This window comes from Vicugna pacos, chromosome 34 (assembly GCF_048564905.1).
Source record: "Vicugna pacos chromosome 34, VicPac4, whole genome shotgun sequence".
Lineage (NCBI taxonomy): Eukaryota > Metazoa > Chordata > Mammalia > Artiodactyla > Camelidae > Vicugna > Vicugna pacos.
The window spans coordinates 17,947,526-18,063,389 of NC_133020.1; the positions used below are offsets into that span (position 1 = coordinate 17,947,526).

The 115,864-nt window shown below is 52.3% G+C and overlaps 4 protein-coding genes and 2 long non-coding RNA genes across 19 annotated transcripts; 3 read left to right on the forward strand and 3 right to left on the reverse strand.

Moving 5' to 3' along the window:
* Positions 1-4,322: 4,322 nt before the first annotated feature.
* On the reverse strand, positions 4,323-10,548 carry LTBR (lymphotoxin beta receptor). Of its 4 annotated transcripts, none has more exons than XM_031670751.2 (10): positions 10,208-10,548; positions 9,973-10,069; positions 9,612-9,737; positions 9,381-9,533; positions 8,917-9,013; positions 8,690-8,781; positions 6,660-6,767; positions 6,364-6,389; positions 5,570-5,819; positions 4,323-5,215 (listed from the first exon to the last, which is right to left on the reverse strand). In XM_031670751.2, exons 1-10 carry the CDS (start codon positions 10,301-10,303, stop codon positions 4,974-4,976), a joined length of 1,287 nt encoding a protein of 428 aa, XP_031526611.1. In that variant the 5' UTR covers positions 10,304-10,548; the 3' UTR covers positions 4,323-4,973. The 4 variants fall into 4 exon arrangements, with proteins under 4 accessions (XP_031526611.1, XP_031526610.1, XP_006210907.1 ...); XM_031670750.2 differs by having other exon boundaries at positions 10,187-10,548; XM_006210845.4 differs by having other exon boundaries at positions 5,570-5,798; positions 10,187-10,547.
* A 7,291-nt stretch (positions 10,549-17,839) lies between these two features.
* On the forward strand, positions 17,840-41,376 carry SCNN1A (sodium channel epithelial 1 subunit alpha). 3 transcript variants are annotated; one of them, XM_072954853.1, is made up of 13 exons: positions 17,840-18,579; positions 19,261-19,630; positions 28,302-28,569; positions 29,445-29,635; positions 33,627-33,730; positions 34,113-34,276; positions 34,698-34,796; positions 35,012-35,129; positions 37,595-37,673; positions 37,799-37,856; positions 37,998-38,053; positions 38,216-38,291; positions 41,091-41,376. In XM_072954853.1, the coding sequence occupies exons 2-13, from the start codon at positions 19,275-19,277 to the stop codon at positions 41,361-41,363; spliced, it is 1,842 nt and encodes a 613-aa protein (XP_072810954.1). In that variant the 5' UTR covers positions 17,840-18,579; positions 19,261-19,274; the 3' UTR covers positions 41,364-41,376. The 3 variants fall into 3 exon arrangements, with proteins under 3 accessions (XP_072810954.1, XP_072810952.1, XP_072810953.1); XM_072954851.1 differs by lacking the exon at positions 41,091-41,376 and adding an exon at positions 38,730-39,972 and having other exon boundaries at positions 17,847-18,579; XM_072954852.1 differs by lacking the exons at positions 17,840-18,579; positions 41,091-41,376 and adding exons at positions 18,620-19,075; positions 38,730-39,972.
* LOC140691363 (uncharacterized) lies at positions 35,645-36,793 on the reverse strand. Its single transcript, XR_012067000.1, has 2 exons — positions 36,517-36,793; positions 35,645-36,249 (listed from the first exon to the last, which is right to left on the reverse strand). It is a non-coding gene; the product is annotated as an uncharacterized lncRNA (long non-coding RNA).
* A 3,437-nt stretch (positions 41,377-44,813) lies between the features above and the next one.
* Positions 44,814-56,867, forward strand: TNFRSF1A (TNF receptor superfamily member 1A). 2 transcript variants are annotated; one of them, XR_012066999.1, is made up of 11 exons: positions 44,814-45,157; positions 51,858-52,011; positions 52,235-52,363; positions 52,590-52,739; positions 52,895-52,973; positions 54,514-54,581; positions 54,707-54,820; positions 55,120-55,148; positions 55,356-55,638; positions 55,767-56,299; positions 56,357-56,867. XR_012066999.1 is itself a non-coding variant. In XM_072954845.1 (10 exons), exons 1-10 carry the CDS (start codon positions 45,119-45,121, stop codon positions 56,057-56,059), a joined length of 1,338 nt encoding a protein of 445 aa, XP_072810946.1. In that variant the 5' UTR covers positions 44,814-45,118; the 3' UTR covers positions 56,060-56,867. The 2 variants fall into 2 exon arrangements, 1 of the variants encoding a protein (XP_072810946.1); XM_072954845.1 differs by having other exon boundaries at positions 55,767-56,867.
* On the reverse strand, positions 56,169-72,699 carry PLEKHG6 (pleckstrin homology and RhoGEF domain containing G6). Of its 8 annotated transcripts, none has more exons than XM_072954838.1 (17): positions 72,553-72,691; positions 72,088-72,269; positions 71,185-71,390; positions 69,796-69,951; positions 69,067-69,231; positions 68,648-68,743; positions 68,325-68,375; positions 67,951-68,100; positions 67,054-67,164; positions 66,760-66,909; positions 66,460-66,597; positions 66,111-66,230; positions 65,613-65,745; positions 65,381-65,496; positions 58,833-58,996; positions 57,458-58,156; positions 56,169-57,274 (listed from the first exon to the last, which is right to left on the reverse strand). In XM_072954838.1, exons 3-17 carry the CDS (start codon positions 71,320-71,322, stop codon positions 57,265-57,267), a joined length of 2,397 nt encoding a protein of 798 aa, XP_072810939.1. In that variant the 5' UTR covers positions 71,323-71,390; positions 72,088-72,269; positions 72,553-72,691; the 3' UTR covers positions 56,169-57,264. The 8 variants fall into 8 exon arrangements, with proteins under 8 accessions (XP_072810939.1, XP_072810937.1, XP_072810942.1 ...); XM_072954836.1 differs by having other exon boundaries at positions 72,088-72,234; positions 72,553-72,690; XM_072954841.1 differs by lacking the exon at positions 71,185-71,390 and having other exon boundaries at positions 72,088-72,234; positions 72,553-72,690.
* Positions 72,700-80,156: 7,457 nt separating this feature from the next.
* On the forward strand, positions 80,157-83,482 carry LOC116276972 (uncharacterized). Its single transcript, XR_004186475.2, has 2 exons — positions 80,157-80,699; positions 83,239-83,482. It is a non-coding gene; the product is annotated as an uncharacterized lncRNA (long non-coding RNA).
* The last annotated feature ends 32,382 nt before the right edge of the window (positions 83,483-115,864 follow it).

Sequence of the window (115,864 nt, forward strand, 5' to 3'; positions counted from 1 at the left end):
CAGTAGGTGAATGGGTTAAAAAAAAAAAAAGAAAAATCCCATTCGTAAAGATAAAACACCTAGAAATGAACTTAACAAGAAATACTCAAGGTCTATATTTAAAAAAAAAAAAAGCATTAAACATTAAAATACTACTGAGGGACACAGAGGGAACCAACAAATAGAAAGGTACACCATGTTCTTGAAAGAAGGACTAATACCAGGAAGGTGTTAATTCTTCCAAACTGATCTATAAATTTGATACAATCTCAAAACATATACAATAGGAGGTTTTGGTTTTGGTTTTGGTTTGGAATACTAGACAAACTGATCTGCAAGTTTATGTGGAAAAAGAAATAAGAAAATATGGTTAGGAAAATGTTTGAAAAAGGAAGGTTAAAAGGAGCCCTAGTAGAGATTAACATATAAAGCTAAAATAATTGAAAGACAGTGGTATTAGCAAATTAAAAAGACAAATCAAAGAAAGAGAATTGGAAATCCAGAAGTAAATTCAAATTCGTACACAAATTCAGTTTATGATAATGGTAGTGTTTCAAATTAGTGAAGAAAAAAAAATCATTGTTCAATAGATGATTTCTGGAATAACAAGATAACATTTGATAATTGTCCAATAGAAAAATTGTAAAAGAGATGAACAGTTAGTGGAAAGCAAATTACAAATGATTCTTTAACATATGAAAATGTTCAGTCACAATGAAATGAAAAACTTCAATAAAAAATGCAAATAAAAATTACACTGAGATACCACTTTTTGCCTTTCAAATTGGCAAAGATTAAAATGTTTGTTAGCAGACCAAGGTTGGTGTTTGTATATGAGAAGGGACACTTAAAAAGTGCTGATTTTCATCTCTATCAAGGGCAATTTGGTAATATTTATCAAAATAAAATATATGTACCTTTTGACCTCCAATTTTATTTCTAGCAAATTGATGACAGCAATACTCCCACATGTACAAAACAACATAGGTTATTGTTGTAGAATTGTTTTTAATAGTAAAGGCCAGTAATTAATTAAAAATCCTCAAAGGGATCTAGCTAAATGATGCAGCCATACAATGGGCTACTTCTTACAGATATAAAAATTAACGAGGACGTTTTGACAACAATATGACATTATGGCCAAGCCATTTAGATAAATGATGAAGGCAAGGAGGAAATATACAAAGAATATGCTACCACTTGCAGAAAAAAGGAGGAAAGGAATATATGTATATATATTTGCTTGAATGTGCGTAAATCACCTCTGGAAAAGGGTCAGAAACAATAACATTGGTTGCTTCCAGGGAAGGGACCTTGATGGTTGATGGATCAGAGTGAAAGAGACATTTCACCATTTACTCTCAGATACTTTTAGAATTTTGAGCTATGTGAATAAATTACCTACCCCAAAAGAGGAAATAAATAAAGTTAAAACTTAAAAAAAAAAAAAAAGGAAAACCTGACTTACTGTGATTGACACAAATGGTGGCTTGTTTTTTCTCTCACAAAAAGAAGCCCAGAAGTAGGTGCTCACTGACTGTTGGTTCAGCTGCTCAATGATGTCTCACAAACTAGGTTTTTACTTTTCTTCTAGGACTTCCATCTCAGAGAACTAGCTTTTTAGCTCCATGTCTTTTCCTCATGATAGCAAGATGGCTGCCAGAGCTCAGGAATCGTGTCCTCTCAAACATCCCCTACTCAAGAAAAAAGGGACAAGGAAAGCCAAAAACTTTCTCCTAATGATGCTTTTTGTCCTGGAAAGGAAGACTTCCCTGCACATGTCGTTGGCCAGAATGGATCCCATGCTTATCCTGAACCAATTCCTAGCAGAGGGAAATGGGTTTACTGGCCCCTGGAATTGGGAGAAAGGCCCCTCTCTCCTGGTATCATGGAATCTCTGCCCTAGTACAGAAATAGGAGTCTGTTCCTAGGAAAGTTGCAGAAGTCTGTTGGGTAGGTAGCAGAAAGAGTCCACTCAGCTGTCCATGTGAATAGCTCCATCTTCTGAAAAGAGAAATTGTTAATTACTTAGAACTGCATACCCACACCTCCCACTGCTACACTCTACACTCAGCTACATCCGTCTGTCTCTGCCTTAGCCTCCCCCTGGCCTCCCTGCCCATGTTGACGTGGGCTGGATTCAGGATTGGCTTTCTCCTCCATGTGGTATAGGAGTGGAGTTCTCAAAAATAATACGGGACTAGCTGGATTCACTAGTACCTACCACTGTATCCAGTTCTAACTTTTGAAGATAACAATCAGGAGGCTGTCTTCATTGGTTTTCTACCCACTTTCATTGTAGACAGGAGCTCCTCTCTGTATGAAGTGTGTTCTGTTCGTGTGTGTTGGAGCCTGTATTAACTCAGCACTGGTGATGTGAGGAAGACGGGCAATGTTATGGACTGAACGTGAACTCATTTGTCGAAGTCACAACCCTCAGTACCTCAGACCACGGCTATATTTGGAGATGTGGTCTTCAAAGAGATAACTAAAGTGAGGTCCTTAGAGTTGGCCCTAATCCAGTATGACTGGTGTCCTTGTAAAAAGAGATGAGGACACAGACACACACAGAGGAAAGACTACATGAGGACACAGGGAGAAGACAGCCACTGGCAGGTCAAGGAGAGAGGCCTCAGAAGAAACCAACCCTGCCGACACCTCGATCTCAGACTTTGAGCCTCCAGAACTGTGAGAAAATAATTACCTGTTGTTTACACCACCCTGCCTGCAGTCCTGGGTCATGGCCACCCTAGCAAATTAATACAGGGATGTAGATTTCTAAATTTGAATGATGTCACATGGGGCTGTGCCTTAGCACCGTTTCTTCAAAAATTATTTCCTCCCTTAATTTTGTTGGGAAAAAATTTTTATAAAATTGGGTTGGGTTTTTTTTTTTTATCAAAACACATTGGTGCAGTGAATAAGGAATCCCGTTGTCTGGTTCTAGCAGACAGCAAGAGCAGGAGGATTTAACTCTGCATCTAAAGATACAGCTCATATTATTTACTTCTCAAAAAAGGAAGTGGGATTCGAATACTTTCAAGGTCGACCTTAAATAACCCAGCCACTCAGCTGGATCAGACGACTCCTGGAGTGTGTGCTGTGTAGCCTCTGCACCTTGAGAAGCCCCAGCAACAGAATCGGAATCATAACACTAGACCCAGACGGTGGCCTTTTATGGAAGGAGCGGTCGGCCGGCGGCAGCTCCCCTCCCAATCCTTCAAGCTAGGATCGTCTCTACTGGACAGAATGGTAGATAAATCCTGGCGGCCCAAACATTCCCAAACAATAAGAGAGCTGAGAAGATTTAAAGTTCTTTTCGGGAAAAAAGAAAATAGAGGCATACTCGGAGATATTGCAGGTTTAGTCCCTGACCACTGCGATAAAGCCAGTCATATGAATCTTTTGGTTTCCCGGGGCATATAAGAGTTATGTGTACACTAGACTGTAATCTGTTAAGTGTGCAGTAGCATTATGTCTAAAAACTAATGCACATGACTTAATTTAAAACTACTTTATTGCTAAAAAATGCTAACCATTGTGGGGAGGGTATAGCTCAGTGGTACAGCATATGCCTAGCATGCATGAGGTCATGGGTTCAATCCCCAGTACCTCCATTAAAAAAAATAATAATACAATAAAATTTAAATTAAAAAAAATTCAGTGTACTTGCTTTAAAAAAAATGCTAACCATCATCAATAATGCAGGGTTGCTTCAATTTGTAAAAAAATGCAATAAAGTGAGACACAATAAAGCAAGATATGCCTGCAAGACAAGAAGAAATAAAGTAAAAGTCACGTCGGCCACGATTTCTTCACCGGCAGAATGTGAACCTCGCCTCTCACTTTGTGTCTAAAGCATATACCTTTCCCTTCATCCAGCTTTTGCCAAACACTTTTGCACTTAGCCTTGAGTCTGGGGGTTTGAGAATTGGCTGAGACTTAATGCCTACAGGATTTGCAGAAAAGTCTGATTATTTGAGGAAAACAGCCCATTTTACCTGTTCCAAGAAGTTCTGTAAGGGTGCGGTTGCGAAGTTTTTACCCAAGAGAGCCTCATGGGTGCACGTCCCCACTGTGCCATTTGCAGTTGAACTGGGCAGGTGACTCCCTCCCTGGGCCTGTCTCCCCACTTGTTAGATGGGAATCATCATTGTAGCTGCCTCCTCGGGGTCTTGTGAGGGTTGCATAGGATGAGCTTGTACAGCATTGAGAGCTCTGCCTGCCACACTGTATGCGATCACTGGCCAAACTGTCATCACACGAATTCCATGTACCAGCCCCTCATAGAAATGCCTCGTGGAATTAGGGAACAGCCTTTCTCTATAAATCCCAAGGAGATAAATGATCAATCTCTTCTTTATTTGCATGTGGTTACAATTTATAAATACACTCGCCACGTCCCTCCTCCTCCAAAACTTTCCCCTATACCTAGAACCCCACCCCAACCCCCGGTTATAGGGAGGTCACAGCCTCTCTCCTGTCTAGGAAGGGAGGGGAGTGTGGTCCTCTGAGTCACTCCAGCCTCATGTAGGGTCCACTTTGGTCCGTGCGAAGTGTGGGCCCACGAAGGGCCTCTGAAGCTTGGGCATGAGCACCATGAATCTGCCAGCGGTCCCGGTGATGTCCTTGCAGTGACCACGTGGCTGGCTCCCTTCCGTGCCATGCTCGGGGTGTGGATGCCAGTGGGGCAGCTGTTAGCGTCGCGTGCCCTGGCCGGGCCTGAAGCCGAGCTGGTACTGCCCCAGGGGGCAGGGTTCTGCTGCGGAGTCTCAGGCCTGCTCAGGCGGAGGTGAGTCCTGCGACGGGCACGGTACCCAGCCAGTGCCAGCCCTGCTCTCAGGGACATGTCTGAGGCCCAGCCCCTCAGGGTCCACCTCTCGGGGCCCCTACCCAGGCCCTCTGTCAGTCCTGTGTGGGTAGGGCAGCCTCCCTTCTCCTGGCTTCTCCCAGACTCCGTCAGGCGCGGGTGACAAATTGGGTCCTTGGCGCTGTCAGAAGGCGTGGCAGCCCCGTGTCTCCGTCTCGGCCAGGTGCCATGCTTTGCCATCCTCCTGGTAGGGCGTCGAGAGCCCAGGGGGGCCAGGGGCACCCTCTTCAGGGATGGGGTAGGGAGGCTCCGGGGGAGCTGGGGGGTCTCCGGGGCCCCGTGCTCCCCCCAGGACCGGCCCGTTATAGATGTAGATGTTGCCGGTGACCGTCACAGACCCGCCAGTGACGTGAATGCCATTGGTACCTGTGGGAAGGGAGGCAGAGTGAGGGGGCGAGGGGGCACTGCTGAGGAAGGAAGGCCTGTGTGCTCCCAGCACCGGACCCCGCTTCTCCAGTGCCCTCGGCTATCTCCCCTTTCCGCTGTCCCCCTCCGTCTGCTGTGGTTGCTTGATCTCTGCACTCCTTCCTCTGCTTCTGGGTTTTCCGTCTCTTCCCCACTTCTCTCTAGTCAGGACACTCTGGCTAGATGTCTAAGTCTCCCCTTGACCCCGTTTTAGTCTCCTCATCTCCGTCTGGCTCACACACTCTCTCTGCCCACCTTCCCTCCCACCCTGGCCCTGCCCACCCCCTCTTGTCCCTGTGCCGGCCTCAAGCTCACCGTGGGCCACCTGGCCTTGCTCTGGGATCTCAGCCTCCAGCTCCCTGGCCTGGCTCAGAGGACTCTGCTGTTGTAGCACTTCTTCCTCCAAACCTGGGTTCGGTGGGAGCCCAGCTGAGGCCGGGGTCAGTTCTCCAGAGGTGGACAGAAGTGGCTCTACCAGGTCAGGGACATATGGGTTGACCCTCGGGGGCTCCCAGCTTCCACCGGCAGTATTTGATTCCTCTCCCTGCAGGACAGAGGCCGAGAACTAACCAATGACATGGGCCTCAGACCTCATCTTTTTTTAATTCCCACACCCCACCCCATGCTTAGGCCACTCAGCCCCCTACTCTGCTCCTCATCGCACTCCCTGCCTCAGGGCCTTTGCATGTGTTTCCTCTTCCTGGAGCACTTTCTCCTAGGTATCCCGAAGGCTGGCTCCCTCTTTTTTTTTTCTTTCAATTTTTCTGCTCAAATATCTGCTGATCAGAGAGACCCTCTCTGTTCACTCTAAGATTATATACCCCCATGCTCTGCCAGTGTCACTCACTCTCCCACTATCATGCTTTGTTTAGCAATTATCATCTCCTAATACGTGGTTGTTTAACTGTTTTTGCTCCACTGGTAGGTATTTTGTTTCGCTTACTGCTATTTCCACAGTGCCTCGAACAGGGCCAGGTACATGGTATGCTTGATAAATTCTTAATTGAATGAATGGCTGGACACTGATGCTGCACCCTTATTCTGCCTGCCCCCACCTTGTTCACCATCCCCCTGTCCCCACTTGCTGCCCCCGCAGCCTTCCCCATTACCTCGGGGTGTCTCTTGAGCAGGGATCCTGCAACAGAAAATGAAATGGCAGGCCTCAGACCCCCAGGCTCTCCTCCTCCACACCCCCCACCATGTGCTGCTGCCCTCCCTGGGCTCCCAGAAGAAACAGGCTATCATGACCCTTCTGTGCAGCCTCAGAAGAGGGGCTGAGGGAGGTGATGTCTAGTGGGGAGCAGGCGTTGGGCATCTTACGGGTAGGGGGGTGCTGGATACTCCCTCCGGCCCCCCTCTGCCATCCAGGTGGACAGAGATGCCAGGTCTGCATCTGGCTCCTTACCCAGCTTTCTGCAGAGGGAGGGGTGGCTCTTCCAGGTGCAGGCCAGCACGGTGATGAGGAGCAGCAAGGAGATGAGGGGCAGCAGGATGGTCAGCACCAGCATGGCTCCTGCCAGGACAGCAGAGTGAGGCATGACGACCCCAGGAGGGCACAGGGCAAGGGAGTTAAGGAGCAGCTCTCCATTTCCCAGGCCACCCAGAGAAAAGGGGGACCAGCTTTCCCCTCCCAGCCCCACTGCAGTTCCTAAAGGTAGAATTGGAGAAACTTCCCTTGGGTTTCAGAGAAGGGGGAGGAACTCCTGACAGCCAGGAGAAACTCCGCCAGATGGAGATGTTTGGGGCTGGTGCAGGTGGCCACCTGCCTGGGGACCAGCATGGGGGCAGTCTTGCAGGTGAGGACAGGCGCTTGGACAGTTGGAATTGGGGGTGGGAGGCAGTCAGGGAGGGTGGGGCTTGAGGTTGCAAGCAGTCTCAGGCCACAGGGTAGATCCACATTTCTGTGGATGTGACCATCCTATATAAAGACTCGTGGCTGTGGGAGCTGGGGTTGCCCCTCTGTAGTTGTGGAGTGTTTATAGAGGTGAGGGAGCTGGAGTTCTGGCTTCTGGACTCTGCCTGTGGCTGCCTGGAAGGAGAGCAGGGCTGCAAGGTCTCCACCTGCTGGCCCTCCTGGCCGGCGCCGGGAGGTGCGGGAGCAGGAGGCTAGGTGTTGGACCATGCAGCAGTGGGTAACTGCCAACGTCCTACGGGCCTCGGCGAGGCCACGGACACCACGGAGACTGCCATGCCTGTCACCTGTGTCCTCTATGCCTGAGGACGGTCAGGAGGACTTGGACACTTACATACCAGGAGTTTGCTCCTTCTGGTCCACTCAATTCTGCAGCCTAACGGAATGCAGAAGGGGTGACACGGGGAAAAACTACACCTAGAGTCTTGGATACCTGGGTTCCTACCCAGTTATGTGAATTTTTAAGTCATTTCACCCCTTTGATCACCAGAATTTTCATAGATAAAAAGAGGAGATCAGCTTACATACTCTAAAATTCCAGCTCTAAGCTGCCCATCGTCTTTGATACACAGTTAAAAATTACTAAGAGGATGTGGAAAATCTATGATAGAGTTGGATGAAAAATTAAGTTACAAACATTCAAACGACTCTACTTTTAAAAAAATATATATTTTTTTCCAGTGCATAGAAAAATGTCTGGGAGGATATATTCAAAAATGTTGAGCGGCTTTGCTTGCTAGGTGCCGGTTCTGTGGTGATGTTTAGCTTTGTTTATTGGCATTTTCTAATTTTCTGCAGTGTGCATGTATTACGGCACGTGCTTGGGAGGAAGAAAGACCTAGAACAGGTCTTCATAATACCAATTACCACGTGGGTGATCTTGGGCAAGACACTTAACCAACCCCTCTGGGCCTCAGTTTCCTCATCCAGTCAGGATAATAATATGACTATTTCATAGGATCATTAAGAGGGTTAAATGAGTTAGTGAAAATCAAGTGTTCACAGAGGGCCTGACACACTAGCTCTCAATAAATGGAAGCTATGATTATAAATATATGGTCATTTTAGTAAAGTCAATGAAATAAACTCCCCCTTGATTAATAACAACTATGGTCATTAGAAACATCTTGTGATCCTCTATGAGGCGAGGAAACCAGTAGTTCCACAGGAAAGATCAAGGAAGAGTCAAACGTGGAATTCTCTCTCCAATGATGAAAGTATGTGATCTAATGCAGAGGAATCAGGCCAGTAAACGGATTGTGCAGCAGGTGGAGTGTCCAACACCACTACAGTGACAGCAGTTACAATTATATCTCAGCGTGGCCACGATACTATTTATAACTTACAAGTTTTATATATAATATGTAACTTCAAAAATGTGTGTAAGTAGAAATACTCCAATTTCTCTTTGAGGAACTTTTCTTCTCGCCTCAATTCTGACAGGAAAGGACTTTCTTTTCCCCATCTGTTTAGATGGTTGGAATTAGGGCATCTTCCCCGTCCCCGCGTCCCTGGCCCCTCACCTGGCATCTCGGGGGTCTCTGATGGATTTCTGCAGCTGGTGTCAGACTGGGCAGTGCCTGGCGCTGCCTCCACCAGGCCCTGGTCCTCACACCTGTGAAGGAAAGCACCCAGCTCAAGTGGGCTCCGGGCTGGAAGTGGGAGGCGGTCCCGTGGAGTTGAGTGTGGGGCAGGATTGTCAGCAGCTGGGGCTGGGAGGGTGGGAGGCATATGGATGGGGCACACTCACCTGGTGTGGGGCTGGCAGCGGGCGCTGGGGGAGGAGGTGTTCTGGAAGTGCCCTGCCTTACAGGGAACACAGTTGCTGTTAGCCTCCCAGGCTTCGTCTGGCAAGAGAAAGGCATGGCCAGCCAGGGTGAGCAGGCAAAGGGAGCCCAGCTGTGAGCTTCCTTTATGCCCACTGGGTGGCCCCCTCCCCACCCACCCACCCCACTCTGTAGCTTACACTGTTCCTGATCTGTACTTTGTCCTGGCTTTCCCAGGGCTGGAAGGACCCCTGAGCCCTGCACCACCCCAGTTCCAGGTCCCTGCAGGTCCCTTCTGTGGGCCTTTCCCAGAGAGGGAGAAGAGGCGTTTTATACCACAGAGAACTAACTGCCTGGGGGCTCCCCGTGGACCCAGCACTATGCCTGCCCGCTGTTCAAGATCACCCACCCATCCTCCTCCTCGCCCTCTGCCCCGGTGACCTCTGACCTCTGAGCTCAGCTTCGGTGCCAGGTGGGCAGTCAGAGAGTGGCTCGCAGTGTACACACTCAGAGTCCCAAAAGACGCAGAACATTCCTGGCCGGCAGCGGCAGCGGGTTTTGTCTTTGCTAGTGCAAGGCGTGATCTCCACGAAGCCCAGCACTGGCGGGGAGATGGAGGGCTCAGCGGAGGGGTGCGCTCCAGGAGATCCCAGCCCCAACCCCGGCACACCCCACTCACTCTGGTCACAGGGGCGGCACAGCTGGCAGAAGGAGAGATGGTTCCAGTGCTCGTTGTAGGAGTTTTCGGGGCACGTGGCACAAACCGTGTCCTGGCCGTGGCTACATTCAGCTGAGACGTGCGTGCCTAGGATGTGAGCGGGGCAGCAGGAGTGTCGGGGGCCTGGGGTTCCGCCGGCACCTCTGCCGCTTGCTGTGTGACCCTGGGCCTGTTCCTCCGGACTACATAGGAGGGACGGCCAGAGTTGCTCGCTCTAAGTCCGCCAGCTGTCTCTCCTGGGAGCCGGTGTCTGCCTCCATTCTGAGGCAGTGAGATGGGCTGGAGCCCCCTGTAACCCACCTCTCTGTCCCCGGCCTCTCACCTGGGGGGCAGCGGGAGCAGCAGACCTGATGCTTGGACTCGTAGTACTGCTTTTCCTGGTCCTGGCAGGTCTTGTTCTCCGTGCGGTATGGGGGCACCTTAAAGGGGAGACGGAGTGGGGGTAGAATTAGTCAGGGGTCAGCTGAGAAGGGCAGAGGGACGACAGAGAGGGCTGCCCAGACCCCTCTCCCCTAGCCAAGCCCGCCTCCACCCACCTGCACAGGCCCCTCCCTCACCAGCGGGGGCTGGGATACTGCCAGGAGACCGCCGAGGCCCAGGATGAGTGGCCCCCAGGCCAGGCCGCAGTGGGAGGTGGCCCAGGGCAGGCGCATGGCGGCCAGTTGGCCAGCCGATCAGATGGGTGGAGGCCTGGGAGGAGGGTGGAAGGCCTGGATGTCCCGGGCAGTGGTGGCAGCAGTTTCCTGAGCCCAGGGGCCAGGACAGGACTGGGGCTGACGTGCCCCCCGGGGCCGGAGCGGCCGGGCCTGGCCTGGCCTCCAGGGCTCCAGCGCCGGGCTCAGGAAGTGGGAGTGGAGCGGCGGCCGCGGGGCGGGGACAGGGAGCGCTGGGAGCTGAGGCGGCTGTCGCAATAGCAATCGGGAAGAGGAACAGGCTTGGCTGCCCCGACGCAGGGCGGGAGGGGACGGCCGGGAAAGCACGTGAGGGCAGCAGGGCCGGAACCGGGCCTCCTCCCTTCTTCGGAAGCCTGACTGGAGAGGAGGACGCAGGCACAGACCAGGCTCAGCTGGTGGGAAAGGGCAGCAGAGCCAGTGGACGATCCTCGGATGGGCCCTGGAGAGCCCAGCTGGGGCGGAGCTGACCCGGGAACAGATGGCGTTCCAGACAGGCACCAGATCCAAAAAAATGGAGGGGCCTGGGACAGTCAAACTTGGAGGTCTCTCGAGAGACCCTCGGAGAGCCTGGGACAGCCAGCCAGGCCAGCATCTGGGAAGCAGCAGTCCAAGTTGGCAGGCTGTCTAGGCTCCCGGGTTCCCACCCTGTTGTGTGACTTTTTAAGACAAACTATAAAAGAGTCACAAGCCAGCCAGCCCTCCCATCCCTGACCCAACCCAGCCCGCACATTATGGTACCCAGGTCACCTATGAGTCCCTCCAGAGGGTGCAGAGGCCCCTGCTCCCCATCCTCAGAGAATGTGGAGCACGTGTACGCCGTGTTCCCAGGAGCAAGGCAGCTGGGCTGGGGCTGGGCAGCCACTGCCCTCAGTCCCGGCCTCTCACCCAGAAGCCTTTGAACCCCTTTGAACTGGAGGGAACTGGCAGCCCACCAGTCCAGCCCCCTCGCCTTAAGAATGAGGAGACAAACCAGGTTGCCAGGTAGACAAGACTAGGATCCTAGGAGGGCTTGGTCTCGTCCCTGCCGTCTTGCTTCCCCCCATTTCCCTGCAAGCTATTAACAGCACCCCATTGTGCCCTATGCCAGTCTCTCTGGTCGCCAAGTTTCTGTGCTCCTGGCTAACTACTAACTGTCCTTGAGGGTCACTAGGGCTCTGGAAAGCACCCCACCCCAGGCTGCACAGCCCCCACGCAGGCTGCTCCCCATGACCCCAGCTCGCCATCTGCTGCAACGGCCTGCCCTGAATCTGTAAGTCTGGCTCCAGGAGCTTCATACAGAGTCCAGCACAGACTGCATGTCCAGCACATATTTCTGGACTATACGGATTTATGGCTCCTCCATGTCTCATAGCCAGTCCATGGCAGAGACAGCCTAGAGTCCAGGGGTCCTGAGTCTGGGTCCCAGCTCATTCCAGCAACCACACTGCCTCCTTGTGACTCAGGAATGCCTCTCTAGGCATGAGGGGCTGACTTGCTGTCTTGAGGGAGGTCACCTGGGCACCATGCACACCTCCGCCCTGGAGCGCCCTGTTCAGCATACATCCTTAATCTGTTTGCTCTGACTGGCTGGACTGGCTCCTAGTGGAGGAGCTGGGGTCCTGGTCAGGAGTGTGCCCAGGAGTGGGGCTCACAAAAGGGTGAAGGGGCTTGTCTGAGCTTTAGATACACCTCTCTCCTCTCCTGCTGCAGGCCTAGGACAGGCACTCTGTTGGCCAATGTCCAGGGCTGCCCAGGAAAAGAAGAAATGTCAGAACATCATACACTGCTCAGGTCAAGGGAGTGGAGGGTTGGGACTGGATGCAGCACTGAGCTCTTAAATGCAGAAAGGTCTGTGTGCGTGGTAGCCTTAGGTCCCTTATTCTTTTCCTAAAATTAAAAAAAAAAAATTTTAATTGAAATTTATTTGATTTACAATATTGTATTAGTTTCCGGTGTATGGCAAAGTTATCCAGTTGTATATATATTTTTTCAGGTTATTTTCAATTATAGGTTATTATAAGATATTAAATATCATTCCCAGTCCTATACAGTAAATCCTTGTTGCTTATCTATTTTATGTATTATTTTTTAGATTCCACTTATATTATTTGTCTTTCTCTGTCTGACTTACTTCACTTAGTATGATACTCTCTATGCCCACCCATGTTGCTGCAAATGGCAATGTTTCATTCTTTTTATGGCTAAGTAATATTCATGTATATATATAAATATACATACACCACGTCTTCTTAAACCAGTCATCTGTTGATGGGCACTTGGGCTGTTTCCATGTCTTGGATATTGTAAATAGTGCTGCTATGAACATTGGGGTGCATGTATGTTTTTGTGTTTTCTGGTCATATAGCCAGGAGTGGGATTCTGGATCATATGGTAGCTCTATTTTTAGTTTTTTAAGGAATCTCCATAACTTTTTCTATAATGGCTGCACCAAACTACATTCCCACCAACAGTGTATTATTATTTGTAGACTTTTTGATAATGGCATCCTGACAGGTGTGAGGTGACACCTCACTGTGGTTTTGATTTGCATTTCTCTGATAATTAGCGATGTGGAACATCTTTTCATGTGCCTGTTGACCACCTGTATGTCTTCTTTGGAAAAATGTCTATTTAGGTCTCTTTTTTTCTTTTTATTATGGAAATTCACATATAATACATACACAGAAGAGGAGAAAACAGTACTGTGAACTCCCAGCTTCAACTCAGGTGGGTCTTACTTCTTCCATAAAACCCTCCACCTCTCTTCTAACCTCCTCTCAATTATTTTGAAGGAAATTCCGAACATACGTCATTTTACCAGAGAATATTTCAAGATTTTACTCAAAGACAGGGAAGAAGGGATCTTCTTCTTTTAATTGATGTATAACATATAAACAGTGAACTGTTTAAAGCACATTAATCTTATGTATACAGGTCAATGAACTTTCGCTTTTGTATATTCCAGTGTATCTCTCCAGAACACTTCCTGCACCCCAGAATGTTCCTGCACGCCCTTTCCAGGCAAAGCTCCCTGCTTCACAGGTGGGCACCATTTCGATCCTTTTCAATTCCTAGCTGGCTGAACCACAGCCTTTTTTCTGCTGCCAACGTCATGCTGTCCCTTCAGCCTTCAAGGACTCTCTGGGTCCTACAGAAAGAGCCCTAAGATCTGGACTTTAATCCTGACCCCATCACTTCACCTCTCTGGGCCTCTTTTTTTGTGCCAAATCAACTGCTGGTTTGCTTGCTGATCTGATCTGTTTTCCACCTTTCCCCGGCTCTGTTCTGCATCGCTACTGGGAACTACATTTCCCAGAGCCCTTTTCCCTCTGGCTTTCCCACAGTTTCAGCCAATAGGAAGACAGGTGGGTAGAGGACAGGTAGGTGGGAAGAGGGAAGAAGCCAGGCTTTTTCTCCGCCTCTCTTTGCTCTCAGACCTTGCCTGCAGTTGGCTGTGTCAGCTGTGCTTCCTCCTTTTCTCCTTCCACAGTCCCATCTCCTACCAGGCAGCCCTTACTATTTCGTTCCGGTCAAATAGCTCTGGAGGTTTCTGAGTCTGTGATGATGCATTTGTAAGGTGCTCCTTCCAGCCTGGATTTGTAGCTGCTTCCTGCTGTGCTCTTTTCGGGGCTGCCTTGCTTTCCCCTGTTGGCTTCTCAGCTCTTCCATCAACCATGTACTGATTTCTTGTGTTAAATTTCCTCCACTTGAAAGACTTAAGACTGTTTCTTGTTTCTGGACCATGACAGACAAATCTTATTAATAAATGGTTATTATGTCTGCCCAACGTTCTCCAGGAGGATGAGGAGGTGAGGGGTCTGTGAACCCTTCACGGGCAGGCATTGTCTCCGATTCTTCCCTCTGTGTTCGTTACCAGCTCCTTGAGGATTTGCTGATTTCCACCGGGCAACACCAGACGGGGACAGAGTGCCGCGGAGACGCCCAGCGTGTGTGGGAGGGAGGCCCTTCTCCGGGCCCCTCCAGAGGCGGTTGCTGCGAGGTGCTTCCTCCCGGAGGCCCACGGGGAATCCAAAAAGGGGTTGGTGGGAGCGGGTTCTTCTAACTACTGTTCTTTCTCCCCTCTTCCCCACAGGGCTCTTAGCCAACTGCTGCACTTGGAGCGGGTCTGGCAAATGCTGAGAAATGTATAATTGATGAGGTCATCTTTCTCCAGAGCATTTGCACTGGGGACACTCCCTTAGCCCAGTGGTTCTCATCAGGGGTGACTTTGTCCCTCAAAAGACATTTGGCAATATTTGGAGGAATGTTTTTTTTGGCCAGGGAGGCAGGTAATTAGGCTTATTTATTTAAATAAGAGGAGATATTGGGGATTGAACACAGGACCTCCTGCATGCTGAGCATGTGTTCTACCACTGAGCTGTACCCTCCCCCGGAGGAAGTTTTGAGTGTCACAATTCAGGGGGTGCTATTGGCATCTAGTAGGTCGAGGCCAGAGATGCTGTTAAACATCCTACAACACACAGGATAACCCTTACAATGAAGAATTATCCAAATGTCAATAGTGCCAAGGTTGAGAAATCTGGACTCAACCCAAAGGAATAAACTTCTAATGGTGAATGTCTAGGCACCCTGCCAGGTGACTGGACTAAGAGTGACAGGGAAGGGTTTTCTGGAGCATCATGTTAGATTAAAGAGAAATTCATACCATATAAATGCAGGTAAAAGGATCACTGTTTTCCACAGTGGGGAGCCCAGTGTGGAGAGGCTAATTAGCTCTAAGCAGCAAGAATACAGAGTTACATTTAATTGAGTGACTCAGTTTTACCCTAGAAAGTCTTGAAACTGAAATGAAAAAAGTGAAGGAAATTTAGATAAATTAATAAACCACAAATTAATAGGTTATCAGAGGACATTAGGATGTTGGATGTTTTGAGGATAGCACATCACTCTCCATCAAAGAACACCTTGGGTCTTACTCAAGATGCTAATTCTGTTGTCTTCTGCAAAGGGGAGTCAACAAATAGTGGCCACTAGACACTGGGGCCACCTGGCAAGTAAGCCTAGTGCCTGTCCTCATAATATGAACCGTGTGTGCGGAAACACACACATACACATGTGCACACACTGGGGTATGAACATCCGGCAGTGAGTGCCGTGGTGAGTTCTAAACAAGGCTCTCTCCTGGAGCTGGGGTGGGGGGAGGGGGGAGTGACCATTTCCATCCTCTCCTGTCCCCAGGGGAGGAAAGGACAGGAAGCCCCTCCTCCCGCAGCAGACCCTCCAATCTCACCTCTCTCCCTGTAGCTTTTGCACATTTTAGGGCCAAACCACAGGGTGAGGGGTTGGCTGGCACTGGGAGGGGACGGAAGGACTGGGGCTCTGCGAGAGGCCAGGGGAGCTTCCAAGACAAAGTCTACAAGGCCCGGGTTCCCTACAGAACAGGACTCTACTCTGGAAGTCAGGGGAGCCGCACTGAGCTTGGAAAGGGGAGGCTCAGCTCTCAGTCTGACCCTCCCCACCTAACTCCTGGGTGATGTGGGCAAGTCAATTTCCTTCTTGGAGCCTCAGTTTCTTCATGTGTTAAGCAAGGGGCTAGAGGCAGAGCTAGTTGGAAAGGGCCTTTGTGGCCAACTGGGCTGCCTGACATCCCCCACCCCCGGGACCCAGAGAGGTAAAGTGTCCTTTACAAAATCACATAGTTTAAAGGCCAAAATGGAAGTCACAGAATAATGCCTATAACATGGTCCCATTTATTTAAAAAAAAAAACCTATATATTTTGTTTTAAAAAAAATACACGTGGGTCTATAAAGCACACACAAAAAAGACACAGGCGGACACAAATGACCCCTAGGCCGAGGGGTGGGAAAGGATAGGGACCAAAGGAGGCTTTTATTGTTCTGTAAACTGCTGCGGTGTTGGAAAATTGTGTTGGGACACAAATGTGTGCAGGTATTTATTTTTTCTGCACCTTAAAGGTAATATTTCTAATGGCGCTATGACACAAGTGCAGGGCTCAGATTTCTATTTTTCTCACAACAACAAGCTTGCTCTGGCCCGTTCCAGATCTGGAATGCTGCTGTCTCTAAGCTGCCGCACCCTGGCAGGTGCTCTGGGGACACGGCTCTCTGGGCTCAGCCCAGCCCAGGCCTCGCCACCCTGCTCACACAGCCTTTGAGAGGAAAACTGCCTGCTGTGCAGCCTTGAGCCAGTGGTTGGATTTCAGGCACCAGCCAGAAAATAGAAAAGGCAGGGAGGTTCCTCTCTGGTCCTCTAAGATGGGACAGGCAGTACCCCATCTATAGATAGGATGTCCCTTGGGAAGGTGGAGACCGTGGAGAGGATTTCTCACAGAGCATGAGAGATAATCCAGGACCCAGATGGCTGGTGAACCTGTGGACTTTGTGTAAACCGCCCTGGCTTTCAAAACCAGGTGCAGGGGAGCCCCAGGTCCCTGTGAGTCTGGGGCTGGCCTGTCTCAGGAGGTACGAGGAAAGCCCTAAGCCGACAAAGCCCCCCTCCCCCGCCCCCAGGAAGATTTCTGCTTCTGTTCTTCACTCTGCTGCTGCTTGGCTTTGCGTCCACAGAAAACTGGCTTATCTTTGCAGAGGGCAGTTTCTTTATATGGAAAATGAAGAAAAAGTCAGCCTTCCCCTTCTGAGGGGAGATGTCCCCAGCACATGGCAGGGAGGCAACGGGACAGGTTTGGAATCCTGGGAGACAGCAGCTCTCCCTTTAAGAGGCCACAGGGGACGGCCTGCCCAGAGAGGAAGCCACAGATGGGGCTGTACCCTAAGCTTATGCTGTTTCTCAAGACCCCGCTGAGATGCTGCCTTCTCTGGGAAGTCTTCCAGAGTCTCCTGGGGTGAGTACCTCTCCCTGCTTCCCTCTCCCCAGGCTCCCTGAGCACCTGGTTCCCTCTGTCACTAAGATCCTCGTCTTATGACATCATGATATCGCAGGCATGTCCTCTCCCATCTGGCTACATCGGTGCTCAGGCTGGGCCCGAGTTCGCACATCCCAGGCCTGTTCCTCCAGGAGGTGAGAGAAGCCAGGGAACTTGCGAGGCCACAGTGGCAGACCTTTTGCCTGAGCTGTGTGCTTGGGTCTCTGTGCCTCGTGGACCCTCTTTGGGGGCCTGAATTTCTGACCCTTCCCCCTTCACTGCCTGCTACTTCACCCTTTATTATTTTGCTGGATTGTTTGGGGCAGAGATTTTGGAGGAGAAACACTTTTCCTTCCTCTCAGGGCTGATATAGACTTGGGCCGGGCCAGCCTCTTCCTCCTAATCCCCCAGCGCGGCCCACATCCCTCCCTGCCTCCTCAGTGCCCGCTGTCCCTGATCCTCCCTGGGCTCCGGGGCTCTGCCCAAGAGCCCTGCCTGGCCCCTGCGCTGCCTCCCTCAGCGCACACATTCCTGCAACCCCGTGACCACAACAGGGGACATTACACATTCCTGGCCTGGCAGCCAGTGGTGTGAAAAAGAACACAATGTCCTAGGGCCCCGCCCAGCTCCCAGCTCCACCTGGGCCCCTCCCTGGCTCCCTGGGCTGGCCAAGGTAGAGGTGGTGGTGAGGAGTCATGAGGGAAGAGGATGGACCAGCTAGGAGAGGTGGAGGGGGCTCTGGGACAGGGAGGTGCTCCCACTTCAGCGAGTGGGGAGGAAACTTGCAGATACCGCTTCTCCTTCCTCTCCAAGACCTGGGGACAAGGCTGACCTGGGCGCTCCCACAGAGGGGTTCCCCAGGGAGGAACCTGACTCCTGGAAGCCCGCTTAGGGAGTCCCTGCTCTTCTGCCTGGAAGAGGGGACTCCCTTTTGGGCTGGCTCTCTCCTCCTCATCCTCCTCTCTCTGCCCCTCCTCCATCCTTCCCTCCTGGTCCTTCACCCTGTCCTCCTCTATCCATCTCCCTTTTCCTGTCTCCCCTGTTCTTCTGGTCCCCCCGCCTTAGTCTTATGCATCCTGCTTGTCCTTTTCCCTAGCTTTGCCCTCCTGGCTCTGTCTTTAGGACCCTTCTCCTGGTCCAAGACCTCTGGCCCTCGCCTGCCATTCCATCTCCTGGTCTCCGGGCCTGCCAGGTCCCCATCACTGCCCAGGCCCTGACTCTTCTTCTGCCCCCTCTCTCCTTCCCCAGTGCTCGTGCTCCCGGTCACCTGCCCTCAGGAGCCCTCCTCCCTCTGGTGAGCTCTCAGCTCTGACTCCGCCTCTGCCCCTCCCCCTGCCTGCCCCGCTCACCTTTAATTGAGATGCTAATGAGACTTCTGTCACTTCCATCCCCGGCCGGCCGGCGGGCGGGCTCCGCCACTGCACCTGTCAGGTGAGGGGGAGGAGAGGCTGGGCTGCCAGATTCAACTGGAAAGGAACCAGTCTCAGTCCAGCCACAACCTGAGAGCGGGTAGCAGGAGGCAGCTCAGACCTCTCCGAGCTCGGCAGTCCCTGGGACAGAGAGGGAGTCAGGACACAGCCCTGGGTCAGGGCTAGAGACTGGAGGAGAGAGGGGGCAAGGTGGGGAGGCAGATGAAGAGAGGCAGGACCAGAGAGCCTGGCACACGGAGAGGAGACAGGCAAGGAGGAAGACAGCTGAGAGAGACCCACAGAGAAGGAGAAGTCAGACAGAGACGGAGAGAGAGGAACTAAGACACAGAGATCCCTGAGGAAGAAGAGGGAAGAAAGACTGACTAAGCCGGCTGACTGACTGCCGTGGGGTCAGGGAGGTTCTAGGACACAACCCAAAAGGTGGCCTTATCAGGGAAGCAGGGAAGAGGCCACTCCAGGGAAGCCCGGCTCCAGCTCTTCTGCCGGGACTCCAGCAGGTCAGCGGGCTCCTGGGCAGGGAGGAGAGTTGCAGAGAGCGGTGGGAGAAGGTGGGCTCAGGGTGGGATGCGGGCGGGTTGAGGGCCGGGCCGGGGGCAGCCTCGTGCTGGGCTCGCGATGATGGAGGCGGAGGGCACCCAGAGCCCAGAGAGCAAGCCTGACTCTCCCCCTCCTCCTCCCCAAGCAACCCAAGGCCTCATGAAGGGGGACAAGCGTGAGGAGCCGGGGCCAGACCCCGAGCCCGCGGCCCCCCAGCAGCCCACGGAGGAGGAGGAGGCCCTGATCGAGTTCCACCGCTCCTACCGAGAGCTCTTCGAGTTCTTCTGCAACAACACCACCATCCACGGCGCCATCCGCCTGGTGTGCTCCCAGCACAATCGCATGAAGACGGCCTTCTGGGCCGTGCTCTGGCTCTGCACCTTCGGCATGATGTACTGGCAGTTCGGCCTGCTGTTCCAAGAGTACTTCAGTTACCCCGTCAGCCTCAACATCAACCTCAACTCCGACAAGCTCGTCTTCCCCGCCGTCTCCATCTGCACCCTCAACCCCTACAGGTCAGTCTCCTTCCGCCGCTCCCCCGGCGCCGCGGCCGGGGCCTCACAGGGGACGGGGTGCCCACCGGGCGGGCAGATGCTCAGAGCCAGGGGTAGGCGGCGGCACTCCTGTCCGGACCAGACCTTCCTTTGGGCGGGATAGGAAGCCTGGACCTGCTGGACCCTCCCCAGTGCCTGAGGCTTCCCCAGAGCGTGTTTGTTGGACCGACAGTCTCCTCTTCCATCCGTTCCCCTGCAAGTGGGAGGGAGCGCTGATGAGGTCAAGATGCTGATAACTCCAGAAGGGCAGGTAGCGATCACCCTCTCCTCCCGGCCAGGAGATGAATCTGATGGAGATTCTGCAATGAGGCCATGGCAGCGGCTGTGGGGGTCGGTGGCAGGGGCTGGCGAGGGCTTGGCCCTGGTATGTTGGTCTTGGTTTAGACGGGCAGTTCGTTTCCGGGGGGAAAGCAGTGGGAGGTGGTGGCAGAGCAGTACAGGAGCCTGGAGGCTGGGGGTGGAGAGTCACAGAGCCAGGAGAACAGGACAGAATAAAAGCAGCCCTGGGCAGACTGTTCCCCCAGAGGCCCCAGGTGACCCTGCTGGGCTGCACAGTTCACCTGCCCAGGTGCCTGACTTATGTGCTTGGGTGTGTCCAGAAGTTTTGGGTTTCATCACTGTTCTCTGCCAATTTTTGCTCATGGAGCCCAGGGTTGGGGAGGGGTAATTTGGAGCTAGGTGTTTACACTCACGTTTTCTGTGCATTCACGCCGGCATTCCGCGCCTTGAGATCACCCGCTGCAGGCCAGACTCGGTGTTAGGTACCTGGCAAATGGGTTTATCAATAATTCCTACAACTGTCATTGAAGGCCAGGTACTTGGCTAGGTGTTGGCGGATAAAATAAGATGGAAGAGATAGGCATATAAACAATTTACGCACACCGTGATAAGTATAAAAAAAATTGTGAGTTATAGGTTTCTGCCTTCAAGGAGTGTAAGATTTATGAGCGTGTGTGTGTGTGTGTGTGTATAAGAGAGAGAGCAATGGCATGAGTGTGTGGATGAGCAAACAGATAGGGTATGCGGGCCGTTGTGGTGCTTGGAATTGGTCACATCTAGGGGGTGGAGGCCCCCCCATGCATACTGTCCAAAGATGTGTTGTGAACTAGTGAGGGCTGGGACGCCCTGTCCTGCAGAGAAAAGATTGCTGGGCCATTTCACTGATTGCTGGGCCATTTCACTGGTGGTGAAACTGGAATTCAAAAATCACGCCTGTCACCTAGGAGCTAGTGCATCCCAGGGCAGGCAAGCAGGCAAGCAAGCAAGCGTGTTTGATTCCCTGGCAAGGTCCCGGGTACGGGGCCAGTTACTGAAAAGCTGCCTCAGGCACCAGATGCTGTTAAGTACCTCACAGGCATTTCCTCTCATTCTCCCAACAATTCAGGCATTTCCTTAAATTCTCAAGGCAAGTATTATTATTATTCCTACTTTACACTTGAGGAAACTGAGGCAGAGAGAGATTAAGGCACAAGGTCATAGAGGTAGTGACAGCGGTGACTCACCCTCTGCCTGACCACAAACCTTTGCCTCTTTTTTTTTTTTTTGAGGGGAGGGGATTAGGTTTATTTATTTAATTACTTTTAAAATGGTGGTACTGGGGATTGAACCCAGGGCCCCGTGCATGCTAGGTCCGCGCTCTCCCCTCCCCCTCCCCTGCCTCTTCTTAACACCCAAGATGTGGACGGGGAATAAGTGGAGTTTCCACCCAGATGCTTACATCTCATTCATTCCTGGGCTTGCTTTTATTCCCCCTTGCAGTCTTCTTTCTCTCCCCCTGGTGCCCATGGCTTTGCTTCCCTTCTTCCCAACCTCCGGCGCTCCTCAGCCCTAATCTTTCCCCCCTTCCCGCATCCCTCCTCCCCTGGGGCCGTGGTGTAGGGGAGGGGCGGGGGCAGCCCTGAGCCTGCAGAGAGGGGCGGGACGGGTAGTAGGCTCTCAATAAATATTTGTGGTTGAAAGATGTGGGTGAAAGATGGAGGGCAGGGGTGAATCTGCCAAGGTCTGCAGGGTTTCCAAGGTTCTGCTTGGGGCAGGGCCCTGGATAGTGGTGGAAAAAGCTCCAGGGAATGAAAACCAGAGCCCTGACCTCTGGGGCCAGCAGGCTGGGAGGCAGCTGTCCACACAGCAAAAATCCCTCCTGCACAGGGGCTGCTGCAGGACTTAGTGGGGAGAGAACACAGCAACCTGGAAGGGAAGGGAGTCCGGGAGGGCTCCTCAGCGCTGCAGAGAGGTGCCAAACACCTACTGCGTGTTCCGCCCGGCGCTGGGTGCACAAGGAGCACTATCTCATTTAATCCTCTCAAGTCCATTCAGGTAGGCATGATTATTCTTTCCATTTAGCAGATAAAAAAATGGAGGCGGAGTAATTGAGCAGGGTCAGCAAATAATAAAAAGACAAAAACAATGATAATGGCTAACACTTGTATAGTATTTAATATGTGTCAAACATAAATGAAAGTTGTATATTAAAATTATTTAATCTTCACAACAGACCTCTAATGTCAATACCAGTATTACCCCCATTTTCTAGACGAGGAAACTGAGGCCCAGAGAAGTTAAGTAACTTGCCCAAGTTCACACACGTAGCTGGTGGTGAAACTGGGATCCAAAAATCACCCCCCTCACCTAGGAGCTAGTGCATCCCAGGGGGAGCAGCTGGGTTAGCAGCAACCAAGTGAGTTTGATTCCCAAGCTCTTTCTCCCACTGCACTTTAAGGAGGGGCCCTGCAAAGGTGTCCAGGGTTGGCGGGCTGGTGGGAGTCCATGGGGAAGAGCAGCTGGAGTCAGGGAGGAGGGAGGGGGAAGGTGTCCAGGCTGTGGGTTCCTGTTCCAGGAGAGAGGCGGCAGCGGTATGCAGACAGGTAATGTAGCGCGGTGGGTGGTGACCTGAGCGTGAATCACGCTGCTGGCTGGCCAGGGTGCTGGGGGCAGAGGCGAGGTGAGCTGAGTGACTCATTGGGGCAGCAGGGAGTAGGTGGAAATCAGTGGATGAAAGAGGAGCTGGCGAGATAACTGGAGTGGGGCCAAGTCAGACCGGAAGCCCACCTGCTGGCAGCTGGGCAGGCGCGATGGTGGGTAGAAAGAGGGGGTTCTGGCTTTCTCTGTAACTGACTGGAAAGAAAACAAAGCTGAAGACCTTCATACTAAGCAAGGAGGTGCTAAGAGTCCAACGTGAAGGGTCAGCCACAGCAGTCCCTTTCTTTCTGATTAACGAAAAGCTTTCTCACCAAAGGGAGAGGTCCAGCCTTATCCACATCCACGGAAAACAGAGCCCAAGAATGTCGTTTTCGTCCAGTCCTGGAGGGATTTAGGCTGGTCCTAAGGAAGAGCTTGGCATTCTATTTTGGTTTGGGGGGAGGTCTTTAGCATTGTATAACAGCTTATTTGATAATTGCCTTGTCCCTCCCAGAAGGGTTAGCATTCTTTAACAGCAAAGAAGGTCATGGAATCTTCTTTCCAGACATGGCAGAGCAGGGGACATGGCAGCAAGGAGAGGGGCAGTTCCCCAAAGGGAGAAGTTGCCTTGAGGGAGGGGAAGGCTCTGAGCCAGGCCATTCATCCCTGACCCTGCTGGGGAGACCCTGCAGAGCGGGCTCTGTGTTGGCAGTCCTGGCAGGGACAGAAAGCCCGGACTCAGAGCTTGCAACCCCCGCCCACCCAGTGATGACCTCCTCAGGCCAGGAACCTCACTACCTCTGGAGCAGCTATTGCTGGAAAGTTCTTCCTCAAAAAAGCTGCACCTTATCTTGTGGTAACTTCTACCCTCGGGTTGTGGTTCTGTGTCTTTGAAGCAACTCTAAAGATACCTCCTTCTTTGCCCGATGGCTGTCAGCTCAGGTGCACCCAGGACAGCAGTAACCATGCCGCGGATTGCAGAGTCCACTATCGCAATCTGATCTTCACAGCCAGCTTGCTGGTGTAGGAGGGAACTATTGCCCCAGAGTCAGATGGGAAGACTGGGGCTCTGAGAACCTGAAGGCTTTGCAAAGGTCACCCAGTTGTTAGGCAGAGAAGTCAGAACTGGAATCTGGTCTTAGGCTCCACTTTTGCTGACCACAAAGTCGCAGGGTAGATGGGTGGCAGGCAGGGCTCCTGTGTCTCCTTAGCTTTCTCTTCTCCAACAATCGGTTACTACTATTGTTCTCATTAAATAACAGCAATGCCAATAAAAACAACAGTAGCAGTTACACAGTATCTACTCTGCCAGATCTTTTCCTTAGTACTTTTCGTGTATTAATTCTCTTACTCTTATTACCAGGCTGTGTAGCTGGTACTAATAACACTGCCATTTTACAGATGATGAAACAGAGGCACAGAGAGGGTAAGGAACTTGTCCAAGGGTAACCATCTAAAAAGGAGTGAGGTTAGGAAATGAGCACAGAAAACTGATTAGAACTTAGTTCCTATGACTTTTCCTTGGGTAAAATGGGTTAGAGCTCTCAGCACCCTGGTTGCCCACCCTCTGAACAATCATTGGTTGGTGAATATCTATTGATCTCAAAATGTCCCAGCCAGGAATGAATCCACATGTGATCTGAGAGTTCAGAACCGACTCAGGAAGGGTGGACTCTGTCCTAAGGGGGTTACAGGGAGGTGCTGCTTGCAAAGCACCTGCCTTGAACACACTGGTTACAGGCTGAGCTCAGAGCAGCCATGAGGGGAAGTACTCCACTGGGTTGGTGTGTGCACAGCCCCCGGGGGACAGGAGGCACTGAGATGTAGAGGAGAATGGGGCTGGGGGAGGGGCAGAGCAAGGGAAGTCCAGGCTTCTAGATGGTCCCTGGAGGAAGGAAGGAGCCGGCCGGGTCCCCAGATGCACACTGGAAGGGAAGGAAGCTGATGAGTTTCTGGTGCCCATTCTGCCTTGTACTTCCAGGATGCTCTACTGGGGTCCCTGGGTGGGTGGGATGGGGACCTGGGATGCATGGGCTCTTCTGTGAGAGGCAGCCTCTCTGGGGACAGAGGGAGGATGTGGAAGAGAGTAGGGGTATCAGCGTCCATATCTCCCAGCGTCCCTGCCCCTGCCAGTCTGTCCCCAACAGAGAAGAAGGGCTGGAGGGGAGACAGCCAGGGGAGATGGGAGAGGAGATTTTTGCTGACCGATCTCAAGTGCTTCCGAGCCTGGAGAGGGAAGAAGTGGAGAAGCAGGGGCCATGAAATCGGACAGGCTTGGGTTCAAATGTTGACTCCAGGACTTCCTGGCTGAGTGGCCTTGGGGCAAGTTGCTGGTTGGTGGGCCTCAGTTTCCTCAACTGTCAAATGGAGACAGTAATGCCTGCCTGATTAAACTGTGCAATGGTTCACCCACCCTCAAATGTAGGGATGTCTGCCAGAGTGCATGGGAGTGAGTGTCGTGATTGTGACCGGGGTAGGGGGTCAAGGTTAGCAGGGCTGGACTGTCTGGCAGCATTCTTCATCCCTCTCCAGCCCTGGTCTTCTCTTGCCAGACCCCCCCTGCTTGCAGGGCAAGATCTGAGCCATCGGCAGGTCTTCCGCAGTGGTCAGGTCTCTTAGATGTAGGTGTCGACTGCAAGGGAGGGAGAGATTTCTTTACTGAAGGGGTGATGTGGGACTACTTCTTCCCGCCCTAAGCCAAAAAAGAGGAGAGAGGTCGACTGAGGGAGTGAGGGTGCTCTATATGGAGCCTGGCTTCTTCTGGAGGACTTGTCACAGGGTGGAGGATGGGGGGCTCATCAGAGGAAATAACTTCAGCCAAGTTGGGGGACCTGGATTCTTCCTACATGACATGAGAAAGACAGTTCTGTTTCCTGGGTTTCAGGCTCCTTTCTGTGTCTTCCTGATATTCAGTGACATCTTTGTGTCTCTGAATTAATTTATGTCGTTTAATCTTCTGAGAGCTTCATGAGGTAGGCAGATCTAGAGCTATGCCCATTTTACAGATGAGTAAACTAAGGCTTATATTCAGAAAGGCTGGATTACTTACCGACATTACACAGCTGGAAAGTGTGCGGCTGGAGCACCAGGACACACATCTAGGTGCCTCTGGCTCAGTTCTCTTTCTGGGGTACTACATTGGCCACCTAGAATAGCCAGAGGGAGCAGGGACAGAATGGGGGGCAGTGTGATGGCCAGAGTATTTCCTGACCCATTTGCTGGCCAGGTGACCCTTGAACAAATGCTTCAGATTTTTCGCCTGTAAAAGGGAATGACCACAGTATTGACTACCAGTGGCTAGTAGTATGTGGAGTTACACTGGAGATTAAATTAAATAACAGACATTCTGATACCACAGTGCCTGGCTATAGTAAGTGCTCAAGAAATACTAGTTATTACTGCCATTCTTTTAATGACCAATAACAAACGAATCTTTCAGAATTTCAAACACACACCTTCGACCTGAGCTACATTTTCTCCTGTAGCGAGAGGATGCGGGGCAGCTGGCTAGCCTTTTATGAGAGAGAGAACGGAGGAGGACGGTGAGGATGTGGACTAAGCAGTGGTTAATGCAGCAGCACGTTAGGACCCCCTGGGGCTCTTGTGAAAATAGCTTTGTTTGGGCCCCACTCAGTCCTCTCAAACCGGACTCTCTGGTGAGTGAAGCTCTGCACTGAAATTCAACTTATTATTTAGTTGAGGCAAATTTATGTACAGTAAAATGCACAAATCTTAGGTGCTCCTTGAGCTGGGCAATCAAGGTATTGAACATTCCCAGTAGCAGGTGTCCCTTTGTAGTCAGTTCCTCTCCCTCTCCCGTTACCCTTTTCTGACTTCTGTCACCATCAATTAGTGCTTTTCCTGTTCTTAGACTTCATATAAATGGAATCATACAACATGAGTTTTCTTGTATGTGTGTCTGGCTTACTGTGCTTAACTTAATGTTTCTGAAATTCTTTTTCTTTTTTGTCTGTATGAGCCCCTTTTGATCGCTGAGCAGTATTGATAGACATTTGGGTTGTTTCAAGCTTTTTTGACAAATATGAATAGGCTGCTATGAATATTCTTGTACAAGTGTTTATGTTTCCATGGCTCCTGGGTAAACAGGTAGGAGTGGAATTGCGTCAAATATCCAGAAGGGTCTTAAAGTAGATGTATATTTAACTTTGTAAGAAACCGCCAGTGGTCCTCCAAATCAGTTGTTTCATTCTAGACTCCCATCAGCAGCAATTCTAGTTGCTCCACACGCTTATCAGTATTTGATGTTGTCAGTCTCTTGGTTTTAGCCTAATAGATGTTTAATGGTACGTCATTATGTTTTTAATTTGCATTTATCTGAGGACTAATTATGTTGAGTAACTTTTTATGTGTTTAATGACCATTTGTATAGTTTTTGGGCTCATTTTAAAAACAATTTGTCTTTTTCTTGTTGACTTGTAAGAAGTTTTTATATTTCAGGATTTCTTCCTTATTTTTTATTCCAAAAGATTTTGCCTAGCCCAAGATCTTGAAGGTATCTTCTATGTTTGCTTCTATAGTCTTTATGTTGTGAGTTTTTGTGTATGGACTAAGGTAGTGGTTGCTGTTCTGTTTTGTTTTGTTTTTCATACAGTATCCAGTTGTTCCAAAACCATCTGTTTTTAAAAAATTATTTGCCCCATTGAATTGAATTGCTTTGGTCAAAAATCAGTTGATCATATATGTGCAAGTTTATTTCTGGACTCTGTTCTGTTGCTCTGCTGTCTGTCCTTACATAAGTACTACACCGTTTTGATTACTGTGGCTTTCTGGTCTTAATGTCAGGTAGAGTCAGCCCTCCAACTTTGCTCCTCATTTCCAAAATTGATTTGTTTTAGCGTGATTTTCATTGTACAGGTCTTGAACATCTTTCATTAGATTTATCCCCAGGATTTGATATTGTTTATGCTATTTAATATGTTGTTTTTGTGATTTCATTTTCTAATTTTTGTTGCTAGCATGTAGAAATACAATTAATTTTTGTATATTGGTTTTGTGTCCTACAATCCTGTTTATTAGTTCTGGGTGTTTGTTTTGTTTGGGTAGATTCTATCCCTAAGGCCCTGCTACTCCGGACTTTCAGGATGGTAATAGGCCCTGTGTTGAGAAGAAGGAATTGAACGATTTTTACTGGACAGTGTTGAACTTGTGGTGCTTGGGCCCCCACCTGAAACTCATTAAAACTGAGTCTTCGGTGTATGTGTGTGTAGGGGTGGGTGGGAGGTGTGGCATCGGCATTTTTAAAGTTCCTTGGAAGATTTTAGAAGTGCAGATCTAGAAAGCGTCAGATGGCAAGCGGGCCCAAAGGCCACCCTCGCCTGAGGGGATGGGGCGGGATGGCCGGCACGCCGCGGGCCCGTGGGAGTGTCTGGGCGGGTGGGAACGAGCGGACAAGTTCCGGGTTCCCCTCCAGGGCCGGGCGACTGGGAGGAGCGCGCCTCACACACAGGCGCCTCCGCCTCTCCCTTATGATAAAGACAGTAATAAATGCGGTCACCGCCGGAGCTCACTGTCGCCTGCAATTACCTGGCGGACACACCTGTCTACACTCCCGCTCTCCCCCCAACATAGCCCGAGAGACCCCAGAGCTATTCCCCGCAGGTTTCTCCGGGATGCACCGACCTCACTGGTTACAGACGAGGAGACTGAGGCCCAGAGGGGGCCAGGGACCTGCGTGAGGCCGCCCCCTAATCTGACCCTTTGCCATCGGCCCTCCCAGGTACACGGAGATTAAAGAGGAACTGGAGGAGCTGGACCGCATCACAGAGCAGACGCTCTTCGACCTGTACAAGTACAACTCCTCCAACACCCTCGTGGCCCGCGCCCGCGGCCGCCGCGACCTGCGCGAGGCCCTGCCGCACCCACTGCAGCGCCTGCCGGTTCCGGCTCCGCCCCATGCGGCCCGCAGCGCCCGCAGCGCCACCTCCAGTGTGCGGGACAACAACCCCAAGGTGAACAGGAAGGACTGGAAGATCGGCTTCCAGCTGGTAAGGCCCCGCCCCGGCCCCGCCCACCACCTGGAAGCCGCGCCCACTCGCCCCGCCCCGCGGGTTCCGCCCGCGCTCGGACTCCGCTCCCTTTCCGCACCCCGCCTCCGCTGCCAGGGATACGAGGCTGGACCCCAGCCACTTGCTGGCAAAATAAATAAGTTAAACACATATATCAGGTTTGAAAAATAAAATTAAATAACATCTCTGTGGGAGCCAGCTGGTAGAGACTCCTCCTGTGGGAGCGTTTCCGGGGGCGGGAAGTCAGATCTGTTGTGGGAAATGCATCTTTCTGGAGTCCATCCCTCTGGTGGGACTCAGTTGAGACCCTCCAATGTGATGGGGCACAGGGGCTCTACCAGCCTATGACAGGGAATAGGAAGACAGTAACAAGGAAATTTAATTTTAAAATAAAAAATGAAAAATAAAAGGAAGAGTAAAAGAAAATGGGAGAGAAGTAGAGGGAGGAAGAAAGACAAACCCCTTTAGTGAGAGCGGACCACGCTTCCCGGAGCCCTGGGTTCCAGTACCTGCTCTGCTGCTGGGATGAATCGCTTGGTTCCTCAGTCTTCCCATCAGTGAAATAGGGAGAAGAATCCTTGCTCCACCCTCCTCGGAGGCTGCATTAATGACCCCTAGGTGTGTGCAGCGCCCGGTCTCCACCTTGGCCTACCTGCTGCTCCCTTAACCCGGTGCTCTCCGGGGTCCGCTCTCCTCGGGGCTTCTTCATCTCTCTGCCTTCTGTTCCTCCCAGCTCCTGGCTCCCACCCCCTCCTCATCGGTCCTGAGGACCCCAGATCACTCATTCCTTGATCTTGGCCCAGCCCTGCTTACACTCGCTGCTGGCCCTCTGACAGTCTGGTCTCTGTGTCCAGTGCAACCGGAACAAATCGGACTGCTTCTACCAGACGTACTCGTCAGGGGTGGATGCAGTGAGGGAGTGGTATCGCTTCCACTACATCAACATTCTGGCCAGAAGGCAGGACACCTCTCCCTCGCTGGAGGAGGACGCGCTGGGCAAATTCATCTTCGCCTGCCGCTTCAACCAGGTCTCCTGCAACGAGGCGTGAGTCCATCCTTCCCTCCGCCTGGCTTTGTGCTACCGGCCCCCCACCCCCCCACCCCGGGCTCCTTCTCCAGCCCAGCATGGGCGCCTCCCCGAAATGCTTGTTGACTAAATAAATGCGGGTGGGGAGGAGGGGGAAGCAGGTGACTCCAGGTCCAAATCTCTACCCCAGGAAGCATCGTGCAGGACTTCTGCTCTCTGCAGGGCTGCATCTGAGTGAGGCAGCCTCTTACAGATTCCCTGGAATGGCTGGGGTTGAGATCTGGTTTTGAGAACCAAGGGCTGGAAGTATGGTTCTCCTTTTTCCTAAGACCTCTTTCTTACTAGCATCAAACTCAGGAGTGCCTAGCAGGTCATCGAGTCCTGTACTCCACTTTCTCAGATGAGGCTAGCGGTGGTGGTGTAGTGGACACTGCGGGGATTGAACGGGGGCCTAGCCCTGAGTTCCTGCTCTGGTTCTGTTATTTCTGGGGCCAGGTGACCCTGGGCATTTCACATCACCCTTCAGAGCCTATGTCTTTTCTTTTGGTGGGGGAGTGTAATTAAGTTAATTAATTAATTAATGGAAGTACTGAGTACTAAACCCAGAACCTGGTGTATGCTAAGCATGTGCTCTACCACTGAGCTATACCCTCCCCCCACCCCCAGAGCATATTTCTTTGTGTGTAAGGGGAGAAATGAGACCCATTCAGTGTTCACTGATCAAATATTTTTGACTGTCTGGGCTATTGCCATTCACTATTTGGGCATTTGGGGTACATCAAAGAAGAAAAATCCTTGCCCTTTGGCACTTTTACTTAGGCGATGAAGATGATCTCGAAGTGTGAGGACACTTTGTAAACTGCGGTGAATGTTGGGTCTCCTTACTCACGTAATGAGAGGCTGTGAGTAAGGAGGGACCCCTTCTGTAGCCTCTGGCCCTTCCTACCCCTGCCCTCCCCGCCCTACTTCTGCTCCCCGATGTTCCGGCACCATCTCCCTGCCTCCGCCTGGCCAAGGAAGGGTGTCCAGGCAGCACCTCCACTCTACAGGGAACCCGTCTCTTCCATGTTACCGAAGAACATCAGCGGGGCCAGGTGTCACCTGCTTCTGTCACCTGAAGCACACACTCTGCCCAGCGCACAGTGTTTTGTTCCTGAGTCTAGCTTTTGTGTCTGAGGATAGAAGCTGCCACTTGGGAAGTGAGGCAACAGCAGCACCTGAGCCTGGGTCAACCCGCCCCTGCCACCAAGTCACTCTATCACCCTCTCGCTTTGCCTGCCCCAGGCTTCTACCTCCCCATCAATGGAAAGTCCATGGTTCATCTCAGTCTTGACGCTTAGGTCACTTCCTGAGTTGAGAGCCTCATTATTTCTCACTGGGGTTATTGTAACCCCTGCCCCAGTTCATCTCTCTGGTGCTCAGACCTCCCTTTATTCTGCAACCACAGGAGGGTTTATATGGCAGTATTTTGACTCCACCTAACTATTCCAGTTAGTCCTGTTTAAAGTCCTCCAATGTCTCTCATGGCCTTTGGGATCAAGTTGAAGCTCTTTATCCTAGCTTTCTCAGCCCCTCTTCCCACATAGCCAACACCCTTTGCCCTCTCTCTGTGAGCTTTTCTTTAATAGCAGCATTCATCCTTTTAGTGTATACAATTCAGTGGTTTTTAATGTATTCACAGAATTGTGCAACTATTACCACTGTCTAATTTTAACATATCTTCCTCACTCCAAAAAGAACCCCTCTATATCCATTAGCAGTCACTCCCTATTCCCTCTCCTCCTCCAAGCCTTGGAAACCACCACTTTCTGTCTCTGTGGATTGCCAATTGGGGACATTTCCTATAAATGTAATCACACACTATGCAGTCTTTAATGACTGGCTTCTTTCACTTAGCATCGTGTTTTCAAAGTTCATCCACGTTGCTGCGTGTATCTGTAATTGTTGCCTTTTTATGACTGAATCGTATCCCATTGGAATGGATAAACAACATTTTCTTTATCTGTACTTCAGTTGATGGACATTTGGGTTACTTTCACTTTCTGGTTATTATGAATAATGCTGCCATGAGCATTCCTGTACACAGTTTTGTATGGGTGTACGTTTTCAACTCTTTTGGATAGACACTAGGAGCGGACTTGCCGGATCACACAGTGAGTCTGTATTTAACATTTTGAGGAGCCACCAGTCTATTTTCCGAGTGGCTGCACCATTTCACATTCACACCAGAGTATTTGAGGGCTGCAAATTCTCCACATCCTCCCTTGTTATTATCTGTCTTTTTCACTTTAACCATCTTACTGAATCCTTATACTTTTAATAGCAAATTTATATAGCTCTTACTAGGTGCTAAGCACTGTTCTAAGTGGAGTTTAATCCTCACAGCATCCCTGTGAGTTAAGTACTATTAGCCCCATTTTACAGGTGAGGAAACTGCACCACCAAGAGATCAAGTACCTGGGTTGGCCCCCCCGCTAATACTTGTTAGAATCAGGATTCAAGTACAAGTAGTTTTGTTCTGGAGTCTGTGCTCTTCGCCATCAGGTTCTACTGCTTCTCGTGTGTTCTCAAAATGTGCTTAATGTGTGTCTTTTCATATGTGACAAAATGTGCATGTGACGTTTACAGAAATGGTGTCAGGTTATATATCTCATGCGGCCTTTTATTTCCTTAACTAAGCTCTGTGGTTTTAAGATTCATCCGTGTTGCTTCATCCACTCTGTTGATTCCACCTGCTGCATACAGCTGTCACGCTGTCCCTGTCCCCTCTCCCTCTGAGCAGGGCTCACGGGCTCACAGGCCTTGCAGGACTGGCCTCTGTGCACTTCCGTGGCCGCTTCTTCCGTCCCTCCCTGAATGCAGCCTGTGCTTTGGAACTGCTGACCTCCCAGCACTTCCCAGACAGTGCAGCCGGATTTCACACCTCCGTGCCTTTGTTCTTCACGGCCAATGGAATATTCCAGATCATATCACTTGTTCCCATCTCCCTGATTTACAGATGAGGGGCGTAAGCATGAAAAAACTGGCTTGCTCCAGGCCGTGCAGCCAGTACCCCCACCCTGGCCCTCACCCTGGCCCCCACCCCCCTATCTCAGTCCAGCTTTCTTCCCTTTCCTGCTTCGCTTCCTTCCTCCTCAGCCTCTCGCAGACCAAAGCCCTGTCTCCCTCTTCTCCCTGCTCCCCTCACCAGCTCCAAGATGCCAGGCTAGTTAGAACACAGACCCTTCTGTTCCCATGTGGGCCTGGCTACAGCCCCACACAGCCCCTGTCGGGGGCCCTGGGACTTGCTGTCAAGTCGTGTTCCTATTGCAGCAACGCTGCTCTGATTCCTTCCTCTCTGTTCCCAAACCTATCCCAGCACAGCTGTGGACCTACCAGTGGGAGGCATGCAAGAAGCCCTGTCCTGCCCTTGGATCTGAGTCTGACCTTCCTCCTGCTGCTCCATGCTCGTTGGCCTCTCTCCCTCCTTTCACCCCACTCCCTTCCATTCTCTACTTCATTCATTTATTTCACAGCTCTGTTAACTGTCTCCTGTATCTCTTGTGTGCCGAGAACCATGCCATTAACCCAGAGACGATTTAGAGATGAGTGAGATGAGTCTCCTGTCCTCAAGGAGATTATGCTACAAATGGGGAAATAAGATTTAGACACATGAGACGCTAAGGACGCCGCACGAGTTTGTAATGCAACACAGCGACGGACTGGGGAGGTCACAAGGCCAGTGAGGTCAGGTGGCTGTGGGGAGGAGCCTGGCCTTGAAGGCAGCTGACCTGAGTTCAAGTCCTAGCTCATCCTCACCACTTGTGTGACTTTGGGCAACTACTTGATCTCTCTGAGCTCATGCAAAGTGGAGGTGATGCCCAGCAGAGTGGCTGACGGGGCCTGAGCAAGGCTCTCAGCATGGCGTCGGCACATAGTAGATGATCAGGAAACCAAGGGCTCTGAAAGTCTTGCTCTCGCCGAGCCCCTGCCCTTTCCTCTCTGATCCTACTCTCTTATTCCTGAATAGGAATTACTCTCACTTCCACCACCCGATATATGGAAACTGCTACACTTTCAATGACAAAAACAGCTCCAACCTCTGGATGTCCTCCATGCCTGGGGTCAACCATGGTGAGCCGTCCCCAACCTCTGCCCCACCCCTCCCTTGCCCTGCACACCCACATTTTCCCACCTTGAGCTCGTGTCCTAGAGATGCTCTGGCACCTCCGGGTCTCAGCCCAGCATGCCCACTTCTATCCTGGAAAAATCGTCTCTGTCATTTCTCCCCCATCGGCACCACGTGGTCCATTCTAGACGTGATAGAAATCCTGTCCCCATCCTTCCTGCCTCGCCCCAACCCCAGTCCAGCTCAGGGGTAGCCAAATCTGTTTGCAGGTCTCCCAGAACTTGCTCCTCTTGGGGCCTTAGAGACTCGGCAGGTGGGAGGGTGGGTTTCCACCCCTCTGATGCTTCTTCCAAACCGCCCCCACTCGGTGCCCTCTCCATCTCCCAGGTCTGTCCCTGACGCTGCGCACAGAGCAGAATGACTTCATCCCGCTGGTGTCCACAGTGACTGGGGCCAGGGTGATGGTGCACGGGCAGAACGAGCCTGCCTTCATGGATGATGGCGGCTTCAACCTGCGGCCCGGGGTGGAGACCTCCATCAGCATGAGTAAGGCAAGGAAGCTGGCTGGGAGGCCTGGGACGAGAGCCCCAGATGGAGAGGGGCCAGCAGAGGGCATGGAGTGACAGCCAGAGGCCTGGAGAAGGTGTGCAGGGCCATGCCCGGTGGGCCTCAGGAGCATGTGGAGCATGGGGTGGGCTTCAGGAGCAGAAGTCAGGAGTGAGGGGCCTGGCTGAGTGGGCGTTAGGAAGTCAGATTCTGAGGAATGGACCTGCTTAGGGCTCATGGGATGTTCTGGGCCCGGTGTCCTTGGACGTAGCCCTGGAGGCATGTTTTGAGATGATTAGGCAGAGAGGAGAGGTGGCAGGGAAGGACATACAGCCCGGGACTGAGGGAAGATGGAGGTCAAGAAGAGGCCTGGACCACCTGCTCTGACCTCTGACCTCTGACTTCTGTGTGTCTCTACGTTCACAGGAAGCTGTGGACAGACTTGGGGACAACTATGGCGACTGTACCGAGAATGGCAGTGAGATCCCCGTGGAGAACCTTTACCTCACCAAGTACACGCAGCAGGTGCGGCCCGGCCTGTTCCATGGCAGCCATCTCCCATGGGGCAGTGTAGGTCAGCCACAGAGGGTGTGCCTGACAGGGACTGATGGGAAGAGGGATGAAGATGTCCTGCAAGGACTGGTGTGTCCTCCCCTCCCCTGCCATTGGAGGCCGTGTGTGGGAGGGCAGGCCTGACCCCTCCCCCTTCTCTCTCCCCCTTCCTCCATGCCCTCCTCCAGGTGTGCATCCATTCCTGCTTCCAGGAGAGCATGGTCAGGGAGTGTGGCTGTGCCTACATCTTCTACCCGCGGCCCCATAATGTGGATTTCTGTGACTACCGGAAACATGATTCCTGGGGTGAGACTGGGAGGCCTGGGCCCTCCCCATCTGAGCCCGGGGCTTCCTCACGAGCCCTGCACCCTCACTGACCCATCATTGGGGATGGCTTCTGGCTCCCACGTCCCCTGACTGGTTCTCCTGCTGCCTCTTGCTTTCCTCTCATCTCTACCTCTCTCCTCTATCTCTGCTCCTCCTTCACAGTTTCTCTCTCTCTGTTTTGGTTTCTGTGTGTTTAGAATGGGATGGCCACATTTAAAAATAACTCTCAGCAAGAGGAAGGAAGAGCACGTGAGGGAAATCTCCCTGGGTTCTGCACGCAGTGCTCTCTGCCTGTAGCTTCCCGGCTCTCCCCCCAGGGAACCAGCAGGGCTGGTGCTGCGCGCTGGTGAGGCAGCCCGAAGTGCAGGAAGGAAATCCTAGAAGTTATGTGCACCTGCCTCATTCCCTCACACCTTCTGTTTCATGTGTGTTTTATAATGTACGTAATGTATCAGCTCAATAGGAGCAGGTGTGTCATTTACAAACCAAATACATAGATTGGAATTGCTTATTGAGGATTTTTCACCTCCAGGAGGGCAGAATCAAGAGAATCTGGAGGTCACTGGACTCTCCCCCTTCCGTGGTCTGGGAGCAGATCAGTCCCTTTTCCTTCTCTCTACAGATGAGTTATTCAGCCAGAAGGCTGTGTGCCAGGAGGCTGAGACAGAAAGAAAATTCCAAGCGGGAGGCTGGAAAATTGAGGGCGGGCATCCTCAGTGCGCATGCCTTTACCTGGCGCAGCTGGCCTCTCCCCGGGGACGTGGCCAGGGCCCAGCAGACCCCGGCGTTGAGCGCTGCCTCTGCCTTGGCTCTGCTGTGTTCATCCTCTGCCTGCTTTCTTCCCTGGTTCTCAGCTCCGCTCCTGTGCTTTGCAGTCTGGCCTCCGGTTCCTGTCTCTCTGGCCTTAAGAGAATCACAGTGCATCAGAGCTGGAGGGGCGCTCAGAGGTCATCCGGCCTGACCGTCTCCTTTCTCAGAAGAGCAGGCTGAGGCCCAGAGGGAAGATGTGATGTCCCAGGACACTCTGAGCAGGGACTCTGCCCACTGCTCCTCTGGCCTCCAGACAGTGATTGCTCAGTGGTTGTGAGTTTGAAAAGATCTGTGAGAGAGAAAAACAGCAATGCTGTTTGCTGAGGAGCTGTGAGGATGAGGGAGAGGAAAGCCACTGAAAATTCAGTCTGTTGAGTTTTCTAAGGAGAGTCTTCTCCTCAGGGAAAAGGGCCTAGCTGCCTTTCATTCCCCCTAATTAAAGATTAATTATGTAATTAATTATATAAGCCCTGGTAGACAGAGAGATTTGGGTCAGAAATGAAAAAGACTCCAGACCAGGTGACTAAAAGTAGCAAGAATGGCAAAATAACCTTACTTAGAATTTGGGAAATGGAGAAGAGGGAATCCATGGTCCCATTACTCTTTTTTTCTTTTTTGGGTAATGGCTTTACTGAGATAATTCATTTCATGTATAACTTATCCTTAGAAGTGTACAATGCAATTTTAGTATGATTTTAGTTTTGAGCACAGTCATAATGCAATAATCATCACAGTCGATTTAGAACCTTCTCACCATTCCAGAAAGAAACTTAGTGCCCGTTAGCGCTCTCCAAGAGCCCCCAGCATGCCTCCCTCTGCCCATAACCACTCATCTACCTGCTATAGGTTTGTCTAACTTGGGCATTTCCTATAAACAGAATCACAGTATGTGATCTTTTGTGATTGACTTCTTTTATGTAGTATAATATGTTCAAGGTTCATCCACTTTGTAGCATGTCAGTACTTCATTCCTTTTTATGGCTGAAGAATATCCATTGTATGGCTAGACCACATTTTGCTTGTCCAGCCATCAAGTCATGGTCATTTGGGTTGTTTTCTGCTTTTTGGCTATTGTGAATAGTGCTGCTGTGTACATGTGTGTACCAGTTTTGATGTGGACGTGTTTTCAGTTCTCTTGGGCACACACCTAGGAGTGGAACGGCTGGGTCATGTTGTAATTCTATGTTTAACCCTCTGAGGAACCGCCAGACTCTTTTCCACAGTGGCTGCTCCGTTTTACATTCCTGGGCATCGATGGGTTCCACCTTCACATCCTCACCAGCACTTGTGATGGTCTTTTTTCACGACAGCCATCGTCCTGGGTGTGAAGGGGTATCTCACTGTAGTTTAATCTCATTTTTCTTATGCAAGAATTGTTCCCATTTTTCTTTTTGACTTTTAAATGTTTCTCCATTTCCTACACATCTGTACAGAGGTGTATCCTGGTTGTTTTTATTTTTTATTGGATTTAGCTTAATTTCTTAAGCATTTTCTGGCGCTGCCACTCAGGAGGCACCAATGTAATGCCACATAATACTCTTGCGAAATGAGTGCCCAGGGATCTTGGGAGACCTCTTGGGCGTGGGGTGAAGGTTGAAGCATCCTAGGAAGATGGGCACCTCTCTGCTCCACAGGCTACTGCTACTATAAGCTCCAGGATGCCTTCTCCTCAGACCGCCTAGGATGTTTCACCAAGTGCCGGAAGCCATGCAGGTGAGTGTCCCCTCCCCGGAGCGCAGGTTGGGCCGCTGGCTGCTTGGCTGAGTGGACTACAGGGTCCTCAGCTAAGCCTCTGAGTGAGCCCACGCCCATCACTGAGCGCCCTTCTCCATCCCCAGCGTGACCATGTACAAGCTCTCTGCCGGTTACTCACGATGGCCCTCAGTGACATCCCAGGTAAGGGGTGGTAGGGGTACGCTCGCAGGCATGGGCACATGTATGTATAACACTGAGCTCTTCTCTACGCATATGGGTAATACCCAGTTAAGCCTGAAGAGCATGGGGGGCGGCCCCACCGACACTCTCATCCTTTCCCAGGACTGGGTCTTCGAGATGCTATCCCGACAGAACAATTACACCATCAAGGACAAAAGGTCAGTCCTACCCTGGTCCCAGCCCCGGGAAAGGAGGAGCCTTTGGGAGGGAAGACAGATCTGGGAAGAGGAACTGATACACTTGCTTGGAGGAGGGTATTTTCGAGCGGCAGAGAGGTTGACCCCCTGCCGTTTCTTCCCGCCTTCTCCCCAACTCCAAAGAAATGGGGTTGCCAAACTCAACATCTTCTTCAAGGAGCTGAACTACAAAACCAACTCAGAGTCTCCGTCTGTCACGGTGCGTTCTGCCTCACTGAGTCTGGGATTCTCTCGGGGGGTCTTAACGGGTGGCTGTCCACAGAGACAAGGGATTGCCTCCGTGGGGCCAGGGAGTTTGGGCCTCGAAAGCTGAGGACCAAGGAAAGGGGAGAGGGAGAGGCTGAGAGGGTGGGAGGAAGGGTGCGCTGGGGGTGAAGTCTGGGCCTAGTAGGAAGGAGGGGTGCCGGATGCTGGGGAGAAGACCCCTGACAGAGGCCTGGGTTTCAGCCGTCCCTCCTGTGGCCTGGTTCTCAGTTTTCCCTGGAAGACACCAGTCATCAGCCATGTGCTCCTGGGGGAGAGGAGCAGAGAGAAGGGGCCCAGGGACTGTGAGAGGCTGGGTGGGGTGGCCGAGGGCCTTGGGGAAGGCGGGTGAGGCTGCTCTGCCGCGTGGTCAGCGAGCCTCTCTGCCTCACAGATGGTCACCCTCCTGTCCAACCTGGGCGGCCAGTGGAGCCTGTGGTTTGGCTCCTCCGTGCTGTCTGTGGTGGAGATGGCCGAGCTCGTCTTCGACCTTCTGGCCATCACCTTCCTCATGCTGATCCGGAGGGTCCGCAGTCGATACTGGTCCCCAGGCCGAGGGGCCAGGGCTGGCCAGGAGGTGGCCTCCGCGTCAGCCCCACCTCTCCCCTCCCATTTCTGCCCCCACCCCACATCCCCCTCCTCGTCCCTGCCAGGCCCTGCCCCTGCCCCAGCCTTGGCAGCCCCTCCACCTGCCTATGCCACCTTGGGCCCCCCTTCATCCCTGTCAGGCTCGGCAGCAGCCAGCAACCCCGCCTACACTCCAGAGGAGGTCTGAGAGGAAGGGGCAGTGTCTGCCCCTCAGGGCAGGCACTTCCCTCGGCAGGACTGAAGAATGTCTGGGGCTTCCTCTCAGAGCTGCCCAGCGCCTTCTGGGAGGCGTGTTGTTGGGGGAGGGGGCAGGATGGAGAAGGAACTCTGGAAAGGTCCAGAGAGCAGGGGCTGAGGAAGCTGCCCAGTAGCGCTCTGGCTCCTGCCGTGTATGCCCAGCCATGCCTCGAGAAACTCTGGTGTGCCCACCAGGCACAGACGAGGCTTCTTTTCCCTTGAATCAGCCAAGCCGAGCTTGGAGCTTTTACAAAGAACTTTCCTAGGAAACAAATGACCACAAAACACAAACAAGGGCACACAGAGGCAGGTTTGGTTTCCTCCCCAAAGATAGCTGGATTCAGCCCCAGAGTGGCCCTCCATGCTGCTTTCCAGTGACAAAGACATTTGCTCCTCTTTTTGAACTTGGGTGGGAAGCCCCACCAAAAGCTCCCTTGGTTAGTTCTTAGACAATTCCCCTTCCCTGACTCCCCAGGGTGGAGTCTGGAGCAGCCCTGTGTAGTAAAGACTTGACCACTCCCAGTCGGCTTCAGGATTCTTCCAGCCTCATCTACCGGGTGCCCCCATGGAGCCACACCCCAGCATCTCTGCCCTGCATCCTGTCCTTTGTAACTCTGCTTATTTGCTCAAGCTATTTCCTTAGCCTGGAAGCTTCCCCCACCATCTACTGGAGAACTCTGTATCCCTTAGAACCCTGCTCAGACATCAAGACTTCTGTCAAGGCTTCTGCCCCATCTTGTCTTCCCCAGGATTGATCACCCCCCTCTCCCCTGGACTCCCGTGGCACACCATAACATCTTTGGAAATGCTGATGTCACGTTTTACTTTCTTGTTCCTTTATGTCTTCCTCCTCAGCTAGACTGTGAGCTTGTTGTGGTCAGAAATGGACCTTTGGTCATCTGTGTATCCTCAGGGCCTAGTCCAGTGTTCCATTTAGAGCAAGTAGGCAGGTACTTAATAAATGCTGTTGCATAAAGAATGTCTGAGGGGAGGGTATAGCTCAAGTGGTAGAGTGCGTGCTTAGCATGCACGAGGTCCTGGGGTCAGTTCCCAGTACCTCCTCTAAAAATAAACCTAATTACCTTCCCTGCTACCAAAATAAAATAAATACAACAATAAATAAATTATTTTAAAAATACTAAAAAAAAAAAGAATGTCTGGAGAGCTGGATGGGGGTACCATACAGGGGGCAGTGAATGGATGCAAGTCCTGGGTCATGGCCCAAGTGCCTGGGAGATCCTGGGTGGGGGAGGGGACAGTCGGTGTTGCTGAGCATGCACTAAGGGCCCAGCACCATGTCCAGCGGGCAAATGAAGACATGGTGCCCTCCACTCAGGAGACCTGCTGTGCCCCCGTCCACTGCCTGAGCCACCTTTCCTTCCCAGCTCTTCTCTCACCACCATCTGTGACCCTTCTCTCTGTTTGCCGAGTACCACCCACCACCCAGCTGCAGCGGAATGTCCTCCACTGCCCGGTAGTGGTGGAGGAGGGGAGACTCAGGCCGGCTCCTCCAGGAAACTCAAAGCTCATTCTGGCATCATCACAGAGCAGCGTCAGGAATCCTCTAGCTTTTACCAAAGGAGAAATTGGGGGATGCCCGAGTGGCACCCTGGCTTCCAAACGCCTGGTTCTTTTCCTGATTCCAGCATCTGACCTGGAATCCAGAATTTACCTTTCCTCGTCCTCTTTGGGGCCTTTCCCCTGCTGCCTTGTCTTACTCAATTATAATTATATGTATTGATGTAATTGTATATGAAATAACTGATATAGATATAATTATATTTATTGATATTATATACTTAATATAATCTCCCTGTCCTGAGGAGCCAACTGAATTTTGAGACAGAGCGGGAGATGATGGCAGGAGCGGGAAGGTAGAAAAGGTTGTGATGAGGAACTGACGTGATGATGCCTGACTTCCCTTTCCCAGACTCAAGCTGATGCGGGGAAAACGGTGGTGTCACAAGAGTTCCCTCCGTCAGAGCCCTCAGGTTCAGCCTGTCCTGGTGGCTCTTTGCCACAGCGTAGCCTCCACCCTGCTCTGCCCCGCCCCAACTCCCTCTGCCCTGGCTGGGTGGGCAGGACCTGCTGGACAAAACAGAAGCCACTGAGGATGACAGCAATCCTTCCTGCCGCCCTTCCTTGCCCCGCCTCCCCCAGCCCAAATTGGAGTATCTCCTGGCCTGAAGTATTTCCACCCTGAGATGTTTCCTTCTCTCCTCCATCCCTCATCGACATGTTAAAAATAGTTTATTTCCTCCATCAACACACAAACACACAAGCCTTCTGATCGTTATGCAAGGCACCACAAGTTAAATTAAAACTTATTTATTCTATTATTCATTTTTATATTAATACATTACATGATTCAAGATAAAGTGAATTTTAAAAGCAAACGAGTGCCAATTCGGGGGAGGAGGGAGTAGATGAGGGCAGGTGCTAGCGTTAGGGGGCAGGCATTTTTCTAGAGTGTTTGTTGAAAGCGGCAGGCGTCAGCACAGGCGCATCACGCAGGCAGTTACCCACAGGGGGCACACCCAGGAGCGGTGCTGCTGAGAGCCCCTAGTCTCTCTGTCGCAGGCTAATCAGAGTTAGAGGAGAGAGGTCATGGTGTCTCATTTTCCTTATCGGGCTTATACGGCCAAGTGCCTTGCACAAGTTCACGACTCCTCCAGGACCAGCCAGGAAGCCAGGTTTCCAGGGACCCAGCCTGTCTCCCTGTGACACATGGAGTTGGAATGGCAGGGCTGGGGCTAGAACCCACGTCACCCCGACTGAGAGTCCAGTGCCCTTTCGATGACTCTGTGCTGCTGTGGGGGGTGTGTGAGAGAGACACGTGATGGAGGGTGCCCTCTGCCATCTGAAGCTCTTTTCTCTGGAGCATCCTTTTCTCCACAAGCCCTAATGGCCAATTCTGTCATCCTCTAGTTTGCCCCACTCCTATTCCGGTGTCTCTCTGTGTCTCCATCACCATCATTTCTTCTTCCCCTGGAGGGATTACGGTCATACTCTCATATCCTCCGAGAAACTGGTTAGCTGTCCATATAACTGGATCCACCCACCTCTCACTATCTTCTTTTAAACAGAATTTTATTCAACAGCCTAATACCACATTTCTGAAGACTTTAAACTTGCTGAATAAGTAGGCATTTATCCTAAACACTGAAAGCAATTCTTTTGTGCTGAGCTATGTGTGTCATGGCCTTGGCTGTTGGTGCAGACTGTTAAAAATTCCTTGTAACCTTAAAAGTAGGACACTGAAGTTGTTATTGTTTTTTTTAAAAAAACCTTTATTGTGGTATGATTCCTGTACAGTAAAGTACACATATTTCAAATGTACAATTTGATGAATTTTGATAGATGTCTACACCCATGAAACCACCATCACAATCAAGATAGGTAACATTTCCTTCACTCCCCAAGAGGTGCAATTTCCGAATTCCCAATTTATCCTTTCCTACCGCTTTTAATCCCTGGTAACCATAAGTTTGTTCTCTACACCTGTGAGTCTTTTTCTGTTTTGTAGGTAAGTTCATTTGTGTCCTTTTTTTTAAGATTCCACATTTAATCGATACCATAAGGCATTTTTCTTTCTCTTTCTGGCTTATTTCACTTAGAATGACAATCTCCAGGTCCATCCATGTTGCTGCAAATGGTGTTGTTTTATTCTTTTTTATGGCTAAGTAGTATTCATACACACACACACACACACACACACACACATATTCATATATATATATACACTCACATATATATATTCATATATATATATATATATATATATATATATATATATACATATCTCACATCTTTTTATCCAGTCATCCGTCGATGGACATTTGGGTTGTTTCCATGTCTTGACTACTGTAAATAGTGCTGCTGTGAACATTGCGGGTGCATGTGTCTTTCAGAATTATATTTTTCTCTGGATATACGCCCAGGAGTGGGATTGCTGGATAATATGGTAACATTATTCATTGTTAATACAAACTATTAACATTGCTACCACTTATGGAGAATGAATTTAGTATGAGGCAAACACTTGCTAAACACTTTATGTGCAAGTATTCATCAATGCATGTGCTGTGAGGGGTGCCGGCCTGTTTCCCAGTTTTAGGTGAGGCTGCAGCTCTCCTCTTCACACTGGAAACTGGGCCATCTGACTCCTGCACTTGACTTCAATGACCCTGCTTCTTTAAGAGCTTTGCTTTGGGCCCACTCTTACTGTACTTGGAGCCTACCTGGGTGTTGGTGAAGGTGACCTCCTTCCTCTATGAGTTCAGCTTTAACCATCTTGTTCCTCAGAAGCTAGAGGATGGGCTGGAGTGAAGTCAGCCAGAGGTGGGGGTATCCAAGCTCCACTTACATCTATAGACGCTCTGCCCCTGGGATCACAGAAGGGAGACCAGGGAGGACCAGGTAGGGTGGATCCCAGGGTGAGGATTCAGCTGATAGATCAGGAGGAAAAGGGGCCAGGAGCTCTGATGCACAGTCACAAAGCCCTGGCACCTCCTGTCTGGTCCCCTGCATTTCTAGCGGACCTCAACGGTTGGAGGACCCCAGGTCTGGATTGGCTATAGCGTAGGTCATTGTGTCCAGAAAATGTTCTGGTGAATGTTGTACCCTTGTGGGGTTCATTTGGGAAGTGTCCTGCTAGGATGGGAGTGGCATAAAATACTCAAAGAGTCAAGGTGTGGGGCCTGACTGAAAAGGACGAATGGAAAAGAGGCAAACGTCTGTTGTACCAAAATGGGACTGAAGCCAGGAATCTAGGGCCTCAGCTGGCTGTGCAGGGAACATGACTTGCCTGACCCTCAGCCTCAGTTTTCTCATCTGTGAACGCAGGGGTGGGGGACTGGCTGCAGGAAACTGCCCCCGAGGCCAGCTAGGATTGATGTATCCAAATACTTGGGAAAAGGGCACGGGGAATGGACTGGCCGTACCTGCCGGAGAGATGGGTAACTCCACAGCGTCCTCACCGCTGTGATCTCACTAATCCTCGTGGTACCACCTTCCCCACCAAGGTAGGCCATCACCTTCACTCTCATTGAATAACCAAGGTCTGTCTTGTGGGAGGTCCTGCGTTGTTTGGAGGCAGAGCCAGGATCAGCAGGTGGGGGCCCAGCAGGGCAGAGACTGGATGGGCTATAGCCCCATTCAGGTTTAGGACTGACTCTGAAGTTTGGGTTGGAGGGGTCAGTTCCCAAGAAAGTGGGAGCTTGGGGCGTCAGTGGAGAACTCTGGGGAAAAGAGAAGAGGTCCTAAGGAAGACTGAGGCATCAGATTCTTGTCCATCTGTCCGGGCTCAAAAAATCCCTACAGCAACCGCATGAGATAGGGTCTCTCTGTTTTGCAAACTGGAACCCAGGCTCCGAGAGTCTGTCCCAGACCACCCAGCTAAAAAGTAGAGAATTCTGATCTGGAACCCAGGGAGTCGGATTCCAAAGCCCTGAGTCTTTTACTGCCATTCATTTGGGAAAGGCCGGGTGGTGGGGGGCAGTCGGGCGCCCCTAGGTGTTTGGCGGGGAATGATCGGACTGGCTGCTGGACCCGGGCCGCTGGTGCCTCGGACTGGCTGCGAAGGGTTAAGGAACGTTGGCCCCCTCCTCCTGCCTCCGCCCGCCTCCTCCGGCCTCCACCCCCGGCTCTTCCTGTCCCGAGGTTGCAACACCCCATTTGCCTTCCCCTCCCACCTCCTCCTCCTCTCTGCTTTAATTTTCTCCGAGTTCTCCGAACTCAGGCTTCAGTCCTGGCCTTCCGGGTTTGAGGGCCCTGGGACCGGGCTGTGATCCCCGCCCCAGTCTCAACCCTCAACTCCCCTACCCAACGCCCGGGATCCACTTGGGACCTCGGGTCCGATAGGTCCCGGCTCATCCTGGGACTGTGTCACTGCCACAGTCGTCTAGCCGCCCAGGCCTGAGCCCTGATGGGGGAGTGAGAGGCCCCAGCTGGCCGGACATGGGCCTCCCCACCGTGCCTGGCCTGCTGCTGCCCCTGGTGAGTCCGGGGACCAAGGGCTGGAGTGGGCAGGTGGGCGAGGGGCGCCTGGGGCAGAGAGGGCTGAGGGCCGAGGGCCAAGGGCCGAGGGCCTGTGTGGCCCGACCTCAAACATGGCCCATTCATCCGCTGCCCTGAGTCCGGGGCACGGGAGTCTGGAAGGCCAAGAAGGGAAGGGAGCTGGGCCTCGACAGCAGAAAAAGTTATTTGGGGCTGGGGCTGCCCAGAAATGTGGGGGCAGGTGACCCATTGGGGAAAGGAAAGGAGTGGAAGAAGAAAGGTTGGTCCTCTCTGGGTCCTGATGGTTCAGAATTCTGTCTGGCGGGTCCCCTGGCTGCCTGGGAGCGTGTTGGGCTGTGGAGAGGTGAGGCTGCCGTGGGCCTGGCCGAGCAGACCCTGCTGGAGGCCAGGAGCTGGATACTGGGGAAGTGGGGAAACTGAGTCTGGAAGAGGCAATGGGCTGGGGAGAGCGCGGTCGGGATGCTGTGTGTTGGGGGCATTCGGGAGGGGAGTGGGAAACTGGTTGGGGTCAGGCAACTCCAAGGCCTCCCCAGGCCCAGGCCTCCCACCTGGGGGGCATTCTTCCCCCTTGGTCTGTGGCCCCTGTCTGTTAGACTAACCCCCCTCCGCGGTCTCAGAACCCCTGTGCCTGCCCCCCAACACCCTCCCACAGATCCAAACAACAGATTGCTTCTTTCTTTCTCCTACAGCTCAGTTTGGGGAAGTTGGTAGACAGTTGTTTTCGTCACTGAAAAATGTCCCTTTCTCTTGCCTCAGCCTTGTTTCAGTGTATCCCTGATTCCTCCGTGTCCTGGAGTCTTCCTGGGCAGAGACCCCCGGCCCCCTCCCCCACCTAGTCAGGGTAGGGGGGACTGCGCTGGCCACTTTCTTCAGGGGTCTGGCCCTTCCCAGGCCCAAACACCCCCCCACTTGCCTCCCCCCACCTCCTCTCCCCAGGGTCTTCTACCATCTCCCCTAATCACTCCTTCCTTTTCTGCCAAGTCTCCCAGAAGCCTCCTTCAACTTCTCAGAATCTCCTTTGTGAACCTTTTCTCTCCAGTTCCTCGCTCTCCCTCTTTGCCCGGGTCCACATTTCTCGACCCTGACTGCCCATGCAGCAGCTCTCTTCCTCAAGGCCCCTCTTCTGCTCTCCCTTGGCCCATCCTTCCCTTGTCTCTAGGCTGCCCTCTGCCAGTCCCCCGCCCCGCTCCAGGTGCCCTGCCTTCCTACCTCTCTTTCCTCCGGGGAGTAGTTCGCCTGCCGGATTCCTGGCTCCCTCAGGTACCAGCTGCCTAGACTTCAGCAGCTTATGTAACCCCTCCACGCCTTGTTTCTTTATCTTTAAGATGGACACAATATCACGACCCCATAATGTAGTTCTGGAGATGAAATAGATTGATACATATTAAGTACTCAGCTTCTGTGTGCCTGCTCTGTGCTAGACACTCTTTCAGGTGCTGGGATTATAGCAGTGAACAAAATCTCTGCCTTCATGGAATCTACATTCTAGAAGAGGAACAGGGTATATAGCAAACAGAAAGCACTCAAAAAACGTCAGTTTTTATACTGTTAGTAATAGTGGTGGTGGTGGTGGTGATTATTCAGTGGCTACTGTGTTTGGAAAACAGAGGGAACAGGGAGCCTGAAGAGAGAAAGGAATAAGCCTGGGGCTGCGGACTGGTGTGATGCTAAGGGACCAAGATCAGCCCGGAGCTGGAGGGGAAACAGGAGGTCTGAAGTGCTGGGTAAGGCTGTCTGTGAGATCTCCAGCTGCCCGCCACTCAACAGGCAATGCAGGGGACGCTGTGTGTGTGTGTGTGTGCACACACTTGTGTCAGTGTGTGGGGTGGAGGTGTGGGGAGAGGGGAGAATACAGGAGAGACTAGGACAGGGCACACAAGATCTTGCTGCTCTCAAAGAGCTTCTTGGAGCCTAGACAGCTTACAGCAAAAAATGATTTTCAAGTATCTGGGGGGAAATGTCCACAAAAGCGTTGTGGGGTGATGCCTGGAACACTGATGGGAGGCAGGACCAAGAGGGGCGTGAGCGCCGTCCTGTTGCCATTTCTGCTTGGCAGATCTCAACCCCAGTGCTCGGCTCTTGGAGCTCTCCTTACAGAGATGCAGAGCCCACAGTCGCCTGCCTCTGACTCAACCAAGAGCACAAGCAAAGCACAAGCCAAGCACAAGCAGTGTGTTCATTTTGTGCATTTATCTCAGCATCCCTGGCAGCCCTATGGGACCTGTGCCTTGCTGGTGCTCCTTAACTGTTTGTTGATTGAATAAAGGATGGAATGAGGGAGGGAACACCTTCAGAGAGAAGCGGTTTTGGAGCCGAGATTAGAAGTCCTGGACTAGCAGGAAACTAGAGAGAAGGGGAACTGGTTTAAGGGAGAGCAGAGGACTGGAGAGATGGGATTTTGTGTTGGGAGCTGGTGGTGGCAGGAAGCTGAGCACCTTGGCTGGAGGGGAAGGACCCTGCTGAGGAACAAGAGAAATGAGAAGGAGAAAATTGGAGGAAGTGGGGGGATGGGAGGAGAGAAGCTTCTTTACTGTGGTCCCCGGTAGAGGAATCCATTCATTCATTCATTCATTCATAAACGGTTCTCTCAGGGCAGCTGCAGCTGGGAATGTGTTCAGAACAGCAGTGAGGTAGTTCTGCAAGTCCTCATTCAGGGAAGGAGGGACCCACAGAAATGATGTTTGAGGAAAACTCCCACAACTGTGGTTGCAAGTTGAAGCCTGCATGCAGATAAGAAACTGTGTGGGATGGACTGGGGCTGGAAAGAGGCTGGAAGACAGTTGCAGTGATCTGGGCTGAGGCAACCCACGGGCTTGGAGAGCCCTGAGAGATGGCCGCAGAAGGCCTGGGAAGATGAACCACAGACCCGGCTGCAGCAGGGGAGGGATGGGGCCTTGAGGAGAGAAGGGTGGCAAAGGTCTCCGCATTGATGCTGTGAAGTAGGTGGTGTGAGATTTGTCCAGGCCAGGAGGTTGATGGATTTCGTTTGGAGTGTGTTAAGGGTCCAGGGACTAGCCAAGTAAAGAGCGTATCTAACAGGCTAGAGCGAGGTTCTCAGACTCTTATCCACCTCTGTGTCCTCTGTACGTGCTGCCTTCACTCAGCCGGCATTCTCAGGAGAGGAGTCTCGTCAGCATCTCCAGTGAGGGTGTGTGCATGCATGCCTGTGTGTGGGAAGGAGAGCGATGCGGCTCTCTCCTGGAGATAAACATATGCCTACGGAGCAGGGGAGCACTGACTCCCCTCTTCCCACTTTGATCGTCACTGGCTTTAACTGGAGTGGAAGACAGAGAGTCATGAAATCAACCAGCCAATCAATCCATGTTTATTTTGCTCCCCGAGCTCTGGGTGCCAAGCATGAGATTATCTCTGACCAACACACTCTTTCTGATCTCTTGTAACATGGTTTATGGTCTGTCTGGGAACATCATACCTACTTACCCAAGGTAGTTATATCATGGTGAAAGCCCAAAATAGATACGGTTAATTCATGTTTTTAAAGTTCACGGGGTGGGGTGGGGTGGGGTGGGGTGAGCCTCAATGGAAGGCTGCAGGGGAGGGAGATGCGTCTCAGCTGGGCCTTGGAGAAATGCAGGTCATGAGCTCCTCAAAGCTTTTGACCACACGCGTTTTAACATAATGAACAAATTAATGTGGGATGGGACAGTGAAGCGGTCCCCAGGCAGCTGGTTCGGAGTCAGACCACAGGGTCGCTTGCTCAGCTCCCCCGCCCCCACTCTGCAGCCCCAGCACCGGAAGTCACACTTAAAAGCCTCCCAGGCGGAAGTTGTGGGGGAGTTGGAGGGGCGCTGGGCCACCCCCTCAACTGTCTCTCCACAGGTACCTCCAGCTTCCTGCCCTTCCCCAGCTCCAGGCGATGGCACTCAGGCTGGCTGGGGGCTGGGGGCTGGGGTCTGGGCCCTCAGAACTCACCTCCTACTTATGCTGTTTTGCTGCAACACGTAGCTGCTAAGCATATGCTCCCTGGAGCCAGCTGGCACTGAGGAAGTGTGCCCACTGGGGGGGTCTGGCTCTTGGGATCAGAATGGGCCGGCTAGGGCACTGCTGGGGGCTGAGAGAGACCCGGGAAATAGGGCTGGTTATCTTCCGACCCTTCTTGCTTACGCCCTCCCTCCTAGAACTGGGTGTTCAGGACTCTAGAGTTTTTCCTGTGCTGCCAGTGGGCTTGTGGGAAGGGCTGTGGAGAGTCAGAACTGGCCTTATTTCCTAGGGATTGTCTGGGGACCCCAAGACGGCCCCCCAAGTCCAACCTAACTGGCCAGAACCAGCCAGGCTATGGGAAGGCAGTGAACCCTGGCGGGAGGGCAGCCTTGGTCTGCTCCTTGCTGGAACTGGGGAGTGTCAGGGGGCTCACAGGGAACCCAGGGAAAGGGTTTATCTGTAGGGGGACTGGTTGAGCCAGGAGGAGGAGCCCAGAGGGGTCGAGTCTAAAGGAAGCATACTGAGGTGGGAAGGAGCTGAGTGGCCCTCAGGGAGGGGTGAGGAGTGGCCTGATGGGAGGAAGCCAGGGGTCGACAGAGACTTCCTTTTGAGATGGGATGGGATAGGGAGCCATTTCCCGAAAAAGTGGGCCAAGAGGGACTGAGGTCCCTCCCTGACTCTTTGGAGGAGGAGGCGGGGAGGAAAGGGGGCGCTGCGTGGGGACTGGAGGGAGAGGCTTGCCCCCAGGAGGAAAGGATTAGACGGGATCCCGCTGCGGGCTGGTCCCTTCAGGCTTTCTGCTGACTCATGACCCTTGAGGAGCTGGGGAAGCTGCTGGTTCCCTCTCCCTCCCTAGGTCTCCTCCCGCCCTCTGGCCTGAGTCACTGGGCGGAGCTTCTGGGAAAAGATTTCCCTTTCCCGGATCTGACTTAACCCCCCAAGTGCTGGAGAGTGGTGGTGGGGGGCATGTGGCCTGAGAAAGCCCCCCTCCCTTCCTCCTGGGAAACTTTTTCTTTACAGGCCAGTCGTCCCTGGAAGTCTTCCCGCAGGCTGTCCCGGAACCAGAGCCCCCCAGTTCTTTTTCCTGACTCTGTCTCTGCCCCTTGGCTTTGCTCCCAGGCGCCTGGATGGAATTCCAAGTGCCAGTGACCTTAGGTGCTGCGAGCTCTCTTCTTCGGGGAAAGGAACCACACTTTCAAGATTGGGAAGTTCTTCCCATAAACACCCCAAGCTCTTCCTGTTGCCCTGGAAGGGGAGCTGGCACAGTGCTGGAGTGGCCAACCCTGCAGGAGGGTTTCTGGGCCTTGTGGCTGAGGCTGGGGCTTCTGGGCAGCTGCAGCGACACTCAGCGGGTAACTAGGGTGGGACCTGCCTACCAGCCTACCTGCTTCAGGCTGCCAAGCCCTCCGATCCTTGTCCCTGTCCCTGTCCCAGTCCTGATCCCGGTCCTGGTCCTGGTCCCGGTCCTGGGCTGGGGAGTCTGTAATCTGATTAGTCTGTTGTTCCTAAGGTTTAACATCCTTGGAGGACATCCTCTTATGGTTAGGTAAAGCGAATTTTACAGCAGAGAAAAAAAAGTCAAGGTCAGGGAAAACCAGGGAAAGGTGGTAGGAGATGAAAAAGCAAAGTCTAGGTTGGAGTGCAGCCCTGCCTCCTGGCTGTGCGGTCCCAGCTCTGAAGCCAGGGCTGGGACAGTGATTCTGAGGCCGGCTGTGGGCTTGGTCTGAAGCTGGAAAACTGGCCTCCCAGGATGCCCCTGTGTGCAGAGGGACTCCCTGGCACACCCTCAGCTCCCAGCTTGATGGTTGTTTGAGCCGATCCCTATCTGGCCAGCATTAGTTGCGTATAACCTACATGCCTTTGCCCACTCTTCATCACCTGCCTACCTCATCCCTGACCCTGAACCTTTTTTTCCACTCCCCTCCCAATCTGGGGTACTTGTACAGATTTAGTGGTGGGAGGAGATGCAGCAAGGAGTCTGAGGGCAGGATTCTGTGTGAGGTTTTGGTACAAATTTATGAAGAAACTCTTGTTGGGGGTCGATATAGCTCAGTGGTAGAGCACATGTTTAACATAAATGAGGTCCTGGGTTCAATCCCCAGTCCTTCCATTAAAAAAAAATTTAAAAACAAACAAACAAACAAAACTCTTCCTCTTGCCTCTGCCCACTGCCCAGGAATGGTGTCCACAGGAACATCACTCACCTCCACTCCAATCTGAGTTTACAAACATGCTTTTCCCAGCATAACATAATACAGGCAAGTGCCCGGATCCTAACTGTTCACCTTGGTGAACGTTCAGAGTGAACACGCTGTGAATGCGGCGCCTAGATGGAGAAACACCACCCCAATCTGTTGGAAGGGTGGTGTTTGGAAGGGAGCTTGTTGGAAGGAAGGGCCAGAGGTAACTGAAGTAACCCGCCTGTTCCCAGCCCAAAGAAGTGCTTGAACATCTTAAGGATAATATACAGCCCGGCCTGGGTTCTACCAGCCTTGAGCTGGAGGGACAAAAATGAACACACAGGACAAGTAGAGAACTATTAAGATGGCATGGCGCCAACAGCTAAGCTTGGAGGAAAACGTGGAGTGTGAGCGGGAGTGGCCTAGGGAGAATGTTCCACTGGGAAAGGGCTTGAGCTGGAAGGGTCTTAGACTTGCTACCTCGAAGCCCCCCACCCCTGATGGGGCCTCCTCCATCCGACTCCTGATGGGGCCTCCTCCATCCGACTCTTCCCCAGGTGCTCTGGGCTCTGCTGGTGGATGTGTACCCCGCAGGGGTTCATGGACTGGTCCCTCACCCCACGGACCGGGAGAAGAGAGAGAGTTTGTGTCCCCAGGGAAAATACAGCCACCCTCAAAATAGTTCCATTTGCTGCACAAAGTGCCACAAAGGTAGGAGGGAGGGGTAACCCTGGGACTCTTGCGTTACAGGGCCTTGCTGCTTCTAGGTGTTCTGGAACCTGGGGTCCCTGACTTTGCTCCCTCTCCTGGGCTGGGAGTTTCTCCCTCCTTTCCTCCCCTAGAGACTTCAAGAAGTGCCCTGGCGGTCCTCCCTGGCCTGGGGCCCTTTCCCCGAGCTCTTGGCTGCAGCCTGACCCTGACACCCCAATCACAGGCACCTACCTGTACAACGACTGTCCGGACGTGGGGCGGGACACGGACTGCAGGGAGTGTCCCAACGGCACCTACACTGCTTTAGAGAACCATCTCAGACAATGTCTGAGCTGCTCCAAGTGCCGGAAGGGTGAGTCCCGGGAGGGGGCAGCGCTCTAAACAGACCATGTCAGGTGGGTGTTCAGAGGGGTGTGCACGTCTGTCTCTGGCGAGGGTGTATGAATCTGTGCGCTGGGGGTGGGCAAGGACGTGTGTGCACCTGTGAGTGAGTGCACGGGTGTGTGAGCATGTGTTACACAGAGAGACATATACCCGGTGGATGGTGAGGACTCATAGCCCTCTCCTCCCCTCACCAGAGATGGCCCAGGTGGAGATTATTCCTTGTGCAGTGGACCGGGACACTGTGTGCGGCTGCAGGAAGAACCAGTACCGGCAATATTGGAGTGAGACGCATTTCCGGTGCCTGGACTGCAGCCACTGCCCCAACGGCACGGTGCATCTCTTCTGTGAGTATGGCTCTCCCAACCCCTCTCCTCGCCCCGTCTCTGGAGGAAGGTCTCCTCTTGCTTTACCCCTGCCCCTCTGAGAGCTGTCCCTCCAGTCCTCAGGGCGTGGAGAGGGTAGGCACCCTCTTTCAGTCCTGCTGCATCTCTCCCCACAGGCCAGGAGAGACAGGACACTGTCTGCAACTGCCACTTGGGGTTCTTTCTAAGAGATAACAAGTGTGTCTCCTGTGCTAAGTGAGTACTTCTGGGGCACTGGATCGGGAGTGCAAGGTGTGGGATGGGGAGGCTGTGGGAGGACCCACCAGCCAGACAGGAGCCCAGGGTGTTCTGGCTCCTACTGGCTGTTTGGGTGGGAGACATTTCATGTCAAGATAACCAGACAGTCCTCCCTGCTGCCAACTTATTCCAAAAATCTTAAGAAGTCTTTGTGGATAGAGGCTCATACCCACCAGGGACTCACAGTTCTTTTTAGACATTCAGGTTGTTTTCCGAAGACATTCAGATTCTTGGGTGACGGGCTCTAATGTTGATTCTAGGAACATATTTTTACATCACTGAAATCAGCCTGCATCTTACAACAATTGATGGTGTATCATGGCTTAATTGACAGCTCTCTCTGTGTAGGATGTAAATAATGGTGCCCCTAATTGATGGCATCTTGGGTTTGATGCAGTATGGTCTTTTATCCCCAACTCCTTTGACCAGGCCTCCTCACTCCTGACTCCTTCTGGACAGCAAGAGGCTGTTCTTGCACACTCGCTTGCAAAGAGGAAACTGAGGGCTCTAACATTGAACTGCCTTTGGTTTAAATATCAGCCTAGCCGCTTACTGGCTGTGCCACCTTGGGCAAGTGACTTAACATCTCTGAACCTTTAAAGTAAGGATAATGACAGCTGGTTGGCAAAGTTGTAAGAACCACAAAAAATATAGCTAGAGAGTGTCTGACAAGAAACTATTTTCTTGTTTCCATCAAGTTTCCTCTCTTCTCCTTGAAAGAGCTTTACATCCATTCCCTGTGGTTCCCGCCATGCACTTGTTATGTGGGTAAGATGACCTCTCCCTGCTTTCAGATTCCTGCTGAGAACCCACCTTCTCAAGTTCCTTCTTGGACCTCTGATGTAGTTCTCATCAGTCCATGCTGCCCAGTGCCAGCTCCCAACACGGGAAAATGTACTCATTCTAGAGTGTTCTCTGGCCACCCCCAGCAATATATATTTTTAAATTGTTCACCTGTGTGCTAAACCCCTCTCTCAAAGTGAAGTGTTGTCACTAGCAGTGTCGTCTAGAGAAAAAGCTCTTTGAACTCTCTTGGCCACAGATTCTCACCAGGAAAACAGTGATGAAATAACGATTCAATGACAGTCTCGATTTATCAAGTGCTTACTATATGTCACGCGTAATTTCTCACTTTCTCCTCAACCTGACAGGGGGTAGGGTGCCTAGTTTCCTGATGAGGAAACTGAGGCTTACAGGTGAAGTGACTTGTCTGGAGTCACACTGCTAGCCAATGAATGGGCTGGAATTTATACCTGACTCTGACTGCTTTGAACTTTTTCTACACAGTCTCTTCAAGATCAACTCCAGCTCTAAAATTAAGTGATTCTGGGATTAAGTAATGTTTCTTTCCTCTGCGTCAATTGCCAAGATGGGTGTAATTTCCAAGATATCAAGAGATAGCTAAAATATCTGTAAAGCGAAGAATTTCCAACTATCTACGCGTTTTTTTCTTTTTTCCCCTGAATTCCTCCTACGGTGGGCCCCTACTCTCTTTTAGGTGTAAGAGCCTAGAGTGTGAGAAGTTATGTCCAATCGTATCTGAAACTCGGAAATCTCAGGACCCAGGTGAGGAGGAATATCCTAGTGCGCATGCGCACTGGCCCTCTCCCAGTCTTGCCCCTGCCCCCGTCCATCCAGCCCTGTTGCCTCCCGCTGCCCTTGCCCTCTGACCTCAGTCAGCTTGTCTCCAGGCACCATCGTGCTGTTGTCCCTGGTGATCGTCTTCGGTCTTTGCCTGGCATCCTTCCTCTTCATTGGCTTAGTGTGCCGCTACCGACGGTGGAAGCCCAAGCTCTACTCCATTAGTGAGTGGGGCCTTCCGGACAGGAAAGGGTGCTGATGGGGATGTGGGAGGCGGCTGGGTGGGTGGGATGCACAGGCGTGGAGGGAAATGAGGTTCCTTTAGTTCGCTGCCAAGGACCCCGCTGGCGCAAGGTGGCCCTGGATGGCTGGTGAGATGTAGTCCTGCATCAGCAGTTCTCGCGTCCCAGGGGCCACATCGGCCCTGAAGCGTGTCACCACAAGTGCCCACCGCCAGCCCCAGTACGGGCGCCACGGCTGAGAGGAAGTGAAATTTCTGACGCTCTGTTTATTTTTTTCTCAGTTTGTGGGAAATCGACACCTGTAGAGGAGGTAAGATGAAACCGAGGGAGCTAACCTCGGTCTTCCCTGACTGTCCACCGTCATATTTTAACACCCAAATCACCCGGATCACCTTTCGCCCCGGGGGGCTCCCCTAACTCCCTCAAGCCCCAACTCCCATCCGGAATCCAGAATAACGAGGGCTAGGGCAGTTTTTCCTCTTCCCCACTCACTAAAACTCTGCTCTCTCTCCTTCAGGGGGAGCCGGAGCCCCTGGCCCTGAGCCCAAGCTTCAGTCCCCCCACGGGCTCCAGTCCCGTCCCAGACTTCAGTTCCGCCTCTAGTCCCACCTTCACCCACTGTGACTGGTCCAACTTCAGAGTTGCATCACCCTTCAGAGAGGTGGCCCCGCCCCATCTGGGGGCTGGCGCCATTCTCTCCCTCCCTGCGCCTCCAGCCTCCACTCCCGTCCCCACTCCTGTTCAGCAGTGGGAGGCCGGCGCCCACAGCGCCCACAGCGCCCCGGCTCAGCTCGCAGACTGTGAGTTCCTCATTCATCCCGGCGGGGAGCCCGGGCCGGGGATGCGGGTGGGCGGGGCGCCCGAGGCGCGGGGGCGGGGCCGGGAGGGCCGCTGCTCCCGTCTCACCGAGCCGCCCGCCCGCCCGCAGCCGACCCGAGAACGCTGTATGCGGTGGTGGACGGAGTGCCCCCAACACGCTGGAAGGAGTTCATGCGGCGGCTGGGGCTGAGCGAGCACGAGATCGAGCGGCTGGAGCTGCAGAACGGGCGCTGCCTGCGCGAGGCGCAGTACAGCATGCTGGCGGCCTGGAGGCGGCGCACCCCGCGGCGCGAGGCCACGCTGGAGCTGCTGGGACGCGTGCTCCAGGACATGGACCTGCTCGGGTGCCTGGAGGACATCGAGGAGGCGCTGGGCGGCCCCGCCCCCGGCCTTCCCCGGTGAGGCCACGCCCCGCCTCCTGGGGGCCGCCCCGAGGACGGCTGCTTCCTGCCCCCCGGGCAGCTCGGAAGGACCTTCGGGATGCCCTCTGGACCCCCTTTTTTCTGGAGAGGAAGGTCTTGGAGGAGCAAGCATGATCTAGCAGCCACTCACCTGGTGCTACTCCCTCAGTGTACATAGCTTTTCTCAGCTCCCGGTCAGGTGTGTGTGTGTGTTTAAGTGTGTGTAATATGGGGGGGGGGTGTCCTCGCGAGAAAGGCTGAGTTTGTGTGTGTTTGTGTGTGTAATATGGGGGGGGAGTGTCCTCGCGAGAAAGGCTGAGTTTGTGTGTGTGTGTGTGTGTGTGTGTGTGTAATATGGGGGAGGGGAGTGTCCTCGTGAGAAAAGCTGAGTTGTGTGTGTGTGTGTAATGGGGGGGGAGTGTCCTCGCGAGAAAGGCTGAGTTGTGTGTGTGTGTGTAATATGGGGTGGGGGGAGAGTGTCCTCGCGAGAAAGGCTGAGTGTGCCAGGAGCCCAAGGCCGTGGTTGCAGGGAAGAGGGGCGCCATGCCTCATTGCCCACTTTGGACTTGGAGAACCCAGCAAGGCTGCTTGGCAGCCCCTTGTTGGTCCCTGAGCCTGTTTCACAGTAGATAAGCAATCTTTTTATCCAGTATGTACACTAATAGAAACCTGGCACCCTTTGTCCCCTGCCTGAACAAGCACAGAGTAAGATGAACTGTCCCAAGACAGGGGAGGCACAGAACCATGCGGCCTCCTGCCGGGAGCTGTGTTCTTTTGTAAATACACTAAAACTCTCCAGTTAAAGCGCTCCTCTTGGAGGAAGTGGTCTTTCTGAGTGGTGGGTGTGAGGGATGGGTCCAGAGTACAAGATCCTGATGGGAGAGATACCCTGCCACCATGAAGGGCACTGACATGATTTGTTGCCTGAGCTCACTCTGTGACCCCCCACCCCCTGCCCCCACTTCTTTTTCCTCTACCTTCACGTAGCATGGGCTGGGCGGCCATTTTTATGCACAACTTTATGTGGGGCTGTGGTGTGTCTATGATATACAAATGTACAGCTCTTGATCCCCAAAGTCCTCAGAATAGGAAGGGCAGAGTGCCCAGGGAAGTGTCCTTGAGGTAGAGTCCAGAGGTGAAGATGGTGACCAACACTCTTAGGGAGAGATTTCCTCTGGGAGAAATGCCGAGGGTCTTTAGTGGTCCTCACACCTCTCTGAAAAGGAAAGAGGCAGGGGTCAGGCACTCAGAAATGGAGTGGAGTGAGGCTAGAGGCCCCTCTAGTCCTGCCCTCCTATACTGATCCGCCTCTCCACTGGCCTCCTGCTCTGGCACCCCTACTGCTCCATCCTGGCCTCCCCGCTGCTACCTCCCATGCCAGCATCCCCTCCGCACTTACGATGTGGACAGGGGTGTGTCCAGGTGTATGATGTGAGGCCCACGCATCCTCTGCAGTTGGACCCGAGTCAGCTTCCGAGGCCTGCTGTCGCCAGGCTCGGGGACACCCTCAATCCGTTGGCTGGCCAGTTCCTCTCGGATCTCTCTGAGCATGTCCTCAGCCCGGAGACGGTGGCGAGAGGGGTTGTAGCTGGGTCCCAGGAAGAGAGATCCCTCTTCTTCCTCATCCCCGGAGGATTCCCAGGGGCTTTCCCCAGCAGAGTCAGTGTGGGTCGGGGAGTGGGGGAGCTGCCCACGAAGTCGGGCCCTGTGCAAGGTTTCCACTACCACGTTCCCTCCCGCCGAGGTCCTGTCTTCTTCCTCAGACCAGCTTGGTGGGTCTCTTCTGGGAAGGCTGCCTCCTTTCTGGATAACTTGCCCTGGCAGTTCAGGGGCGCTTCGGCGTTGGGGAGCTTGGGGGTCAGGAGGCTGGGGTCGCAAAGGAACATCTCGGAGGTCCAGAGTGGAGAAGGTGAGGCGAGGGTCTCGCCGAAGGGCCCTTGAGCGGAGACGGCTCAGCGGGGAGTGGGACGCCTTGGGAGAGCCTGGGACCAGAGTGCCATAGCCAGAGTCCGATGTGTCATCTGGTACTGAGGGAGCATCTTCATCTGTGTCTTCTGTCACCACTAGGTGGGGGATGGCAGTCGAGCCCTCGGGAATCCTACAATTAATAGCGGATGGTCAGAGTCAGATGCTGAACAGTCAAGTTCAAGACCAGGGAGTCTTCCTTGATCACTCCATCCAGAAATGGCCCCTCCTCCAAGCTTATTTTGTTATCACCTTTTTGCTGCACTAACAGCTTTTCTCATCTCACTGGCTAGACTGTAAGCCCCTGAAAGGCATTTTAGCCCCTGCACTTGGTCCAGAACCTTGTATCAACTATTTGCTGAGTGCTTCCTGAGCTCCCCTGAGGTTACCCCCCAGTGATGGATTCTTTTTTCCTCCTTAACCATGCAGTTCAACAGCTATGTTAGTCTGGATGAACCTCCCACACACTCCGGGGATTTGAACTAGTCCGGTCCCTGCAGCTCTGACATTCTGCAAAACTGCACTTCACTCTCCGCCCCTGGCCTGGGGGGCCTGTTCTTCTCAGGAATGTGTGCCTTTTGTGTGTTCCCCTCACCCTGTGCCAACCTTAGGCTGGCTAATCCCATGCGGCCCTTCACACGGCTCGTGCCAACCTGTTCTGCTCCAACCTGTAGCCTGGGTCCCTCAAACTAGTCCTAATCCCCCCTAAAGCTGTATTGCCATTTCCCAGCCTTGTGGGTTCCTCTTCCCTCCCTCCCTGCCTGCAGCCCCCCTACTTTGGGAGACCTTGTGCTCCCTGGGGGTCTTACCTCTCCTCCACGCTGCTTTGAGAGCCCTCCGGGGAAGGTGGGGAAGGAGGGGACGGTGTGGAGGGCCTGGTTCCTGGGGACTCCCTATCCCCGTCCCGATAGAGGGCCAGGAGCTCCCTCTTCTGTTGGATGTATTCCTCTGCCTTCAGCTTCTGCAGGGTGACCTAGGGTGGAGATACTTTCATTAAAAGCTCTCATTTATTGAGCACCTGCTGTATACCAGGCACCATGCTAAGTGCTTTGCATATATAATCTTGCTTCATCTTCACAACCACTCTATGAGGCAGACTTTTTTGCTCCCACTTTATTCCTGAGAAATAGAGACTCAGGTAAAGTAAATGCCAAGCTGATGCCATAGGAAAGGGGCAGAGCCAGGATCTGAACTCCTGAGCTGGTCCTGGGGTGAACAGAAAGCCTCGTTTTCTACCTGTACAGTTTCTCCTGACTTCACGCCTCCTTAGCAAGCCCTCTGTCTGGCCTGTTCCCTCCTTCAGGAAGCCCTCCTTGAAGGGCATATGAGCTCTGACAGTGGCATAAGAGCTCTGAATGGGGCTGGGTCCTCGGGTTACTCTTTCTCCTACCACCAGGGTGGGCTGGGGCAGGCTTTATCCTGGGCTGAGGACTCTGCTGTCCTTCAGAGGTGAGAGCAAGACCGTTCCAAGAAGAGTGGAGAAGGAATACGTTATTGTCTGTCTTCCTTAGCATTTTCATAGAGGCACCAGCAGAATAAAAGAGTGACATCTGAGAAGAGGTTTATAAAGCACCTCTGTATGCGGTCATTTGATACACACCAGCACCTGCAGGGTGGAAAGCATGGGTATTAGCCCATTTTACAGGTGAGAAAACAAGACTTCGAGAGCTGAGTGGACTTGGTCCAGGTCGCACAGGTAGAGAGAAGCAGAGCCAGGACTGGGCCTTTCCCTGTGAGTCCTAGTTCAGTGGCTGCACTGCTTTTCAAGGGCAGCTTTATTTTATTTTTTAAATTTTTTTTAAGGGCAGCTTTAAAGGAACGAGAATTACCAAGGGACAGCTTTCTCTTGGGGGTGGGGAGGGACGGCAGCAGATCCCGTGGAGAGGCTGCAGGCAGAGGCTTGGCAAAAAGAGTTAGTGTTGGCTGCTGTGGGCAGCGCCGATAGCAGCACTTGCCGGAATGGCCATATCGCTGTGGAAATACTGAACTACTTCCGTGCTGGGAAGCAAAGGGCTACTGCCTGAGCCTCCCACCTTCCGTCCCTGGGACCACTCAGCCCTCCCTCAGGATGCAGCAGCAGAGGGATGATATCTGGCGCAGCAGGGGACCTCTAGCTCTGCTCGGACTGGTGATGCCCATGCCACTCTGCTCATTAAGTGATTTGAATATTCCTCCCCTCCCCTTTGAGGTATATGGACCAGCAACTCTTAGGCGCCTAGACCTTCCCAAAGCCTCTCCAGAAACACAAGGTGGGGAGGTAGCTGGGTCTGGACAAGAGACATGTTGGCAAAATGGATGTACAGGGACAGCAGAATGACATCAGGCTTGGATTTCCAGTTCTCCTTGCCCTGGCTTCCCGGTCACTCCGTCTCATGCAAGGATTCTTAGCAGTCTCATAAGACTTGGCCTGTTGGCCAGAGCCAGGGATGATGATGCCCAGGGACAGGAGCCCAGCACACCAGACCAGGTCCTGTGACCTCTTCCACATCCCCCAGCTGTGTGGAGTGCGGGGAGGAACCACAGAAGAGGAGGGTGGGAGGAGCTGTTCTTGGGTCCAGGGCAGGGCTAGGGCAGCCTGCTTGTCCTACTGAGATGCCCTTTGGCCCCACATGACCTAAGTTCAATTTTATGTTTGGGATGCCCAGGATACAGAGGGTATGTGGAGAAAAAGAACTGGGAGGGAGGGGTTGGTCTGGAAGGAACGTCTGACACCAGCATCTCCACTAAACTTGCCCGTGACCCCACCTGGGGAAGAAGCAGGGAGGCAAGGGGGCAGGGTGGAGCTGAGGAACAGGACACCTCAGGTACCTGGACGAGGCTGTCTGAAGTGCCCTCGGCCACCCCTAAGGCTCTCCGGCAACCCTGGGAAAACTTCTCAGCTTGGGTAAGCGGAGAGACGTGTTGGGGGCAGGGTGGGAAAGGAAGAGGAAATTGGTGCCTGGGCTGGAATGTGACACCTCCACAAAGCCGGGAAGAGGGAGGGCTCCCCCACGTGGGGTTCAACCTCCTTTGCCCCGGTGGGGAACTGAAGCCTTGAGAGGGAATGCCTCCCTTCCCCACTGCCGCTGGAGCGGCTCCCAGATTCACCTGCTTTCCTCCCCAAGCCCCCCATCCTGGACCAAAACCCTCTTGAAGCTGCCCTTGGACTCCCTGAGTGACAAGTCGGCACCAAGCAGGCATCATCACCTAGGCACCGCGGGCTACCCCCTTCTAAAGATCACAATAACAAGCATTTCTGGAGCCCCCATTAAGTGCTGGGCTGCGTGCCAAGCAGCTTACAAACATACTTCTCCCGTCTGTCCTGTTTGGTGGTTCCCATTATCCCTGCATCCCTAGATGGGACTGGGCTGCGAGAGGTGAGGTTTCTCCTGCAGGAACACAGACAGCCAGACAGAGCTGGGCTGGGCACCCCAGAGCCCACCTCTTTCCTCTGTTCATCCCTTGGCCTCGCCTCTGATAGCTTTCTGTTCCTGGCAAGGTTCCGTTTCCTCTTCCTAGCCCTTAAATATGGCCATTTCCCAAGATTCAGTCTCTCTCCTCCTGAGAAACCCATTTTTTCTAAAAGCTTAAGCCGCCGCAGCCAGACCTGCTAGCAATAAATCTACGGGTACGTCTCTATAAAGGCGGAGGAAAACCAGTCTGGCCCCTGGGACCAGTAGATATTCTGCTGCCCTCTTCAGTTTACAAAGACTTGTGCTGATAGAGAGAGGGATCCCCTAAGACTCTGGGGTGAGGTGGTAGCAGGACAAACTCATTTCAAAGTTTCAGGGTTCTCTGTTTTTCCAGGGAGGCAGGGAGCTTGTGCACTGCTTAGTTACGCATCAGAAATGACTTCCTCACCCTCTCTTAGCCTGGAGTAAGACTCCTGGGGGCCAAGTTTGTTTGCATAATAAAATACCAGCAACTTTTAGTGGTTCCCTTGGGGGTTCTAAACGAAAGTGGGAGGCGGGGTGTCTTCACAGGGAGAGAACCAAAAGAAGAGGAGAAAGTTCAGCGATGGGGGTGATAAAGAAAAAAAGACTTCTGGCCAGTAAGCTGCCCTGGGCAGTGGGGCTCCAGGCACCCCGAGGTTTGTTTCCAGATTTGTCCTCTGCTTCGCTCTTACCCAGGCTTCAGTACAACTCGGAATCACTAGTGTGGTGTCAGCTGCCTTGTGAACACCGGGCTGGGGGGAGTGGAGCAGGAGAGAGGGGACTCTGAGTAGGCCTGGAGCAGTGCTCAGGGCAGATGACCCCCACCCCACCCCCTACCTCGAACTTCCTGGGGACTGTCACCATCTTGTTTAGGTATCTAAGGAAGTGGCAGCCTCAGAGACCTGGAGGACACAAGATCTTGAGTTTCTGCCTTTCATTCTTCTTCCTTTTCTTTTTTAACGAAAGTACTGAGAACTGAACCCAGGACCTTTGCACATGCTAAGCATGTGCTCTACCACTGAGCTATACCCTTCCCCCCTTTTCATTTTTTTAATGGCAAAACTCTCTTATTTATTATTTACTCTCTTATTCTGAATTTTAAATACGGTATTTAAACAGAGCCTAAGCTCTGGTTTTCCTCTTCTTGAATAAGTTCTCCACACTATGATATGATATCATAGGTAAGATTGTGGGGAAAAATGCTTACAATTATTTAAAGAACAAGACTATTTCCTTATATCTTCAGAAGTTGCAGAAGCGCTAACTACCTCATGTGCGAACAACAAATTATTATAATCCAGTCATTAAGGCCCTGTGAGAACCACTCCTGTGATTTACATTCTAATAATAGTGAAGTTGCATTCTTTAGAAATCTTCTACATTATGATTTCTTGTTCAAAATGCCTTTTCTCTCTTTTTCTAAATTGAGGTATAACATTGTATTGGTTTCAGGTGCATACCATAGTGACTTAATACTTGTATATATGATGAAACAGTCCACAGTAAGTCTGGTTAACCTCGGTCACCATACGTTGTTACAAACATCTTTTTTTCTCGGGAGAAGAACTTTTAGGATCTATTCTCTTGGCACCTTTCATAGTTCACCCTTATTTCTCACCTGAACCCCAGTCTGTGTCTCCGTGTTTCCAAAAGCCCCTGAGAGATCTCCACTTGATGTCTCCCACGCCCTCATTTCCAAAGCGCCTCTGTTTAAAACGAACCCTACTGCCCGAGCCATGCCCCACCTAGCAAGCCACAACTAAGCAAACAGGTTTCCCTTTCTAATCATTTCTATCTTTGCCAAAGCAGTCAAAGCCGTCTTTCAGACAGCAATGTCGGGCGCAAGCCATCCTTTGTTCTTGCGGGCCTGAGTTGTCTAGAGCGGGCACCACGCTAGCTGCTTAATCTGAATGGTTTCTTCCTCCCTATGAAGCAAACACTGTTACTATTTGTATCCATTTTGCAGGTGAAGAAATGGAAGATCAGAGAGGCCACATCACTCACCCAAGGTCACCCAGCTAGTAAGAGGGAGAGCTGGTGTCTGAACCTTCTGCACAGGCTTCTTTTTCTCCCTTTTTTTTACGTGGAGGTACTGGGGACCAAACCAAGTACCTCACACATGCTCAGCACGCGCTCTACCAGCTGAGCCGAAATCCCACCCTGTACATGTTTCTGACAGTCTCTCTAGGGCTCACTCGTCTCCTTTCTCCTTCAGCTCCTTTCTGCTCCTTTTTTTCCTTCTTTTTTTTGCACCATATCCCTAAGGCAAGGGCACCGAACCTCAGTGTTTCACACCCAGACTAGTAGGGTAAATCTCCTGCTAACAATCCCGCCCTCCCCTAGCCCACTTGTCACACGGCCGCCTGACAGTGCAAGACAAAACACACGGATGTCACATGGCCTTCCTCTGCTCGGTGGCTCTCTTGTCAACTTGACAGCCCAGTTCAATTCGGTCTCATCCAGCGCACACTCTCCTGCAGGCCCCAGGGTCCCACAGAACTCGGCCTCTGCTCCCTGGCTGCCGTCCCTCCAGACTCAGATAGTCACTGTCCCCCAGATAAATCCAGCCCAGCTGCTCCCTTGATTCTTCTGTTCAGGGTCCTCCCCATCCTTACAAGTCCAGCTCAAATCTCCCCTCTTCCTTGGCCATTCTGCTCCTCTAACGGGTTAAATAGTGGCCCCAGAAAGATAGCTCTAAGTCCTGACCTGCAGAACCTGTGAATGGGAGGGACCTGTTTGGAAGAAGGGCCTTTGCAGATGAGCACACAGCCTGAGTGGTGGAGCTTAGGATGTAAGATGAGACCCTGGATTTAGGGTTAATGACTAGTGGCTTTCTAAAAGACAGAAGAGGGAGACTGGGACACAGAGGCAGGCAGCGGAAGATCACGTAAAGACAGAGGCAGGGAGTGGTGTGATGTGGTCGCAAGCCAAGGACCACCTGGAGCCTCCAGGCGTTGGAAAAGGCAGAAGGATTCTCCCCGAGTCCTTGGAGGGGAGGCGTGGCCCTGCGGACACCTTGATTTCCAACTTCTGGCCTCCAGAACAATGAGAGAATATGTTTTTGTCACTTTTAGACACCAAGTTAGCAATAACCAATATAGCCCCATTTGGGTCTCCCTTCTGAACTCCTCCAGCTTTTATTGTAGAAATCTACCCACATCACTCCCTTGTTTAACATCTTCACTGGCTCTGCGTCACTTACAGGACAGAGTTCAAGTTCGCAGGCCAGGCATCCAGAGATGGGCCTGATCTGGGGGTACCTCCCTCCCAGTTTCTCCAAGGCTGTGCTGCCCTCGTGCAGAAAGTCTTGGTGACGCCAACTACTAGGCTGGCGGTTCCCTTAACACACACAGCTGCTTCCGACTTCCCGCCTTCACACATTCTGCTCTCCATCTGGGACACATTTCTTGCCCACCTGGTCCCCTGACATCCTCCTAGGTACCCCCTCCAGTGGTGCTCAGACAGGAGCTCCTCTGTGAAGTCTTCTCAGCACAGGCCCCACCTGCTCTGCCAGGGCCCTTTCCCACCCAGCCCACCAGACACAGAGCATCACTCCCTTCTCCGTCCCAGTGCCCTTCTGCACACACGCTTCTGCTGTCTGTGCACTGATTCCTCTGGCCAGGCTGCAGGGCACGTTCCCTGAGGGCAGAGCGGTGTTTTACTCCTCTGATTCCTCTGCACTCAGCCTGTGCCTGCGCCCAGAGATGCCCCGTTAAAGTCTGCTGAATGGAAGGTGAAGTTCAGCAGCTGTTTCTTGGCCTGGAAACCTTTAGGGGTGGCTGCCCTGGCTCCCCCGGGACTGGCAGCCTGCACCCCAGCTGGCCAGACTTTCTTCTATGCTCTTACGATGGTTAAGGTACACCAGAGCCTCTCTCCCCCTCTTTGTGCTCCCGTTTCTGAGCTCCGGGGCTGCCGCCATCCCCCCACCACCTGGTTTCACACACCTGAGCCTGCTGGGTCTTCTCCAGCCACCGGGCCCGGTCTGCAGGGCTGGGACAGTGCACGGTGAGGGCGCTGGAGACGCACTGGAATTCCGTGAGGTGGATCAGCAGGAAGCTGCCTGGGTGGAGGAGAAGGTCGGCTTCCAGGGCTGGACCTTATGTGATCCCCATCCCAACCTCCCCTTCCCCTGCTGACCAGACAGGAGAAAGAACAGCTCCCCCAGGAGAGACATACTAGGGTCTCGGAGCGGTTGGCACACGAGCTTCTCCAGCATGAGGGGCGGGCGGATCACCTTGGCTTTGTCTGCCCTGCGCTGGCGCTTGGTCACCAAGAGCACATCAGAGAAGAGGAACAAGTACACGTCCAGCTGGGGGGCGAGCATGGGAGAGAGAGGAGGTCAGCTGGCGCGGGGGGCGGGCGGGACGGGGGTCAGGGCCCGCGTCACACAGGGACGGGGCAGAGCTGCGGAGCCCTGTCAGCCTGGTCCCACCTCTCGCTTTGCAGGCAGGGTAAGTGGCTGACTCAGGGTCTTACAGACAACCAGAGGTTAGTCAGAAACACGACCTCTTCTCAACACACAGACACACACAGACATACATACAGACGCACACAGACACACACACACCTCTTCTCCCATGTCCAGCCTTCTGACTCGTCCTGTCTCCTTCCATCTCCCCCTCCTTTCTCTCCAGCTCATCTCCCCCCTCCTCCGCTCCTCTACAGCCCCCTCACCTTCCCTTCTCGTCCCTCCTTCACACGCACAGGTCCCTCGAGCAGCAGCTGCCTGGTGTGCTCGGGAGCGACCCCCAGCACAGGGGATGTCAGGTCCAGGGTGGAGAACGGACGCAGGTTCTGAGGGACGCAGAGAGCAGAGGATCAGGGCGCTGGGGGAGAGGGAGCTTCCCGGTGCCTCCATTTACTCCTTTGAACCCTGAGGCTTGGACCCACCCCGCTGGGAAGAAAGGGTGGGAACACAGCTCCGCCACGCCCTGGGGCGCCCTGACCCTCCCCCTGCAGGCCTAGGCTTCATCCGCTTTCTGGGGGCTTTGCTCTTTCTGAGTCGCTTCCCTTGGCCTCTCACCTTCTCCACCTCCTCGCTGGACGGCTCCAGCACCTCGTAGGGCCCGATGCGCTCGGCTGCAGCCACCAAGCTCTCCTGCTCCTCGCCCTGGCGCACCTGCTTGTTGATGTGTCGGAGGAAGGACTCCACCGCTGCAATCTAGGTGAGGTGGGGGGTGGAGGGAGGACAGCTCAGCTCCTCGCCTGCACATCCCGCCCAGTCAGGGACATCCGGGCCACGCTGTCACATACATGTGAGGAAAGAGACCTCAAGAGTCCCGGGAGATCCGTACTGGGTACCAGCACCCAGCCCCCAGCCTACCATGGCGTTCAGGGCCTCCCGGGCGCGGGCCTCGGGGCTCCTCTTGAGCACAGCCTGGAGCAGCAGTGGGTACTTGGTGATGCGCTGGTGGGGCTTGATGAGCAGGTCCCCCAGCATCTGCCTCCCAGAGCGCTTGTGCTTCTCACACCACTGCCGGGCAGGTGGGCAAGGGTCAGGGGGCTGCGAGCTTCCTCCTGCCCCAGCCCAGGGATGCGCTCAGCCTTGGACCCAGCTGGAGCTCTGGGATGACCAAGGTCGGCCGCATCCCTTTTCCCCAGGCAGCCCCTCTCCCACCTGCACAAAGGTGTGGAAGAGAGGGTTGTTGTCTTGCTGCTCCCGGGCGTAAGCCATGGTCTGCTTCACCCGCAGGCAGTACAGGACGTAGGGCTGGAAGCGCTGGCTGAACTGGAGGGACAGATGTCGGGGCGGGGAGCAGATGGGGCATGGAGCCTCGCACAGACCCTCAGTCCAGCTCCTACCAACCCTGACTCTCCATGACTTCCAGGCCCCCTCTTGGGATCCCAAGGGATCCAGGCCTGCCACCGCTCTCTGAGCTCCATCCTCAGCCCCTGCCACGCCCTGCTCCTCTGGACTTGACACACCATCAATAATTCAGCTGGACCGTTTTCAGGACACTACAGATCCCATTTCACCCCCACCATGGGGTGGTGACTCAGGCTTGCTCAGAAGCCCTGCTCCAGGGGAAGGGGCCACCGAAGGCCCCCAGGAGACTGTCCCCTGCCTCTCTACCACAACACAGCTCTGCAAGGCCCAGCGCCTAGGTGTGCTGGGAGGAAGTCTGACCCTAAGTCTCTTGCATTCTCCTATTGCACTTTGTGCTCTGGGTGCCCCTGTGGCCTTTCCTTCCCCCAGTTTCCTCGGGGACACCCCGCTGCTTGTCATTGGGGCTCTGTCCCAGGCAAGATTTCATGGCTGATGGGAGCTTAGGCGTAGCCTTTCCCAGAGACAGCTGCACCCCAGGGTCTCCAGAAGGCCAAAGAGCCTTCGGGACAGAGCTCATACTGGTAGAATGAACAGTAGGACGTAAGGTGGTATTTTGGGGTAGGAGCTGTGCCCCTGGACCCCTTGAATCACGGCAGGATTCCAGGCACATGGGCCTGCTCTGCAGACAGGAACCCTTTGGGCTCTCCCAGTCCCGCCATCCAGACGTGACCCTTCTCCACGCCTCACCATCAGGAAGCCGTTTTGCAGGCTGATGGGGTCCAGAGGCTGGCCGGAGGCTCGCATTTCCTCCAGGGAAGGCCCCAGCACCTCTTCCCAAAAGCTCCGGTGGGCTCGAATCAGACTGGGGACATTTCCAAACAAGGTCTCAACTGACACCTGGAGAAGGGAGCAGAACTTAGCAACATGCAGGCAAGTGACCTCTGGGCAGCCCTGGCCATGGGTGGACAGGTGAAGACAGCTAAGCCTGGACGGTGGGGCTGGGGAGGGACCTGCAGCCTGTTTGGGGTCTGGAGCAAGAATGGCAACTCATTCTGGGCAGCCTGGAGGGCTCTCTGGGACCCTACCCGCAGCTCAGCCTCCCCTCCTGAGCACCCACTCACCTCGGTCAGCAGCCCCACTCGCTGCAAGTTCAGCAAACCCGAGGCTAGGAGCTGGGTGCAGGGAGAGAGGAGGGTCTCAGCACCTGACCTCCTCCTCTCTGACCCCAGCCTGGCCCTTCACAGCATCTCCACCCCCCCTCCCCAGCATCAGTCCTGCTAACCTCTCCCACAAGACCCTGGGCAGCTCTCAAGTCAGGGGGATCTCGGTATCCTGCCCCTCCCTCCCCAACAACCCTGCCCCTTCTGGTCGGAAGAATGGGGGATGATTCAAGGGAGACGGTTAGAGGCCAGGGCTGGGGCTGGGGGGCCCGGGAGAGGCTCACATCCGTCATGATCTTGAGCTTCCGCACGTAGATGAGCTCCGTGGTCAGTAGCTCCCACAGCGCTTCCTGCTGGTGGCAGAGCTCCCGGCTCATGTCCTGGCAGGGACAGGGCTGGGTCAGCGGGGGAAGGGGAAGAGGATGGGCTGCCACCATTTGGTCTGCTGGATCTACTCCATAAACGGCCTTTGATCCTCAATCAGTCCTCCAGTGTGTGGGGGTGTTGCCCTCACGTCACAGATGTGGCGACAGAGGTCTCACTAGTACGAGGCGGGGCTGGGGTCTGAACCCAGGGCAAGATGCCTCCAAGTGCTTTCCCCGCAGGACCCCACTTGTCAAGACCTTTCCCTCTTCCAGGCAGAGGTGAGATGCACGTGTGTGCCTGTCCCACCATGAGGGCAGACACTGGGTTCCAGGCCCACCTTGTGCCCAGGCACCAGCTCCTTCCAGGACTTCTCAATGGCCTCGCCGCTGTCGCTGGCCTCTCCTATCTCCCAGTGCCGCCGGTCCTCAGGGGGCAGGCGGGGCATCCCAAACATGCTGAACGTGTGCAGCCTCACCTCCAGCTCGTGGGCCTTCATGACTTCCTGGGGAATCGAGAGGGGATAAGTCCTGGCTACATACGTCCTGGGCGCCCAGACTACCTGGCCAGGGAAGGGCTGCGAGGGTGCGTTGTGTGTGTGTGTGTGTGTGTGTGTGTGTGTGTGTGTGTGTCTGGGAATGGGAATGGGAGCTCTGAGTGTGAGTGGGGATGTGCAGGCCTGAGGGTCGAGGGACAACCCTGGCTGGGATTACAGGGGACAGGGTGTTTCTAGGACATGGATGGAAAGGCACTTGCCTGCAGAAAAGTCCCTGGACAGACAGAGGGGTCTGACCTGGGCTCCCTGATCAGAAAGATACCTGCCAGGGCTCTCTTGAGACAGAACCCTTCAGAGGGAACTTCAGGTGGAGACGAGCCTTAGGGAACCAGTGGTCTTGGGCAATATTTTGGCATTTGCCTCTAAAGCTCACATTTCTATGAGGCAGGCTCTCTAGACAGAGCCGAATGCAGCCTCTTGGAGGGAATGCACATCCTCTCAGCTCTGACCATCCGTGGGGGACATCGCAGGTCAGGCCGGGAACATGCAGATGGGCGGAGAGGGACCCCTTACCTTGAGTTTAGGGGAGTAAGGTGGGCCGGCCCCAAAATGGCCTCCATGCCTTTTCTCGGGCTCCAGTTCCCGCAACCGCAGAGGAGACAGGCCTCTGGCAGGGCCACAACCTTTGGCAAAGGGGGCATAGCCCTGGAGGCGTCGGCGACTGGGATCCTGGAGGAGGAGCAGGGGGCAGTTCTAGGGGGTGCTTCCCTTCCCCTAGAAGTCCCAGAGAGGCAGTGGGGCCAGGCTTGGCTCCAGACAGCATCCCCTACCCCTGCAAGTTGAGCCAGCTGGCCTCTCCCCTCAAACCAGTTTGGTGTGAGCTGCTCTGGCCCTGAGTCATAGCAGCTGCTGCCAGGGAGGCTGCTGTGGGTCCAGCAGGGGCACGCCAGCCTGGCTTCCCGAGGGAGCTGGGGGTAGAAGCAGGGCCTCGGCCAGAGGAGGAGCCCAGGCACGCACACACCTGGGCTCTGCGTGTGGCCCCCGTGCCTGCCCGCTCACGTGTGCGGTCCCTGTACCACGGCCATGCGGGCACGGTGCCCGGGGCACACGCACGCCGAGTCCCTCACAGCTTCCGCGTCTGTGACGGCCTCCCTCGCACATGGTGCTGAGGGCGTTCTGTGGGGCATGCAGCCGTGTCCCGAGTTGGGAGTGGCTGCCCTTTCGTGTGGGAGGCTGAGGCCAGGCCAGAAGTCTCCTCCAGGGCAGGCCTGGTCACATTCCTTGATCTGCCTGTGGCCTGATTTACCCCATATACCTCCTAGGCTCCCTTCCTGCCCTCAGCTCTCCTCCCTGTCTCTCAGGGCCAAATCCTCCTCCTGTCAGGCAGGGACACCCCCGGCCAGAAGCAGAGCTGTCCTCCAAGTGGAGGGGAGGTCTGGAGGCTGAGGGAGAGACGGCTGGGCCGCCACACCACTTTCCCTGGTCAGCGCTAGAGGCCGGCCAGGAGGGTGGAGCCAGGGTGGAGCCAAGGCAGGCCCCCCCACCTGTCCCCACCCGTGCAGGAGGGACACTTTGAACCTTTGCTCTTCCTCCAGGCCTGACTCAGAGGGAGGCAGGTCTCAGGGAGCTCACAGGCTCTTCCCAAGCAGAGGCAGGAGGCTGGGAGGTGCCAGCCCGGGGTTTGGTGACCTTCTCCCTCCCTGGCTCCGCGCCTCTGACCAGTCTAATAGCACTTCCTCAGAGGGCCTGGATTTCTCTGGCTCTCTGCCTCACCTGCCCTGTCTGTCTGGGATGGGTGTGGAGTCCTGGGAGCCTGGCTCAGCATGGCCCCCTCTCCCTCACAACCCAGGAAAGAAGGCAGGGGTGTGGGGTGGGAAGAGAGTGGGGGACAGAGATTTGAAGGCTTTGGTGTCCTCCCACCTGCCCCACCATGGACACCTTTGGGGCACAGCCTAGACTCACCAGCACGGGGCTTCCTCGGGCAAAGAGATTGCCGGCAGTACCCTGGGCAGAGGCCCGATAGCGACCCCCATAAGTCTCAATGCGGGAGGCCACTAGTCCTTGGAAGGGACGCTGAGTGGGAGGATCGAAGCCCTGCATCCCTTTTCTTCTGGGTCACCTCCAAAGGGTCATAGCTCCAGTGTCCCGCAGAAAGGGGCCCCCTGAGGCTTCAGAGAGAAAATAAAGAAATGGGCCAGCCTTGATCAGTGAGTGGCACCAGGCTGGAGAATGATGTGGGAGGGGGAGGGAGAAAAGGGGAAGGGAGAGGAGAGGGCCAAGATTCCTTGTTGGGAGAGCAGCTGCCTCATCTATGACTTGGTGGGGTGGGGTACACCCCACATGCTGGGTAGAAAGCCCCTTGGAACTATACCCCCTCCGTCACCTGTCTGCATTGGGGCACCAGCTTCTACACTGGCCTCAGAGGGTGCCCGAGTCCTAAGGATAGCTGGGAGCAGGGGTCATAGGTCCCCTGCTTCCTGGATACCCCCAGGTGTAGGGGTGCCCCTTGCACCTGGCTACCCCCTCCCCTTCCCCATAAGTAGCCTGGGGAAAGGCTGCAGGGGGGTCACAGGGGGCAGCTGGAACTTGCCCCACCTGCCACCTGTTTTTGCACAGACCACAAGCTACGAATGTTTTTCACATGTTTAAATAGTTGGAAAAAAATCAAAAGAAGAATAATATTTCATAACGCATGAAGATTATATGAAATTCAAGTTTCCATGTTCATAAAATTGGAACACAGCCACATCTCCTTGACCAATTGTTTGTAACTGCTTTCTTGCTAATTGTGACAGAGACCACATCGCTTCAAAGTCTGAAATATTTACTTTCTGGCCTCTTACTGAAAAGCTTGCCGACCCTTACCTGGCTTCCAGGGCACAGACAGCTATCAGGCTGCTGGCTTTAGAGACAGCCAGGTGGGAGCTGGCTCCGTTTGGTCTTCCCCAGCCTCTGGGAACTCCTCTGCGGGGCTGGGAGCCGTGCGTGGGGCTGCATCCCTTCCCCCTGAACCTGGATAGAGGACCCGCCCTCTGGGTGGGTAGAGCCTGGAGGAGAGGCCTCCTAAGCAGGTGCTGGTCCCCTCCAGGTGGGCCCCAGGACCCGGCTCAGCCGTCCCCTTACTCTTCCTCTGATTTCTGAGCAGGGGAGGGCAATGCTCCTTGTCTCCCAGGCGCCCTCCCAGCAATTCTCCCTCCTGGGGCTCTGCGTCCCCCTCCCTCTTCTTCCCCAGGGTCCTTTCTGAGCTTTGACCGGCTTCCCCTCCTCTCTGGCTCCCGAGCCCCAGGTCGGGCGCCCCGCCCCCGTCGGCCCAGCTCTCCCGCCACTCACCTGTGCCCGCAGGTGTCCCGGCGCCCGCTGCCCACGCGGACGGCCCCTAGTCGTCGACAGCTCCCCGGGCGATGCCCGCCCCGCGGCCCTGCCGGGTCTGGGACCGAGCGGCCCGCGGGACCCGGGCGGCGCGAGGCCGGGCCGGGAGGGAGGGGGCGGAGGGGGCGGGGCGGCGGGCTGGCTCCTCCCCCTCCCGCGGGCACCGGACCCAGCGGCGCAGCGGGCGCCAGTGGGGCCCCCGGGGACCTAGCGGCTCTAGTCGGGCCTCGGCCACTACCAACCGGGGGCAAGGAGGGCTCACTCTGCAGGCCCACCCCTTCCCCTGGCCCTTGAACTCGCCACTCATCCGGCCCGGCCCGCCACCCTCGTGCACCCCACTCCTGGCCAGACCCTGCCAGGCGCCGCAGCTGCGAGGATGGGCGCCGCGGGGTGACCGAGTGACCCGCCGCAGGTGCCCACCTCGCTTTCCGCCTGCAGTGAGTGGTCAGCTAGGCCCCCTGCCCTGGCCTCGGCCTCATCTTCCTCCTTTAACCAGGCAGAGAGCCGTACCTGCAGCAGAAGGGGCGTTGGGGCCCAGGGACCCGGGGGCACTTCCCCGGCTCTCCGGCTGTGGAGTCCAAAGTGTGATCCTTATCTCTGCTTGCCGGCTCTAGCCATCTGGTGGAAGGTTGGACTTCACCTTTGCTCCAGGAATGGCTCTGGATGCCACACTGAAGCTGACCTGACACTTCTCCCATTGCCTAAGACGGAGGAGGAGGGAGAAGTACAGGGCGGGGCACTGTCATCCTTCACTGGGGAACAGGCACGCTCCAAGCTTCAGCAGGGCATCCCAGCACCTACAGCCGCTGGTAAAACACACACCATTCAAGAAAGGGCACATTTTCACATTGCCAGAACGGGACACATCATCTGACGGAAAGGCTGGACATTAGGAATCAGAAGTGTCCATGGACATGTGGTCATCGTCATCTCACAAGCATGAAGCCAAAGACCCAGAAAAGGTGGTAAGGGGCAGGTCTGAGTGCATCCAGCCCTCCACCCTGTCCTGTGGTATTCCTCCTGCAAACTGGCTATGCAGTGATTGATACAGCTCTGAAGTGTACCAACACTTTCAAAAGCATCATCTTACTAGATCACCTGGGGCAAGGGTCTCCAGTCTCCTCTCCTGCTTGGCTTATTAAACACACACATAATCTGAAGTGTTCTGGTCCTCTGACTCTGATGATTGTTTTGTTTGGAAGAGGAATCTATCCTTTGATACTTGCTAATTTTGTCTGCCCTCCTCCCGTTTGCCCTCCAATATTCTCTTCTGAGCTCGCTGTTACGCGATTGCTCCGTTAGTTCAGGGAGCTACTTGTATCTTCAATTCAGCGCTTCCAACGTCCTGCTTCCTGCCTCCCAGTTGACAGGTTTTAGAGAGAGAAGTCAGGTGAGGCAGGAACTGTGGTGGAGAGAAGTCCTTTTCCCATTAGTGTGTGTGGATGGGGGGTGGTGAGGGGAGAGAGTCATCATGAGGGAAAGGGAGCCCGTAAGCAGAAGGTGTGATTACCGGCGGTATTAAACGACACCCAGAGACAGCTGGTGCCAAGAGCCCCCGCCTCCCCTCCCAGTGCCTCCCGGCAGGAAGTGGAAGGAGTCAGGGGAATTGAAGTTGAGAGAACCCCAGAGGCAAGCCTGGGCGTATAGGCTCTGGGGAGGGCTGGCTAGACTGGCCCAGTGGACATGGGAGAGTTAACCCTTTCACTTCCCTCAAGGCTGAGATCCTATCTCCACCTGCCACTGCCCCGGGGCTTGCCTCCAACCTCTCTGGGAGAGGTTCCCAGGGAAGCTGGAGCCTAAAAGCTGGAGGAGTGGCTGGCAGAGTGCATGGGCCAGGAGGCAGGGCTCTTGTGCTCTGTTCTCTTCTGATCTTGTCACAACCTCCCTTGTCCCTTCTGTGCTGTGGAGAGAAGATCCCTGCCTGCGACAGGGTGCTGAGTGAAGCCTGCAGAATTGGGAGGTTGGCATTTTGGCCTCGGCTGTTGACCCACAAGGGGCACCTGGATTGGTGCCTTTCTTCCTAGCTGGCCCCAGCCACCCCCCACGTCTCTAGCCTGAGTCCTGCCCCTCCTCCATGCCTCAGCTTCTGCCCCAGTGGAGACGGCCCTCTTCAGGCCCCCAGCTGGATCCCACCGCTGTTGAGATGTCTGTCGGTCCCAGATTGGAGTCTGAGGGTCAAAGACCTCTGTCTCATAGAGCATGAGGGTGACTTCTGGGGCTGGTACAGGGGCCCCAAATCCCTTCTCCCCTTCCTCACAGGCAGGGAGATCAGGGAGACTCCCTTGATCCCTGAACTCTGCCCAGCCCACACTTCTCGGGGCAGGGCTGGGGCCATCTGGTTTAATGAGGTGCTGGCAGGCACTGGCCACGAGACAGCTGATAGGAGGTGTGTCCTGCTCGCTCCGGAGCTGGGAGGGACGGGCGGGGGAGCTTAGTGCTCCAGCTGGGAGGCACAAGGTCACGTGAGGCAGATAAAAGCAGGAGGCCAGGCCACGGGGCACAGCTGACAGTGCCTTAGACCAGGATGGATGCCGTCCCTCCTTTTCCCACTTCCTGGCATTGTTCATCTGTGCAAGGTGCTAGGAGTATATAGAATAAGGGTTCCTCGTATGAGGAACAGTATAAGAATCATACAATTCCTAGTGTAGCGATAGCCCCCGACTTCCAGGAGATTACAGATTAATGGGGAGACAGACAGACTAACGGGGAACAGAACACCGATGTATAACTTACATATATAAGGAATGAGCCAAGAGCTGTGGGAGCACATGGGAGGGGCTAGTAGCTACATAAGGGAGCCAGGGAAGGCTTCATAGAGGAGGTGAGCTTTGTGTTGGGACTTTAAGGATGAATAGGAGGTTGCTGAGCAGAGAAGGAGGGAAGGGCATTTCTGGAGGAGGGAACAGCATGAGCAAAGACACAGAGATGTGTTTAAAAAGAAAGAAGAGGGAAGAGCAGACTCCCCAGAGCCCTCCTGAGAGTCTGCCTGATGGCTTCTGGGGGACATCCCACCCTCCCAGCAGCCAGTTTCTGTAGGGTGGCTTTGGAGGACAAACCTCTTCCTGACATTCGAGAACCTCAATGGTGTGGCCAAATGGCCCCAATTACACCTCTCACCTTTCACCTGTTGCTCCCCTGCTCCATCCCTGGACGGGTCCCCATTCTCTGAATCTGCCATGATTCTATGCCTTTGTTCAAGCACTCCCCCCACCAGCCCCCCTCACTTTACTGCCCCCCACCACTCGTGTAACACTCCTGACCCCTTGTCCTCCCATCTCCACTTCTGCCTCCTTCCAGGTTCTGCTTCCTTCAGGAAACCTTCCCTAACAACCCTCTAGCCAGAGTGATCTCTTTCCAGCCTGCTTTCAGTGTCCTAGCCACTGTGTTTCTGGGAAAGGCACCACTCTCATTCTGCCTAATACCGCGGCTGTTTGCCCACATGCCCACGTCCCTCAGCCCTCAGGAGACTCCCAGCTCCTTGAGGGCGGGTCCCCTAGCACAGGGGCTGGCGAAGGCCTGGTACCTGCATCTGTGAAGCTGAATGGCATTGACTTGCTAGAGGGCCCACCTACTCTGCCATCTCCCTACCCCTGCCCAGAGGAACTGCCTTTGTTTTTCAAATGCCTGGAATTCTTCCCTAACTTCAGTGGGCATTCCTGGTTCATTACTGTTGCTTCAGCACTTCCTCGGTGATGCCCCTCCTGAAGGTGCCTGGCCCCGTAGGACAATCAGGCCACATCAGGTTCACCTGCATGTCAGTTCTGAAGGATGAGCCCTGGCTCCCCCCGAATATTATGTCCAGAAGGATTCCAGGGTGATGAAGCTCCAGAGAAGGAGAATGAAGATGGCTTAGCAGTGCCTACCTTGGTGGGGACAAAGGGCTCCCTCTGTCTTAAGTTAGTCTATCAGATGCTTTTCTTGCATTAGGCCAGGACTGGGGCACTGGCAGAGTGTGGGGCCTTTGCCTCTGGTGGAAGTTGATGGGGGAATTGAGGAGAAGAGGGTCTGGGGGCTCCAAAGGGGGATGTACCTTCTTAGGATCTCCCGAGCAGACCTGGGAGTCAGAGGTGTGAGTCTCCAGGTCTGTGCTCTGTCTGGGCCCCTCCTGCTCTTGACACAAATCGGTCCCCAGAGGGGCCGTGGCATCCCAGCCAGACCAGTATGGCCTCGTGGCTCAGGCAGGTTCCTTAGCAGGTGAGGCCGAGGCAGTGACATTGAATCCCCCACCTGTGGGAACGCTCCCACTGCCTTCTCCTCCCAGGCAGCTCAGGCCTCAGGAATGAGAATGTAGCAAAAGTGAACGATCTCTGGAGGGGGTTCAGTTCCTGGCTTTACTTTTGCCGGTTTGCTCCTGTGTGCTGTGATTTCCCCTAGTGGCCGTCTCTGGAAGTGCAGTTAGACTTGGTTTTGGGGGCCAGGGGTGGACAGGCCCCCAAGATCTGGCCTTTCCCAGTTGAACGGGAGCCAAGTGTTTTCTCACTGAGACACTCCTGCCCTTGCAGAGACTCTGCCTCGTGTCCTTAGCAGATGCCTGGCTTCTGCCAGACACCCTCCAGCAAGGCTGCTCCCCGGTCCGTGCCTTTGTTCCAGGGGCTCTGGTCAGTGAAAGCTGGCCACTGCCTTCAAGCCCCTTCCTCCAAGCGGCCATCTGATTTGCTCCCCCAGATCTGTGTTGACTCTGGGTCTCCACCTCTTCAGCCCAGGGGGACTCAAAAGCCCACGCAATTAAGTTTAATGCTTTGGGTCAATCCTCGTTCGAAGCCAGAACAGCCCTGTCCACCCCCAACCCATGTCAGCTTCTGCGAGCTCTGTGACCCTTGTCACTGGGTCCAGGTTAATGGCCAGCCCTTGCTCACTCGTGACACATATATTTCCAGGCTCATTTACCCAGACTGGCTGTCTCAGCCCATCTCACTGTGACACGTCCTGCCCAGCCCAGGAGGAGGGGTCAAACATTTCACTCCTAAAGTAGATGCTAGCTCAACTGTCCTGAATCAGTATTTCTAATTTAATTTGACAACCCTGACTTTCAGGAAGTTCTTTCTCATCCTTGACCCAAATACCTCCAACTCAAGCTTAATTTCCTCATGCTCTGGGGACTATCCTTCTCTGTATTACGGATAATTGGATAATTGAACCGTAATTCTGGTCATTTTAGCAGCGTCCAGAAGCTCCGGGCCCTCTCCCCATTCTTCAGAGACCGTGGTTCTCAGATTGGGTTCCCATGAACAGCACCAAATTTTCTGTTCCATCCCGGGTGCCCTGTACCGTGCTGGAAGCTCAGGGTAGACCAGTTAACTTTCTCCTCACCTCAACCCAGTGCAGCAGGACTGCTGGTGTTATCCTGTTTGACAGATGAGTCTCAGGGGTAAAGTAACTGGCATCCAGTCCCCACGTCCCACAAGGCTTTAGCGCGGACATCTGGTCCAACCACTAGCCTCCAACAAGAGGCCTCTGTGAGCGCTGGGGACAGACGCCTCCTCTGACCTTGCTTCCATTTTACTCCCATTGTGCGCTTGTCTCTGGTGTGATTCTACGCTGATCTTTGCCAGCTGCCTAGGTGGCCTTTAGTCACGGCTTTGTGTGTTCCTGACTGTCCTCGTTTCTTGTCAGAGTCTTTGTTCAAAGGCAGGCCCTTTACAAAGGCTTTTGGGGCTGGCGGACCCAACTTCTCCAAGTCTCCATCCTTGTATGTAAAATGACTACTACATTTTAGGATCATTATAATAATAACAGCTACGTTTTTAATCAAGCAATTACTCTGGGTGGGCATAGTTTAGCACTTGACACGTGTAATTTCATTAAATTCTCACAAAAACCCTCCTGAGTGAGATATTATCCTCCTGCAACAGGTGAGGAAACAGCCTCAGAGAGGTTACCTACTGCGATCATTAGGATGAAGTTAGCAAGAGGAAAAGCTAGGATTTGAACTCAGATTTGTCTCACCCCAAAGCCCGCCCCTTTCACTGTTATCCTGTAGAAAATAAGTGGGTTACGGTGGGCAAGGCTGCCACAGGGCAAGGAAACCAGAGGAAACCGACTGCCTTGGTGCCACCCTAAAGGTCATCTCAGCATTCAGAGAAACAGAAATCTGACTCCTAAAGCCTTGAGAAGTGATGCTGGCCTTTGCTCAGGGACATGTCTTGGAGCACACCAAGACCACACAGCAACGTTTCCTTAAAAAAGCATCTTTGCGCATCACCCCATCCCCAGAATATCACTCCTCATCGCATCAGCTCAGCCTCTCCCCTCCTTCTGTCTCCTCCCAAGCCCTCTTCCTGATTGTCTGTCCTGTAGTCCCAACCCCTTGTCTTCTTCTCGGCAGCTCTGTCCACCCTTCTGCTCAGTAAAACCAAAGATTTGTTGGGGAAGCCACCATGCTCAAAAGGAGGAGTAAACTCACATGAGAATTGAATACACTTGTCCTTTGCATGCTGGGCACTCAGTGCATGTCCAACGCTGGGAGAGGGAACCCCTAGGGGGTGAGGGGACAACTGAGAGGGGGTTTAGAGAACTACCTTCCTCATCGGTCTCCTGTACCGTCTCCCTTTTCCCTCCCTTCCCTCAGTACCTGGGCGAGGGGGGAAGAAGTGGGGTTATTCGTCCCTCCTTTCTCACCATCGGACTCATTCAGCAAGACCCAGATCAATCCCAGCCCGACCCTCGGGCGTCTCTGGTCCTTGTACCCTTTCCCACCTTTGACTCCTGTTGCTTTCTCCACCCCTGCCACACGTCCTGCCTTTATGGTCACCAGGCTTTCCATGATGGGTGTTGTGGCTCCTTAACTAAGCTGCACGCTCCTTAAAAGTAGGACCTTATCCCTCTGCAGTGCCCGTCAACTACTGGATGCACCAAACTGATGGAACTCTGTCACCGAGCAGCACCCTCTTGTCACCAGTGACCTTCTGATACCTGCGATGGTGTCTGTAACTGCATGACTGTAACGGTTTAAAGGGTTTTTCTCATGCTCCTGCTGACCAGGGTTAGGCTGGAGAGGAGGGAGGCTTGGGTGGTCCGCCCAACGCCCTCGTGGTGCTGTGTGCGGGGACCATGCTCGGTGCCCTGCTCTTGTCCCCAGTGCCCTCCTCTTGATCCCAACATCTCAGAAATGGCAGTTGGGTGTTTTGTGCATCTTGTTGTTCATAACCACCCCCCACAACTGCGCATGTCTGCAGTTGTTTTTGCCCCCTTGTGGTTTCCTTGTATCAGCTTGTTGTTCAAGCTGCAGGCTGAAGCCTGCTTAAAAGGCTAAAAGCATTTATCAATCTGAATTTAAGCTGCACAGGTTTTTCTCTAGAGCTCTTTTCCACGGAGCCCCTTCCAATGCACCCTTTGTTCTAGGTACAAGAATATTAGAAGAGTCCCAAAGCCAGAAGTGAACTTCATACTCAGCAGAGGGAAGGGGACACTGTATTTGCAAAAACAAGAACAACTTTGCAACAATTGTTGCCCTGCATGCGATCTCTATGGAAACTAGCTCCTCGCCTTGAACTCTTGAAATTTTACTGTAAAACCCCCTGCCTTCTCTCCCCAGAAGGCTCACAGTCATAGAGGCATTAGTCCACTGTGACCTCCTTTGCCTGGCAAAGAAATAAAGCTGTCTTTTCTACTTCATCCAAAATTCTACCCTTGAGTCTCAATTCAGGTAACCAGGTATGGAGGCCGTGTTTCAGCAACAACTTGAAATGGATACTAACTAAAGATTGGACAGGGCGGAGGCTGTGGAATAATGGTTAAGAGTGAGGCTTGCATCCATCATTGTGCTTGATCCCCGGGTTCCGTGCCTCGATGTATCTGCGCCATGTGGGAGCATCTTCCCTTTCGGACACTGGGCGTGAGCTGGTGATTTGCTTTGGCCAACAGTGTGGAAGCAGTGACCATCTTAGTTCTCAAAGGCTTTGTGCATTTTCATTCTCTTCTGGAACCTTCCTACCATCCTGAGGACAGACTCAGGATAGCCTGTGGAGGACGTGAGGCCATCCTAGGCCAGGCAAGGAAAGCTGACCCGTGGCCACAAACACATGACTGAGCCCAGCCGAGATGAGCCGGCCCAAGTCAGCAGAACCACCCAGCCGACCTGCAGTAATTATTGTAATTATTGTAAGCCGGTGAGTAGACATTTTGTGGATGATTTTTCTGGGAAGATGCAACACTAACATGGCAATAGATAATTGATACGACCAGTGATCAGCTCTGTGACCTTGGGCAAGCTTTTTTAATCTCCCTGTGCCTCTACTTCCTTGTCTGTAAAATGGGGGTGTAGTGGACATTGTTGAGAGCTTGCAACGGAGTCTCCCCTCCAGCGAGATGCTGCCTCACCCGAGGTTCTGCCCCTTCCCTGGGGCGGCCTGCAGGCAGTGGCTGGCTGGTGTGTGCAAAGAGGTCTGGCCTCCTTGTCCCAGTGTGGGACAGCCCTGCAAGGCCATCCTGGCTCCGAGGCTGCCTGTGGGATTGGCTGAGGCCTTTGGTGGGACTCTACCATCTCCCCTCTCCTCTCTGCCCAGTTCTGCTCCGTTTCTCTTCCACGGGGGGTTGAATCCAAGAGTGCTTCCCAAAACCCTCTTCCATTCATACCGCCATCTTAACGTCTGATTTCCTGGGACTCGCTTGTGAGAGGGGCTGCAAGGGACCATGTGGCAAGTTCTGGCCAGTGGGGTGAAAGAGTCACAAGACAGCTTCCTAAAATGTTCCCTCAGATCGTTGTCCTCAAACTTCGTGCCTGCTATGCTGCCAAAAGAATTTTGGAAAACGGTATTCATCCTTGCATACTTTTTAGATCTATTTTTTTTTCTTTAGAGTTTTAAATGTAATTTTTAGTGTATTGTCAATATTAACATTTAAAACTAAAGCTATTCACTTTCCAGTCTTTATTTTGCAAAAATCCAAGTTTGTTAAAAAAAAAAGCTTGCAAAATGATATGATGACTTCTTGTAGGCCCGTTTCTGGATTCATTAATTCTTAACCTTCTGCCCTACTTGCTGTCTCCTACACTCCAAATATGATTAGAATTCTTACTAGTATATAATGGATCAAAACAAATATATTTTGAATTCATATTAAACCTAAAAAGAAATATTTTACTGGGATTGTACTTCCTCAGGGAGGCGGACAGAGATTCCCCAACTTCCCCAAATTGTTTTCAGAGCGGCAGCCACAGCACAGCTGTTTAGTCCCAGAGTAGCATCAGGCAGCCTTGATTTGAATCCTGGTTCTGACACATTAGCTGTGTGGCCTTGGGCAAGTTATTTAACCTCTCTGTGTCTCAGAATCTTCCTAGTAATAGTACCTGTCTCATATAGTTGTATGAGGACCAAATGAGTTAATGTTGTAAAGCACGGAGAATGCCTGACACGTTGTAAGCACAGTTTCGTTTATGACATAAATGAAATGCACCAGTGGACGTATAATTATTTATTGTTAGAATAATTAGACTTCTGAGCAAATTAACCACAAGAAGAGAAGAGATTATGATACTAGGAAGTTGCAGGCTTACAGAAGCCGCACTAATGATGGTGGTTAAATCCATCGTTTACCAGAGAATCACATCACAACGTTGTTAAAGTTAATCTAGTAAGAACATGGTAGGAATAAACAAATGAGCTGAGAAATGATTGATGAGTGGCAGAAGGCAGGAGACCTGTACCCAAATTAAAAAAAAAAAAAGACTCTATTATCCAATCATTTGAGAACAAAAGTTAATGAAAACATTTTTTTCTACAAGTCATTAAATGTTTACAAAAATATAAAACACTGAAGTATCTCTGATATAAGTTCCTTTTATTCAAAGATGCCATGTTTATCGGTTGAAAGTAAATGTGAAACTTTTCACTTCTTCCTCCTGGAAGTCACGAAATACGCAAAGAAGGGCAGACCCAGACAGGACGGCTGAGGGTTTCCCAAGCTCTACAGAGAACTGAGCCAGGGCATGGGCGTGCCTTGGAGCAGAGCTGCCTCGATTGCTGGGATACTTTTTAAGAATCATGAATATTTTTAAGATAGATGGATAAGGCATGACACTCCGCCCTGAGTTTGTCACCTGCGTGGTACAAAGTCCCATCACCTTCAGTCTTTCATTGCTTTATGCTCAAGGGGTTTGCCCTCAGGAACTAGGCATTCTTGGACAGTTTGGGGCCTATGGAAATTAACACCGTCATCACTCGGCTGCCCCCCCGTGCTACGTCTGAATCCCAAACAGCCCAACACAGGCCAAAGCGTCTTCTGTTTAATTTCACATTGTGCCCATAACAAAAATATGTACATGACAAAGAAGACACAAAAATCGACCACAGGCTTGTGGTGATTTGATTAAAAGAGGATTCACCCAAGCTGAGATTTTGGTGTCTCTTTGTTTGGGGCCACAAAGTTTTTACACACCAAGCAGTATATCTTAATAAAATCCAGGAGGGGTGAGGCGCACCGGGAAGTGTGTGACGCAGTGTGGATTGTTTTTTAACCCCTCCCCTCTCCATGAGACAAAATTATTTTCAGCAATAATCAGGAAGAGAAATGATGACATTTCATGCTTGTCCTAAACAAAATGAGTCAAACCTGTAATTTGTCCTCCTTTCCACAGTTTGAACTTTCAAAACACAAATGAAAAGTCCAAGTTGACAGAGGGAAGTAACTCTGTTTCATTTGTCTTTACAGGTAAGGTGTGGTCACGGTTTCCTTTGCATCCACTGTTTGAACGCAGACATCTGTTCCACGGGATGCAGGTGCCCACCCAGAGCAAGGGGAGCTCGGATGATTCCAAAGGAGGAAGCCCTTACAATCTCACTCTGGAGGCAGCAGGTGCCAGGGACCCACTGAATAACTGGAGTTTCCCCAGTTAAAGTCTCTGTGGAATATAATGTTTTTTAAAGGATAAGTTATAAAAATATGCTAATTTGAAGTTTGCATATCTATTATTGAAAGCCAGGAGAAACCACGATGTTTGTTTGGCTTTAAAACTTAGACCAACGAAGTGTTTTTTTTCCAGGAGGAATATGTTATCACTGACATTTTTTTTTTATTGAAGTATAGTTGATTTACAATATTGTGTAGCTTCTGGTGTGCAGCAAAGGTCACTGATACTTAGATCGCCGGCCGAGGTGATAATTTAGAGCAGCTGGCGTTGGGGGTGGACAGCGCAGCCTGCCCTTAGCGGGGGGTGGGGGCGGCCCCAGCATCCCTGCACACGGTTGCTGTGAGGCCTCCCTTTCCTTTAGAGGTGGCAGCACGGTCCACGGGCAGGTGAGACGAGAGAAGCAGCGGATGCCTTGAGCGCAGGCAGGAATATCTGAGGAAGGAGGTGGTAGAGAATGTGAGTTGGTGGCGACTGATCGCTTCCCACCTGCGTGCCGAGTACTCCTTGCAGAGTTAATGACCTCCGTTCCACAGCAGCCAGCACGAGCCCCTGGCCCCTATTTTTCTTGCTCCCGTCTCCCTCCTGCTGTCTGCAGTGCGGGTGCTGCCCTCCGGGACCCTCAGGCTGGCAGAGCTGGAAGAAACCTGGGCTCTGAGGACCCCGTGGAGAGCGCCCTGACTTTACTGATGGGAGAGAGAAATAAGGTTCCACCCTTTATGGGGTTTCTGACACTTCCAGGGGTCAGAGAAGGCCCCGGCATTTAAACGGCCTATGATCTAAAGGCTGCATCGGTGTTTTCTGAGGAAAAAGCAGAGGGAAGAGAATGACAGAGGAGGAAGCTCAGGTAGGGAAGTCAGGAGTGAGGGACAGCGTGGTGAGTCTGAGGAATGGGAAGCTCAGGTTCAAGGCGGTCTTGTGGGTCGGGAGAAGGCCTCCAGAAGATCGGCCGGTGACACATCTGTGCTCGTTGGCTTTGCCCGGTGTCATTGTCTGCTGTTCTTGGAGGTTCTCAGAAGCCAACCAAGAAATCCAGGGCTCTGCCCTCCCAGGGTTGTCCCAGGCAACCTCTGTTAGTGATGGTTCTTGTTTACCACCTTCTGACTCACACGCACCTGTGGTTTCTATGGTTGCCACCAACAATGAAGCATAAATCCATTCCTGCAGGGTGGGGTCCGCAGGGCGGGGCTGGCCTCTTCCTTTTCTGGTTCAGAACTCAGCAGAGTTTCCCAGGCTACAGCAGAGGCCTTTGCCAGGGCAGTCTCGGGGGTGGGTTTCCTTGGGAGGGGATGCGGAGAGGCCAGGGCAGGGAGCTGAGTGGGGCTGAGGGACCCATCTCTGCAGTCGGCCTGAGTGGGGGAGATACACAGTGTGTGAGAGAGAACAGGGCCACCCCGAGCTGTTCAGAAGCCCCTTCTCTCCAAATAATTATGGGGAAAGCCCAGGAGACGGAGCGAGAGAGAGAGAGTCTTGGGGCACAGAGGATTCAGAGCAAGATCCAGGAGACCCAGCCACTTTCTTCACCAGGACAAACAGGGTTTGGTCCCCAAATAGTGGTGGGGGTGATGAGCCAGATTATAAACCCAAAGTCAGGGAGTGAGGGGCACAGGCTGATGACAACTGGTACACAAAGGAATCAAAGGAAGCCAAAGGGGCAGATGGCTTTTTAAAAGATTGTCCCTCGTCTCACACATTTGCACAAAGTCTTGCAGGATGCAAAGCACCTGCGCATCCATTTTCTCATTTGCTTTTCAGAGAAGTCCTGTGAGGAAGCTGGAATGGGAAATGCCAGTCTCTGCTAGAATGGGGAGACCAAGGCTTTTATAATTTGACTAACACAGCCAAGGTCAAAACCAAGACTACACTCTAGGCTTCCTGGCTCACAGGCCACTGCTTTTTCCATTAAACCAGTTTTTTTCAAACTTTGGCATCTCCAGACCATTTTAGTGTGTGTCCCGAATACACAAAGTACCAAAACGCTCGATAAATTTTTTAAATGATCACAAATTTTAAAATAATGTAATAAAACATTTTAAAAGGAACAAATTGATGAGAAAGATATGTGTGTAATCTTTAGTAAAATATTTATATTCAGCTTGATGTTAGATTGTTTGAGTCATAGCTCAGGTTCCATATCCAGTTAGGTTCTTGTTTTTACAGTTTTTTGCTTTTTGTATATATTTTTATTAAAGTAGAGTCATTTTACAATGTGTCAATGTCTGGTGCACAGCATAATGCTTTGGTCATGCATAACACATATATATTAATTTTCATATTCTTTTTCATCATAAGTTACTACAAGATACAGAGTATAGTTCCCTGTGCTGCACAGCATGAACTTGTTTATCGGATTTTGTGAGAATCCTGTGGTGTTTTGAAGCAAGGACACTCTGCCAGATTTCAGTAGGTGTTCTGTGTGGTTCAGTGGTTTGTAAATGTAATTCTTGGTGTATTTGGGGGAGCGAGCGAACTGTGTCTTCTTTGCCATCTTGGCACCTCCCACCAGGTTTTTCTTTCCCTAACGAGTCCACTAAATTAGGACAGCTTAAGGGATGACATCAAGTGCTTCATGAGACAATCCTGGATGAGCTGATGAAACTTAACACTCAGACGTGCGCGGAGCATGCTCGGGTGAAGACGGTTTGCTGAAAGGACAGGATTGAAGTCTGCAGGTTGGAACGAGGGCTGTTTTCACCTGGGAGGTGGAGACAATCGGATTTCTCATCCAATCCTTGGCCTGGTTCAGCTTTGGAAAGTACTTCTTGTTCTGATGTACAATTACAAGATGTGTGTGTGCAAGTGCGTGTGAAATACACATAACAAAGTTTGCTGTTTTATCAAACTGCTTTGAAAATACGCCCAATTATATGTTCTTTAAAATTTCTTTTTTCCAAGAAATAGTGTCTGGAAATAATAAAACTTTGATGATGCAACTGTGCCAGAGTTCCAGCTTTAAGAAATCCTGGTGTTTTATACCCAACATTACAACTGTGACATTTTGGTCCTGGGTGACAGGTCCTGACATGTCACTAAGGTGTGTTACCTGAGCAAACCGTTTGCCATTGGAGAAATGCTCTTTCTTGGCATTCTCAGTCACAAGTGTCGTCTCACGTTTCAAAAAACTCGCTAATGAAGAGGAAGCAGTAAAACTCTCTTATTTGCTGAAGGCATTCTGGCAGGTTCTCAAGGTTTAAATGTACAGAATTTCCACATGACTCAGCAGCTTCACTCCTAGGTATACACCTGAGAGAACTGAAAACGTGTTCACACAGAAGCTCGTGCATGAAGGTTCCGAACAGCATCATCGAAACAGCCAAAAAGTACAAACAGCCCAATGTCTATCCACTGACGAACAGATAAACAAAATGTGGTCTCTCTGTACGGTGGAATGTGATTCCACCATAAAGAGGTGTAAAGTGCTGTTTTGAGCTACAAAACGGTTGAACCTTGGAAAATGGTGGTGAATGAAAGAAGCCAGACACGGAAGACCACACACTATACGATGTCATTTATATGAAACGTCCAGGATAGGCAAATCCAGACAGACAGAAAGTGGATACCAGTTGGGGCTCGGGGAGGAAGGGGATTTGTACTAACGGCTACTAGGTGTGGCATTTCTTCTGGGGGTGATAGGAATGTTCTGGAATTAGATAGTGGTTGACAGTTGCACAACATAATGAATATACAAAATACCACTAAAGTGTACACTTTAAAATGGTGCATTTGTGAGGAGGGTGTAGCTCAGTGGTAGAGCGTGTGCTTAGCATGCACAAGGTCCTGGGTTCAATCCTAAAAAAAATTAAAAATAAATTAATAAACTTAATTACCTTCCCTCCCCCCAAATTAAAATGGTACGTTTGATGTTACGTAAATTATATCTCAGTTTAAAAATGCTAAAACAAAACCCAATTCATGGGAACACCCTTGCCCTCCAGCATGAGCGTGCTTCCCAGGGGTTGAAAGGAGGAAGCAGTTGCTTGTATTGTCACCTATTTCTGCATGATCGGGTTGAAAAGAATGTATCCTTGGTGACTGCACTTTGACTCATGGTGAAAATGTTTTCTATTTCCTTTAACACTGAATTGGGTTCAGGAGGCATAATGAGGACTGACTGTCAGTGGATCCCTGTGAATTAAAGTGTATGAACTGGCATTCATGTGATGGTAACAGTAATAACGAACCTTTAGTTTCTTTTATTTTTTTCTTTCTATACTTTTTTTCTCTTCATTTTTTTTTATTGAAGCATAATCAGTTTACAATGTTGTGTCAATTTCTGGTGTACAGCATGATGTTTCGGTCATACAAACACACACATGTATTCCTTTTCAGATTCTTTTTCATTATAGGTTACTACAAGATAGTGAATACAGTTCCCTGTATAGTGCTACACAGTAGAAACTTGTTTATCTATTTTATATATAGTAGTATCTGCAAATTTCAAACTCTCAATTTATCCCTCCCTACCCCCTTCCCTCCCTGGTAACTGTAAGTTTGTTCTCTCTGTCTGTGAGTCCGTTTTGTCAGTAAGTTCATTTGGGATAACTAACCTTCATCAAGTACTGTCTCTGTGCCAGGCATCGCCCTAGAATTTTCTATGCAGGGCTTCACTAATCTTGACCACAACTGTATGAAACAGGCATTACTATTAACGCTGTCATCATCGTTTCTGATTTTCAGAGGGAAAACCTGCAGCACAGAGACACAGAGACAACCTCCTTTATTAGAATTCCGCCCCCTGCCTTCTTGCTCCCAAAGCCAGTGCCTTGGCTGTCCTGATTCCAGTGTGGCTTTTTCATTTACCAAATGATCTCTAGTAAGACAAAGTATCTTCCTCCTGCAGTAGAGGATTTTAGAGATAAGCAGAACAAAACGTCATTGACTACTTTGCCGTCATGTGTGTTTTTCCCCTCCTAAAAGCTATTTCACAACCTGAGTATCAGGGTTTCCGACGGCCAGGAAGCGGACTGCACACTCGCAGGCCTGCCTGACGGTGATGGGCGTGCACCTGGCTGTTCTCCAGCATCCAGCAGCATTCAGCAAGGCTGCTTTCTCTCTAAGTATTTATGGCGCTAATCTCGCAACTGGTTTGCCTGCCTTTTCTGTTGTGTGTCTTGTACACGTGTTTGCTCTGAGGACTGAGGGCAACTTGGGGTGATGTGCTGTATTCTCTGTCTCTATCACAAAATTATTTTTTTCTAGGGAGTGCTATAGTGCGCTTATTCTGAGAAAAAAAAAACCCATCAGTAAGCTCTGACTGTGACGGATACACAAGTGTTGATGACTTTGAGCCTTGATTTGACGTTTTAGAGCCAACCATGCATTGGGGGCCAGTTTCTAGGAAATGTTTGTGGTAGTTCCTTTTTGTGGTTTCTTTTTTTCTTAATATGCAAAAATAATCACTCTTACATTTTCCTTCGTCCCGGCACCTTTAGACATATTACATCCCCACTGGAACCTTGTTCACTGTTTATAATGACACTATTCTGAGTTGTCCTGTCCCTGTTACGACCTTGGCTGCTTTTACAAGCCAAGGCAGCACTTTGAGCCATTAATGAATTTTTCTAACGTGGGGTTTAACATAGCATAACAGTATGCACATATAAAGCCCATTTTAAAAGATCTTTAAGAATCTGGAATCTCTAGGACTGTGATGATTATTAACATAACGAGGCGCCGTGACAGCCTTAATCAATGCCACATTTCAGATTTGTGAAAAGCGGGAGACGAAATTGCTCATCATTTCCTCCCCTGGAACTACCAGTCGGCCTGAGGGCCCCGTGATCAGCTTTCCTTGGAAACATTTCAGTGCTCCAAGAGACCTTAAATTCCTAAGCTTGGACTGCGGGGAAGATGACTGAAAAGCAGGAGACGGGTGAACAGAAGCCACCGGAAGTGCTGAGGGGAGACTCCGGGGGACGGCCTCCCGCATTTCTCCCCCGGGGCTGGGAATCCCAGGAGACGGTGATATCTCACCGCCAGAGGGCGCTGTGGAGCCAGGGACGCCAGCCTTGGACCCGGTGGGTTCATTTAGGTTTTCCCCAGGCATTCTTTTTTTTTTTTTCCGCAGGGGAGGTACTTAGGTTTATTCAATTTTTTTTTTTTAATGGAGGTACTGGGGATTGAACCCAGGACCTCGTGCATGCTAAGCATGTGCTCTACCATTTTAGCCATACCCTCCTCCCTATTTTTGATTCTAAAAAACCCACTTAACACCAAACTTACCAACTTAACCATTTTTTAAGGTTTACACTTCAACAGTGTTAAGTACATTCACATCGATGCACAATCAGTTCCCAGAACTCTTTTCAGTTTGTAAAACTAAAGCTGTACACCTATCAATAAACAACCTCTCCCCCCACTGCAGCCCCCTGCAACCACCGTCCCACCTCGTGTGTCTCCATGGATTCGACAACTCTAGGGACCTCACGGAAGTGGAGTCATAACTGTGTGACTTTATATGTGTGTGACTGGCTGATTTAACTTAACGTAACATCCTCAGGGTTCATGTATGGTGTAGCATGAATCAGAATTTCCTTCCGTTTTTAAGGCTGAATAACACCCCACTGTGTATGGAGACCACTTCAGTTTCTCCCATAGTCATCTGTCTGTGGACACTTGGGTTGCTTCCATCTCTTTGCTGTTGTGAATAACGCTGCTGTGAACGTGGGTGTACAAATATCTCTTCAAGACCTTGCTTTCAACTGTTCTCCTTTGCTTTTCAGTTCATGTTTTGGAAATAGTAATACATGAGTTTGAGACAGATTTCAAAAGACACAAAATCATTCTGGCTGGGTTGGAGAAGAGATTAAGGAGCAGTCTGAAGTGCAAGGACATTACGTGGTCCAGGCCAGAGGTGGGGGCCTGTCCGGTGGTAGACCGGCTGATGGAGAGCAGTGGGCAGTGTCGTGTTGCTTTTTAAAGTCCTCGGAGGCACACAAATGGCGATGTCAAGTGGGTGTCAGGCGTGAGTCCACTGGGCAGGAGGTACTTTAGGGGTCGCCGTGATGTAGACGGAGTGGAAGGTCATGAGGCAAGGCAGAGAGTAACAGGGAAGATGGGGGCTTGAAACCAGACCTTGATGTTTAGTGGAGGAGGTGGAAATGAAGAGGAGACAGAGGCATGGGTGGAGAAGCAGGAAGCATGGCGCCAGGGCCCAAGAGAGAGGGAGCCACGGACCACGCCATGAAGGGTCCACGGCACCCACCGGGCTAAGCAGCGTGGAGCTGATGACAGAGCAGTGCCAGCTGAGAGGTGGGGCAGAGGTGGGCAAAAGAAAGACGGAGGTGAGGGAGTGCAGACAGCGTGAGCAGACAGCTCTGAACTGGGCTCTGCAGGATGGCAGGAATGATGGGAAAGTCTTGAGTGAGAGGGATGTGGGGAAAGAGCGGTTTTGGCGGATATTTTGGCTTTTAAAATGTATTTGGTACAAGACCGTGCTTTGATGCTGACAGGAAGGATGTGGCCAGGAGAGAGTGAGAATGCAGATGGCAGAGTGAGGATGAATGAGGAGAAAGGGAGGAGGGGGAAACTGGGGCACCTGCAGAACGCCGGTTCTGGGGAGGAGGGACTTTTCCTCCGGGGTATCGGGAGAGAAAATGAGATGGGGTCTGGTATAGGTGCATGACTTTGGTCACAGGAAGGTGAGAAATCTCTTGCCTGATGGTTCCGCATTCTGGTGAAGTGAGAAGACAGCTGTCAGGTGGATTTCCAGGGGTGGGGCAGGGGTCCAGGAGCAGCTTCCAGGAGCAAGAATGGGAGAGGGTGTTTTCAAAACATCTCAGGACTGTGGGATGCTCTTGGGGCTCCTGGAGGGTGGTGAGCAGGAGCCACAGTGCCCATAGCTGCCTGGATGTTGTGTTCTCTCCAGCCACACTTGGATCCATGGGTGCAGCTGGAGCAGTCCACCCAGGGCTGAGGTTTTGTTAGGACAGTGTGATGGGAGAGGGAAGAGAGGGAAAGGGACGGAGGACTTTTCAAGGGAGTGAGTTTAATGAGGATCCAGTGACTCTCTGCTGAGGGGAGAGAGAAGAAAAGCCCAAGGAGGGGTGATTGGTGGAGGTCTCTGCGACACCGAAGCCTTGGTTCAGAAGTGGTCCTTGTGCACAGGTGCCAGATGCAGGATGATGGAACTAGTGACTGGGGATGTGGGTCAATGATAAGAGCCAGGGTGTGGCCCGGGAGTGGAAGGCTGAGGTGGAGGAAGTGGTCGTCGGGGAGGAAGAGGACCAGGATCAGAGGCCATGGTGATGATGGTCTCCCGCATGGAGGGTGAGGCTGCCTGGCAGAGTGAGAGGAGTCGAGGGGAGGGCAAGATGTAAGCCAGAGGCCGAGCCTCCAGGGAAGGCGGGGGAGTGGCCAGGAGGCCAGACCACCAAGGTAAGAGGGGGCGGGGGCTAAAGCTGATCGCCCGGATTCTTCAAGGATGTTTGTGCAGGGGTGGCAGAGGCGTGGGGGCATGAAATTCTGCAAGCAGCCAGGAGGAGCCAGGAGGGTGCGAACCTCACTTCTTGCCCCTGTGGGAAGTAGGGAAGGTGAGAGTAAGATCAAACTAGATTTGAGGAAGAGCTTTCCGACCCGGACAGGGTGTGAGGCATGAAGACGGGCAGCTAACGGACCCCTACGAGGCGTCTTTTCTTCCTGGACAGGTTTAGGGGCAGAAGCAACCCCACGCCCACCCTTCGATTCCCCCTCCCCCTCTCCCCATCATCTTGAGGCTTGCCTGTTGGGGACGGTCTGACCTCTTCAGTGGAGAGATTTCATTTATTTAACACAAGTATATTGAGCTCCAAGAAATGCAGACTCACTCTCCTAGGCACTGGAGAGAGCGCACAGTGAGTAAATCAGAGAAAGAGAAAACCCTGCCCCGTGGAGCTGCCTTCCAGCAGAGCAGCAGAGTTTGTTCAGGTAGGTTCTCATTGCAAAAGCTACCAGCAGGGTGAGTTACTCATGGGGCTGGAATCTGGATGTGGACTGAGTTAAGACCGTGAGTCACATTTGTTGCCTAAGGGGAGGGAGAGGTGACACCGAGAAAATGGAAAGAACTCCAGCGCATGGGGGCTGAGACCCAGGCTGAGACCAGCCACCTTGAACAAGTCAGTTTTTTTCCTTTTAGCTGATCTGTAAAGGGGGGGGGGAGGGAATCCCTCATTCCCCAGTTATTGGAATTAAACAAACTGTTGCCTAAATAATTAAGAGCTCAATAAATTGTCATTACAGCATTACTTAAGCTTTTATTTCCTTCTCTGAGTACCCGCACATAACAGCACCTGCCTCCTCCCCAGGGGAGCTGTGAGCATTAATTAAAATAGAATAAAATAGACATCGAAGACTTAGCAGAGTGGGGGGCACACTGTGCTGGACAATGCTGGCCACTGTCCCCCGCTCATTTCCAGAGAATTCTTTGCTTCTCGGGACCAAAGTCCACCGGAAGGGGAAACAGGTGAAGTGCTAGACCGAGGGTCAAGCTGCTGGGGGCCGGGTATGGAACCCGCCTGGGCCTGACGTGGTGAGCCTTAGCTCCTCCCGGGTGAAGGAGGAAGAGGAGGAAGACCACGGCGTGGGAAGTCTGCTGAGATTTTGGTGGGTAAGTGGCGGGACCCCAGCATTCTTTGGGACTACTTCCTTCCCCCCTGCACCCCGAAGTCCCTCATTCATCCAACCATTTAGTTTTTAATTCAAGGCCTACTAAGTGAAAATATTGTGCCTGGTGGTGGGGATAGGGTGGAGAATCGGACAGACAGGGTCACTGTTTCGAGGCCCATATCCCGGTGGGGACACAGGTGGGGGAGTGGTAGCTGACCCCCCCTCCCTGGAAGCGAAGAGATATTTCTGGTCTTTCCTTCTAGGGGCTGGGGTGGGTGGGTAGGCCATCTAGTTTCCAGCTCCAATTTGGCCTTAGTTTGGGGTCCCCAGGAGAAGGCTCAGAAACTCATCTTTTAAAAGCACAGTGTGTTGTGGCCGTGGGAGGATGAGAGAGCTATCTCCACCTTCAGCTTTTTATTTTGATCATGTTCAGATCTGTAAGAAAACGGAGAAATACTACAGTGAAGGCTACTAAGTTCTTCACTTAGCTTTCGGAGCTGGGGGTGGAGACCGGGAAGGGTGAAAAGTGCGCGGGGTTGGGAGCCCGGGGGGGCGGGGCCCGGGAGGGGGGGCCGGGAGGGGCGGGGCGCAGAGCGCGGGGCGGGGCAGCCTGCGTCCAGGCGGCCGCCAGGGGGCGCCGCGGGGCAGCGGGAGCGGACTGAGCCGGCCTCCGGGGCCGCGGGTGAGTCACGGCGGCGGGAGGGAGCATGAGTCAGCCGTCCTCGGGCTTCCCGCGCCCGCCGCGCCCCGGCCGCCGCCCACAGCTGACCCCTGGGAGGGGCCCCGGGGGCGCCGCCCTGCCGCCGGCCGGGCCTGGGCTTCCCCAAAGCCGGGGCGCGGGGACCCGGCGCTCGGCGCTTTCTCCTTTCCGGCCAGAGTTTGGGAAGGAGACTTCGTCTGGGCCTGGGCCCTCCTGGGCTGATTCAAGGACAGCGGGGGCTCCTGGGGTTCGGGAGCCGCGAGGACACATCCTGCGGGGCGGGGCGGGGCGTGGCAGCCAGGATAGATAACCGAGTCTGCGGGGGATGCTCCTGTGCCCGGGTGCCGGGAAGAATGCCCCTTCCCCTCCCCCTCCCCCTCCCCACCCCCAAAGCCACACGCAGAGAGCCTGCTCTGTGCCTTGGCGTGCCCCGCGGCTTTCGCCTCCTCTCAGACTAAGTCAGAAGAAGAGGAACCCTGGTCCTGGCTGCAGGTTGACGGTGCCCAGAGAGGGTCTGGCTCAGCACCTCGGGGGTCACAGCTGCCCCTGGCCTTGCAGATCCTGGGTCTGGCCTTGCGTGGGAGATGTGGCCCAGGCAGTCAGGTGGCTTGTCCAAAGGCCTCAAAGAGGAGGCGGAGCTCCTGGGTCTGGACCTCCCACTCACAAAGCCATGGACAGTGCCTAAAACAGCGCCTTGTACGCAGCCATAATGCAGAGCAAGCAGTACAAATATATAATTTGCCTAATAGCTGATCTGTATGAGGCACCTGCTGAGTGCCCCTTATTGTTTGTTCCAGGTGCTTGAAGGATTAATTATTTGATTCTCAGACTACTCTAAGACGTAAGTACTATTCATATCCGCATATGGCAGCTGAGGAAGCAGAAGCTCAGAGAAGTTAGGTAATTTGCGAAAGATCACACGGCTAGGAAGTCTAGTGTAGGAGTTAAACCCAGACCCCCTGATATCAGAGGCTGTGTGCATGAGACTGACTTTAAATATTGGTGGGGTCCAGGTGTCCATGAAAAAGTTAATCAGTCGATTTAAAAGAAATGTAAAATTTTATTCGAGCCAAACTGACGCCTATAACCTGGGAACAGCCACTCAGAAAGCTCTGAACTGTTTGGCCCATTAGAGGTGAAAGAGCAGTTATATAAGTTTTAAGAGAGAGGGCTGTGTGTGAAATGACACATTATTGACAGTTTACACAATCCATATCAACTCCTACCAAGTGTGGTCATGAGTCATCATGGCCTCTTACGAGATTAAGAAGGAAGGTTCTGTCTTAAAGAAGGAAGGTTCTGTCTTAAGAAATCGTGACCCTTTATGAGATGAAGAATGTTATCTCCAAGGGAGGTCAGGTTAATGCAGATGCACAACACACACACTGAAGGGGAGGGAGGAGGCCTGAGTGGGCAGAGAAAAGTTTTATGTTTAAATTTTGCTTGTCTTGCCATAAAATATGAATTTTGTGTCATCAGAGGAATATGCTGCAGGTGGTTTTCTTCTCAAGGTATCGGAAGAGCATAGTGGTAAATGGCAGAGCTGGCTCAGCGCTGAGGGAGGAGGCTCGGTGAGCCCTGTGGTTTTCCCAGATGCCACAGAGCAGACGAGAAGCACTGGGCGTCACTCTTGTTCAGTCTTTGGCTGTCTCTATGGCCCCAGGACCTGGTCTCCCGCTGCCACTACTCCCCCTGCTTGTTTGTGACCCACACTTGCTGCTTTGGGGCAAGTTGCCTTTAGCAGCTTTCCCCAAATACCTGCCAACAGAGTGAGGCAGACTTGAGGTTCATTAGAGTTGGCTGGGGAGCGTGTTAAACACACAGATCCCAGCCCATGGCATGCAGAGCTGTGATTCTCAGCCACGATCATACACTGATACCCCCATGGACTTGAAGGAAGTGCTGATGCAGAATCCCCCGGAGATTCTGATTGAATATATCAGGGGTCCACCTGGGCGTTGGGATGTCCTCGTATGTGGCTGAAATTGAGCACCACTGCTCAGATGGTTGAATTCAAAGGGCTGAGGTGATTGGGAAGTCTGTACTTTTAAGAAACTGTTCGTGTGATTTTCTGGTGCAGCCATGTTTGCAAACGTCTGGTGTAGATCTCACTTTCTGCTAATTGGCTTTGAAGAGTGTCCCAGATTCTTCCAGTGGGACCATCTGCGTCTCCTGTGAGAGCTGTTTCAGAAGGAGGAGGGGCCCTTCTCAGTCTCTCCTGGCTTCTGTCTCAGTTTATAGGATCACCAGTGTTCCCACCCATCCAATGAAATTCATTTCTAGAAGGTTCTGGGCAGGGTGGTCACTCCTCTGGGCTAGTGGCCACCTGCAGCTGAAACCCCTGAACTCTGAGGGCTCAGACCAACCATGTCGGCCGCCCAAGGGCCTGAGTGAACCTTGGCATCCATTGTCTTTCCCCCAGGCTCAAGTAGACTGTGTTATCTGACACGCCAGCTAGGTGGAGTGTCCCTCCCTCCTCTGGGACATGTTGCTTATCCCTCTCTCTCAGTTTTGTCTTCTGCCCTGGAGTTAAGTTGTATCTGTCACTCCCAGCTTGATAGTCTGTTCTGGTCTTTAGATGCCAGGTGTCCTTCTGGGTACTAGGTGCCCATGCGAGGTGTCAGGCTAGGAGTCTAGGGACCTGCGTTCTGGACACTAACTGTGCGCCCCCGGGCATGTCACTCAACCTCTCTGACTCTCAGTTTCTTCATTCTGTGAAGTGGGCTAATGTGTCCTGCTACTTTGCAAGGTTGCTGTGCGATTCAAATAAGATCGTCTGCAAAGTGGTGCCTTGGTGACTGCAAATTGTGACACCAGTGTTATCTGTGTTCACTGAGTTGGATAAAATGAGCTTTCTGTTTCCCAGTTGGCAGATTGAGGGGTCGTTTGCCCTAGGAGGGCACACCCAAGGTGTCAGCAGCTGATATTAAAGTCCCTGACAGTGGTGGATCCTGGAGTCTGCCCTCCTTCCTCGGTGATTCAGAATGGACTCATTGAGAGCTGCCTGTAGGGTCCGTGTTCAGCCCAGAGTTAGGCATGAGGCGGTTCCCAGCTGTTTGTGGGGAAATAAGACAGTCCACATAGAAGCGAGGTGGGCGATGCTGGGGAAGACCCGTGCTGGAAGCAGCGAATGCTTGGGAATTTCAGAGGCAGAGTGTCGCATTTGTGGCCCGGGAGTAAATACTGTGTGCAAGGAGGAAGCTGAATAGACCAGCCCAGAAGGACAGGTTGGAACTGCGTGGAAGGAGCAGAGGATGTGGGCAGAGCTGCCCTAAACAGCAGGTCGCTCCTCACCCTGATTTCTAGCAACCCCAGCCAGCTGGACTGACCCAGGCATGTAGGCCTCTTAGGGAGCTGCGTCAAAAGTGGTGCCATAAAGCGGTCACCAAACAAGGCTACGGCCGCTTCCTTCCTGGCCTTTGCTTTTTTAAGCCAAGGGGCATATCTTTCTTCCGGTAGTTTCCTCTGAAGGGGACCCGGTGCCCTGCCTCGCTACCATCTGTCACTGTTGGTGCTTTGACAAGGAAGGACCAAGAACAGCCCCCTTCCTCTCGTCCCACTGGCAGGGGCAGAGGCGGAGCAGCTACCGGTCCGTCTGTTCGTATGTCACCAAGGCAGTAAAGTCTAAACCTGTTAGGTTGCCGGGTCACCCCTCACAGCTGCTCAGTAATCCTCTCCCCTTCACTCTGGGCTCTCTGGCACCCCTGTGCTACCTCGCTCTGAACCGCCCCCCCCATGACATCTCTGCCCCCGCAGCAGGAGTCCCCACCCTCCGCCCAGGGCTGCCATCCATTTTTCCCCTTGGGAATGGATGCGGCAAGGGAAGTCACAATGTTTGGGGCCAAGGAGGAAGGAAAGAGGGACAGGACAGGAATGGGTGGGTGGTGGAAAAAGTGACCGCCAGCCATCCCCTGGACTTGGGCCTGGAAGGCAGTGTGGCGTGGTTGCCACGGTGACAGCCAGACAAGAACACAGCCAGTTTTCTCTTCTCAGAACTGAAGAGTATCTGTGGTGCCTTTTCCTCCCTGCTCTGATACCCTCAGGCCCACGCCTGATATGGGGTACCGATCCCCCAGGTCCGGCTGCTCATGCCTCAGTTTCCCAGCCTGACCGAAGGAAGATAAAGAGGTGGTGCTGGGTATTCCATGTGCCCCTCAGACCTTCCGACCTTCCCTGTCAGCTCTGCGTCCCAGCAGGCTGACCTCTGTGGTTTCCCCTGACCTCTGGCTTTTGGTCATCACCCCATCACCTTCACCATCCCTGGTTGATTTCCCTCAACCTCACCTGCCTCTCTGTGATTGGCCCCTCCACCAAGCTCCCCTCAGTCACCCTCTGTTTGCAGATGGGTCCCTGATCGCTGTAGACAACGTCTTAACAAGGAAGAAGAAAGGAGGACAGTCGTCTCAGGACGCCTTCCTCCACGGTCAGGCTCTGGCAGGCCGGCTGTGTGGGTGGGGTAGCCGTGTTGGTGTAATCTGAGATGCATTCAGAAAGCTGCCCTGCACAGAAATAGCCAGGCTGATATCCTGAAGTTCAAGGGGCACTCTCTGGGTGAAAAAGTTTCTCTGTAAAGATCCCACATTCCCCAGGAAAGTGAGCACATTACATTCATTCATTTCTCAACATGTCTTCGTTTTAGCAAATAAGAAGCCTGACCTTAAGTTTCAAAAGTGCAAGGACTGGGTCTGACTTCCTTGTGTCGACGTGGGCGGCACGGGGTCTGGTGAAGAGTAGGCTTTAAAAAAATCTGCTGAATAAATTCATTCCCCATTTAGTAAATGTTTCTTGCACACCTACTGTGTGCCAGGTATTCTGGGTGCTTGCGATACATTAGTGAACAAAACAGATAAGGATTGGAAGCCCAACCCTCAGGCAGAGAGACAGATAGGATGTTTTATATACATACATATACATATATGTGTGTGTCCAAAGCCTGCCAACCCCTCTGAAGAACCCCACTGCGCCCACAACCCCATCCAGACTTTCTGTCCCCATCACTCTAAGCAGCCAAGTCTCCTCCTGTTTCCTTGGTGTTGCTGAGCTCAGAGACAGTTGACAAGGAAAGCAGAGGCTCCTAACAAATTACTGTGGCTGCTAGGACTTTTTAAAGTGGATATTTTATAGTCAGCCCCCCACTGGTGACATTTAATGCAGTATGACAGACTGTATTAAAGACAATCAGGTACTCTCTGATCCAAGATGGCGGCATAGGAGGCTCCTGAACACACCTCCTCCCGTGGACCCTGCACATCTGCAGCTACAAGTGGAGAAATTCCCTCTGAAAGAAATCTGGAAATTCTCTGCACATTGGATGAATGAGAAAATGCCCACATCAAAATGAGCAGCAAAGGCAGCAACACACTGGCCGTAAAACCCCACCCTGTGGAGTGCCGTGCAATTGAGGAGCCCAATTGTTGGACCCAGTATCTTGCATCCCAAGTTTTAAGACTTCCACCTGAGAGGTGGGCCCCCCCAAACACCGAGCTCTGAAAGCCAATGGAACTTGCATCCATGGTATTCAAAGGACTACAGTAAACAAAGAAAGAGTTCTCAATGGGGTGTACCCCCATGGCTCAGCATGGAGGGGAGCAGACAGAAATGCCCGTCTCCCAGTCTTTCCCTGAGTAAGTCCTATTTGCATACCTTAAAAGCTGCTGCCTGAGGGTTGGGCTTCCAACCAACCTGCATCTAGGTGCTGACTGAGATCCTCCCTTTGGGGACACTGACAGGTCTTGGCACACCCTCAACTACTGGGAGCCGTGAAGAACAAAGAAAGCAGCTTGGACAACCACAAAGGCTTGAAAGACAACCGAGAGCTCCGGCTGGGCTGAATGACAAAGTCCACCCGCTACACGAGACCAGTCTGTCAAGACTGGGAGAGGTGACCCTTTTGCCTGTTGCACAGAAACCAACATAGATGTCAAGGAAAATGAAGAAACAGAGTATTAACAGAAACTGTTACTACATTAATTTGTTAATGGGTACACAAGGTAAAAAGGTGTAAATTGTGACATCAAAAACATAAAATGTATGTGTGGGGAGAGTGGAAATGTAGAGCTCTAGCAAGTGCCCAAGTTAGGTTGTTATCAGCTTAAAACAGAGTGTTATAAATATAGGCTGTTTTGTGTAAGCCTTGTGGTAATTGCAAAACAAAAACCTATAGTAAAGACACAAAAGAAAAAAAGAAAAGACTCTAAACATACTACTACAGAAAATCATCTAATCACCCAGGAAAAGAGCAAGAGCAGAAGGGAAAAGGGAGTCACCAAACAGCCAGTTAACAATTACCAAGATGACAATAGAAGTCAGTCCATATCTATCAATGATTACTTTAAATGTAAATGGACTAAATTCTCTAGTCAAAAAACACTGAGTGGCTGAATGGAATGAAAAACAAAACCAAGTATATACTGCCTACAAGAGACTCACTTCAGCTTTAAGGACAAACAGGCTGAAAGTAGAGATATGGGAAAAGATATTCCATGCAAATAGAAACCAAAAGAAAGCAGAGGTAGCTATACTTATATTAGACAATGCAGATTTTAAACTAAAGATTCCTACAAGGGACAAAGAAGGTCATTATATTATGATAAAGAGGATGTAACATTTGTAAATATTTATGCACCCAACGTGGAGCACCTACTATGTAAGACAAATGTTAACAGACCAGAAGGGAGAAACAGGCAGCAATATAATAATAGTAGACGACTTCACTACACCACTTTTAACAACGGACAAGTCATCCAGAAGGAAAATCAGTGAAACATCAAACTTAAGTTACACGTTAGACCAGGTGGACTTAACAGACATTTACAGAACATTCCATTCAACAGCATCAGAATGCACATTCTTCTCAAATGCACACAGACCAGTCTCCAGGAGAGATTATATGTTAGGCCACAAAACACATCAATAAATTCAAGAAGACTGAGATCATATCACGTACCATTTCCAGCCACAATGGTATGAAACTAGAAATCAATTACAAGATGAAAGCTGGAAAATTCACAAATAGTTAGATATCAAACAACATGCTGCAGAACAACCAATGAGTTGGAGAAGAAATCAAAAGAGAGAAAAACATCTTAGGACAAATGAAAATGGAAATACAATATACAAAACTCACGAGATGCAGCAAAAGCAGTTCTGAGAGGGAAGTTCATGGTGATAAATGGCTACATTAAGAAAAAAGAAGGGTCTCAAATAAACAACTAACTTTATACCTCAAGGAACTAAGAGCACCCCAAGCCCAGAGTTAGCAGAAGGAAGGAAATAACAATGATCAGAGCAGAAACATATGGGGAAAAAAAAAAAAGACTAAATAGACAATTAAAAAGAGCAATGCAACTTAGAGCTGGTTTTTTTGAAAAGATAAGCAAAAATAAACAAACTTATAGCTTGACTCACCAAGAAAAAAGAGAGGACTCAAATTACAAATGAAAGAGGAGACAGTACAACTGACAAATGACCACATAAATAAAAGGATCATAAGAGACTGCTATGAACAATTCCATGCCAACAAATTGGACAGCCTAGAAAAACATGGATAAATTCCTAAAAACATATGACCTATCAAGACTGAATCATGAAAAAATAGACAATCTGAATCAATTTACTACTAGTAAGGAGATTGAATCAGCAATCAGAAACGTCCCAGGAAGGAAAGGTCCAGGACCAGATGGCGTCACTGGTGAACCAAACACTTAAAGGAGAATTAATAAAAATCCTTCCTTCTCAAACTCTTCTAAAAAATAGAAGAGGAGAAACACTCCTAAACTCATTTTCCAAGGCCAGCATGACCCTGATATCAAAGCCACTATACCGCTAAGGAAAACAGCATGGAGATTCCTCAAAAAATTAAAAATAGAACTACCATATGATCCAGGAATCCCACTTCTGAGTATACATTCTAAGGAAAAGAAAAAAGGATATCAAAGAGGTATCAGCGCTCCCTTGTTCACTGAGGCTTTATTTACAACAGCCAAGATATGGAAACAGCCTAAGTGTCCATCTGTGGATGAACGGATAAAGAAGATATATATACACGATGGAATATTATTCAACCATGAGAAGGAAGGAGATCCTACTGCCCATGACAACCCGGATGGAACTGGAGGGCATTAGGCTAAGTGAAAAAAGCCAGACAGAGACAAATACTCCATGTTATTGTGTATATGTGGGATTTTAAAAAGAAAAATAAGTCAAACACATACAAAAAGAATGTAGAAAAGTGGTTGCCAGGGGCTGGAGAGGGGGCAAAAAAAAAGTGAAACTCAAAATACAGGAAGTTCCCAACACCTAGAAAGCAAGAAAACATGACAAAGGTCCACCCCTTGTCAAGCTGGGGGGCGGGGGGGACCAGGGACCAGTGAGGTGCGGGTGGAGAGAGGGTCACAGGTTCTTTTAGTCTGTGTACTTGGTTGCAGCCACAGAAAGTGACTCTGGTTGACTTAGGCAGAGGGAGCTTACTGCGGGAAAGACAGGAGAGGAAGGCGTGGGTATGGGGAAGGGGGAGGGGGCACCTTCTGTAGAGTGTCTACCATGTGCTTTGTCACACACGTGATATCTTTTCATTCCCATGCCAACCTTGTGAATTAGGCATCGTTACTCCCACTTCACAGATGAAGGAACTGAAGCTCAGTGAGGTCAAGTGACTTGCCTAAGATTGTATAGCTAGTAAGGGGCAGATGTAGACGTGAAATCTAGAACTTTCTGTTTTAAAATCCCATGCTGTTTCTGGAGTTTGTTTTTCTCTATTTTTGTGTTCATGGATTGCCCAAAATCTGCAAATATTTTCACCACTGCTGGAGTCTTGGCAAAATCAGCCAGCGGGTGGCGGCCAGAGGATGTGTGGGAGGAGGAGGGGGTGGGGTGTGCCTGTGTGGGCCCTTTGTCGTCAGGTTATTTAGAGACCTGGACCTTCTCCCTTGTAACAAATATCAGAGGTATTTCTTCTGGCTCCCGGACTCAAGGAAGGTAGCCTCCCTTCTGTTCACAGGAAGACATCCAGGAGAGGCAGTGCCCGGGGGTCAGGTGAGGCCAGGCCAGCCTGGGGGGTGAACTAAGGCTCCCGGACTGAAGGTATCCTGGAGATGTAGGGCACACACAGGACTGCCGGCCCGCAGCGCCTCCTGAGAGATACTGGCCTGATCCCTGTGGCCCTACCTCCTTTGGCCCAGCATTGGTACTGACTCAAGGGCAGCCCCACCACAGGCTGATCAGGGGTGGGTGATGGGGCTCTGGGGTCAGGGCTGTGCTCACATCAGAGCGGTGGGGGTAGGCTGCGCTTTCTGGTAGAGGCGCGGATGCAAGAAGAGGCCTAGAAAGAGCAGGACGAGAGGCAGCCGCAGGAGAGGGGCTCTGGGCTCTGGAGGGCCCTGCGTCCCGGCCCTGCCTGCTTTCTGAATTACAAGGCCCCTGGTATGGCTGTCCCGGGGTCCCTGGAGTCCTTCAGACCCTTCTTGCTGTAAACTCCTTACCGGCATCCATTTTTAGACCTAATTAAGAGTGATGAATGAGGACAGTCCCGGGTTGATGTGGTCTCCCTGCCAGGTTCTTCAGGGCCTGGCTTGGGGGCCTGTGGCCGCCCACACTTGGGTCACTGGTTCCTGTGATTCAAGTTCATAGGGACACTTCAGGGCCAGAGCCTGAGGAAGGGGTAAGACGTGGGCTAGGAGCCAAGGCAGAGGGGAGAGAAGGGCCAGTGGGACCAGGGATGGAGCTGATACAGGAAAAACGGGGTGCGAGAGGATGGCCACGCCCCAGGGCTCAGGTGAGTCCCTGGGACGTACCCCACCAAGTGAGGGTCCTTGGCTTCGGGCAGGAAAGAATTCAAGAGCGAGCCATAGTAAAGCGAAAGTAGATTTATTCAGAGATGCGCGCTCCGCAGAGAGCGCAGGCCGTCTCAGCAGGCAAGAGAAAAGGCCTAGGAGATACACATTCCGTTGCTCAGAAGGGAGAGTGGGGGCCTCAAAGGATGGGGCTAGAAGAGTGAGAGCTCTGGCCCTGCGGTGAGGGGCGGGTGGTTTTTATGGACTTGGTAACTTCGCAGGCTAACAACTGCTAGAGGAAGGGGCTGGGATTCCCAGGAACTGGGCCACCACCCACTTTTTGACCTTTCACAAGTCCTGCCTGGGAACTGTCCTTGGCATCTGTGGGAGGGCCACTTAGCATGCTATTGTATTTTAATGGGAAATTATTGAAGCTCAAGGTCTACTGGAAGTTGAATCTTGCACCATGTCGGCGCTAACTGCTGTGTCATTCCTTGACTGGTGCCCCGCCCGCTCCCCCCCACAGCTGCTGGGCTCTCAGTCCGGACATGACCGGAGCGCAGTCGCGGGGTGTGTTCTAAGTGTCCTCTTACTCAGGAGACTCAAAGCACTAGTTTGCATTTCAAAGCATGTATTTACTTAGTTAACTATTCCAAATCTAGAAGGCGCAGAAAGGGAGACACTGAAATCCTCCCACCTTCCTGACCGTACTAGTACTAGAGTTTTCTGCATCCTTCCAGAAATGTTTTATACAGTATTGGCAAACTCCCATCCATCTGTGCCCCAACCGTGACACAAATGTCAACATATTAGTCCCATTGTCCCGCGCCTTGTTTTCTTCATTGTGAACCATTAATTACCCCCCCACTGCGCCCCCCAGGTGAGCGTAGATCTGAGACCACCCCATAACAAGGTCACATTCCGAAGTGCCTTTCTGCCAGAGGAGAGGGGCTTGGTGGGCGGCAGGGCTGGCCGAGACCTGAGGCAGAGTATGCGTGTGTGCGTGTGTGCGTGTGCGCGCGTGCGTTTGTGTGTGTGCGTGCGCGCGCGCGCACACACGTGCCTCCAGGGAGATCCAGGAGCGCCCTAGTGCTCTGAAAACCTGGTTTTGCTTCTGGAGTCTTAACCCTCCTCAGGCTTGGTTTCCCTCCAACAAAGGGGTGTGACAGGACAGTCCCTGGAGGTGCGGGGAGGATGGAATGAGGGTGTGTTCAGGAACTGTCTTGTGAATCCTTCCGTAGTATGAGGTGAGAGGTTATTCTCAGCTGGGCGGATGAAAAGAGGTTCTCCACCTCCCCGTAAGGGTGGGCCTGACCTCTGCCTGCCTCCCACCCGCCCCCTCCTTCCCCGCAGATGGCGCCAACAACTCTACTCCGGGGAGTATACAGAAGGTGGGGCGCCCTGCCTCCCACCCACACCCACCCACCCGCTGACTGGCCTCTGCCCCACCTCACCTGCCTCCTGCCCTTTCTTGGGCACCTGAAATCTTCTACCTCCTCCCCCAACTGCCCAAGTCTTCAACCTTCCTCTTTCCTGGCTCCTTCTAATCAGCATTTCTACATGCTCATGTTTTTCCTGTCTTAAAAAGGAAACCCTCACTGGACCCCTCTTCTCCTTCAGCTACTGGTTTTCCCCTCTGCTTTAGGGTCAAACTCCGTAAGATGAACTGAGGCTCAGACCATCACCCGCTCTGGTTCCCTCACACATCAGCCCATCGTATTTTTTAATAGAACATCTGTCAAGTTCAACATGTCAGGTGCTGCCCTACACACTTGCATGTAGAGACCCATTGAATCTTCACAACATCAACCCAAAGAGGTAGATACTATTACTAGCCCATTTTACAGATGAGGAAGCTGAGGGGGGGTTAAGTGTGATCACATTGAGGACAATCCACACCCCGGGAGTGGGCAGTTTCAAAGCCAGCTGTCCCCCTCCCGTGTGCGTTGGTCTAGTAAATTGATCTATGCAATGTCAGCGACCAGTTCCAGTTTGGACTCCCTCATTCTGCCTTCGCTTGGACACTTCGGTTCCTTAAATCTCTGTGTTCCTCTTTCCCTTCCCATCCTGCCCACTTTCCTTGGGTGAGCTCCCCCACTTCTGGGAGCGCTGTGTGCTCACTGACTTCCCTTATCTCCCTCCTTGACCTGCCGCGTGCCCCCAGTCTCCTGGCTGCGGTCACTCTTCCACTTGCCATCCTCGCTTGGGTGTTGCAGCGGTATTCTAAACGGCCCCAGCTGGATGCAGGTGTGCTCAGAGGCTTGGATTTTCTCGCAGGGTGGAAGGCCATGGAGGGCCGCTGGTCAGGGGTGGGGAGGGGCCGGGGGTGGATCAGCTCGGGGCCTTAGAAAGCCCCCGCCCTGCGCTGCTGTTCACCATGTCACAAGCCCTCGACTCCTTTGCAACTCCATGGGTCCCTGCTCATGGGTCACTTCCTCAGGAGGTATTGCCTAAGACCCTGTCCTACAGCTCGAGTGCCCTCCCAGTGTGTTCTCCACGTCCCCCTCTGCCCCCGGTCACATCAGTTCTTAATCTGGACCACAGCTGTCCATTTCCTGGTTTGTGAGCCTGCCCACACCACTCCTCCCCACCATGTGTGGTGACTTTGTTTCCCTTTGGATGTGATGACCCCATGCTTCACGTGCAGCGAGCACTCCAGAAATGTGTGCTGAGTGATGTTTTTAAGTTGCAGATCTGTCTGGGGTTGTGGGGGGGCGGGTAAAACTACACGGTGATTGTTTGGCTCAAGGAAATCAAAGGGAGAAGCCCCGAAATAGGAACACGGGACTGTAAGTATCCGTGTGTCTGTGCCTGGCTCTCTCACTTTCCCCTCGGGGGCTGGTGAGAACAGCATGGGCTCGAAGCGTGGAGGGCCTGGGTTCACATCCTGCTCCGCCACCAGCTGCGGCGGGACCTAGAGAAAGTTTCTTAACCGGTTTGTGTTTCTCATGGACATACGTCGCCTGGAACCTCGCACAGGGCCAGGGCTCTGCTTCTGTCCCTAACTGCCCTTGTGTGAAGGGCCTCCCCGCTGTGTGTCTCTGTGCCCCATCCGCAAGGTGAGATGTCCCGGCTGGACTCTTTCCAAGGCAACTTCCGTGTTTAAGCCCCTTTAGCCCAATGTATACGTCTCAGATTTTCTAGTTCAGCACAGCAGAGAACATCTCCCCAGGAGGGCGGAATGGGAATCCTACACCTACAAGACGGCACCCCCCTGCGCACCGAGAGGAGCAACTAAAGAAGTTGTTTATGCAGACAGAACAGCCCCCGCCACAGTGTGCCGTTGCCCCTGGGAGCTGTTTGGGAGTCACGCTGACTCCGGTCACGTAGGCTGGAGGAGCTGATTAAGACCCACAGCCGATGAAACCCCACGGTTTTTGTGCAAAGCTTATCTCGCATCCCTGAAGGCAGTGACCTTGATTGCTGGGTGGGCTGTCAGACTAGAGCCCCAGGAAGAGCTGATGGTGTGGTTCAAGTTTGAAGGCTGCCTGCTGCGAAATGTCTTCTTTCCCAGAGGATGTTAGACTTGGTTCTCTCCAGGACTTCAACTGGTTGGACGAGGCCCACCCATATTATGGAGGGCCACCTGCTGTACTCAAGTCCGCAGATCTCAGTATAAATCTCATCCAAAAACATCCTCATAGAAACACGTAGAATAATGTTTGACCACATGTCTGGGCACTGTGGTCGAGCCACATCGACACATCACATTAACCATCATGGAGATTTCTGTTTCATCCCTGCAACCTGTGAGGTAGGGGTTGGGGTCCCTGTTTATGATGAGGAAACCCAGGCTTAGAGAAGTGAACAGGGTAACTCAGGGCTGCGGTGCATGCCGTCATCAAGGGGGCATCCCTCACAGACTGCACATGAAAATGCTCTCCAGGTGTTACTCAAAAGCCAGCACCCAGGTGCCCAAAGCAGGGGCACGTGAGGTCACGGTTAGAACCTGACGGAAGGTCCTAGCACATGTTAACCGGGGCGGAGGCGATGGGCAGCTGGGTCACCTTGCCTCTCAGCATCTAGACAAGGTTGGCTCGTCCCCGCATCACCCCTTGTGGACAGTCCAGTGTCTTCCCCGTGCTTTCTAAGGTGGCCTGGGTAGGGGTGGAGGTGTCTTGGCCAATTGGCTCTGACTTCCTGCTTCTGTCTGGGCGGCGACCTTATTGCCACAGCCGGTGCTGTCTGTGTTTGTCAACCTAGCAACCTTTTTCCTTTATTTCAAAATCCACCTCCTCCTGCCCCACCGCAAGGCATTTGTTTGGCGCTGGCTTTACAGTCAGCCCGGGGAGATGGAGGGAGAGCTGAGGGCAGCAGTGACGGCTGCAAACTGGATGCCAGCCCATGTTAGCCCACGTGTTCTTACGAAACCGGCTTCTTGGGGCATTTGCACAGCCCGGCTCCCTGTTCCTTAGTATTCCTCCGTCTTTCCTCACCTTCCTTCCTCTGCCCTCCCATCACTACCCTCTTCCTCTCAGAAACAAAAATTAAATTCCTCCCCTCTGTTTTTGCAGGGAAAGTCCACCTTCTCCCGCCCAGAGCTCTCATCTTGGTTCCAGGTCTCCGCGGTTGTCCGGGGAGCGGGCAGAGGCTTCCTGGGAATTCTTGCAGAGAGAGGCAGGCCTCCTCCCTCCCATCCGGTTCCTTCCCTCACAGGAGCTGGCACTGCCCTTCCGGCCAGGTGAGGAGGCCGCCTGTCCAGCCCGGGCAGGTGAATTTCCATTGTGAGGACAGGCCCCGGTCTGCCTCAGCTGGAGGCCCCAGGCTCTGATCCCACAGGACTTTGTGTTTTGTCCTCCTCTGTGAATTGTCCACAGTGAGTGGGCCCCATGGCCCAAGGGCCAGAGGGTCTGGTCTGGAAAGTGCACTTGACATTCCGGTGTCTGGCAGGGTCTGTGCTCAGGTGGACACTCCCATGATGTCCACTGTGTCTCCCGCCACTGGAAATGCTTTGGGTGCTTGTGTTCGGGGCCCCTCCTCGGCCTCTCAGGAGTCTGCATGCTGTGTTCCCTGTTATGGGCATTGAAGGCTGGATGCCAAGTACCTTGGAGCTCAGATTTCCAGGCTCTGGGGGTCTTTGTGTTCCCGAGAGGTGTGTGGTACCGGAGGCTGGTGCTGTGGGCTTTGGCGGCAAACAGACATGCCTTAAATCCTGACTCCATCACTTTGTGAATTTGGACAAATTACTTAACCTCTCTGAGTCTTAGTTTCATCATTCATAAAAATGGGCATTATAGCACCTCCGTCACGAGGGCAGCGGAGAGGGCCCGAAATGGTAAGATGCTGCAGGCACCCAGCACAGCACGCCTGTTCAGGTCAAGGTCCAGGGTGGAGCCTGGGCCCTGCCCTCTGGAGCCTCCAGCCTCTAAAAGGATTGGAGCCCCACCTGCCGCCTCCCTCCCATTCCTAATCCCCAGCCCGGCTTCCTGGGGGCGGGTGGGGGCGCAGAAAAGCCCCCCAAGTTACCATTGGGAGCCTGAGCCCTGGCTCCAACCAAGCTCACTAAGGCAGGCAGTTCCATGTTAACGCCCTCAACCCTGGGGGTCCAGGAAGCTCATTCATGCGAGTCGTGCTCCACGTGCCTGAATGATTCCCCCCAAAATGACCCAGTCTGGGGCATGACCCCCTCTGCTGCTCTCTGAGCCTTCCTCTCTGTGTGAGCCCGGCAAACTGTGCTCCCTGGAGAGCAGCCTTTGTTCAGGTGAAGCCTGTGGTCTCTCAGCCAGAGTTTGGACAGAGAGGAGGGAAGAAGGGAAAAAAATCAAGCTCAGTGTATCCTTGCAATAATTGTTAGTGACACCTTGTGTGTGCTAGGCAGTACCACCTCTAGCCCGGGCCGGGTCCACTAAGTGTGCTCTCCGACCCTCCACGCCCACGTGGACTTGACCCCAGGAGCTCTGGGCCCCGCGGCCAGACCTCAGTTCCAGGAGGCAGCTCACTCCGCTGGCTGGTGTGGGATCACGGGAGGCTGAGTTGCTGGAATGGTGCTGACTTGTGCTGATTTGGTGTGACTCCAATTGTTTATCTAGACAGAGGTCCAGAAAAGGAATACGTGCCCAGGCCTTGGCCATCCTGGAGGTGGCCTTGTGCCAGGACAAAACAGACAATGTCCTGCCCTCCAGCAGCCTGTATTCTCCGTGGGGGAGACAAACTGGGGTGATCAGGCTGTGACAAGAAAGCAGGTTAAGGGGGACACACTACAATGAGGAGGCCAGCTGGGAACTCCTCGCTGATAGGACGGCATTTGAAGAGCGGTGAGAAACGCACTTGTGTGTCTCTCTGGGGAAGAGCCTTCCAGGCGGAAGAACAGGAAGGTGGCTTTCCGCTTGGCCTGAACCAGAGGGAAACGGTGAGGACAGAGAGGTGGCTGGGGCCAGATCGGGCACAGAGCTTGCAGGCCCCTGTGAAGACTGGCTTTCACTCCAAGAGAGATGGAGGCTCATTGTGGGGTCTGAGGACTACAAGATCTGACTTATGTTTTAAAAGCGTGACCCAGACCCATTCGTAGTCACTGCTATAGAGTATTTCATCATGTAAAGAAAACGATTTATTTGTCCACTCTCCTGCCACGAGCTCTTGCGCTGTTCCTTGAAATAATTTTTTAAAAAATTGAAGTATAGTTGATACACAATATTTCAGGTGTATAGCAAAGTGATTTTCATATATGTGTATCTATATATTCTTTTCCAAATTCTTTTCCATTATAGGTTATTACAAGATATAGTAATATAATATAGTTCCCTGTGCTCTGTGGTAAGTCCTTGTTCTTTCTCTCTTATATACAGTAGTGTGTATCTGTTAATCCCAAATTCTCTGTTTATCCCACCCTCCCTCCCTCCTTTCCCCTTTGGTAGCCATAGTTTGTTTCCTAACACTGTGAGTCAGTTTCTGTTTGTAAATAAGTTCATTTGTATTTATTTTTTAGATTCCACATGTAAGTGATATCATATAATATTTGTGTTTCTCTGTCTGACTTCCCTTAGTATGACAACGTCTAGGTCCATCCATGTTGCTGTAAACGACATTATTTCATTCCTTTTGCTCTTTGCAATACACAACAGCACAGTTAAGAACATTATTTGCACACCTCCTGGTGTGCCCATGCAAGCATCTCTGCTGGGTAGATTCCTAGGGGAAGAATCGCTGGGATGTACAACATCGTCTTGTATTGTCATCAGAAAAGATGCCACGCTGTTTCCCAAAGTGGTTGTAGTTACACTTCTACTGGCCACACCCAGGAGAGCCTGCTGCTGTGTTTAAGCAAAGCCTCTTCCCACAGGTGGCCTTGTCAGGCTCCCTGGGTATTACCAGCGGGGTAAAGTGGTATCCCCTCGTGGTCTGGATTTGCATTTCCCTGATTACTGATCAAGATGAGCCTCTCCATCCTCGACCCACTGGCAGCCGGCAGCGTGGAGTGTCATGCCCTTTCCTTCTAGCACTCCTCGACCTGCTCTCTCTCTTCTCCCTCACCGCGCTGGCTGCTCCTCCTTTGCCATCTTCCCCCCATCAACCTGACCGCTGGGCTATGTCCTTGGACCTCTTCTGTGTCCTATTTCACTCATTCCCAAGGTCCTCCCATCCAGTCTTTGGCTGTAATGTCAAGCAGATGCGAATCTCTCCCAGTTTAGAGCTCCTTCCCAGACCCCCCTGCTGAACTTCATATATTGAATTTCTGCCCCGATACTCCTTTGCTTCGGTTTCTGATCGACGTATATAAAATTAAGCACCTAATTCCCTCCCACCAAACCTCTTCTTAAAGTCTCCCCTTATCAGTAAAAGGCAACTCCATACTTTCTGTTGCTCAGGCCAGCACCTTGGAGTCCCCTCGACTCTGTCCTATCAGCAAATCCTTCTCGACTGACCTTCACAATTAGATCCACTTCTCCCTACTTACTCCCCGTCTACCCTGGTCTAAACCTCATCATCTCTCACCTGGATTAATCTAATAGCATCTTTTTTTAATTACAAATTTTTTATTGAAGTATAGTTGATGTACAATATTATACGTTACTGGTGTACAATATAGTGATTCACAACATTTAAAGGCTGTACTCCATTTATAGTTGTTATAAAATATTGGCTTTACTCATCGTGTTGTGCAATATATCCTTGTAGCTTGTTTTGTACATGGTAGGTTGTGCCTCTTAATCCCTTACCCCTATACTGCCCCCTCCCCCTCCCCACTGGTAACCATTAGTTTGTTCTCTGTATGTGTGAGTCTGCTTCTGTTTGGTTATATTCACCAGGTTTTGTATTTTTTAGAGTCCACATAGAGGTGATATCACCCAGTATTTGTCTTTCTCCGTCTGACTGACTTCGCTTAGCATGATGCCCTCCAAGTCCATCCACGTTGTTGCAAATGGCAGAATTTTCTACTTTTATGGCTGAGTAATAGTCCACGATACATTTATGCTACACCCTTTTTTGGGGGGGGTTAGGTTTATTTATTTATATAATGAAAGGAACTGGGAATTGAACCCAGGACCTTGTGCATGCTAAGCACGTGCGCTACCTCTGAGCTCTACTTTCCCCTCCAGTGCCACGTCTTCTTCATCCAGTTCCAATAGTGTCTTAACCTGTATCTTCCTCTTTGGTTTCCCTGTGGTCTATTCTCCAAACAGAGGGAGGCTTTAAAGACCTAAGTCAGGTCGGGATACTTCCCTCTCTGCAAACCCTGCAATGACAGCCCACCTCATTCAGATGAAAACCCACAGCCCTTGGAAGGGCCTGTGCAACCACGTGGCTCTTGTTGCCTCTCTGGCCTCCTTTTCTGTGACTCTCTCTTGCTCTGCTCCAGCCTCACTGGCCTCTGTGCTGTCCTTGGGACCTGTCGGCACCCTGCTGCCTTGGGCCTTGGCACTGGCTGTTATGCTGAGACAGCCTAAATGTTCTGATTTATTTGTTTATTGTCTGTTTCCCCCAATAAAAAAGCTCTTCACAGGCAGGGCCTTTGTCTCTTCACGGCTGTGTCTCCAGCACCTAGTGCTTGGCACAGTGTGGGCCCTGGGTAGCTCTTCATTGAATGAATCAGTTAATGGATGATTATTCTGGGCTGTGCAGACTGAACCGGATAAAGAGGAAGTGACGTCATGGGGGGGTGACAGGCAGGGAGAGGGAGGTAAGGTCAGTGGATTGGAGGCTTTGGGCAGTGTGGGGGAATGGGTGGATTTGGGATTCTAGAGGAAGTTCTTAGACAGGAGACATACAGGAGGAGATCAGAGAGTGCACCGCAGGGACGAGCTGATGAGGGGGGGTCTTTGTTCTCCTACTTCGTTGGCTACTTTGTCTCCGTCTCCTTTGCTGGTCCCTCCTCAGCTTTTTGCTCTTTAAGACTGGAATGATGTCATGAAAAAAATCTAGGGCAGTGTTTTTCAAAATGAGAGACCTAGCCCATTAGTGGATCATCAAATTAAGTTAGTGCATCAGTAAAAATGAAATAGGGCAGAATAGGAAATAGCAGAGCTCGCCGGACGTAGGGAGGGTGAGTACGGGATGATAAAGCTTTGGGTCGTTGAGGTCTGTGTGCGTGGTGTGTGTGTGTGTCCTGAGTCACAGGTGTGGTTGGGTCATAAACAGGTTTGAGAGCCATTGGCCCTGAGAGTGGGTGAGGAGGTCAAAGAACTCAGAGGCCAGGCGATTGGAAGGATGTTACTGAGAATCTTGAAGTCATGAATACGTTACAGGGTTAGTGCTGGAGAGAAGTATTTTAACAAGTTCAAAACTCCAAGAAATGTCCAGGAGTTGGAAGGCGGTCTTTCCTCCTTGCCCCAAGACTTCTGGTCCTAACTCTTCCCAGCGTCCCCCAGCCCGGAGCAGCTGCCCTCCCTTCGCCCACCAGTGAGAGCCGGCCTGTCTCGTAGCCCTGGCAGCCTGCCTCCGACCCAGCCCCCAGGCAGGGTTTCCTCACTCAGACCTCTTGCTCTCTCCACAGACGCTCATCAGGCAACGCAATTTCAAGGTCCGCCACCATCTACAGAGCCTCTCTGTGTGCCCACAGCAACCCCACAAGGCACAGGTTACCCCTTGTTTTATAGAGGAGAGTCAGGAGTTCAGAGGCTGAGCGCCTGGCCCCGGGTCACTCTGCATCGGAGTCAGGATTTGAACTCAGGCCCGTCTCGCAGCTCAGTGCAGCCTTTGCAAAGCACCTCCCAACCCCCTCACCAGCTGACTGATTCACGCTTACAGACCAACCTCACAGCGTGAGATTCAGATTTCACGCTTCACTGCAACCGCAAATCACCACATTTTATGGACGCTGGGCTCTACGTTTCTGTTACCAGCTGTGTGTCCTATTCAACTCAGTTCTGACACCCTCTGCCCTGAGACAGCATCGGATTCCAGAGGCCGAGGGCTCAGTCCCACCAGAATGCCCCCGCATCAGACGCCTAAAAAGTCCGGGTTGTCTGTGCTTCTGACCAATTGGCTGTAAGTCAGAGGTTCCCGCAACCCCGTCCGGGGGTTCCGTTCATTGGCTAGAGCAGCTCATAGAACTCAGGGAGCCCGCTTCCTCACTAGATTACCAGTTTATTACAGAGGATATTAAAGAATGTGAATGAACAGATGACGAGATACCTAGGGTGGGTTCTCCAAGGCAGGGCCTTCTGCCCCTGGGGAGTCTGAGGCCCAACACAGCGCACATGGAGGTGTTCTGGTTCACCAGCCTGGATGCTCTCCAGACCCCATCCTTGTGGGTGTTTGTGGAGGCTTCATTGTACAGTCATGGTTGATTAAATCATTGGCCGTGGGTGATAGATCCAGCCTCAAGCCTGTCTCCCCTTCCCAGAGGTCAGTGGCTGGGACTGAAATTTCCAGGCCACCCATCACATGGTGGTTTCCCCTGGCAACCAGCCCCAACCTCAAGTGCTTTCCAAGAGCCACCTCGTTAACATAAGCTCAGGTGTGGCTGAAAGGAGTTTGTTAAGATAGTGACAACTTTATTTATTTTTTTATCACTGAGGAAAATTCCCGGGGTTTTAGAAACTCTGTGCCAGAAACGGAATGAAGACCAAAGGCAATTTCTTAGTATAAATCACAACATCACTGGTTCTCTCACAGAGTCTCACATTAAAATTCTTGAATGGCTGCTGTCCCCACTGAATGCCAGCCCTGCACCCAGAGCTGTGATGAGGATCTAGAGAAAGTGTCTTGCTTGTGGCCGCAGGAGGTTACCATCAGGGGACTTGAGACCTTAGAGAGTCCACATTCCACAGGTGGCAAAGCTGAGGCCTGTGTCCCAAGGCAGGAAAGAGATCCTTGGAGAAGAAAGTCGGGCTCACCTGGCTGTAATCATTCACAGGCTCCTGCTCACTCCTTGTTGCTTCTTGGGGTTTTCAGTGCCTGGTAACCTCTCTCTCTCTCTCTCCAACTCTATCCCTATAAAAGCTTGGTGGCTTCAGAATCCAGGCCTCCTGCCCAGTAGCTTATATCTTTCCCAGGTTGAGACAATAAAGGACAACTTGGACACATGTCTGGTTACAGTGTTGGGGTCTGCCCAGTACCGTATCCCCCCAACTCCCGGTGTCCAGAGACCATGTGCCCCAGGAGAGGCTGGGACCCTCCCCAGCCCTGGGCCTGGGCTGGCGGAGTGAGTCTTGCTTAGTCTGACCCATCATGGTAATTCATCTCTACATGCCTCGATTTAAGAATTCCTTGTGATCAGTTCTGTCCAGCGAGATGTGAGGGGATGTCTTCTGCAGAAATTCTTGGAACAGTTTTCATATTCTTGAAAAAGAGACACAACGAGGAAGCATTATTTCTTCCATTTTTTTAAGACATAGACATTGCAGGAGAAGATGAAGCCTTGAGTTGCTTCTGCCACCTGTGACCTTGAAGGGACAAACTCAAGGGCAAAAGCCATGGTACAGCTCTACCTCTGAACTTCCTGTAAGTAAGTTCCTTATTGCCAAAAACTTTTTGAGTTTGGGCTCCTGATATCTGTGGCCCAAAGCATCCTAACCACACAAGGCAAAGTGTGCTATCAGTTGGCCCTGCCCGCGAGGACCGCGGAAGGTCAGTGGCAGCTGCTTTGGTAACACTAGTGTTACCCAAAACACTGGGCTTACCTCTTGCTGGGTGTTGAGCCAAAAGACAAAACCAAGGCTAAGGGTGGGAGAAGAAAGGATGTATTATTACTTGCAGGAAGTTAAGCAGAACACCGGGGATCTTTCCCCAAGCAGCGTCTCCCCAAACAGCCAAATGGGGAAGTTTTAAGCTAGGGGTACATGCTTTTTCACAAAGGGACCTGAGGGGACGACCGAGTCCGGGCTTCCGTTGACTGAAGTCCCATGGGTCAGAGAAGGCCAGCATCGTCCTCTCTCAGGTCCCAGCTGCCCTGATGGTTGAGAGCCTCAGGCTAATCCTTCCCGTTGAAGCAGAACT

Coding starts and splice junctions, on each gene's coding strand:
- LTBR (XM_031670750.2), bottom strand. CDS start 10,303: ATGCGCCTGCCCTGGGCCACCTCCCACTGCGGCCTGGCCTGGGGGCCA. Junction 6,768..8,689: donor AGAGACCCCCGAGATGCCAG/GTGAGGGGCCAG, acceptor CTGTCCTGGCAG/GAGCCATGCTGGTGCTGACC. Junction 5,216..5,569: donor GCAAGGCCAGGTGGCCCACG/GTGAGCTTGAGG, acceptor CCCTTCCCACAG/GTACCAATGGCATTCACGTC.
- SCNN1A (XM_072954851.1), top strand. CDS start 19,275: ATGAAGGGGGACAAGCGTGAGGAGCCGGGGCCAGACCCCGAGCCCGCG. Junction 29,636..33,626: donor CAGGTCTCCTGCAACGAGGC/GTGAGTCCATCC, acceptor ATTCCTGAATAG/GAATTACTCTCACTTCCACC. Junction 37,857..37,997: donor GGCCCTCAGTGACATCCCAG/GTAAGGGGTGGT, acceptor ATCCTTTCCCAG/GACTGGGTCTTCGAGATGCT.
- TNFRSF1A (XM_072954845.1), top strand. CDS start 45,119: ATGGGCCTCCCCACCGTGCCTGGCCTGCTGCTGCCCCTG. Junction 54,821..55,119: donor GCCCAAGCTCTACTCCATTA/GTGAGTGGGGCC, acceptor TTTTTTTCTCAG/TTTGTGGGAAATCGACACCT. Junction 55,639..55,766: donor CCCGGCTCAGCTCGCAGACT/GTGAGTTCCTCA, acceptor GCCCGCCCGCAG/CCGACCCGAGAACGCTGTAT.
- PLEKHG6 (XM_072954838.1), bottom strand. CDS start 71,322: ATGCAGGGCTTCGATCCTCCCACTCAGCGTCCCTTCCAAGGACTAGTG. Junction 69,232..69,795: donor CTTACTCCCCTAAACTCAAG/GTAAGGGGTCCC, acceptor TCGATTCCCCAG/GAAGTCATGAAGGCCCACGA. Junction 66,231..66,459: donor CCAGCGAGGAGGTGGAGAAG/GTGAGAGGCCAA, acceptor TGCGTCCCTCAG/AACCTGCGTCCGTTCTCCAC.